This window comes from Giraffa tippelskirchi, chromosome 2, assembly GCF_054371585.1.
Source record: "Giraffa tippelskirchi isolate mGirTip1 chromosome 2, T2T-mGirTip1v1.2.pri, whole genome shotgun sequence".
Taxonomy (NCBI): Eukaryota; Metazoa; Chordata; class Mammalia; order Artiodactyla; family Giraffidae; genus Giraffa; species Giraffa tippelskirchi.
This window is the reverse complement of record NC_137276.1, coordinates 151,177,404-151,299,299: the sequence shown is the minus strand read 5'-3', so window position 1 is coordinate 151,299,299 and position 121,896 is coordinate 151,177,404. Positions and strand designations below refer to the sequence as shown.

At 39.2% G+C, this 121,896-nt stretch overlaps 1 protein-coding gene and 1 long non-coding RNA gene across 2 annotated transcripts; one reads left to right on the top strand and one right to left on the bottom strand.

Annotated features, from left to right (window-relative positions):
* Nucleotides 1-448: 448 nt before the first annotated feature.
* LOC145539602 (uncharacterized) lies at nucleotides 449-95,066 on the bottom strand. Its single transcript, XM_081573651.1, has 6 exons — nucleotides 94,958-95,066; nucleotides 82,923-83,071; nucleotides 81,639-81,763; nucleotides 19,000-19,086; nucleotides 2,974-3,066; nucleotides 449-1,676 (listed from the first exon to the last, which is right to left on the bottom strand). Exons 1-4 carry the CDS (start codon nucleotides 95,064-95,066, stop codon nucleotides 19,083-19,085), a joined length of 387 nt encoding a protein of 128 aa, XP_081429777.1. The 3' UTR covers nucleotides 449-1,676; nucleotides 2,974-3,066; nucleotides 19,000-19,082.
* Nucleotides 95,067-102,693: 7,627 nt separating this feature from the next.
* Nucleotides 102,694-121,673, top strand: LOC145538686 (uncharacterized). The gene is made up of 4 exons (XR_014077181.1): nucleotides 102,694-102,886; nucleotides 104,764-104,937; nucleotides 114,305-114,472; nucleotides 117,819-121,673. It is a non-coding gene; the product is annotated as an uncharacterized LOC145538686 (long non-coding RNA).
* The last annotated feature ends 223 nt before the right edge of the window (nucleotides 121,674-121,896 follow it).

The window sequence follows — 121,896 nt, the reverse complement described above, 5'->3', positions numbered from 1 at the left end:
TAGGTGTTTGTCAAATTAATTAATACCAATAACTGAGTAGTTAGGGAAGAAAACATCTGGTTCTGAAATATCAAAGTGAAAGAAAGTGAAGTATACTGAATGATTTCAGTAGATCATAAGCTATACAGTAAGGGTCCCGGTTACCATCCTTTAGACTCAGGGCACTCTGTTGCGTGCCTCTCAGAGCCCTTCAAAGTTCAGTCTGATTGGAGGAAAGTAAGCCTTGACAATCTGTTGCTTTAATTATTTTTCCACAGATGAAACCATCAGTTGGGCCCTAGAATCTGCTCTCATTTTTAAAAGGACAGCTTTCTATTTTCTCAAAATTATAAATCTTAATATATTATAAATTGTTACGCTTAAAAAGCAGTTTCCTTCTGGTTAACTATCATTCTAGAATTTCCAGACTAGACTTCAGGCAAAGGAAAAACAGACTTCAGGGAAGCTTTTTCCAGTAGTGACCAGGCTTGTATATTTTATCAACTGGTAAAGAAATTCATCAGGAACAATTTTACATTACATATTTGAAACTTTTCTTGAAAATTTCCCAAACAGATGTCAGGACTAAGTTGTATGAACACAGTTTAATTTCTGGTTGTTTATGCTTGCAAATAACTCAAAAGCCACTGAAACTCAGAGCCAATGTGAGATTTAGGGTCTATAAAAACGATCCCTTCTTGAAAAGTCAAAGTATGTAAAGCATAAATATATTCTGAACTGTACACTTAAAAATGGTTAAGATAATAAATTTAAATGTGTATTTTACCACAATAAAAAAACTGGGGGAAAAAAAGACTGCATAGGGAGATGTTTGTTAACAGTTACCTCATTGATTTTTCTAGGTTAAACCATCACAGTTGTGTTCAATGGCAAAATCTTGGCATTTGCCCTTTTATCTATATTAGAACAAATCCAAAATTCTTTTCTGAGGAAAATCTTGGTTTAGCCCACAAGTGTTTCCTCAGTTCCCATCTGTTTCCTTAACTTTTATAAAACCACGTGAAACCCATCCCCAGTTCTGCTGAGTACTAATGGAAGTGAATATACCCTAAATTGCCAACATTCCTTTCTGATTTGCAGATTTGTCAGAAATGCTCAGCTGGGAGAAGAAATGTTAATGGAGGATTTCGTGAGGACTATGTACTTTCTTCTGGTGATGTCTATTTTATCTTCAGATAAAAGAAAAATGATCAGAAATCTGTCTTTAGATAGTCTTATTTTGGCTCCTGCAGTTTAGGATCATGTGAACAGCCCAAGTCCAGAGAAGGTAGGAGAAGCAACCTCAGGAACCCTGTGACTGCTTTTGCTGTGGAGGTGCAGCTGGGAACACCGCTCACTCATCACACTGTGTTCTATTGACAAGAGCCTGCAGAAACTCCTCACCACAGATGACTCTGCTTCTCTTGAGCAACTAGTTTGTTTTGTAAGCTTCTGAGCATTTTGAATTATGTAATTGAACGAGCTTCCTTCTGTCATTTTGTTGCTATTTTAAAATTTCAGAGAATTATTTATGGCAAGTGCCTAGACTCTACAGCACACATTTCGTGAATTACTCTTACCATGGATTTCTTGTTTTGTCTAGTCTTAGTTTCCCTTTGGCTATTTCCTTTGGTTATTTCATCTCCTTTGTATCTTATTATACCTTCTATATTTTGTTAAGCCATCTTCAATTGTTTCTGAATAGAAGGAATAAAAGAAAATAAAAGATAGTCATTCATATTATAAATCATAAAGATTAGTTTTAAGATAACAATAAGCCCCAAATAATCTAATCTGAAGATTGTGATTTCCTTTACTGCCACCACAATTATGTATGTTTTCACTACTTTACAGTGAATAGAGATGTTAATTGTGTTAATTTGTGTGAGATTAACTGTAAGGAAACAAACCAATGAGTAAAGGTTGAAGTCAGGTTTGGTAGCATGTGAAAGGAGGGGAAAAAATGTGATCAGGAAGAAAACATGCTGAGTCAAACAAAGAACTGTGTTTGTTAAGGTTTCAAGAAGTAGAATGGGTTGAAAGTTGAGTATTAAGAAATACTACTCCAAGAGATTTCTGTATGGGAAACAGAAAGAAAGTAGCTGCTTGTTTGAAGGGTTTTTAGTAATATTAATAGCTTACTATTAAGGAAAGGTCTGGGCTTCCCAGGTGGCACTAGTGGTGAAGAACCTGCCTGCCAGTGCAGGAGACGCAAGAGAAGCAGGTTCAATCCCCGGGTTGTGAAGATCCCCTGGAGAAGGAAATGACAACCCACTCTAGTATTCTTGCCTGGAAAATTCCATGGACAGAGGAGCCTGGCGGGCTACAGTCCATAGGGCCAGAAAGAGTTGGACAACTGAGTACATACATAAACACACAAGGAAGGGTCTGGTTGCTTTCACAGAAGTAACAGCAAGGAAATAGAGAGCAGGTGAGCGTGGAGTGGGGCATAATCCTGGATAACATACAAAGTCTGTTACTGCCTTAGTGCTCAGGGAAGAAGGGCTCTGCGATGGACTGAAGACAGTGGCTGGGTTGGTTTGGGATCAGGGGAGATAGGACGCTGGGGCAGAAACAGAATACAGCCAACAGGAGAAGTCACACCTCTCTGGGAGTCAAGAGAGAAGATCTCAAATGAAGACAGCTGAGATCAGGCAGAGTAGGAAATTCTCTGGTAACTTCGGGCCTGGCACATATTATGTGTTCAGAATTTTTTTGTTGCAATAAATATGCGTGCGTACTCAGTTGCATACAACTTGTTGCGACCCTGCCGGGCTTCTCTGTCCATGGACTTTTCCAGGCAAGAATACTGGGGTGGGTTGCCATTTCCTCCTCCAGGGGATCTTCCTGACCCAGGTTTCAAACCCATGTCTCCTGTGTCTCCTGCGTTGGCAGGCATATTCTTTACCACTGTACCACCTGGGAAGTCCCAGTTACATAAATAAAGCTGTACCAAATTGAACTGTGTCTGTGTTACTGTGTTTGCCCACTTGCCTGTGGTTAATATTCTGACGTGGCTCTCACAGCAAGGCCATTTGTTGTGCATATATGACAGGATCTGGATGCATCAGCCTTTCACAGTGACTCCTACAGAGAAGAGGAAAGATGAATGGGGCTGTGGTCTCAGCCAATTTTGGGTGGTTTCACATGCTCCGTGTACTTCTGTTTGGAAGTTTCTTCTGATATCCTGAAGAGAAGGAAGCTTCTTACTTGACTAATTCTTCTTCATCATTTAAGTCTCAGCTTAAAAGTTACTTTTCAGAGAAGCTCAGGTTCCCTTACGGAGCTGGGTTAAGATATTTATAAGCACTCAAAAGATCCCAGTGGCTGCCACCCTCCATGCGACCTAAATACAAACTCAAACACATACATAAAAGTGTGAAACATTTACCTTTTTTTGGAAATAACATACAACAAAATGTATACATATCCTGAATAACTTCCTTCTAGATTTTCTTCTGATTGAAATTATCCCCCTCTGTCTCACTTTCATACATGCTGCCCTATTCTCTCTTGTCTCCTTTTTTGTCTCCGTTGAGTCTCTCCTTGTGCCCCAAACAAATGCTGAGTCAACTGTCAAGGTAATTCTGCACTCTTCCCACTAAGCATTTCCAGTGTCCTATACCTTCCCAAATATTTTGCATACTGGTAATCATGTAATTTTTTTGATGAAATTGCTTTAATGTGTGTTCTTCTATGACACTATTCTATGACACTATTCTTTTGCGGGGCAGTCTCAGTTTGTTCAAACATTTGTTTACTTGCCCAACTATCCTGCCAAATGTAAACAATTTTGGGGCTTCCTGGGTGGCTCAGCGGTAAAGAATCTGCCTACAATGCAGGAGATGCGGCAGGAGCCCCAGGTTTGATCCCTGGATCAGGAAGATCCCCTAGAGAAGGAAATGGCAACCCACTCCTATTTCCTTGCCTGGAGAATCCCATGGACAGAGGAGGAGGAGGAGCCTGGAAGACTACAGTCCATACCGTCCCAAAGAGTAAGACATGACTGAAGAGACTTAACACACACACACGCACGCAGTCATTGTGCTAGGTGTCTGGGTTAATGTTCCCAGACACCTTACACTTAAGGAGTTCATTGTTTAAGTCCTGGTTAAGTCCTGTTGAGTCTGTCTTAAAATTAAGTTATTAAAGTAACACAATTTTATATCTGTCATCTTAAATATAGTAAAAATATTATATGTGAAAGTATTAAAAGTTACTGTTACATAGAATAAAAAAAGGTCTATAAGAAGAAAAAATTGAGAAATTTCTTAGTTCTGTCACCTCCAACTTCAGACTTGCTTTTTCACTGATCAGATCCTCAAAGTTTCATCTGGGATGTGGTAACTTTTTTAGATGGAGCAATGTTTTATGCATATGCGTCATATGCGTACTTAGGGACTTTGCATGAAGAAGCATTCTGTCTGTAGAAAAGGAGACTGCACTTCTACACAATGCAGGGCTGATGGTTTGTCAGTGTGTATGTGTTTTTATGCATGTATATGTGTGCATCTGGGTGCCAGGAGGGGAGGAGATGAAGAGGTGATATGTGCATGTTTTATTACTTAGCTCATTTAATTTTTATCCAGAGTTACTGATGAGTGTAAAGTCATAGACTCAACCCTCAGAGGTGGTTGTTAGCTTTACCAAAAGAAAAGTTTATCTCAGGACTATAGCTTGTATTTCCAGCCCCCAAAATAGGACAGGAGAGAGCAGATAACTCAGTGAAATCACCAACATGACCATAAATTCAATTCATATAATGGCAGATCAATAATATCATTTTTTTTTTGAGGTCAGATCATCATTGTAAAGGGAGATTACTGTTAGATGTATCACACTGTGACTTTCCACTGTCTTATGAAAAAAAAGAGGAATCACAATAGGAAAGGTAAACAACTTTTAAACACATACATGTATATGTTTTCCTCTGTATTATTGTATGTCTTTTTATTAATATTCCTGTACAGAAAGATATAAATCTAATTTAACCTTGAATAATATAATAATGCATGTGAATTCTAATGAATAAGCCTTAGTCCAACTCTGTAATTAATGATAGCTTTAATGAATGTGAGTGCTCCAGCAAGGTTGCGTTAGAATTCTGAATGGCATCTTATTTTTACTTTATTGTTTTGAAATGCCAGACAAGAAAATGCAACTTTTCTCCTGTGTTAATTAATTAAATAGTAAATTGGGAGAGATGCCAGCTTTTAGATTGCATCCATCAGTTTTAGCTCCCTCTGTTGTGTTTTATTAAGTTGCTATTTAAATGCTGGTACAGTACTGCATTTGTAGTTTTGATATTGTCCCCATTATCTTTCCTAGAATGAATACTTCATTACTGACCCCTAAACATGCTCTCATGCACCTCAGCAGGGTAGGTGTGCTGGCCCGGTACCAGAAAGAACCTCTTCTTTTTTGAGGTCAGATCATGGACACATGCGCATCTGAGGGTCTTAATTGTTCTCCTAGGGGCTCTTTGTAGAACATATAGATGGAATTTGTCTCCAGTTGGAACCTGGGAGTCTCTTCTTCCTGGATTTTCCTTCTTCCTTTTGCCCTATCTGCTCTTTCCCAGAATCTCCATTCTCAGCCTCTCCCTGCCCCTTGGGTCAGAGTCTAAGAAGATGCATCACTGAATCCAACCTGGGAGAAGGACAGAAAGCACTTTCATTCTTCAAAGTTGAGCATTTGCTGCTATTGCTCATTGGTTTTAATATAACTTTGATGCTTTATTAATTTTACTATTAATATTTATTTAATAATAATAATAACCACAAGTGAGCAAATACAGCCTACTCTGTAATTCTTCTTTATTCATCTGTCTCAAATTTCTATTGATTAGATGTTAAACTGAGAGTAAAAGTATGCTTATTTAGAGTAAATTTGGCTCCTTGTAGGCAGATGCAGTTTAACTGCGATGCAATAATCATACTATTTAACACTTTACATTCTTATAACTAATAGAGAAGTTTTCTTCATAACGTATTTAATTATTACTAAGGGGGGAGATCTCAATGTGGTGCTCAGAGAAAATAATTGTGGAGTAAAAGACATCTTTTGTGAGTGTACTCTGCTGAGGGTCTCAATGTCTATGTTATAATACTTCTTTGTATTTCTTTCTCCAACAATATCATCTCTGTGGATAAAAGATATTCGATATCTTGCTCTTTCTCTTTCCCCCCAATTAGTTTCAGCTTCCTTCTCTGCAAGCAATTGCCTTTATTTCATCATTCAGATAGAGTGAGGCCTTTGAAAGCTAGTGAATCAACGGAAGTCAGAAAATTATATATCATATATTTAATAATATCATTTATTCAATAATTGTGTACAATCTGATTACTGTGAGTACAGTTTTTATTTATTTATTTATATATTTATTTGTGGCTGTGCTAGGTCTTTGTTGCATGCATGAGCTTTCTCTAGTTGTAGTGATCAGGGGCTACTTTCTATTTGCGGTGCTCAGGCTTCTCATTGTAGTGGCTTCTCTTGTTGCAGAGCACTGGCTCTAGAGTGTGCAGGCTTCAGTATTTGCAGCACATGGGCTCAGTGGTTGCAGCTTGCAGGCTCTAGAGCATGGGCTCAGTAGTTGTGGTGCATGGACTTAGTTGCTCAGAGGCATGTGAAATCTTCCTGGACAGGGATCAAACCTATATTCCCTGCACTGGCAGGCAGATTCTTAACCACTAGACCACCAGGGAAGTCCTGTGAGTACAATTCTGTTTAAAAAGAGTACATGACAGCAACCTTTATTCTCAGGGTTATTTGAGTGGAAAAATCCCTTGAAGGGTATAAAAGAACTCGAATAATTTTGATTTATCAGTAATGCAAATTAGCTTTGATCTTACCATCAAAATGTCAGGGAGAATTGACTCAAAATTGGAAGTAAGATCCTCAGTTCTGGTCCTAGGCTGCTTAGGTGGTTGATGCCCTCGGATAGTTCCCTCATAGCAATAGTGAAGATTGCCATTTTATGGGGTAAAAAAATTAATCTGGCCTTTACTTTCATACCTGAAATAAAGCTAAGAGGAAAATTATGTCAATTTTAGTTGTAGCTAAGTTCAATAGAATTTCACTTCACCTCACCTACATTTCCCAAACCACTAGACCACTAAATGTTCACTGGAGATTTAAGGTCATTGTAAAATGAGATGGAATTTTGGTAATTAGCTGATTTAATGTTGAGTGCCAAGACACAATTGAGGCTCAAAACCCACAAACCTCAAATCCACTAAATTATCCTGTTTTGAAAGTCTACTTTAGGAAAAATAAGCAGATGGTTTTAAAATAGCTATTTCATTTTGTATAACCACAGTCTGAGGAAATGTTAAATTGTATAGTCTGAAAAAGCTTTCAGAAGACTCTCAAGATATGAGCTGATATATTTCATTACGGAAAGAGCATTATCTGGTTGTTAATTTAGCCAAAATATGATTTATCTCTAATATAAGCTCCCAGATATGAAAAAATATACCATTATATTTTAAATTATCAATAACTGTTAATCAAGATTCAAGTTGCTTCAAGGATTATTAGATTTGATTTGACTATTTTCTCACTTTATATTGTTTCTTCTCTGGGTTTATAGGCAATAATTTTTCAGGTGCAATTATATTTAAAAATTTAATTTTCTTTTGCATTATTTGACAGACTAGGTGTATTCCCAGATTATGAAATGTTTTATAGGACTTCTTGGGCTTCCCAGGTGGTGCAGTGGTAAAGAATCTGCCTGCCAATGCAGGAGACTCTGGAGACCTGGATTTGATCCCTGGGTTGGGAAGACCCCCTGGAGGAAGAAATGGCAACCCACTCCAGTATTCTTGCCTGGAAAATTCCATGGACAGAGGAGCCTGACAGACTACAGTCCATGGGGTCGCAGAGTCAAACACGACTGAACATGCACCTCACAGCTGCTGCATATGGATGAGTTTTTGTTTTTCTTAAGTTGTTCACTATTTTTCCTATTATTTCCCACAATCTTACAACATGAGTACAGTAATCGTTTAGTAGCTAGAAAAGCTGTGATTATGCAATATTTGCTTGACCCTAATTGATCTTTTAATCTACTGTATCCAATTTAATTCACACAACTTGGTATTTAACCTAATCAAGAATTTTCAGTTATAAAAGTCACTTTTTATATACTTTTAAACTGTGTCTACTTTTATATATAATTTTAATGTCCAAAGTCCAAATACCAATTGTTGAAAACTCTTGGCATTATATTTTACTTCTCTACCTATGTGTCTCATCTATTATGTCTTTCTCTCCATTTCTGACAAAAAGCGAGCCTCCAATTTAGCATACATAAATGTCCAGGTCATTACCCAACCTCATCCTTAGTATCAAAGGAAATTCAAATGCTATTATTACAGTGCTATGTATCTTTCAGTGGGCTTCCCTCACAGCTTCAGTAGGTAAAGAATCTGCCTGGATTTGATCCCTAGGTTGGGAAGATCCCCTGGAGAAGGAAATGGCAAGCCACTCCAGTATTCTTGCGTGGAGAATCCCCATGGACAGAGGAGCCTGGCAGGCTACAGTTCATGGGTTGCAAAGAGTCGGACATGACTGAAGCGACTTAGCACATGTTATCTTTTAAAGACTGTTACTTAGCACCTGTATGTGGATCAACAAATCTGCCAACTACGGAGTTCACTTTTACTTAACAAAATGCAATAAGCCTTCCAGGATTGGATATTCCCTCATCCCTGTGCCAACGCAGGAAAACTGACTTGGGGGAAAGCAGAAATCCTCTGGACATGGTGAGAGAAGCAGTAAACTTTATCCATATGCAGCATTTGGAGAGAAAATAAGTGGGAAGACCTTTGGAAAGTATATATATGTGGCATCTGGGCAGGGCCAAGGTTTCTTGCTGAGGTCCCAGTCTGGCTCTTTTTCTGGGACAGCAGCGTGTGCCTATCTCTTCCTGGTCTGTTCACGTTTACAGTGGGGCTTCTGGCACTATCTGAACCCCATGGGACCAATGGAGGTGTCAGCCTGCAGCAGCACTAAGCAACCTCTCCCCAAAGCAGCAGCAGGGGTGAGATACCTGCCCGTGCTCTTCACTGGGCTCTGAGCAACACCTGGGGCCCACACAGCTCTCTGGTGACAGTTAACCCTGGGACTTACATTAGCATTTATGAAAGGATGCAACCTGCCCCGTGATCACTTATTCACAGGTTCAAGATGGCTGCAGGCAGGATCTGAGCTCAGAGAGTCATAGAAACACACCTGAAGCCAGAGCTAGTCCTCACTGTTCCACACAGGGAGGTCAGAATTGGTGAGGAGCAGTGATAGTAAGAACTACTGTGGTTGCTGAGGACTGGAGCAAGGAGTGGTGGGAATCCTCTGGGACCCTGCTGGAAGGCAGAAGGGACTTGGCAGGGGAAGGCTGAATCACTAGCAAGTACCCCGGAGAGGCCCTGCGCTGGTGATGATTGTATGATCCTCATTTCTTTGCTTTATTTTTTTCCCTGGGAACCTGAGAAGTATCTGTTAAAACAAAAAGTCTCCCAAGTTTTGGGAAGTTCTGCTGTTTTTAGGATTATACTCTGAGCCTAAATCATCCCAGCCATACACAGTCACAAAAATACTCCCACAATGGTGAGTTGCCTCCTTATCCTTTGTGAGACCATCAAATATGCACAAGAGCAGCCATCATTTCAACGTATATAAACTGAAGGCCTACTATGTGCTAGGAGTTGTATTTGCTATAGCGATCAAGGGAGGTGGGACAAGTGAGGCCTGTTTCAACTGAAGACAGAAAAGAAAGTTGACTTCTGGATGTCATTCCTGTGCATCCACCATTCTGTTTAGATCCTGTAGCTGACCTGGAGTGCACTGTGCTCACTAGTAAGGGTTTAGATAGGAACAGAAAAGGTTTGTTTGACACTTTACCAATGCAGAGGGGGCTACCTGGGGAAGCCTTGGAGAATTTAACTGTTCGATAGAGTCTGCTCTAAATGTCACAGATTAGAAAATGTTTCATCAGTAGTTTGAAGTGGATCAGACTGGGAATATTCAGTTTAGCAAACCTCCCAAAAAAATGATATATGAGATCAGAAAGGTACTTTCATTAATTTACAATGAGAAGTAAAACCTTTAGGGATTGGAGAGCCCATTGTTTAATTTTTCTTCCTCTCGTTATCCTCCCCTGTAAGAAGCCAAACAATCAGCAGAAATCTTGAGGAGCAAAGGCTTAGGAGAGGAGGCTTAGGAGAGGAGGTATTTGTGAGAGACTTATGGCATTGTGTTAAGATGGCCCAGTGTATGCGTTTCTGCTCTAAGAAAATACCTACCAGGCAGACCAGATACTATGAAGAAGCTGGCAGGATTTTCTTTCCTCGAAACACAAATTGACTGGGCTCGGTCAATGTTTATACTGTGAATCTCCTTTTCCTCTAGTTTTTGGGCAGAACTAGTCTCACTACCATTCTTACCTGTATTAATTAGGTAGCAGGCTATTTTGTTTCTTTAAGGTGCATCTCAGTGTAGATCTTTGTTTTAAAATCCAGAGGGCAATCTTATTTCTCATTCTTAAAGAGTACCTCCTCATGGAATGTACTACTACTTGTGAGTGATTACTAAACTTTTAGCTATTAACTATTTTGACATCATTTCCAGTTTTACATTAGTTTCAGAAATGGGAGAAATAGCATGGAAATAGAGTGTATCATTAACAAGCTAGGTTTAAAATTAGGGTTTCGTAATGCCTAATCTGTCTTCTCTGGTAGCTCAGTGGTAAAGAATCCACCTGCCAATACAGGAGACCCAGGTTCGATCCTTGGGTTGAGAAGATCCCCTGGAGAAGGAAATGACAACCCACTCCGGTATTCTTGCCTGGGAAATCCCATGAACAGAATGACCTAGGGGGCTACAGTCTATGGGGTGGTGAAGAAAGAGTTGGACATGATTTAGCGACTAAATAACAATAATGCCTAATCTCTTGATAAATTCACTAGTTTTTGAAAGCTAATTACATGTTATTAATTTTTAATTGACAGTCATTATTTAATTGGGCACTAAGGTGCCAATTAAAGAAAGAAAAGTCTATTGTATACTAAGGAAAACAGTTTATCAAATTTCCTAGAAGTCATTGTGCATTCTACTGCTTGGAGATTAAGTAGGTGGCTCAGTGGGTAGAGAATCCACCTGCATTGCAGGAGACACAGGAGACCTGGGTTTGATCCCTGGGTCAGGAAGATCCCCTGGAGGAGGAAATGGCGACCCATCCCAGTATTTTTGCTGGGATAATCCCATGGACAGAGGAATGGTCTACAGTTGATGGGGACACACAGAGTTGGACACCACTGAGCATGCACACACTCACAAAATCAGTTTGGGAGATATAAAATGTTCTGTAAAATCATTGTCAACTGGGCATTCTGTCACTGTGATTGTGTCTCTATGGGTTAAGAAGATTGCTAAGACCAGAATAATATTCAAAACAAATAAGAAAAATCCTTGTCAGTTTTAAATCAGCTCAAGCCAGTTTGGTTGCTTGACACTGAGAACCTGGTCTGGCCTCGAGCCACGTCCAGGCAGCTATTCTGTAAATGCTCTCTCCGGATCTCCTCTCTTCATGCTTGCTTCTGCAGATTAGGCCAGAGCCACTTGGAAAGTCACCTTCCCAGGGGAGCAGGCAGTACACTGACTTGTAACTGCATGGCCACAGGGCTGGCTGTTAAATCCACTGGGTTTTCCAATGGAAAAACAAAATAGGAAGAAATGTTATGATATATTGAAACATTCAGGGAATCTTCCTTCCTGAGACAGCACCCCCTGCTCCCATTATAAAAAAGGAAATTGAAACCAGAAATATTTATATCCACTCCTAGTAAGCCAATTTATGAAAACTGAGAAAATTCACCAGATTCTGAAATCCTGTGCTCCTATTATGTAGTTATGTTGTTCAGGCATGCCTTTTAATAGTTTAAGAAAAATCTCTCTTCAACCCTAGGAAAGATAGTATACAAACAGATAGGCAAAAAATAAAAAATGTTATTCCTTGATAGTAATCCAAAGAACGCAAGTGAAAGCAATGTTAAAATAACATTTTACATTTACTAAAATAGCAAAAAAAAATTATAACAATTGCCAATGTTGAAGTGAAAGTATGTACTCATTCTTGATGGCACTATAAATTAATACCATCCTTTTGGAAAGGAATATGGAAACAAAGAACAACAGACATGAGTATAATCAAGTCCTTTGTTCTATCAATTCTACTGTGAGGAATTTTGTCACAAACAAATTAATTCAAAAGAAATAAAAAAGATATATACATGAATACATTCATTACCTCTTTATCCATAATAAGACATTGGTACAGAATAAATAATCAACATTAGGGGTATAGATTAAAACTTTGGTTGACCACTTTCACAAACTAGGTATCACATTCCTTCATCTACCATAATTGAAAACGAGCATCTATTTCATGATACAAACGTGTACTACAGACACTACTGACACAGTCCAGCAGCTGACAATGGCAAGAAATGATGGATTCTGCAATATAATGTCAAACATAAAATTTAGCTACTAAAGTTTTAATAAAATTACAGTTTCAATAGTCGAGGATACTGTTATGATGTGTATCTCAAAATAACCTAATAGTCATGAGGGAAAGTTTCTTTTTTATAGTATCACAGCAAATAAACTAGGAAGAAATCAGAGTATCACTATGTAGGTATTGCTCAACAATGGCTATTTGCATCTCAAGAAGACAACCAGATATGTACCTTTTGATGGAAGTTTATAAACATCTGTGAGGTGGTTTTGTCCTTCACCAAAAAAAAAAAAAAAATCTAAATATGAAAAGTCTCAGATTTTAGTTTATAGAAGATAAAATGTGGCAGATGGCAGTGTGACTAGAAGCATATGTTTAAATGAGTCCATGGATATTCAGTCAGCAAAATCTAGACAGTGAGGACTTCTGTAGGACTATGACCTTTTCCTTCAATAATAAAATTGCAAGCTTTTTTTTTTTTTAAGAGAGAGATCCAGGGGAAACATAGATTAAAGAAAAAAGTCCTCAAAATATATATCAATCCATAACAATATATGGACCCTTGGTATCAAGATTTGAACAAACTGTTCTTTAAAAAGTTTTCATAGGGCAATAAGGGAAATGTCAACATTGGGTATTAGTAGTATTAAGGAATTTTTCCTGACTTTGGAGAGAGCGAAGTATTGTAGCTTTTTAAAAAGAGAAGGCCTAAAAATATGAAAATAAAAAGGAAAGTCCTTTAAAAATGATGCAATATTGAAATATATAGAGAATGAATGATATCTTGAATTTGCCTCAGAACAACCTGTAGTTTCTTCAAATAGAGCTCATATCAATTTTTAAAATGCAACTATACCCTACAGAATGTTGCACATGTGCTCCAGACCTTTCCACGTAAAAATTTATTTATTCCTTTGAGGAACTTATCTTTTTTCACTGGAGCCTATTAGAGCTTATTTCTGCTTCACAAATTTTTGCCTAGCTTCTGACACTACTTCAATACCATATGAACTATTTGCCACCATTTGCTTCTTAAAAAAAAATACAAATACAAATTCCACTATTAAAATGTATTCTTACCCATGGCACCTCATCATAAAACGAAAGTCACAGAATCTGAGGCAGATTAAACCCATAAGTACTTAACAGATGCACATGATGGATTATGCAAGGAGCGTGATGGAAACAGGTTAAAAATAAATTCTCTGTCTTGAGAAATTAGACCATCTAAATGGGGAGAAAGTTGTATGGAAATAATTATAAAAACCAGTAACATTTATTGCTATCTTACTATGGGCATGGTACTAGCTAAGTGCTTTACGTGCATTTGATTTTAATCCTCAAAATGACTCTATGAAGTAGGTATTATTATTATTGTTCCTAAAATACAAATTTAAAAACTAAAATGTACGAAGTTTATGTAACTTGCTCAGTGTCATACAGATAGTAGAAGGGCCTGGAACCCAGGTCTCTGTGAAGCAAAAGCCCACACTAGCACAGTCACACAAAACTATCTGTAGTCTACTCAGTTGAGTCTACTTCAGTAGACTCTGGTAGCTGTAGCCTACTCAGTTGACATTTACTCCAAACCTTCATCGTACACAGCGGTATACAGTGAACAGCCCTATACAGACACTGCTATCTGCCACATGAATATGATGATGGTTAATTTTATGTGTCAACTTGACTGGGTCATAGGATGACCACATATTTGGTCAAATTTTGTTCTGGGTGTTTTTGTAAGGGTGTTTTTAGATGAGATTAACATTTTGATTGGTAATCAGATTGCCCTCCACAATGTGGGTGGGCCTCATCCAACCAGCTGAAGGCCTGAATGGAACAAAAAACAGTGACCCTCCTCCAGAGAAGAGGGAGTTCTCCAGCAGATGGCCTTTGGATTTTATCTGCACAGTCAGTTCTCCTGGGTCTCTGCCTGCTGGCCCACCCTGTAGATTTGGACTTGCCAATCTCCATAATCACATGAGCCAATTACTTACAATAAATTTCTTTCTCTCCTTCTCTCTATGTATATATTTAGTTCTGTTTCTCTGGAGAAGACTGACTAATGCAAATGTATTTCAAAGAAGCAGTGTTTAAATTTCCACTAAATTTTGCAACACTGACATAGTAATTTTATATGAAAATGGCCTTTTCTTCCCATGAATCATATTCCTGAAAAAAATGTGCTTCTAAAAGTCATACAAAGATGATCCTACCTGCTATATTTGATTCCATCTTACAGAAAAGACCAAAGGAAACAAGTTTTAGTTGTCATCACCAATCTATTTCCAAATCATTCTATTGATAGAAATGTTGACCTTATATCTGTATTATACAACTACTTTACAGAAAAAAATTATTAACTAGTTCAATACATTTTGGCAGGCACTGAAATTAACTAGTTCAATACATTTTTAGGCACTGAAAAACTACAGAAAAAATTGTCCCTGACTTCAACTAACTAACAATCTTAGTTTGAGCCAGATAAGCTAAAGTCTAGGCTCCAAAATTACTGCAGATGGTGACTGCAGCCACGAAATAAAAAGATGATTGCTCCTTGGAAGAAAAGCTATGACTAAACTAGACAGCATATTAAAAAGCAGAGACATTACTTGGCCAATCAAGGTCTGTAGAGTCAAAGCTATGGTTTTTCCAGTAGTCATGTATGGATGTGAGAGTTGGACCATAAAGAATGTTGTGTGTTGAAGAATTGATGCTTTTGAACCGTGGTGTTGGAGAAGACTCGTGAGAGTCCCTTGGACTGCAAGGAGATCCAACCAGTCCATCCTAAAGGAGATCAGTCCTGGGTGTTCATTGGAAGGACTGATGCTGAAACTGAAGCTCAATGCTTTGGCAACCTGATGAGAAGAACTGACTCATTAGAAAAAACTCTGATGCTGGGAAAGACTGAAGGCAGGAGGAGAAGGGGACAGCAGAGGATGAGATGGTTGGATGGCATCACTGACTCAATGGATATGAGTTTGAACAAGCTCTGGGAGTTAGTGATGGACAGGAAAGCATGGCGTGCTGCAGTCCATGAAGTCACAAGGAGTCGGACATGACTGATCGACTGACCCGAACTGATCTGAAGCTAAAGTCATTGGGCTTCCCTGATGGCTCAGTGGTAAAGAATTCACCTGCAATGAAGGAGATACAGAAGACCTGGGTTCAATTTGTGGGTTGAGAAGATCCCCTGGAGGAGGGCATGGCAACCCACTCCACTATTCTTGCCAGGGGAATCCTATGGACAGAGGAGCCTGGTGGACTACAGTCCATGGGGTTGCAAAGAGCTGGACACAACTGAAGCAACTGAGCACAAGCTAAACCCACTACAATATCATGATACCTGCTGCATTGGAGGCATGTGCTAACTGCAATGGGTACAAAGAAGTACTGTCTAATCTCCAAGACAGTCAGGAAGACACCCCAGAATTATAGTTTTAATATTTAAAAAGTGTATTGTGATGATTTTCCTTTCAGATCTTCACTTAAGGCAAGCTCCACACTATATCAACACGAAAGGAATCCTGATTATATTTTTTTCTTGTTTATTGACCTCTGTACCTAGTTCTATAGTTAATAAGGAAGCTACCTTAAAACCCAGGAGGAGCTCATGTTTTTCTAGGCAATTCCATTTTTCTTTCTGTCTTTTACAGAGTCCTGGAGGATGGGTTTCAGAGCAACATTACACTGAATGAAATTACGCATATCCAAAATGGAGTCACTTCCCTTTCTCTCTTATAAACTCCAGATCAACAATATGAGCCTCTGACTCCAGACCTACAGATGGAGAAAGAATGATTAATTTCCCCATTGGTTTTCCATACTCAAATGCAATTAAGAAATTTTAAATGGTTTAAAATAATTAACAATAAGCTCTCCTACTTTTCTCCCATCCTTGGATTAATTTTCCTTATGAGCCATCCCTGGGAACTCATATTTAAGAACTTGATCTTCCTTGACATTAATGGGACTAATGTTACCTTATAAGCAGCCCCTTTATGTCTATTTGCTCAATCAAAACCAAATTTAATCACTGCATTGCAAGCTGTGTTTTAGATAATGCTCCCAAATTAGACTCTTTGCCAACTTATGTCTCCTAGTAACTTTCTTGATCTAAATGGAACCTTGACATTAGAATAGATTTTCACATTTACTGACTAATGAGTAATAATGGTCAGATTTTAGACATATTTTCTGTGATTTAAAATTGGCCTAGTTTTATATATGCTTTAAATCAAGAGAGGTTAGGTATCTTTTATTATTATGAAAGGGTTTCTGCCCCCTGGACTCCTCTCTTCCTTCACAAAATGGCATATTGAACCATAAAACTAAGAAAGGAGGAAACATTTTGAGTGGAGGCAGATTTGTGACTTACTGTCCAGGGATATATTGGCTGGGATATACAATTCCAGTGGCATTTTGTGCGTTGGAAGGCATAACAGCTCACTAATGTCTTGTTGAGGGTGGTGGAGTGGGATGTAACAAAATTCAGTTTGTTTCAAGCAAGTGTCAGTGACCAAAGGGATCAGATTGGGAGGGACAGAGCAGGCAGCACTAGTTCTGGATATTCTGGGGCCTAAAACTGTAGAGCAAGAAGTGTGTTTATGATACGGTGAGGCATACCATGGGCCAGCTTGCTGGGGTTCAGAGCTGAGCACCAATCTCACAGATGTTCAGGAGGGAGGTGCAACCAGGCGCCGAGGACCAGCTGTGAACCCTGGTCAGTTTTAGTGAAGTTAGAAAGGAATGGTGGCTCATTGGTGCTCATGTGGCACCTGGGATTCACTTTTCATCATGGGGAGCTCAGAGGAACAGATGAGTATCATCTCGAGGAGGAGGTAGAAATTGTGCTGGGACTTGGGAAGGGTGAAATTTTAGTTAATTGTGAAGGAGTTCACATTTGAAGTCCAGTCCTACTGGGAGTGGCCTGAGAACTCAGTATCAGGCACTCAGAAAGGGGTGGGGGTGGGGCAGTGAGTCAGGCCAATCATACACAGGAGTGTGTGTGTGCTCAGTCACTCAACTGTGTCCAACTCTTTATGACCCCCGTGGACTGTGGTCCACTTGGTTCCTCTGTCCATGGGACTTTCCAGGCAAGAATACTGAAGTAGGCTGCCATTTCCTCCTCCAGGGGATTTTTCCAACCCTGGGGATCATACCCAGGTCTCCTGCGTCTCCTGCATTGCAGGCGGATTCTTTACTGCTGAGCCACCAGGGAAGCCCAGAAGAGACAGCTATTGATACTTCCCAGATACCTACTGTGAAGAAATTACTAATTCAGATCCCAACTGGTATCTTCCTGAAGGATGCCTTAAAAACAGTTAAGTGTATCATCTTGAAAACAAAATGAAGTTTAGAGTTTATTATGAAAAACAGTTATATTTTTTTGTGTCTGCCCTAAGTGAAGTCCACAGTTTATGGAGCCCAAGCATTGAAATGTTTGCTGCCTTACAGTAAGACATTTATGTGGCAACATGTTTTTCTTGTCATATGATTGTCACCTGTTAGAACTTATTGTAATCATGGGTTCATACCTTTGGCTCCAGCTCTTGTTTGCTAGGGCAATATTAAACTTAGATTAGATATAAACTCTCTGCTAAACTAAGTGGTTGAAAAAGTACCTTCAGAAGTGCAATACTGATTGTCCTCTTTCTGACCTTCTCTGTGCCTTTTCTTTCTTATCTCGGTAACGAGAGAAATAACTAGGAGAGGTGAAGTTGGCTAAGATCCACTCCTTCACTGCCTGGAAGGTGACAGCTGCACTAGTTCTTTGCCAATGATGATTTGACCGAAGAGGTGAAGGGTTGAACCTTGAACAGTAGCTATTCCGGCTTCTGAAGGAGTATGGGCAAAAGAGGGAGAGTGAAGGGCTCACTGCCCCTGCACTCTTCTGTCTCATTGTTAAACGCACCCCTATTTCCCCAAGTCCCTTCATTTTTCCCTCTACAGATCACTGATGCCAACCCATACTTGGTCCTTCTCTCCCACTTAGACTCATTACCTCCTTCTGTTGCTCTGTCATACCCTGCATCCTCTGTCAAGGTACAAGGTGAATGTGAGCTTTGGAATGACAAGGATCTCCTCTGAGCTAGTGCACCTGGTCCTCAATTTCCTGTTCTGGGAAATGGTAATAAAACCGACTTCACACAATTATTTTGAGGATTAATAAAAGTATTTTTAAAATGAATTTATGTATACATTTCTAGGCATGCAGTACACATTCTGTAAATGTTGGTATATTTTCCTGCCTATTCATCTTTATCATTTGACCATTTCCTCTTTTTACCTCTAAAACTTAACTACTCAAAGTGTGGTCTGGGGACTAGCAACATGTGAGACCCAGCCCGGACAGAATATGCATTTTAACATCTCCATGTTGTTAATACTGCATGTTAGTGCTAACATACATGTTAAAGCTTGAGAAGCACTGCTGTTAAGACAGAGACTGCTTCTCTCACTCTCCTTTTTCTAAAGGGGAAAGGATAATGAGCATCATTGATTACCTGCCTTCTCTGTGTCAGGTGCTGGTTTCTTGACTGCCATTTCCCTCCTTCTCACTCTGTGAGATTGGCACTGTCATCTCCCTTTACCTGTGAAGAAATGGAAATGCAGGGGTTAACTCCCCAACCCAAGAGCAAGTAGAGATTCAAACTCAACTCTTTTTTGCCTGCAAACTTTATGCTACTTCAAAACTACATAAGTCTACTGGCCTTTACTTCTGGAGAAGAAGACAAAAGTGGGGAAAAAAAGAAAATGAAAACAGAATAAAACAAAAAGAGAGACATGGAAGCATTAAAGGTAACCTTGAGTTTCAATTAAATCAATAAAGGACCACTTTTTTTAGACCTATAAGAAACATTTTCATATCAATTTTAAGTTAGAAAGAGGCATACTTTTTGTGTTTTTAAAAATTTATCAGGAAAGAGGAAAAAAAGTTGAAAATCACTGTTATACAGCAAACACTAATTTCCAATAACATTTTACATATTTTCTTAGTAGTCCATGTAAAATTTTTTTAACATTCCATTTTAAATCATTCCACATATAAGATGAACCTTCTCATTGTCTAATGGGTGAGATACTACTGCATTATCTCTTTGGAATTGGTAACCTGTATATTGAACTGAGTTCTCTGTGCTATATAGTAGGTCCTTGTTGGTTATCTTTAAATATAGCAGTGTGTACATGTCATCCCAAACTCCCAGTCTATCCCTTCCTCTACCCTTCCCCTCTGGTAACCATAAGCTCATTCTCTAAGTCTGTGAGTCTGTTTCTGTTTTGTAATTAAGAAGACCACTTTCTTGATGCCTGATTCCAACTGTCCTCAATTCTTTTCTGGGTTCCTTGCCCTTTATTTGATATTGACATACATTTTGGCAGCTAATAAACAGTGATAAAATATTCCATAAACATGAAGTGATTGTTCAGTTTTCGTCCTGTTTCATGAAGCAAAGTTGCAACTGATCGTGGCACCTAATCCAGCATGTGATTGTGTTGCTTCCTTTGTGAGTTTTTTAAAATGAATTTTTTCCTCCTGACTAGATTGTAATATTGTAACTATCAAAGTTAATCAATTCAGTTCAGTTCAGTCGCTCAGTCATGTCCGACTCTTTGAGACCCCATGAACCGCAGCACGCCAGGCCTCCCTGTCCATCACCAACTCCCTGAGTCTACCCAAACTCATGTCCATCGAGTCAGTGATGCCATCCAGCCATCTCATCCTCTGCCATCCCCTTCTCCTCCTGCCCTCAATCTTTCCCAGCATCAGGGTCTTTTCAAATGAGTCAGCTCTTTACATCAGGTGGCCAAAGTATTGGAGTTTCAGCTTCAACATTAGTCCTTCCAATGAATATCCAGGACTGATCTCCTTTAGGATGGATTGGTTGGATCTCCTTGCAGCCCAAGGGACTCTCAAGAGTCTTCTCCAACACCACAATTCAAAAGCATCAATTCTTCGGCGCTCAGCTTTCTTTATAGTCCAACTTTCACATCCATATATGACCACTGGAAAAACCATAGCCTTGACTAGATGGACCTTTGTTGTCAAAGTAATGTCTCGGCTTTTTAATATGCTGTCTAGGTTGGTCATAACTTTCCTTCCAAGGAGTAAGCACCTTTTAATTTCATTGCTGCAATCATCAAAGTTAATAAACCATTCCAATTTACCAAACTTTTCCTCTATTATCATTTTTCCATACTTTTAAGCTTAACTTACTAGACAACATTCCCTAACTTGCCAGAAATGGGACAACTGTTCCCAATAAGCAATTTTTTGAAACCTCTCCACCCCACTTACTCATGTGAACATAAAACATCATTCTATAAGAGGGGATGATTATCTGAATTTATCCCCTCTGGACACCCAAACTGGCAGTCAGGTTGTAGTAGTCGTCCATCCCAGATAACTATCTGTTGTGGGAATGAATTTCAGTTCACAAACAGCCACGCAGGAAATATCATATTTCTTTATTTTCCCTAAATCACTGAAATCTGGCTCGGAGCCCCCATCCTGCAGAAGAGGAATAGCACTCACTCACTGTCTTGATGGGGTCTTGCCACAGAACCGTGCTGAGATTCTAGGGAGAGATGGACCACTCTGGCATTGACCGATGGGCCAGCCTGGCTTTTGTTGCCAGGCCTGTGTCTCATCAGGATGGGCTGAGGGCTCAGCTGCTTCTGGACCATGCCTGAGAAAGGAGAACCCTGGGACAGCCAGGTTCTGTCCTCCTTTGGAGGACTATAAACCTTCCTCTCCGAGGCTTTGCCTTGTCCTGTGGCTCTGCTGTTAAGCAGTGCAGCTAGTTCCTGGTGCTCTGCAGAGCCTGCTGACTTCAGGCCCCTGTCCAGTCTCCCAGAATCTTCTCTCTCTCTTCTGATTTAAAAAAATGCTTTGCTAGGACTTCCCTGGGTGGTGATTTAGAATCCTCCTTCCAATGCAGGAACTCAGGGTTTGATCCCTGGTTGAGGAACTAAGACCTCACATGCACAGGGCAACTAAGCCCATGAGTTGCAACTACAGAGACGTCTGCGCACTGCAAGGAAAATTCCCACATGTTGCAATGAAGATCTCGTGTGCTACAACTAAGACCTGCCGCAGCAAATTAATAAATAAATATTAAAAAAAATAAAAATGCTTTCCTTTCTCCTCTTCCCATGTAGGGCACCCACAATTATGTCTTTTATGACTTAGGTGTTTCAAAAGACCAGAAGAACTCTGATTTCATATGTACATGTTTTCAGCTCTGTAAAAATTCCTAAGAAGTTACAAATGAACTTCATTCTTGCTTGAGACTGAAACAAGAGAAAAAAACAGGAAGACTGGGTAAATTAGAATTAAAAAAAATTATCCAGTGTATACCAGTCCCTTGAAAAGCCTTTTATCTTGGGATTTTTGTGAAGATAATAAAGGCATTCATGTTTGATTAAATCTACTTTGGGATGAAAATGCTATACACTTTATTATAAACTATATTAATGATAAGTATATGATTCTGATATAAATTTCCAGTGCCTGCCTCCTGGAGCTGGGGAGAACTCGTAGTCCAGGGTTAGGCCTGATCTGTGTTCCTTTGTGGTATTTCCTCTCCTACTTTGGCTCATGGGGCATTTCAAACTTCATTTTTAAGGAAGAGACATTCTTTACTTGCTGTCTTAAGGGAGAACAGATTCCCAAACCAATTCCCCTGTAATATCATTAAACATTCCTCCTGCTCTACATATGCATCATGCATGATGATATAAATATATCATTCTGTTTTTGATTCATGGATTTAACATTTTATCTTTTTTCATTGATTAATCATAGTCTTTTTGAAATTTATTTGTGCCCTGTAGGATTCTCTAGCATAGGAAACTATGTTACATAAGTATATACATATACATTGGAGAAGGGAATGGCAATCCACTCTGGTATTCTTGCCTGGAGAATCCCATGGACAGAGGAGCCCTGCGGGCCACAGTCCATGGGGTCACAAAGAGTCAGACATGACTGAGCAACTAACACTACTACTATACATATAGATATATATGTATTTCCAAATAGATAATCATGTTTTTAGATTTGAGTATTTTAAATTTGTATTTCAGGTATATTAAATAAAGATCCAGGTATAGGTTGATTTTAAGACTTTTAACTAGATAACTTGAAGGTGAAAACCATTCTAAAGGGAGAATAATATGCTGTTTTTCCAGAGTGAACTAATAAAAACCAGCTTATACAAATTATGTGCTCCTGAGATGTGTGAGGCACAATTTTATAAATTATATCATATTTTTAAAGTATTAAGATATGTTGATAAAACTTTTAGGAAACCCTTTTCACTTTCGAAAGTGAAAAGTTGATTGATAATTTACCTCTTTTCAGCATGATGAGATGTTTAATAATAAGGGCTCAGAAATTGGACTCTATGGCTTTAAAATCTATCTTCACAGCTTTTGTGTGATGTTGAACAAATTACTTAACCTCTCAGAACCTCCATAAAATGAAGATAATAATGTCTACTCACAGGGTTGTTGGGATAGAATGGGAAAAATACATGTAAATCACTTAGAACTATACCTGACACTCATTTAGTACTTAGTAAATGCTAGTTATCATTAATATTTTAAAAATAGGATGAGGCACCACTGTAAATGATCATGGCATGTAATCCATCCCACCAATTATTTATGGATAATTATTACTTATTTTTTTGGTACAAGTATTACATATGATGGACTCCCCTGGTGGCTCAGATGGTAAAGAATCCACCTGCAATGTGGGAGGCCTGGGTTCGATCCCTGTACCAGGAAGATCCCCTGGAGGAGGGCATGGCAACCCACTCCAGTATTCTTGCTTGGAGGATCCCCACGGACAGATCCCCATGGGATCACAAAGAGTCGGACATGACTGAGCGACGAAGCACAACACAGCACAGCACATTATGTATGATGTGTTTGACATATTTGCTTCTTGTAATGATGAAACTTCAGAAAATTCACCACGTGTTATCAAGTGTGATTGACTTGAAGAATTATTGAGTATAATCTCAATCATAAGACTGGAAAACCTTACTATGGAATCACATGGGACTCTTTCATGAAACTCTCTGATACACACCCATCCCCTTACAACAACTACACACTCACATACACACAAAAGATACAAAAGATACTGCTTGTCTCAATGTTTGCATGCAAGAACAAACCAGAAACTGTGTGTCTCTGAAATAAAACATTAACTTTTCATGCCAATCTAGGTATTTGTTGTTTGCAGGAATATCATTTAATAGATAGGTATTAACATTTTACAAATGGTTATTTAGGCTGCTGTATTTTAACTCAGCATTGGTCAGTTTTTCTGAAATGTGATATATTTTCTTCCCTTTTAATAACTGTACTAATAACAATAGTGTGTGAATGCTCAGTCACTTTAGTTGTGTCTGACTCTTTGGGACCCCATGGAGTCTGTGAGGTTCCTCTGTCCATGGGACTTCTCAGGCAAGAATACTGAGTGGGTTGCCATTTCCTCCTCCAGGAGATCTTCCCTACCCAGGGATTGAACCTGTGTCTTCTGCATTGGCAGGTGGATTCTTTATCACTAGCCACCTGGGAAACCCCAATAATAGTGGTACCTAACACTCATTGACCAATTACTACACACCTGTGCTTTCTTTGTATTAACTTGGAACAGCCTGATGAGCTGGATACTCATTACTTCCATTTTATAGGTGAGGCACAAAAGTTTGAAAGCTTGACTAAGTTAAAACTAGTGAGTGGTGGAGACTGAATTTGAATCAGTCATCTCTAGTACCAACTCAGTTTAACCATTACACCATACTATATACTAAGTTGAATGTATTATGTTCTACAAAATGCCTGACTGGGGTTTGCATTTGCCATGGGGTTTATTTCAAATCAAGTGAAAATCAGAAGTGTGACTCTGAGACTATGTTACAGTGAACTTTATGACATTTTTGTAAAATATTTTATATAGACATGTTGTGTCCAGTTAATATAGATTTTGTTATTTTAACCTCTGCGTTGGTTTTTTAAAGTGAATTTTTAAAAAGCTCTTTTTTAAAGGGAAAAAAACCCCAGGCTTTATTATGAAGCCCACTTTGTCATGAAATGTGTTGAATGAGACCATGAAAATAATAAAAATGGGACCCTGCATTTGTCTAGTGGTTCATTTAAAAAATGTTTATAGGTGTTAGATTCACTATTACAGGAGAAGCACGTCTTTACTTGGCAAAAAAGATCCAGCATCTTCTAAGAATTACATTATCACATTCACTTGACTAATGAACTCCTTAAAGCTTTATAAATAATATCCACTGTCCTTAAAAAAAGGTCACTGAGTCTGATGAGGGAACACTTACTCTCTCTTTAATTTCAAGGAGCTTCTAAAAATAGTGATTGGACATTATCTATTCATTTATACAAGCATCAACTTTATCTTTTGCTTCATTAATAAGAACTCCATTTGGTGGAAAACTGTCTTGTGAAGCTCGAGTTCTGATGAAAAGTCTCCAAGGCACTCACTTGTATCTCAAGTCATCTGGGTAAATTTTGAAGTGGGGCTTGGTATTAGGTTAGTGGGAAAAATATCCTTTAGCTGTAAGCTTATAAGATGTTTGCATTCCCCTTATTACTGTCATTTTCAGAAGTCTGTTTCTGCCTTTTCTAGACTAGCCCCACAAACACGTGGGGACTCAAGACAGTCCCTGACTCCTTCCACTGTTCTTCCCTTCCTCCCTTGCACTCTCCTCCCCTCCCTTTCTTCCTTTTAACCAGTGTCTTGCACTTACTGTTTTTCATCTTTCCTACAGGGCCACTCAAAATAGATTCACTCCCTCCCCAGACTTACAGTCTTGCAATTAACTAGAGGTAATTATTATCTTTATTCATATCCCTCCATCTAAGATTAAATAATCACTCTCTATTAAAGGGGATAAGATGTTTCAAGCTTTCGTTACAAACAAGTTATAGACAGTATCTATTGAGCACCTACTATGTGGCAGGCAGTATACCTACACCATTTCTAATCCTTACAACCTTGCTAGATGAGTTAATGATACCTAACTCATCTATGACAGCCTTTATCATCATAGCATCTAAGACATGGGTAAACACAACTAAAGCCATAATAGTGGCTGACACAAAGTAACATTCAATAAGTGTTAACTGTTCAATCTTGTACTTCTGCAAGCATCTGGAAAATTTTTTGACTCAACTATAGTATTCTACATTTATTCATTTTTAAAAAATTTCAACATAATAGAATTAACCTGAGGAAAACTTTTGGCTCCTCTTATTAGTTCACTGTTTTTCCTAGCTTTGTATTAACCCATATTTTTGGTCTTTAAAGTCATTCAAAAGAATGATAAAAGATTAAGGATGGAGGCCTGCAATTTTCAAAAACCTTCAGGTTATTCTGGACCAGGCCTGTCTTGTACAGTTCTCTGAGGTTTATTTCTTTTGTGGAAAAGCACTATCCTGCACAACAGGGGGAATGACACCTAAAAGCAGACTTTCAGCTCTAACAGGAGAACACTAAAAACATAGCTCTAGTGTGTTTCCATGTATTAAAATTCAGTTTGAAAAGATGCAATTTTTTCACAGCTCAGTTAAAGAGAAGGAGAAAGAGTACAAGGCTGTGGTGATCAGGGGTAGGGTGGCTGATTCAGCTGGGTCAGCTGCCATTCCAGCCTGGGAACTGGTATACGAAGGCATTTTCTATTTGGGGAACATCATTTAATGAAGAGGCATTAGAAATTTTCCATTGGCTATGTACAATACTGTATTTTAACTCAGCATCGCGTTTTTGCCCACACATCAGCTTGGATTTTTGGCCAGTTGCCTTGGGGCTTCCCCAGTGGCTCAGTGGTAAAGAATCCACCTGCAATGTAGGAAATGCAGGAGACTGGGGTTCAATTCCTGGGTCGGGAAGATCCCCTGGAGGAGGGCATGGCAACCCACTCCAGTATTCTTGCCTGGAGAATCCCATGGACAGAGGAGCCTGGCGGGCCACAGTCCGTAGATCACAAAGAGACACGACTAAAGCAACGTAGCATGCGTGCACTTGAGTTCATACTTCTTTGAACTGGGAAGGACTTGCAGAACTAGTCTAGATGGTTAGAGAAACTTCAGCGGTAGGACAGCTGTGGCTGTTGATCTGGGATGCTCCCCTTTGGGGAAGGAAGTGCTCTGGAGTATAGAGTGCTTGGTCAGATTAGGGAACATGAGAAGAAGCTTGCTGGAAGGAGATCTGGGATTTGATTTCTGTGTGTTACACCCAATCTTAAGTGGTACTGGGAGCTGTTCTTGCCCTGAAGATGACTGTATCAGCTCCCCAACTCCGTCTTTTCTGTTTTCCCACAATATAACTTCAGCCTGACATAGTGAGGGTTAAGCTGCCTTCCAAAGCACAGAAGGTCACCCCTATTCACAAAATGTTGAGGAGAGAAGCAGACTGGGAAATATATTTAGTGGAGATTTTAGTAAAATATATTTATATGGTTCACTGTCACTTTCACAGAAAATGTTGTTGCCAGTCATTCCAGTGTAGGAAATGGAATGGCTTCTAAGAATATTCCTACCAATCTCTGTGTTGACTCACATGTCATTCTCTACCCAAGAGCACAAGGCCACTTTCTTATCATGAGAAGTACATGTTCCACAGAGACCTGTACCCGTGGCAGTGTGTTATGGAGGAACACCAAGGTTTAAAATATTAGGAGCCAGAAGCTAGTCTAAAACTTTTTTTTCCAAATCTGATAAATTATAAATAGAAAAAAAAAATCTGAGGATAGAGCTTCTCCCAAATTTGACAGCATTCTAAGTATTTACATGACATTACCAAATATGAGTTATGAAGCTAAAGTATGTCAATAATATATCAATAATAAAGAGCAAAAAGCTTCAAACACTGAATTATCTATTTTCTTTATAGAAAATATTACAAAATAATTGTCAACGGAAGATCTGATGAAAGAATATACAGGCAAAAATGTTCCCAACAAGGATTATAATTATAAAGGGGTGCCAGGCAGATAATCAATAAAAATATGGTTGCTTTCTTGGATCTTGTGATTTTGTGACATGTCAACTTTTCAAAATTTGTAATTGGTTGTGATTTATTTTATCATTCCAAATAAATATTCATTTCCATTCCAGCTTTTTCTGTTGTTACTGATCTTTTGGCTACATGCCCACTATCTGACAACAGATACTGTCTTCTGCTTTTGACTTTTAAGTGGTACTCTGTTTGACCCAGCTCACAGTCAATAAACGTTACTCTAGGGAATAAAAGGATAAATCATTGCAGTCTGGAGGGTAAGGTGGACCTTAAGAGAGTGGATTTGAGAGTGGACTCATCATACTCTTGGATTTGGAGGATGGGTAGAATTTGAAGATGTGAGAGGGGTAGTGACATCAGCAAAGATGTAGAGATAGGAAGACCACGGAGAGATCAGAGGATAACAAATAGTTAAGATTAAGCTAAAAAAATTGAAACTCTGTGAGGTGGTGGAGATATTAACTAACCTTATTGTGGTAATCACTTTTTCAATATGTACTTATATAAAATCACTACGTTATGCACTTTAAACTCACACAATGTTATTTGTCAATTCTATCTCAATAAAGCTGAGAGAAAAAAGATTGGTTCCAGTGAAAGGCTTGTGTTGTATAAGGGGTGAGCAAATAGGAAAGGAAGTTTTAAGCCACATTAAGGTAAAAGAATCTATTGTAGATTGTCAGATTAAGGGAATTTAATTGTATTGTACAGTCAAGGGAGAGTGTATTGGCCATCTGTTGCCTGTGCCTACAGATAAGCCCACCCTCTCATCTTGTAATAGCACCCTTATTTTCTATGGGAACCATGCTTTTTCTCCTTTTGCTCTATGTTGATTGGATGGGTTCACATCACCCCAGGCTCTAGGGATGGGCCCATGACTCAGGTCTTACATGTCAGACTCAGTGTTAGGACTTCTGCTGGACTATTGGGAAAGAGTCCTCTCTTTCTGCTAATGATGTTGCATTTCTCTAGTATGAATCTGCTGGTAGTGGTGGCTGAAAGTGGTGGCTAAGTATGTGGTGGCACATGCTTAGGAAGAGTGTGCCAGCGAGTGAAGCCGACCCATAGCCAATAGATGGAGGGAGAGAGACTCCCAGTGATGTTGTTTAAGTAGTAGACACTTGGGCAACCATGCTTGAAGAGAGATATCCTTGGCCTTTTCAGTTAGGTGTGAGCCAGTACATTTCTTTTTAAATTTGTCAGTAGGAACTGGGTTCTTATATTTGCAACTGAAAGACTTCTGATTACCATAGGCTATAAAAAGAGTAGGGTTTTATGAAGATTAATCTAGTAGCAAATCAAGGATAGAGAAATCAAGATGCTGGTAGTGGAAATAGGAAGGAAAGAAAAGTAAAGAGGAAGAATTAAGAGGGCTGGTTTCTAGAATAGGAAGAGGAAGCAAAAATGACTGGTATTTGGAGACTAAGTGAATTACAAAGAATATCATGTTCCCCGCCTCCCCCTCCCCCGCCATTCTCTCAGGGGTAAGTACATTTATTCTTAGGTTTTCAGTTTGAGGTGATGACAGGAAAATCAAGTGGAAATATTTAGCAGTTAGTTTAAGTGTAGAGTTAAACCTCAGGAGAAAACTCAGGATCCAGGATATAATAAGTACGTGTGTTGGCAAGATGGAACAATGTGATGATCTGAGCAGAAAGCTAAGTCTGTGACAGAAGACTGAGAAATGGGCTGATGGACAGGAGACACAGGGCTTGGAATGAATCAGGTTCTTTTCCTCTGCCAGACATCTAGTCTCTACCCGCTGCAATTCAGGAAGCAAAGTCCGTGAAATGAGGACATGCGGCTTGGGTGGGCACCACTGCTTAAAAGTGCCTTGCAAGGCGAGAACTGAGCGTGTGTGGGTGAGCTTTCTGAAGGAGAGAGTGACGAAGAGCAAAAGAAACAGAGATGGGAGGGTTGATTAGAAAGCTCTCTTGGAATTCAAAGAAAGAGAACCTCTCAAAAAGGGGATACTCAGCTGCAGAGAGATGAGAGGAACAGCCTGGGAGACTGTCGATTCACTGGGCTCTAAATGTGGAACTAGATTCAAGTGAGTAGTTAATATAAAAGTGGAAGCAGTGGGTGGAGACCAGAAGTTTGGCAGAGAAAGGAAGTAGAAGGGGCAGGGTAGTTTACTAGTGGAGCAGCTTAGTCAACGCTTTTTGTTTGCTTTGTTTTATATCTAGGACAGAGGAGGCTTGTTTCAGAGGGTAGACGGAAGAAAGGGCAAGTGAATTAGTAGGGAGTGAAGAAGATAGAGAGGATTCAACTGAACAGAGGAGACAAGGCAGACAGCGGTGGAGAGAGCAGATGGGAAGGGAAGCAATACATCCCCCATCAGAGACCAGTGGGGAGGATGAGAGAAAGGGTGTAAAGAGAGATGCTTGGAGGCAGAATGAGAGAAGATGAGGCATCTATCATGTGTTTCCAGGATCGATAAGACAGTAACATGAGGTGTCTGATGCATTCAACAGAGTCTGTGAATCAAGTTACAGTGAGGACATCCAAACTGCTTTTCTCCCCAGGAGACTTCACAGAAGATTATATTACTGTAAACTGATGTTTAAGTGAGGAAAAAGAAATAAAACTAAAAGGATACATAGTCTGTTGCACACCTTAGCTTTATTGCTGCCAGTGAAAATGGGGTGATTGTCTTGTCATGACAAGAAGTAGATAATGCAAACCACATTATGACATGATACAGACAACTGGTCATCACTTATATGAAGTAAAAGTACATATATAATTGGAGGTGACATACATTTCATGATTGTTCTGTGGGACTTTCTCTGGGAGGATCCCGGAGAAGCCAAATATCAAGTCTGGTGGCTGTGGCTTACTTTAATGAGTAATAAACTCATCACAAGAAGAAGAAAGACTTGCTATGAATCAAAGGCAGAGCCAAGAGGTAGTCTATCTTTGGTTCCTACTATCAGATCAAACCACTCATTGCCAGAAGAACTGGAGAAACCTGTAGGAAAGGAGCGAGTCATTGTGCCTTGTCTGATAAAAGTTGCTGCACTCTGTCTGTCTGTCTGACTGTCTCTCTCTGACAAAATTGTACTATTGTTCAAGGCAATGGTTTTTGCCCTGAAAAGGCAGCTTGTGCCAATGTTGTGATGATGATTATGGCCCTCACTCAGATCTCCCCTTTTTGAACCAGTCATGTGGCATGCAAGAGACTCTAACCGAGCCCCTTCTTGGCACCTTTTGTGCTCCTGGACACACCCCTCCTTGGGTCTATATAAGGAAATAAAAAGCACAACTAGTGGCAGGACTGGGTGGCAGGTGAATGAAGGAGGGCAGGACTCTCTTATTAAGACCTTTTACTTAATGACAACTACGTCAAAGAAGTGCGAGGCCAAGAGAATTGGCCAAAAAGTCCAAGCAGATGCTTGTAGGGGAATAGAGTGTGGGAAAACATAACTATTTCTTGCAAAGTAGCTAGAATCATGTCATTATCATGGACTCGTGATAATATAATTGAATTAGGCCATATGACTATAACAGTTTCCTGTCAAAAAAAAAAAAAATTCAGTCGCTCATTTGTGTCAGACTCTTTGTGACTCCATGGCCTGCAGCATGCCAGGCTTCCCCGTCCTTCACTATCCCAAGTCAAGGGGTCCTAATAAATGTGCAATTTGTGAATCTCTGCTGAGATGGGCCAACACTCCCCAAGGAGTGTTTGGAAATGTGAGGGGGTGTTCTAGATTGTCACAATGACTAGGATGAGGCTGGTATTTAGTGGGGATGGGGTGCAGTGATGCTTAATGTCCTGCACTGACTGCCTAAAGAGAGCAGCACAGGAAAGAATGGTCCCACCAAACATGCTAATATCATCCTGATGAAGAATACCAAGTCACAGACACCTCCCTCATGGAACAGACTTCTTAGCTTTTGATTCATGAATAAGATTCTATGAAAACAAAAATCCAAGTAAGTTGGACATTCTAACATTGATACTTTCAATACCATTTTCAAATATGAAGGATAAGTACCTAGGGATGGAGCCTAAGTTTGGGGAGAAAGAATAAACTTGTTTGGATCTATGTTCAGAATACAGCATAAATGGGAGAGGGAGGTAGGGAATTACTGTTTAATGGGTAGAGGGTCAGTTTTGCAAGATGAAAAACTTCTAGAAGTCTGTAGATACAACAATATGAATATACTTATCACTATTGAAGTGTACATGTAAAAATGGTTAAAATGGTACCCACAGATATAGAAAACAAACTTACAGTTATCAAAGGGGAAAGGGGAAGGAAATGATAAATTAGGAATTTGGGACAAATATATATACATTACTATATATAAAACAAACAGGGAAGTGTATTTGATATTTTGTAATAATCTATCATGGAAAATAACCTGAAAGAGGGGCTTCCCTGGTGGTACAGTGGATAAGAATCCACCTGCCAATGCAGGGTCATGGATTCAATCCCTGATCTGGAAAGATCTCACATGCAATGGAGCAACTAAAGCCTGTGTGCCATGACTACTGAGCCCAAGTTCTAGAGCTCACAAGCCCCAACTACTGAGTCCGCGTGCTGCAACTACTGAAGCCTGTGCACCAAGAGCCTGTGTTCCACAATAAGAGAAGCCACCACAATGCTGTGGTGCACAGCACACTGTGCACCCCAACAATGAGTAGCCCCTGCACACTACAACTAGAGAAATCCTGTGTGCAGCAACCAAGACTCAGGGCAACCGAAAATAAATAATTTTAACAAATAAAATAAAATGTATACACTGCCAGGGGCTTCCCAGGTGGCACTACTGGTAAAGAATCTGCTTGCCAATGCAATGTAAGAGACGTAGGTTCGATCCCTGGGTCGGGAAGATCCCTTGGAGGAGGGCATGGCAACCCATTCCAGTATTGTTGCCTGGAGAATCCCACAGACAGAGGAGCCTGGTGAGCAATGGTCCACAGGGTTGCAAAGAGCTGGACATGACTGAAGTGACTCAGCATGCACACATATATTACTAAGCTTATAAAAATGGAAATAATAAAAAACCAGTATATATAATAAATATATATATATCTAAGTCACTTTTCTGTATACCTGAAACTAACACATTTTAATTTTAAAAAATGGTTAATAGGGTAAATTTAATGTTATATGTTTTCTTTCATTAAAAAATCAACAAAATAATAAAATTTAAAAAGTATATAAATGGCTTGAGAATTGGATGCACCCCTCATTTCAAACCTTTGAAGCAGAATTTCCACATAGCAGGGACAGACCTAGGGAAATCAAGGAGAAGCTTGTATTTAGGGTTCCTGGTCATCAATCTTAGCGTTCCTGTATCTCTTTCCCAGCAGGAGTCCTCTCTGCCATCCCTCAGGATGCCACAGTCTACTGATAATTCCTTAGCTTGGTACAGTTGAGCAATCCATTTGCTGTCCTTGATCCCTTTCTTTGCCTTGTCTCTCCCATCTCTCTGCCCCAATCCAGCCTCACCCAGGCTCTTCTGTCTCTCCGCTGGGCTCCAGCAGTAGCCTACGACCTAGTCTCCTGCATCCCTGCTAGTCCTTGCCACTACGCCCGATCCATTTCCCTCACACACCAGCTATAAAGATGTCTTTTACACATTATTCCGATCGTGCCATTCCTTAGCTTCAAATCCTTTAATACCCTCCCTTTGCACTGAAAATGAAATCAACCCCTTTCATGCCTCTCTCCTTGCTCGTTTGAACCTCCTGCCCCTTGCTCACTGTGCTCTAGCCACACTGGCCTTCCTTCCCTTCCTCACATGTGCTCAACTCATGGCCACCTTGGGAACTTTGCGCTTGTTTCCTCTTCCTGGAACGCTCTCTAAATAGTTAGCTGTTTCTTAGGTTTTAGGAATGGCTGACAATGTCATCTTTTCTAGATTCCTTCTTGGTTCTCCCCCACCTCTACCCTCATCTCTGTCCTCTTATAAAATTGCCTGCCTCCTCATAATCACTGTTTACTGCAGTTACAATACTTATCTCAATCTGAATTCATCCTGTTTATTTGTTCACATTTTCATTGTTTGTTTGTTTTCCTCTATTAGAAAATGAGTTCCATGAGGACAAGACCGGCCTATTTTGTTCACCATTTTATTACCAGCATCCAGAACAACACCTTTCACATAATAGCCATACAACAAATACTTGTTCAATAAAAAGAACAAGTGAAATGCGAATCTGATTTTCATTAAGAGTCCTGTGAGACAGGGAAAATATTCTCAGTCCTAGTTTACCAACATATTTTACAGAGTATCTGTGCTTACCAAAACCACATAAGTGATTTTTTCCTTCTAAGTCCTCTATGCTACATTCTATTTGTTGGTTTGTAAACAGGAAATCTTAGCCCTCTTCGAAGATGGAAGAGGCAGGAAATGGGGCACTTGAAGAGACTACAAGTCATACTATATACACTTTCTTATTCATAAAACTGTAGCCAAGACAGAGAAGTGTGGGGGGAGGGTCCCATCTCCTCCATGTCTCTATTGAAACCACACATAGCATGGCTGGACGAGCAGGTGAGCACTGTGGGTCACTGCAGGGGCTTTGTAGGAAGATACAAAAAGTGGGTTCCACTTTTACTTCTACTGCTTACTGGCTGTGTCTTTAGACAAGTTAGTTATCTTTTCTGATACTTGATCTCCTTTTTGTAAAATGAGAATAACACCATGATTTTTAAAGTTATTTGGATGGGTGGGGGGAATTCCTTGGTGGCTTAATGGCTAAGGTGCTGCACTCCCAATGCAGGGGGCCTTGGTTTGATTCCTGGTCAGGGAATTTGATCCCACATGCCACAACTAAGAGCATGCTGCAACTAAAGATTCTGCGTGCCACAACTAAGACCTGGCACAGCCAAATAAATAATGAATAAAAATAAATATTTAAAGTTTTTTGGGGGATTATTAAACAAGAGAAGATCTGATGTTTGGTATACAGTTGGGCTTCCCAGGTTGTGCTAGTGGTAAAGAACCTGCCTGACAATGCAGGAGAAGTAAGAGATGTCAGTTCGGTCCCTGGGTTGGAAAGATCCCCTGGAGGAGGGCATGCAACCCACTCCAGTATTCTTGCCTGGAGAATCCCATGGACAGAGGAGCCTGGCAGGCTACAGTCCATAGGGCTGCAAAGAATCAGACACGACTAAAGTGACTTAGGACACAGCACAGGTGCTGTATAAAGAATATGGTGTCAGACTGTTATAAACATGGGATTGAACAGGCTTCGGAGAAGGCAATGGCACCCCTCTCCAGTACTCTTGCCTGGAAAATCCCATGGACGGAGGAGCCTGGTAGGCTGCAGTCCATGGGGTTGCTAAGAGTCGGACACGACTGAGCGACTCCACTTTCACTTTTCCCTTTCATGCACTGGGGAAGGAAATGGCAGCCCATTCCAGTATTCTTGCCTGGAGAATCCCAGGGACGGCGGAGCCTGGTGGGCTGCCTTCTATGGGGTCGCAGAGAGTTGGACACGACTGAATTGACTTAGCAGCAGCAGAACAGGCTTACCAGAAGTTCAGCTTTCCAACACCTCCCTCTTCCACCTATAGACATGGAAGGGAAGTTAATTTCTAGCTCTTAGAACTGACAAGCTCTTGATAATCATCCAGTCAAGCTACTTAATTTGTACTCTGAAGAAACTCATGACCAGAGAAGGTGATGATTTGACTGAGCACCCTAGGACCGTAGCAATGGAACTGGAGATAGAAGAGGAACCTGAGTGAACTACGCCTGTTTGTGACTCTCTCTACTCACTGTAGATACCACAAGGCATGGACATCTCAGATTTCCATCTGTTCCTTTCCTTGGCTGATGTACACAACTTAAATCAGGAGGGTTCCCTCAGGGCAGGTGGGACCATTCAGATATGAGCAGGCCCTGAGGAGTCCTGGGGCTTTCCCCAAAGCCCAGTTACTGGCTTATGAAATGGGCAGTCACATCTTCTCACTGATTCTTAGCTCCATCCTCTACAAAACAGGGATGGTACTGGGGGAGAATGGATACACATGTATGTGTTTGGCTGAGTCCCTTTGCCGCCCACCTGAAACTATCACAGCATTGTTAATTGGCTATACTTCAATGTAAAATAAAAAAGTTAAAAAAAATAAGGATAATAACAGTACTTACCTCTTAGGATTGCCATAAAGATTAAATAAAATAATTCAGGTAAAATTGCCTGCAACTCAGAAACAATAATAGATTTTTTTTCTGCTTGTATAAAAGTGATTTAAAAATGCCTGTTGTAAGAGGAAAATATCGTTTTGCTCATATAATACAATATGTAATATATAATAATTTATTACTAACCTTGGAAAAATATAAAATATATAGTTCTAAAGAAATATATTGATTACCACTGAATATTGGTGACTAGAAGAGAATAAAGCATCACAAACTGACTGGTAAATTAAGTCCCTTACTGTACATGTCATATTGTAAAAGCAAATAATGAGACTGAATTTTATTTGTTTGTACCAATAAGCGAGTTATAATATGAAATACATTAGGATAAATTTCTGCATAGTCTATAGAGTAAATATATCAATAAAAATGGGCATAAACCAAGCAGCAATATAAAATAAACTTGAATGAATTGCTATACAGGGAGTTGCAGCACATGTAGCTAAACAACTATTTCACTAAAAACTAGCACAAAATATAGGAGCATATTATTGAATTGGCAGGAATGTCAATATTATGTGGGCAGTTAAATCAAGTTGTTCACAGAAAGTTAGTATACAAAAAGCTACAAAGAAACAAATTGAATTTCAACAGAAATCTCATCTGATACCCCACAATAATGGGCAGAAACAAAAAAGTGACAAAAAGTACCCAAATCAGCTTCTTAGCAGTTTCCTTTTTATCCTCAGAACCCAGGAAGCCTTCTGCTTTAACTCCCACCAAACAAACCCTCTGCCTCTGCTGCATCCTGACGAGTCTCTTCATCATTAAGTGTCACTGCATTAAAAATAAAGCCAACACTCCTTCAAATCAGCAAATCCATGTTTTTAGACTGATTTCATCACTATCTTTTGCTTTGTAAGAGTGTGTTTACTATCAATCCTAGTCTTCTCTTCTAGTTTTCAAATCTTTGTAATTTTTTTTTTTTTTTGGTTGTTGCAAGATCTGAATAGTATCTGGCAACTCTATTATGGTCTTTTCTCACTAGGTATTAAAAAAGCCTAAGACTGACTCTCATGTTAGAAGATAGCTGATACTGTTTTTGAGCCAATAACTTATATAATGAATAATTTAATTTTTTAAAATAGAGAAGTATAATGTGGAATAGAAATTATTACAGGAATAATGTAAATTCTACACCCATCAATTTGAGGACTTATAATCTTTTAAGATAACTTGTAAAGTGTGCTGCACCTCACCAGTAGGAGGGAATAATAATTGCCATTGCTTGATCATCCATTACATCCCTTCCCTTTTAGTTTTGAACTTTCTATTGGTAGCACTTAAGTCAACATGGGATGATTTTTAGATATCTCTTTCAGTGGAAAAATACATAGTATACACTAACTAGTATGATCATTTAAATCATTTATGCACAAACAGCATCACTGAGGACGGTGACAGCAGCCATGAGATTAAAAGATACTAGTTCTTTGGAAGAAAAGCTATGAGAAACCTAGATGGCATATTAAAAGGCAGAAACACCACTTTGCCAACAATAATCAAAGCTATGGTTTTTCCAATAGTCATGTACGGATGTGAGAATTGGACCATCAGGAAAGCTGAGCACTGAAGAATTGATGCTTTTGAACTGTGATGCTGGAGAAGACTCTTGAGAGTCCCTTGGACTGCAAGGAGATCAAAATAGTCAGTCCTAAAGAAATCAACCTTGAATATTCATTGGAAGGACTGATGCTGAAGCTGGAGCTCCAACACTTTGGCCACCTGATGCGAAGAGCCGACTCATTGGAAAAGACCTTGATGTTGGGAAAGATTGAGTGCAGGAGGAGAAGGGGGCGACAGAGGATGAGATGGTTGGATGGGATCAACGTCTCAATGGACATGAGTTTGAGCAAACTCAGGGAGATAGCAAAGGACAGGGAAGCCTGGCATGCTGCAGTCCATGGGATCACAAAGACTCGGACACGACTTAGTGACTAAACAACAACAACAGCACTGCACATATACGTCATTTAAAGCTCAGAAAATTATGTTTCCAATAGTAGACGAGTAGCCTAAACATAGCTATAACTTATTTCAGTGCTTCTTAAAATGTGATCCATGGAACACCTGTATCAGAATCCACTGGAGGTGTTTGTTAAAAATGGAGGTTCATAGTCTCCATCCCCTTTTCTCCTCCAAAGTCTACTGAATTAGATTATCATTTTTAACAAGGTCCCCAAGTGATCCTGGGTCCAGTAGCGTTCGCCAGTCAGGACATACCACATTGGTGTTCCTCCCTCCATATCTCAGTGAGCAGGTAAAAGTCAGCTGAACGGAACAGCCCTCCTCTCAGGTATTCACCCAGGTGGCAGTTTTTGCTTTGCTAGAATTCACGGGTTCTTTAAGATTGTATTTGAACTTTGAATTGTGATATTTACTGCAGACCCTTCTCTTTGATTACTTCCTTGAACAGTTCTCTAGATAATCACCCTTTTCCTCCCCAATTCCCTCATCAAGGCCACACACACAGCATGGGCTGCTTTGCCCAGTATATTGGGTTCTTTCTGACCCATCTGTGGTCCAGGATAAAGAAATCCCTGTGAGAGGTGTCATGCTACCAGGACAGCCTCTCTCCTTGGCTCAGACAAGCCATGGAGAAGGGGAAATTTACAAAGACATTACAGAGAGCCACCTCACTCAGGGAGGAGGGCTTTAGACATCCCACAGGACAGACAAACCCAAAGGTACTTGTTTTTGAAAGAAAACATAAATTAAACTTAATGAGGCAGGGAGCTGGATGCTCTTTGTGACTGACTGATTTCCTATAAATTCAGGGCACCCATCCCAAATTCAGGGCAAGCTCTATATAACCAAAATCTAAGGAAAAGTCTGAGTTTCTACAGTATATTCTTTAGGGCCACTTTTGAATGCATTAACTATGGGAATCAGAACATTTGGGGAGCAGCTAGGCAAATGTTCCCTGGGTACCAGAGTGCCACTTAGGCACAAAGGGATATGGGAGGGTTCTGTTTGGCCATGTGGAAGATGCTGTAGAATCACCTGAGTTTGTTCTTTTTTTTTTTATTTTGCTACAGAAGGAGCAGTCTTTCATAATAGGCCATTTAAATCATTGCTGAGGTTTCCTTAAATGTCTATAAATGAGTCTGGGTATACAGCAGTGGGTCTGTAGCTCAACAGTAGCTGCACATGACAGTGGCCTTCCAGGTAGACTGTTCCTACAGCGATGATGCAAGCTGACTCATTCAAATATGGAGAGAAAATATTAGAACTTCTAACTGTAAAATACTGCATTATAGATGTTTACTTCTGTGTGGGTTTTTTTTTGTTTGTTTGTTTTTTACTGCACTGTGGAGCTTGCAGGATCTTAGTTCCCCAACCAGGGATTGAAGCCAGGCTCTTGGTAGTAGAAGTGCAGAGTCCTAACCAATGGGCCACCAGGGAATTCCCTGTGGGCTTTTTATATAGCTAGTGCCTGTACATAGATTATAAAAATAAATAGACATTTACTGAAGGTGTGTGCTCAATAATTTTTTACTGACTAGAGTGTATAATTTAAAAAATTGGAGATTACTGTCCCATAAGGTAATGGATTAGGTGAAAGCAGAATAATAATTCGATTTTAATTTGCTGAGCGATTTCTCAATTGTGTGCTGTTTACTTGTCATTTAGCCACTGGTTTGGTAGCTAAGATTGTAAAACTGTAACTAGGGGATAATCTGCTGCTGGTAATAAAGGAACTCCAAGACAAACCACTGAGTCATGGCTGTGATCAGATGCTTTCTATTTCTCCTTCCCTTAGGTGGAGGGGTAGTGGGAAAACTTTCAGGAGTCAGACACACCCACGTCTGACTAGGATAACTCTAAACTCTGCTTCTTATTTTTACTTTATGATTTTGAGAAAGTAAATTAACCTTTAAGCTAGCTGAGCCCCCTATTTTCTCACTTGCATGATGCGCTTGTTATAAAAAAAACAAAATGGAAAAGGACATGAGCTAGCAGAGTGCCTGGCGCATAGTAAGCTCTCAACAAATGTTGGCTCCTGTGCTTCTCAAATCTCTTGCTGGTAGACCAGTCACCTATACTGAGAGACCTGCCAAGACTATAAGCTAGGGCGGGGTGAAGTAGGTGAGAACCACATGCCCTGGGAATTATTACGTAAGACTTGCCAAACTGAAGAAAAAACAACCCTGCCAATAATAATGACGGGGACTCACGCCAGATGCTGCTATCTAAAAAGGAGCTCTTAAACAAAAAGTAAAAAATAAAAGGAGCTCTTTATTACACAGAGAGCCTGGTACCCCACCGCTGCACGGAGGCAGACGGGAGTGCGCAGTCCCAATCTCTGGTGCTGGTCTTGGCTGGCCTCCAGGTCTGGGAGGAAAGACCTCCCATGGGAAGGAACACCTCCCACGCCTCTGCTGGAGTTCTACTGCTGCTGCTGCTAAGTCGCTTCAGTCATGTCCGACTCTGTGCGACCCCATAGACGGAAGCCCACCAGGCTCCCGCGTCCGTGGGATTCTCCAGGCAAGAACACTGGAGTGGGTTGCCATTTCCTTCTCCAATGCAGGAAAGTGAAAAGTGAAAGTGAAGTCGCTCAGTCGTGCCCGACTCATAGCGACCCCATGGACCGCAGCCCACCAGGCTCCTCCGTCCATGGGATTTTCCAGGCAAGAGTACTGGAGTGGGCTGCCACTGCCGTCTCCGAGTTCTACTGCCTGCCTGCAAACTCGGCATCTGCAGAGTCCCGGCTGAGCAGGTAAGCCACAGGTGACAAAGCAGCACTTGCAGAGATTCTGCTGGGTCAGCCGACTTTCTCAGGCTTTTTCATGACAGGGTGGAGGATGAAGCTTCCTTTCTTGATTTCTTGAAGGCAGGATAGGTGCTTGCATGCTCAGTCATCTCTGACTCTTTGCAACCCGATGGACTGTATGTAGCCTGCCAGGCTCCCCTGTCCATGGGATTTCCCAGAAAGAATACTGGGGGGCGCGGGGGTGGGATGCGGTGGGGTGGGGTGGGGGGGCGGGGTTTTGCCATTTCCTCCTCCACAGGATCTTTCCTGACTCTGGGATGGAACCGTGTTTCCTGTGTCAGAAGGTGTATTCTTTACCACTGAGCCACCTGGGAAGCCCAGCCAGGGTGGGGTTATCTTCCTATTCAGTTGGTTGTAGCCCAGGGTGAAATAGGCTATGGGAGAGCCTAGGTGGCAGGGGCAATTCATTTTCAATAATAGACTTGATGAGTTTAAAAGTCACAGGATTCTCCTATTCCTCCAAAGCATAATTTGTAGATAAAATCTAAATAATGGCCCCAAAGATATCCTAATCTCTGGACTGTGCAAATATTATCTTATAATGGCAAGAAAGACTTTGCAGGTATGCATAAAAGATACTGAGACAGGAAATTATCCGGGTGAGCCCTGAATGGAATCACAGGTGTCTCTTCTCTCTCTCTATATATATATTTTTTTTTTTTTTAATTTTATTTATTTATTTTTGTATGTGCTGGGTCTTTGTTGCAGCTCTCCGGGGCTACTCTTCATCGTAGTGCAGGGGCTTCTCATTGTGGTGGCTTCTGTTGTTGCAGAGCATGTGCTCTAGAGCGAGGAGGGCTCAGTAGTTGTGGCACACAGGTGGCATGTGGAATCTTCCCAGACAGGGGCCAAACCCGTGTCCCTTGCAGTGACAGGAGGATTCCTAACCACTGTATCACCAGGGAAGTCTGCAAGTTACAATTTTTAAAGGTTCACAGGTGTGTTTTTAAGAAAGAGGCAGAGGGGGACTTCTCTGGTAGTCCAGTGGGTAAGATTCTGAACTCCCAAAGAAGGGGACCTGGGTTTGATCCCTGGTCAGGGAACGAGATTCCACATGTCGCAACTAAGACCCGGCACAGCCAAATAAATAAATATTTTAAAAAAAGAAATAGGCAGAGGAAACAAAGTTCTACTATACAGCACAGAGAATTATATTCAATATCTTGTAACAAACCATAATGGAAATGAATATGAAAAATAATTATATATATAATATACATATATTATATATGAGATACTTTGCTGTAAAGATGAAATTAACACAACATGGTAAATCAACTATACTTCAATAAAATCTTTTTTTTAAAAGAGCAAAGAAGCCATGGGAGATTGGACATAGAAGAAGAAGGCAAGTAGATATTGAAGGAAAACAGGTTTTGAAAATGGTGGAAGGGACCATGAAACAGGGAATGCAGCCCAAAAGTTTGTGGCATTTTGTAACAGCAGCCAAAGGAAGCAAATACAGCACCTTAAATGTAATGAAGGTTTGTTTTTCCTGGAAGCTTTCCTATACATATGATCTCATTGAATCCATACCATGATTCTATGCCTTAAAGCCATAGTTCTGTAGATGGGAAAATTGAGGTTCAGAGAGCTTAAGTAATGAATGGCCCAAGTTCACTGAGCTAATAATAAGTAGGGCAGTATAGGGATTTGAACCTATTTACTCTCAAGTTAGAATTATTCTCATGTTAGAAATTCTGTAAACGACTGTACACTTTTGAATTTGTTGTTGTTCAGTTGCTCAGTTGTGTCCAACTCTTTGTGATCTCACGGACTGCACCACACCAGACTTCCCTGTCCTTCACCATCTCCCGGAGCTTGCTCAAACTCAAGTCCATTGAGTCAGTGATGCCGTCCAACCAGCTTGTCCTCTGTCATTGGAACTTCAGCTTCAGCATCAGTCCTTCCAATGAACATTCAGGGTTGATTTCCTTTAGGAATGACTGGTTTGGTCTCCTTGCTGTCCAAGGGACTCTCAAGAGTCTTCTCCAGCACAGTTCAAAAGCATCAGTTCTTTGGCACTCAGCCTTCTTTATGGTCCAACTGTCACATCCATACCTGACTACCGGAAAGACCATAGCTTTGACTATTCAGACCTTTGTTGGCAAAGTAATCTCTCTGCTTTTTAATACGTAGTCTAGGTTGGTCATAGCTTTTCATCCAAGGAGCAAGCATCTTTTAATTTCATGGTTGCAGTCACTGTCCGCAGTGATTTTGGAGCCCAAGAAAATAAAGTCTGTCACTGTTTCCATTGTTTCCTCATCTATTTGCCATGAAGTGACGGAACTGGATGCCATGATCTTAGTGTTTTGAATGTTGAGTTTTAAACCAGCTTTTTTACTCTCCTCTTTCACCTTCATCAAGAAGCTCTTTAGTTCCTCTTCAATTTCTGCCATTAGGGTGGTGTCATCCACATGTCTGAGGTTATTGATATTTCCCCTGGCAATCTTGATTCCAGCTTGTGCTTCATCCAACCCAGCATTTCACATGATGTACTTTGCATATAAGTTAAGTAAGCAGGGTGACAATATACAGCCTTGAGGTACTCCTTTCCCAAGTTTGAACCAGTCCGTTGTTCCGTGTCTGGTTCTAACTGTTGCTTCTTTATCTGCATACAAGTTTCTCAGAAAGCAGGTGAGATAATCTGATATTCCCATCTCTTTAAGAAGAGATGAGCTCCTTAATGCAAAATTCAGACTTCAATTGGAGAAAGCAGGGAAAACCTCTAGGCCATTCAGGTATGATCTAAATCAAATGCCTTATGATTATACAGTGGAAGTGACAAATAGATTCAAGGGATTAGATTTGAGACAGAATGCCTGAAGAGCTATGGATGGAGGTTCACAACACTGTACAGGAGGTGGTGACCAAAACCATCCCCAGGAAAAAGAAATGCAAAAAGGCAAAATGGTTGTCTGAGGAGGCCTTACATATAGCGGAGAAAAGAAGAGAAGTGAAAGGCAAAGGAGAAAGGGGAAGATATACCCATCTGAATACAGAGTTTCAAAGAATATCAAGGATAAGAAAGTCTTCTTAAGTGAACAATGCAAAGAAATGGAAAACAATCAAATGGGAAAGACTAGAGATCTCTTCAAAGAAATTAGAGATACCAAGAGAACATTTCATGCAAAGATGGGCACAATAAAGGACAGAAATGGTAAGGACCTAACAGAAGCAGAAGAGATTAAGAAGAGGTGGCAAGAACACACAGAAGCATTATACAAAAAAAGATCTTAATGACCCAGATAATCACAATGATGTGATCACCCACCTAGAGCCAGACATCCTCGAGTGTGAAGTCAAGTGGGCCGCAGAAGCATTACTATGAACAAAGCTAGTGGAGGTGATGGAATTCCAGCTGAGCTAGGTCTAACCCTAAAAGATGGTGCTATTAAAGTGCTGTACTCAATATACCAGCAAATTTGGAAAACACAGCAGTGGCCACAGGACTGGAAAAGGTCAGTTTTCATTCCAATCCCAAAGAAGGGCAATGCCAAAGAATATTCAAACTACAGCACAGTGGTGCTCATTTCACATGATAGCAAAGTAATGCTCAAAATCCTTCAAGACAGGCTTCAGCAGTACGTGAACTGAGAAATTCCAGATGTATAAGCTAGATTTAGAAAAGTCGGAGGAATCAGAGATCAAATTGCCAACATCCATTGGATCATAGAAAAAGCAAGAGAATTCCAGAAAAACATCTACTTCTGCCTCACTGCCTATGCGAAAGCCTTTGATCCACTGTGTGGATCAAAACAGACAGTGGAAAATTCTTAAAGAGATGGGAATACCAGACCACCCTACCTGCCTCCCAGTCATTAAATGAAAGAAAAATGTTACTACCTTTCTGCTGATGTGAATAAGCACTATGACAGTCCTAGTTTGACCTCACAGGGTCGGACACTCTCCTGCCTGATATGAAGGCAGAGCTAGTGATATAAGCCTGATGTATACTTGAAGAACAAGGAAGAAGCCGATCTTCTCTCTCCCGCATTTTCCTTTGATTATAAAATTGTAGCTCACCTAATCCCCCTTGCCTGCATCCTTGCATCTCTCACAGCATCCTAAATTAATAAATCTACTTCTTGCCTATTACTTTGCCTCTCACTGAATTCCTTCTACACTGAGACACAAAGAACCTGAACATCAGTATGTCCAGACACAAGGTGAGTGATTATAATCAAAAGACCATGGGTTTAAATCCTAGTCTGGGTTTAGGCTGTGTTCCGGTTCTGGCACATGGGTTCAATTCCCAATCAGAGGAGCACAGTTGCAGTTCTGCAGTACACGTTGGTTTATTCTCTTTGGGGTCCCTTTTGTCTACTTAAAAAAATTGTACATGAGAGTTGTGAGTTAAGTTTTATTTGGGGCAAAAATGAGGGCTGCAGCCCAGGAGACAGTACCTCAGGTAACTGAGAAACTGCTCCAAAGAGGTGAGGGGGGAGGTCAATATATAAGGAATTTTGGTGAAGGGGGAGTTCATGCAATCAACTACTTATCTTTGTAAAAGTTTTCTGCTAGTGATGAGGAGCTGATGTCACCATGAAGGGATTAAGTGCTTTTCTAGATATGAGGAGATGCAAGGATTGGGCTCATAATATCAGCTCCTGGAAATATCTATCTGAAGACCTGTTCTGCCAGTTTTCCAGAGCACAGAGTGCCTCATTCTTGATCTCCACCCTGAACTCCCTTCAGGGGGTGTTGAAGGTCACAGCAGCTGCAGCAACACATGACTTAATCCTTGTAGAGGCAGATGGCAAGTGCTTACGACAAGTGACAATTTGTAGTTGACACCTTCTACAGACAGTTTTCATAGCTTTCTCCCCTTTGCTAATGAAACGGAGTTCCCCTAGAACCAAGTTCCCCTGCCGAGTTTATGATTAACCTCTCTATCCAAAGCTTTATTCCCTTTCTTGTTCTGCATCTATTTCCCTCAGGATTGAGGGGGTATCAAAGAAAAAGGGTGGGGGAGGTTTGAAACAGCAGGACCCAGTGGGGCCCTCCTGGGTACAAAAGCGTCTCTGTGTTCCTTATTTCTTGTGTGTAGAGAAAGACTTTAGTCTTTCCTAAATTCCAAAGCACAGGCCCATGCAGTTACTAATGAGGGGAGTGAAGGAATGCAGAAACAAAGGAAAAGCAGTTAAACAAGAAAAGTAATAACAGTTCAGTGATAAAGCAGAGTCTCGGTTCCTCCTCAAGGGATACACGAAACATCTGGACAGGTATTTCTGAAGTTGTTCTTTAGCAGATACGATCCCCCCGACCTGAGGCAGAGGATGCTGACTACTACTGCTGAACACAAACACTAGACCCATACTGGATGGAACCAGAAGGCTCATGATTGAGATCCCTGAAATGTCACCCTGTTGCCTCACTACTGCCCCATCAGAAGAAAGTTATGAATCCTCCAGCCCTTGCCCCCAAAGATTGTCTTTAAAGACACTCCCCTGAAAACCATCAGGGAGTTTGGATCTTTTGAGCATGAAGCACCCACATTCTTTGCTCGAACCTGCAATAAGGGCTGTACTTTCCTTCACCACAACTGGTTTCAGTAAACTAGCTTTGCTGTGGGTGGGTGAGCAGACCCAAGTTTGGTTTGGCAGCAATGAGACAATTTACTTTCTGAGTTGTAAAATTTTGTTACATCGACCCCTATTCTCTTTGTTATGACAGATTTATAACTTTCTCTCACTGATGTTTTGGTGAGGACTTGAATTGGAAAGGAGATAAATGTATGTGATCAATCTGTTTAATTAGAAATCAGCCTTTACTTTGAGTGATTCAGTTTGTCTTTAACCATGTTTTTTCAGGGCAACAAATAGTAGAATTAAAAAATTCTCCCCCACCTCCCTAAAATTTTTTTTCCATGATCTTTTTAATTTTAAAAAGGAAGTTTAGTTCTTTTAAAGTTTTGATTGGTATATTTATACATTGTATTCGATTGAATCCTTTTTATTACTGCCATTTTTATAGCACATTTTAAAATCTTCACTTAATTCCATGTAGATGTTACTGAACACAAGTTCGTGTGCCCGACACACAGGGAGGCCAAATGAACCAAAACATTCAAGTTTGGAGCAGAGAAAGGTCTATTGCAGGGGCAAACAAGAACAGGTGGCTTGTGCTCAAAACCCCCAAACTCCAGGAAGTTTTTATAGGCAAAATGTGGGATGAGGGCTTCAGGGTGTGTGGCTTTCTTCTGACTTGGTGGTGAAATAACAGGGCAGTGTTTCAGGAATCTTGTGCTCAGCCTGAAGTTACCATCCTTCACCTGAGCAGGAGCTTTAGTTCCTACAGAAGAACTAAAATATATTGCTATGTATATTCCTTGAGGAATATTAAAAAGTATATTAAAAGGCAAAGACATCACTTTGCTGATAAAGGTCTGTATAGTCAAAGCTAAGGTTTTTCCGGTAGTCAGGTATGGATGTGACAGTTGGATCATAAAAAAGGCTGAGTGCCAAAGAATTGATGCTTTTGAACTGTGCTGGAGAAGACTCTTGAGCACCCCTTGGACAGCAAGGAGATCAAAACAGTCAATCCTAAAGGAAATTAGTCCTGATTGTTCATCGGCAGGACTGATGCTGAAGCTGAAACTCCAATACTTTGGCCAACTAATGCAAAGAGCCAACTCATTGGAAAAGACCCTGATGCTGGGAAAGAGTGAAGGCAGGAGGAGAAGGGGATAACAGAGGATGGGATGGCATCACCAACTCAGTGGACATGACTTTGAGCAAACTCAAGGAAATAGTGAAGGATGGGGAAGCCTGGCAAGCTGTAGTCCATGGGGTCTCAAAGAGTTGGACTGAGCGATTGAACAACAACATATTCCATGGGGAAGAACCAGGACCCTGGACTGTGGCTCTGCCTTTGTTTCTCGACTATTCCTCCCTTGTTTATGCATTCCCTCCCTTCTCTGATTAGTAACTATTTGAATCTGCCCTTAGGAACTCATGGAAGGTCAAGGAGGCTGAATGCAGCCTGTTTCCTACAGACAAGAAATGGAGGACACAGAAAGGATTTATACCCAGGAGAAATCCACAGGCTCTTTGCTCCATTTAATAGATGACTATCAAATGTTTTAAATACAGTTCTTTAGTTTTAGTCTTCTAAATACTTTTATTCCATAACCTTGAATTAATTATCTTTAAGCCATCCCTGGAGGGTCTGTCAATATTTTCCAGCTGGCTAAATTCATTTTATCCTTCCTAACAAAAACAATAATAATATCCATCTGGAAGTTTATTGTTTTAAAAGTATCTTCATGCATACCATATCATTTTCTTCTCCCATCACTGTAAGGAAGGCAGTGAGGACATTTTCCAAATCAACAGCAGGGGAATAACCAGAGGTTGAGAAGGGTGACTCACCTAAGTCCACATAGCTAGTGGAGTCAAAGCCAGGCCCAAGTTACCCAGCTGTCTAAGGTGCTCTTTCCACTTATAAACCTGCTGACATTTGTTTCTCATGGTAATAAAGTAATCTCTCACACATTATTCCCTACTGTACCACCCCACAAGTCAAACCCTTGAAACCTCAAGTTCAATTTACTGAGTCTGATTCTTCTGCCTGTCTTCCCCCCAACCCTACCCCATTGGAAAACACTGACCTTCTATTGTGCTTTTCCCTTTGTCTTACCTTCCTGAGTGTATCTCCGTGTTACTTACTGTTCAAATTTCTCAGACTGATTTTCAAAGCCTTCCAAAATCTAATAGCTACCAGTTATCTGGTGTTTTCTGTATGTCAAGTGCCATATTAAAAGCTTCACACATACTAACTCATTTAATTTACTTACCTTTCAGTGAGATAAGCACTACTATTCTCACTTTAGAAAGGGGGATAGTGAAGCAACATAAAGATGAAGCAGTTTCCCTGGTAGCTCAGTGGTAAACAATCTGCCTGCCAATGCCAGAGACATGGGTTTGATCCCTGGGTGGGGAAGATCCCCTGGAGGAGGGCATGGCAACCCACTCCAGTATTCTTGCCTGGGAAATCCCATGGACAGAGGAGCCTGGTGGGCTATAGTCCACAGGGTCACAAAAATCTCAGACACAACTGAGTGACTGCTGCTGCTGCTACTGCTGCTAAGTCGCTTCAGTCATGTCTGACTCTGTGCGACCCCATAGACGGCAGCTCACCAGGCTCCGCCGTCCCTAGGATTCTCCAGGCAAGAATACTGGAGTGAGTTGCCATTTCCTTCTCCAGTGCATGAAAGGGAAAAGTGAAAGTGAAGTCGCTCAGTCGTGTCCGACTCTTAGCGACCCCATGGACTATAGCCTACCAGGCTCCTCCGTCCATGGGATTTTCCAGGCAAGAGTACTGGAGTGGGGTGCCATTGCCTTCTCCGACTTAGCGACTAAACAACAACAATTTGCAAAGCTAGCCACACACCTAATGAGTGCCAGAGCTCAGGGTTTGAAGCCAGGTAGTGGACCTCTGGAGCTTTGCAGATCCCATAGTCTCACTTCCAGCTGTTAAAATGCGTCATACAAGAACCCCATCTCCACTCCAGCCTGAAATCTGACTGGAAATTGCAAAAAGCAGCTAGTTCACTTTTCATTTTCCCATTGGATATCTTAGATATCCAATAACTCTTGTGGTAACAAAGACTAATCTAGGATTCTCCACTTTTTGCTCACCATCTGACTTCCTAAAGAAGTGCTCAGGGTCACTTGACCTGTGGTCAAATTGTTGCAGAAGTTGAGAAACTGAGGAAACTACTCTTTCCTTCTCGTCTATTTTGCCCTCTTGTTATCCATAGCGTTAGGCATGTTGTGTTTCTTGGAGCACACGCCTAGTGAGTCCCAAAATCACAGGTTTTTATTTCCTTAGCATGAGCTTTACTGGTCAATTTCGTGTGTGCGCATGCGTGCACGCACACTCAGTTGTGTCAGACTCTTTGCAACCCTATGGACTGTAGCCTGCTTTGGACTATGTCCATGGGATTTTCTAGGCAGGAATACTGGAGTGGGTTGCCATTTCCTCCTCCAGGGGATTTTCCCAACCCAGGGATTGAACTCACATTATCTGTGTCTCCTGCATTGCTGGCGGATTCTTTACTGCTTGAGTCACGGGGGAACTGCCTCTCTATACTAGTGGATTTCTTAAATTAATTTGAAGTAAATACATCAAAGGGCTTCATGGTGGATCAGATAGTAAAGAATCTGCCTGCAATGCAGGAGACCTGGGTTCAATCCCTGGGTTGGGAAGGTCCCCTGGAGAGGGCATGGGAACCTACTCCAGTATCCTTGCCTGGAGAATCCCCATGGACAGAGAAGCCTGGCAGGTTACAGTCCATGGGGTGGCAGAGTCAGACACGACTGAGTGACTAACCACAAACACGTCAAAATGTTGACAGTTAAATATTTTTTCTTTTTAAAAATTAAACACAATTTAATTGCAGTAAAAAGCATATAACATAATATTTACCATCTTAACCATTTTTAAGTGTACATTTCAGTACTGCTAAGCATATTCACATTTTTGTGCAACAGATCAATAGATCAAACATTTCTAAAATAGTAAAGTTCTAAGTGGATACTATTATTTTTGTTAGGGAAGAATAAAATATCTCAAATATTGTGAAAATATTGGTACGTGACAGAAATAGGGAATTTGGGAGGCTGAAATTTGTGGGAGGCGTTAATACTTATTTCTGGGTTGTGGTATTATGCATGATCATTTTCTTCTGAGTATCTTAAATTTGATGATTTTCCTACATTGTGCATGTGTTACTTTTTGTTGTTGCTGTTACTTTTTTTCATGAATGAAATAAAGGGAAAACAGCATAGCTTCCTGGCAGATGTCAAGCATGTATGCCCCAGTTTCATATCGGTACATTGGAAGGTTACTTTTAGGCATACTTTTGTAGGGGAACTTTCCTGGTCTTATCCGAGATGAAACAATTTCGGAAGTTTGGGCATAGAAGGGTGAAGGAAGCTGCTGACAGCTGGAGCTCCCTAGGATGCCCAAATTAACTTGGAAGTTCTTGCTGTATTCTTAAACTTTCTGATTAGACGGGAACATTTTGTCCAGGGCATAAAACCACAGATTAAAACATCATTTGGCGCCACCTAGTGTTAAAGTGAACAAATTGCACCTATTTAGATTAGTTTCTCTGGAACGTCTCAGTAGTTAGACTTTCCATGAACTGGAGAGATAAGAAATTTATTTTTGCAACTATACACTTTTTTCAAATTTACTCTTATGTGACATGATACTTGAATTTTTGATACTAGGATCCATGATTCAATTAAGCATTTTTTTGACAAATATTTGTGTGGAATTTATATACATTTCTATCAGGTTCTCCTGTTTGTATCACAGAGATGTCCTAAGACTCTCTTGGGATGATGTACCTGAGAACACTCTGTATATGATATGATTGCCAGGGGAGGACAGAGCTAGGAGGTCATGGATAAATCGAAGGAGAGAAGTGCTTTATAATTATGGCAAGATCAGTCATTAACAATGACAGTCAATACTTTCATGGTGCTTGTGGTGCCAGGTCATGATCTAAACACTTTTTATGTATTAACTCAATCTTCCCATTCACTTTTCCCTTTCATGCACTGGAGAAGGAAATGGCAACCCACTCCAGTATTCTTGCCTAGAGAATCCCAGGGACGGGGGAGCCTGGTGGGCTGCCGTCTATGGGGTCGCACAGAGTCGGACACGACTGAAGTGACTTAGCAGCAGCAGCAATCTTCCCAACAACCCTATGAAGTAGGTCCAATGACTATCTCCATTTTAAAGGCCAAGAAATGGGGGCACACAGAAATTTAGTAACTTACTCAAGGTCACACAACTAAGTAAGTAGCCAAGCCAATATTTGACCTTTGAAGTCATGCATTTGGCTACGGAATCCATAGTCATTAGGCAACATTGCCTTAAGCATTAACATGCTACCAGTTATAGCTCCCACTATAGAGCAACTACTGAAGCTGAGCAGGACCATGTGGGGCTCCTGGGCACAGAAGCCTTTTTGTCCCCCAGTTCTTGTTTGTAGAGAACAGACTCCAGCCTCCAAGACCTTCCTTGAGTCCCAAAGGGCATATTCAAATAGTTGCTAATCAGGGAAAGGGAGATGCAGAGACAAGGGTGCCTGTGTGCGTGCTCAGTCACTTCAGTTGCCTTAGACTCTTGCAACCCCATGGACTGTAGCCTGCCAGGCTCCTCTGTCCATGGGGATTCTCCAGGCTGGAATACTGGAGTGGGTTGCTGTGCCCTCCTCTAGGGGATCTTTCCGACCCAGGGACTGAACTGTTTCCTGCATTGGCAGGCGGGTTCTTTACCACTGAGCGACTTCACTTTCACTTTTCACTTTCATGCATTGGAGAAGAAACTGGCAACCCACTCCAGTATTCTTGCCTGGAGAATCCCAGGGATAGGGGAGCCTGGTGGACTGCCGTCTATGGGATTGCACAGAGTCGGACATGACTGAAGTGACTTAGCAGCAGCAGCAGCAGCAGCAGTGCCACCTGGGAAGCCCAGAGACAAAGGAGGAACAGTCAAGAAACAATAGCGCAGCTTTGGGGCCGAGTCCTGGTTCCACCTCAAGGGATACACAGAAAGATATCTTTGAGCTCTTTACAGAACTGAACTCCTCCCACACACACACACACACACACCCCACTTGCCCCCCACCAAATGGAAGAAGTTAGCATTCTTAATTCCAGAGATTACAGTTTGATAACCTCAAGAAGTTCATCAAGAGACCACCTGGTGGTCCAGTGGTTAAGATTATGCCTTCCAAAGCAGGGGACATGGGCTCGATCCCTGGTTGGAGAACAAAGATCCTACATGCTGCGGGGCAACTAAGCCTGCATGCCTCAACAGAAGATCCTGCGTGGCATAGCTAAGATCTGACACAGCCAAAACAAACAAACAAAAAAAGAGACCATATGAGGCCAGATTAAAGGAACCAGAGAAGCTCATTAGGAGACCACCTGAGACCAGAATAAAGGAGCACAGATCCTGTGCACGTTCTAATTCCTATCAGCAACCCCACTGTTGCTATAAAACTCTTCAGCAGACCCCCCTGGGTAGGGGCACACAGTTTTGAGGGCATGAGCCTGCAGTATCCCCCTTTGCCTGGCAAAGCAATAAAACTCTCTTTGAGATTTGATTCTGCACCAGTGCACATAAGCTGAGCTTTCGGCATCACTACTGAGTAGACTCATCGGCTTGAGCTCATTTCATCCTCACACTGACCCCAAGAGACAGGTACTAATCTCATTTTAGAGATTCGGAACCTAGGTTTAGGGTAGATAAGTAACTTGTCCTAAGTCATATAGCTGTTATGGAGCTGAATCAAGATCTACCTGACTTCAGAGCCCAGTTAGTAACCACACAATCATATGTCCTTAGAGTGTTATCCACAGGATGGCCCATCTCTCCCCTCTACTATCACTATGCTGTGTACAACTAAGAGAAAAAAGAACAAACATAAAAGCAAACTGAGAGAAATATGACTAAACTAGAAAAAAAACAAAAAAAACAACACCTAGAGTGCAAGGGGCTCTCCTGTGAGTAAAAGATTTGGGTTTTAGTGAACAATTTTATTAAATCTTATTTGCATTCTTTGGATAATTATTATTTTTTTTGCTTACTACTTTTCTTAACTGTATTCTGGGTAGCTGAAATAGCTAGGTAGCTTGATTCTGAAGAGATGAAATGTTACCATACATGGAAATAAAATGACTGTTTTGACTTTGTGGCCCACATTGAGATATGTCATATTTAACATATGTTCACACAATTTAGGAATGAGAAATCATTTTTCTTTACTCTTTTTTTTTTTTTTTACCATGAGCACTTGCCTTCTTACTTATGCTGCATCACTTTACTCCTACTTCATTTTTCAAGAGTGCTCAGCAAACTGCTTTAGGAAGCTTTGCACCAGTCTACAAGCGTGCTGTTTCACAGCAGTAAGATTGAGCAGGTGTCCAACTACTACTCAGGGGTTACCGATTTTGTGCAATCTGTAACTGTTTTTATCCTTGTTTATCCTTATGCCATGATCTCTTTCAATTCTGAGAGCATCTCAGGTGACAGCAGTGACCTCAACTGAAGTAGTGGGTGGCAGAGGAAGCCAAAATCCCTCTGGGGATGAAGGAAGGAGAAATCAGGACTGGTGATCCAGGTTGAAAACAGGACCAATCAGGGGAGTGGCTGGTTCCTAGAACAGCCTGGCCTCAGGTCTCTGCTGTAGGTGTGGCCATATCAAATAAGGAGCAGCCAGCTTGGGAGGTCAGACCCAAGAGAGCATGGCTGAGTCCTACATACCAAGGGTCAATAGTTTCCCAGTCTGGAATGTGAATGGAGCTATTCATTGTTTTTCATCATTTCTAATAAAATACCTCAAATTTCTCTGCAGTCCCCTCTCTGGTCACACTATTTAGGATCTTTATTTGTCTGTTCTACAACTATAGTTAACTTAGGATGGAAAGGAATTTACTGGAATGTGTTAAATTAGAATCAGAGAAAAGGTCTACAGTCTATTTTCTATAAGGCTGCCAGAGCAATTTAATACAAATACAAGTCATTCAAGTCTCTCTTGCATACCAAGAGTTTTTCATTACACGCTAGAATAAAACTCTACCAGGCCCTACACTATCTGGTCCTGGCTCTGTTACCTCATCTCTGCTTCCCCACCTACCCCCATCAGTTCCAGGTAGTCCACCCTCCCTACTCTCCCCTGCCTCAGGACCTTTGAATTTGTTTCACCTGCTGAAGAAACCCTCTACCAGAGTTTTATACAGTTCACTTCTTTATTCAGATATGTTCACTTGTTTACCACCTCTTTTCCCCAACTTGAATGTCAGCTCTATGATGGCAGGGCTTTATTGCTATATTTTCTGAGCTTAGAACAAGGGCAGGCACATAGCAGGCTCCAATAAGTACTGACTAAATGAGAAACCAGGTTATAAGCAGTTTCAGGGACCTCACTGACAGAAATTGAGGGGTAATCTCTAAAGAACTGGAATGAAAAAGCTGAATGGAATATACTAAAAGTTTTCTGAAAAACCACTTAAAAGTTATGGTGACTAATTCTGATTTGTGTGTATATGGTGGGGGGTGGGCAGGAAGCAGGGGTAGTTCCCACACCAACAAGCAATTCTTCACTAGTGGGTGTCCTACAATTCAACTTAATTCTGACACTATCTACCTGGAGATAGTGAAACCAAGAGGGACCCTGTGGGTCTCCTGGTCATGGAAGCCTTTCTATGTCCCCTGTTTCTTGTTTGTAGAGAAGAGGCTTCAGCCTCTATGACCTTCCCTGAGTTTCAAAGGGCAGATTTAAACAGGGATGGGAGGGGATGCAGAAGTAAGGAAGAAGTCAAGAAACTATAGTGCAGCCTTGGGTCAGGATCTGGGTTCCGCCTCAAGGGATACACATAATAATATCTTTGAGCTCTTCTGCAGGACTAAAGTGAAGTCGCTCAGTCGTGTCTGACTCTGCGAAAAGGCCCCAACAAATGAAAGATGTTAACTACCTGATGGAGCATTTTTTTTTCCCAGAGGGAAAGTCATAGTTTGATAACCTCGAGAACCAGAGAAGCTCATCAGGAGACCACCTGAGGTCAGCTTAAAGGAATGCAAGCCTTATATACTCAATATGCACTCAATATGCCAGCAAATTTGGAAAACTCAACGGTGGCCACAGGACTAGAAAAGGTCAGTTTTCATTCCAATCCCAAAGAAAGGCAATGCCAAAGAATGCTCAAACTACCACATAATTGCACTCACCTCACACACTAGTAAAGTAATGCTCAAAATTCTCCAGGCCAGGCTTCAGCAATACGTGAACCGTGAACTTCCAGATGTTCAAGCTGGTTTTAGAAAAGGCAGAGGAACCAGAGGTCAAATTGCCACCCTCCTCTGGATCGTCAAAAAAGCAACAGAGTTCCAGAAAAATGTCTATTTCTGCTTTATTGACTATGCCAAAGCCTTTGACTGTGTGGATCACGATAAACTGTAGAAAATTCTGAAAGAGATGGGTATATCAGACCACGTGACCTGCCTCTTGAGAAATCTGTATACAGGTCAAGAAGCAACAGTTAGAACTGGACATGGAATGACAGACTGGTTCCAAATTGGGAAAGGAGTATGTCAAGGCTACATATTGTCACCCTGCTTATTTAACTTATATGCAGAGTACATCATGAGAAATGCTGGGCTGGAGGAAGCACAAGCTGGAATCAATATTGCTGGGAGAAATATATGCAGATGACACCACCCTTATGGCAGAAAGTGAAGAAGAACTAAAGAGCCTCTTGATGAAAGCGAAAGAGGAGAGTGAAAAAGTTGGCTTAAAGCTCAACATTCAGAAAACTAAGATCATGGCATCTGGTCCCATCACTTCACGGCAAATAGATGGGGAAACAGTGGAAACAGTCACAGACTTTATCTTTTTGGGCTCCAAAATCACTGCAGATGGTGACTGCGGCCATGAAATTAAAAGATGCTTGCTCCTTGGAGGAAAAGTTATGACCAACCTAGACAGCATATTAAAAAGCAGAGACACTGGATGAAACTGGAGCCCATTATACAGAGTGAAGTAAGCCAGAAAGAAAAACACCAATACAGTATACTAATGCATATATATGGAATTTGGAAGATGGTAACGATAACCCTATATGCGAGACAGAATAAGAGACACACATGCATAGAACAGTCTTATCGACTCTGAGGGAGAAGGTGAGGGTGGGACGTTCTGGGAGAATAGCATTGAAACATGTATATTATCATATGTGAAACAGAACACCATTCCAGGTTCGATGCATGAGACAAATGTTCAGGGCTGGGGCAATGGGATGACCCAGAGGGATGGGATGGGGAGGAAGGTGGGAGGGGGGTCCAGGAAGAGGAACACATGTAAACCCATGGCTGATTCATGTCAATGTATGGCAAAAACTACTACAATATTGTAAAGTAATTAGCCTCCAACTAAAATAAATAAATTTATTTAAAAATAAAAAAAAATTAAAAAAAATAAAAAGCAGAGACATTACTTTGCCAACAAAGGTCCGTCTAGTCAAGGCTATGTTTTTTCTGGTAGTCATGTATGGATCTGAGAGTTGGACTATAGAGAAAGCTGGGCAGCGAAGAATTGATGCTTTTGAACTGTGGTGTTGGAGAAGACTCTTGAGAGTCCCTTGGACTGCAAGGCAAGGAGATACAACCAGTACATCCTGAAGGAAATCAGTCCTGAATATTCATTGGAAGGACTGATGCTGAAGCTGAAACTCCAATACTTTGGCCACCTGATGTGAAGAACTGCCTCATTTGAAAAGACCTTGATGCTGGGAAAGATTGAAGGCGGGAAGAAAAGGGGACGACAGAGGATGAGATGGTTGGATGGCATCGCCGGTGATAAGGACATGAGTTTGAATAAACTCCGGGAGTTGGTGATGGACTCGGAGGCCTGGCATGCTGCAGTCCACGGGGTCACAAAGAGTCGAACATGACTGAGTGACTGAACTGAACTGAACTGATCCTTACTAGCAACCTCACTCTTGAACCATTGCTATAAATCTCCTCAACAAATCCTCCCAGGTAGGGACAAACAGTTTTGAGGGCATGAGCCTTCTCTGTTCCCCTTTGCCTGGAAAAGCAATAAAGCTATTCTTTTCTATTTAACTCAAAACTCAGTCTCTGAGATTCAATTTGGTACTGGTGCACAGAGGCTGAGCTTTCAGCATCACTGGTTTATTGTGCTGCTGCTGCTGCTGCTAAGTCGCTTCAGTCGTGTCTGACTCTGTGTGACCCCAAAGACGGCAGCCCACCAGGCTCCCCCGTCCCCGGGATTCTCCAGGCAAGAACACTGGAGTGGGTTGCCATTGCCTTCTCCAATGCATGAAAGTGAAAAGTGAAAGTGAAGTCGCTTGGTCATGTCTTAGCGACCCCATGGACTGCAGCCTACCAGGCTCCTCTGTCCATGGGATTTTCCAGGCAAGAGTACTGGAGTGGGTTGCCATTAAGGATATAATTCAGGAAGAGCCAGATGGAAGAGATGCTTAGGGAAAGGTATGGCGAAGTGTACAGAGCTTCTAGGTCCTCTCTGAAGCCACTTGTTCACCAACCCAGATGCTCTCTAAACAATGTCTTTTGGGGGTTTTTGTGGAGGCTTCATTACATATGGAGGATTGATTAAATCATTGGTCACTGGCAATTGATTCAACCTCCAACCCTCTCTTGGGAGGTCAGGGGTGAGATTAAAAGTTTCATCCCCTTAATCATTTGGTTGGTTCCTCTGGCAATCAGCCTCCATCCTTAGGTGCTTTCCAAAAGTCACCTCATCAACCTAGAAGAAAACAGCTTTGTTGCTCTCATCACTTACAAAATTCCAAAAGTTTTAGGAGCTCTGTGCCAGAAATGGGGATGAGGACCAAATTATATTATATTATAAATGTATATTTTTATACTATAGTATATTACAAATTATATTAGTTATATATATTATAAATATATTTTATATTTTTATAAATTATTATATTATATATAATATAATATTATAATTATATTATAAATCACAATATCATAGCATCAAAGAACAAACAACATAATCAACTGTTACTGGACTGAGATCTGGCAGAGGATGGGAGCTCAAAATGTGAATGCACTGCTACTGAACTGAACTTGGGTTGGGTCGCTCATTAGCAGCAAAGCCAATCTAATGACACTGGTCTGTAGTGAAGGAAAGTACAGTGAAAGAAAGTACAGTGTTTATTGCTGGGTGCCAAGCAAGGGAAAGGAAGACAAGACTCAGATTCCTTCCAACTTGGTCTTTGAATTAGAACATTTTTTAAAAGGAGAAGAACAAAAAGGCTGGAATTAATCATAGTCTTGTGCCATTTATGTGCCATTTCTTAATTGTAATTTAGGGGGTCAGGATGTCTCTAATTTATGATTCTCTGGCCTAGTGGTCCATAGCTCAGGGGTCTGTTAGCCTATCTTGCCCTGGGGAAACAACCTGAGTTTGTACGTTGGTGATAATAAATACAACAGCAACTGTAGTCATCTAACTCTAGTGGATTAGTGTTCAGTTAGCACAGGATTGAGGTCATGGAGGACGAGAAAGGGAATAAAGTTTTGGATAGAGATATTAATCATAAATTTGGGAAGGGAACTAGGTTTTAGTTGGACTTGGTTTCAATATTACTTGATGACTTTTGCTGCTGACTCAGTGGAGGCAGCCATGAGGCTGAGCTAAGATCTCTCTGAGCTAGGAGTTGTCAGAATTAGAATTCAGGGCATGCAAAGGGTGTTGTGACCTTATTACTGTAGCCCTCAAGGTTCCTCTGTCCATTGGATTCTCCAGGCAAGAATACTGGAGTGGGTTGCCATGCCCTCCTCCAGGGGATTGTCCCGATCCAGGGATCAAACCCAAGTGTCTTACATCTCCTGCATTGGCAGGCAGGTTCTTTACCAATAGTGCCACCTGGTAAGCCCCCTGATAAATAACACTCTACCTCTACTCCCTGGACTGGGAATATAGCAATAAAAATTAACTGGAAGTAAATCAGATCTTGTATGGTCTATACCCTTCCAGTCATATGGAAAAACCCTCAAAATCCCAAATAAAGTGATCCTGATTACTACTGTGTCCATGTGTCTGAAGGGATGACCCAGAGGGATGGGATGGGGAGGGAGGTGGGAGGGGGGTTCAGGATGGGGAACACATGTAAACCAATGGCTGATTCATGTCAATGTATGGCAAAAACCACTACAATATTGTAAAGTAATTAGCCCCCAACTAAAATAAATAAATTTATTTAAAAATAAATAAATAAATAAATAAAATAAAATAAACACAGCTGAAAAAAAAATAACACTGAGGAGAGTAAAATCCTACAGCTGGCTTAAAATTATTTCTACACATATTTTTATAAGTATAATCCATTTTGTAATTTCTAGGGTAATTACTAAAAACAAAACAAAACTAAAAAGAGTGTATATCTTTCCAACTGATAGGTAAGTGGCATGTGCAAAAAAAAAAAAAAATCACTACCCTAGAAGGCAGGAGATAGGAGAGAAAAAGGAAAGAGTTTGTAGACAAATAGAAAGCACATAGTAAGATGGTAAATATATTCCCCAAAACAACATTATTATGTTAACTATAAATGGGCTAAATGCTCCAGTTAGAAAGCTGTATATATATGTTTAACTGGAGTTATATATCTATATATAGATATATATCTCATTGCACCTGGCAGCTTGAGGGATTTTAGTTCCATGACTAGGAATTTAACCTGGAGCTCTCAGCAGTGAAAGCACAGAGTCTTAAACACCAGTGAATTCCATATATATATATTTAATGTATTTTTAAGCAATATACCTAAATGAGGAAGATGATAAGGATACAGAAAGATGGAGAATAAAATATTAACTTCCTGCCAAAGTTATTTTAAAATTGGAGCAGTTACATCAACGTCAGACAAAATAGAATTTAGGGAAGAAGCACTACTAGAGTTAAAGGGCTTTACTTCATAATGATAAAAGATTAAACTCATCAAGAAGATATGGAAATTCTATATTTGCATGCTTTTAATATGATAACTGGAAGGACTGATGTTGAAGCTGAATGAAGCTGAAACTCCAATACATTGGCCACCTGATGTGAAGAGCTGACTCATTTGAAAAGACCCTGATGCTGGGAAAGATTGAGGGCAGGAGGAGATGGGGACGACAGAGGATGAGATGGTTGGGTGGCACCACCGACTCAATGGACATGAGTTTGGGTAAACTCCAGGAGTTGGTGATGGACAGGGAGGCCTGGTGCGCTGCGGTTCATGGGGTTACAAAGAGTCGGATATGACTGAGCGACTGAACTGAATATGATAACAGCAACATATATAGAGCAAACTTCAGGCAGAACTTCCTGGAGAAACAAATTCACCCTAATAGTAAAGAATGAGTATTGCACCAATAGCAGCATATTGTACATTTTTCAAAGTCATGAAGAATATTTACAAAAATTGATGCTATACTGAGCTATAAATAGAGTCTTAACAAGTTTAAAGAACTGAAATCATATAGAATATGTTATCTAACAAAGTATATTTATTCTAACAAAATCAATAATAGAGATAAATAAAAAAATCTCTATATGTTTAAATTTAATCTAAACAAATCATAAGTCTAAGAAAAAATCACAATGAAAATTAGAAAATATTTTTATTTGTATAATAGTGAAAATGCTACAAATTAAATCTCTTAAGATAGGATTAGACCAGTACTTAGGAGAAAATTTACTATCTTAAATGCATATACAAAGAAGGGAAAACAGGCTGACAACAATTAAGCCATACATAGAATCTCAAGAAATTAGAGGAAATTTCCTGGCAATCCAGTGGTTAGGACTCGGCATTTTCACGGTGTTAGCCTGGGTTCAATCCCTAGAGGGGAGCTAAGATCCTGCAAGCTATGGGGTGTGGCCAAAAAAAGAGAGAAAAAACAGAAAAGTTTTTTTCTCCATAGAGATTAGATCCATAGAGATTAGAAGGCAGGAAATAAAACAGATGAGAACGTGAACTAATGAAATAGAAAACAAAGAGTCAATAAAAAATATGAACAAAACCCAAAATGTAGTTATTTGAAAAGATCAATAAAATCAATTAATTTCTGGTGAATGTACCAAAAAAAGAAAGAGAAGGAACACATAATCAATATATAAAAAGATAAGAGGATACTATGAACAACTTTTTATCCCCAAATTGAAGATTTAAATTAAATATTTAGACTCCTGGAAAAATAGCAAACTCACCAAAACTGATATAAGAAAACACAGAAAACCTAAATACTTCTGTAACTATTACAGAAATAAAGTCTTTTATTAAAGAGCATACTGCAAAGAAAATTTATGCTCTGATTGGCTCAAGTGGAGAATTCTACCAAACAAGGAGGAAATGCCAACAATCTTATGGTCTTTTTCTTCAGCTAATTTCAGAAGACAAGCATAATCTTGTACTAATATGATAGATACTGGGTATACACAAAGAAAAATACAGATGAATTTCATTTACAAATATAGCTGCCAAAACTCTAACAAATGTTAACAAACCGAATTCAACAATGTATAAAATAGTACGTCATGATCAAATTGAGCTTATTCTTGGAAATAAAAATACAGATTAACATCACAAGTTCAGTGTGAAAGTGTTAGTCACTCAATCATGTCAGACTCTTTGCAATCCCATGAACTGTGGTCCACCAGGCTCCTCTGTCAATGGAATTCTCCAAGCAAGAATACTGGAGGGGCTAGCTATTTCCTTCTCTAGGGGATCTTCCAATCCAGGGATCGAACCTGGGTCTCCTGCATTGCAGGCAGATTCTTTACTGTCTGAGACACCAGGGAAGCGGAGTTCAATAAATGTAAATGTGAATATTGACAGATTACATGAGGAAAGTCATACAATCATCTTAATTGATTCAGGAAAAATATTCGATAAAATTCAGTATCTGTTTATAACTAGGAAAAAGTACTGTTGACAAACTAGAATTCAAGATATCTTTTTAAGGATAAAGGACATCTAAAAAAAACCAAAATGGAACTAATGAAATGTTGGAAACTTTCTCTTTGAGATCACTGTATTAATCATGTCTTATTTTTTCGTATCTTATGGTATTTTGACATCTTAAAAATCTTAATGGTGGAGGAGAGGCTGGCTTCCTAGGGCTAGTAATTCCTGAAATTGGTAAATACTTTACTTGGGAGCATGCCTCTCATGTGCAAGCCAATCACTTCCTTTATCTAATGCTTACACACTAAGCAAATATTTCCCCTGGCCTAAGTCATCCCAAGGCCAGGAACCAAATAGCTAGAAAGGACTCAATAGCCCAAAGCCCACAATTTATTACTAATAATAACTAATCCTAAACTGTTTTATTCTGCCCTGCCTTTCTCAAAGAAACTCCAATAAGGGTTCTGGGTTTAGGCTTTTCCCTCTCTCCTGCCTGTCTCCTGACCACTCATGTGGTCTGAATGATGTGATGTGGCCTCTTCTCTCAGGAAATGTAAGCAGTTCTTATTTCAATGGCATTAGCTTTCATGTCATCATTTAGTCACCTCAGTAAGTTAAAATCCCACAGTTACAAATCACACAATCAGGAAAAATATAAGGATGCCCATTATAACTATTTCCATTTAGAACGGTAGCAGAGTCCCAGCCTGAGCCATTACATAAGAAAAATAAATAAGAATTATAAGGATTGGAAAGGAAGAAACAAAACTGTCATTGTTTAAAGATGATATGATTATGATAAAACCCAGAATAATCTATGAATACAATATTAGTTTATAGCCAAATTGAGCAGTGGATACAAAGTCAATATAAAAATTAACTGTTCTATATACCAGCAGCCAATAGTTTAAAAAGGAAACAAAAAAGAGATAACCATTCAAAATAGCTTAAGAAATCAAGCCCCAAGGTATAAATAAAAAGATGTGTAAAACCTTTGTGAAGAAAACTATAAAATTTAATGAAAGAAAATAAAGGCAACTGAAATGTACCATGTTTATAGATCTGCTGACTCAACACCAACAAAAAGAAAAAGGAGGAGGAGGAGAGGAAGAGAAAGAAAAAAAGGAGAGATACTGAACCCATAATCAATCAACACCATGACAAGTCAGTTTTGGGTAGAAAGTAGATCTCAACATCAAATACAAAGAATAAAGATTTTTGAAGATAATCTAGGAGAATTATGATCACTGGCCAGGGAAAGATATTTTAAAGTAAGCCACAGGAAATAATGATTGCTGAATTTTGCTGCACGAATCAAAAGACATATTAAGACTCATTAAAAGAAGGAAAAAAGTCACAGAGAAGAGAAAAAACATTTGTGACACATCTAACAAAAAGCTCACATCCAAATATAAAAAGAACTTCTACAGTGCAATAAAAGACAAATAACAAATAACCACCACAACAACAAAAAACGAAGACAAAAGACAAAATACCAAATAGCCAGACAGCCCAATAGAAAAATGAAAAAGACGTGAATTGACAGTTCACAAAAGAGGATGTCTAACTGGTCAATAAACATGTACAAAGATACCCAAACTCACTGGTAATTAAGACAACGCAAATTAAAACTACAGTGAGGTACAACTACCTACCACACTGGGTAAAACTTAAATTCTAACCTTAAGAAGTGTTGGCAAAGATGTGGAACCACAGAAAAGTTCATATACTGCTGATTGGGTGGCAGGTAGTAAACTATTTCAACTATTTCAGGAAACTGACATTATCTAGTAAAGTTGTAGATTTGCATATCCTTTGACACAAATTCCTCTCCTAAGTATATACCCTAAAAAATGTGTGCTTATGTTCACCAGGATACATATATAAGAATATTTAGAGAAGGGTTAGTTGAAATAGCCCCAAACTGGAGAACTATAAAGTAAAGCAGTGGGGTGATGACTATAAAATTCAAGAGAGTTGTTACGGGAGGAGTAAGTGATTGGGTCACTCACCTATAGCAAGATATCCAGGAGTGTGAAGTTAAGGTGACCTTAGGAAGCATTACTACAAACAAAGCTGGTAGAGTTGATGGAATTCCAGCTGATCTATTTCAAATCCTAAAAGAAGAGTCTCTTGATGAAAGTGAAAGAGGAGAGTGAAAAGCTGACTTAAAACTCAACATTCAGAAAACTACCATCATGGCATCCAGTCCCATCACTGCATGGCAAATAGATGGGGAAACAATGAAAACAGTGACAGATTTTATTTTCTTCGGATCCAAAACCACTGCAGACAGTGACTGCAGCCACGAAATTAAAAGACGCTTGCTTTTTGGAAGGAAAACTATGACAAACCTAGACAGCATATTAAAAACCAGACATATCACTTTGCCAACAAAGGCCCATATAATCAAAGCTATGGTGTTTCCAGTAGTCATGTATGGATGGGAGAGTTGGTCCATAAGGAAGGCTGGGTGCTGAAGAATAGATGCTTTTGAATTGTGGTGCTGGAGAAGACTCTTGAGAGTCCCTTGGACAGCAAGGAGATCAAACCAGTCAATCCTAAAGGAAATCAACCATGAACATTCACTGGAAGAACTGATGCTAAAGCTGAAGCTCAAATGCTTTGGCCACATGATACAAAGAGCCAACTCATTGGAAAAAACCCTGATGCTGGGAAAGATTGAGGGCAGGAGGAGAAGGGGCGACAGAGGACGAGATAGTTGAATGGCATCACCAATTCAATGGACAGGAGTCTGAGGCAAACTCAGGGAGATAGTGAAGGACAAGGAAGCCTAGCATGCTGTAGTCCATGGGGTTCCAAAGAGTTGAACATGAATGAGCGACTGAACAAGTGATTGGGTCAGGGCATTCCTAGGATTTGACCAGGAATTCTAGGCAGTTAGCTCCAAATGTATTTGCATTCATACCTATGTTGATGATTACAACAGCTGACAACTCTTAAGGGTTAAGGAATGGAACTCTCCTTTACAACACAGACTTATGTAAAGCTCTGAGGCAATGAGATATAGGGCAGGCAGGCAAAGAAGGATAAGTGGAAATAAACTGGAACACACAAAGATCCCTCTTGGGAGTCAAAGGGCAGCTTAAGGACAGGCTCTGTCCAGTCAGAGGGTCTTGAAGGGATATAAAAAAGGGAGGCATGGTATTGGTTCTGAGTAAAACGTATGCATCTCATATTTTCTCCACAGACTCATCTTATACCATTAATGTAAGCGTACCATCTTACTCTATGGTACCCTTACTTCCTGTGTAAGATGAATTTGAGGAGAAAATATGAGATGCATACATTTTACTCAGAACAAATACCATGCCTCCCTTTTTTGTATCCCTTCTAGATATTTTAGGATACCGTAGATTCCAAGTGTTCATATGTTACTGAAACAGCTATATTACTCACTGAACTGTATAGCTATTTTGTATTTCTCTTCATATAATTTACAGTAAAAATGAGTCATTAAATGTACATATAAATGACATTTATTTATATATTTTGAATAATTTCCATGTAAATAAATTCACATTTGAGAGAAAAATCTTTGCTAGATCAGGGCATCATGATTGTTGGTTCAGGGACTTTGATCAACCATCACCACAGCCCTGAGTGTCGTGGCTCTGGTCTCTTCAGGCGGAACAATTTCCTCAGCTCCCATGGAGCTGGAGCATAGTATGAGGTCTTCTAGCCACAAGAGAGGGCAGAAATCATACACATGAAATTTTTGAACCTGCACCTGGGCTATCCATAATCTAAGACCTAGTGAAAGGGTTAAATCAAAGCCAAGGGCAACATGTCTGGTAAACGACTTTTATTTTTTTGGCCACATGGTTTGCAGGATTTTAGTTACGTGACCAGGGACTGACCCCGAGCCACGGCAGTGAAATCACCAAGTCCTAACCACTGGACTGACAGGGAGTTTCTGGTAAGTAATTATTTAAAAGAACTTTTTGGTTATAAGTTTTGAAGAATATACCTCATCAATGTTGCTAAAATAACAGGCATTTTCTTTTCTATTGGTTTATCTCCTTAGTTTGCTTATGATATCCTGGCTTCAGAAATATTAAGAAACAATTTGGTGCTGCTTGGGTGGGTTGGGATGTGATGGTGTGGATGTGATAAGAGAGAAGAAAAACACTTACCTGGATATGGCTGTCGCTGCAGCTCAACTCAGAAATGATGACAGAAATAATAAGGAAAATAATAGTGACTTTAAAAATGATTTGGCAGTAATTTTATTTGTTGTGCAATAAAATGACTGGCCTGTGGCTGTGTATGTAGATTCAGGAGTAAACTTTCAAAGCATGCTCAGGAGGCATGCATGGTAATCCTATTATCAGATAACAGGATTTGTGCACATACCTCCCACATGCAGCATCAGTAACCCACCCTTTTAGTATTGCTGTGAAATGCAATTTGTGTGCAGATGAAAAGTTTACAGAACATGGGCCTGTGCCATGAAGCTCAACAAAGCCAGCGCACTGTGTGGCAAGGTTTCTGAACCCAACCCCCGTTGCTTCTGCTGTCTCCCTCCTTATTGATTTCTGTCCCTTGGCCAAGCTGGCTTTGTAATGGTCTGTATCCACTCAGAAACTTGCAAAATGAGCTAATCAAATAGTGCAGCAGAAACCAACCCTGAATTTCTGGGAGGTTTCAGAGTCATGCCATATAGGGAGGTGAAGCGATGACTGGGTCAAACAAATGGTGGCTGAATGTATGGTGTGAGGTGGTCAAATGGCATGAATTTTGGATAATCATTTTATACAGAAATATCCAGAGAAGTAGGCAAAGCAAAAATTAGAGGCAAAAACTGGACTAAGTCTTAGTCTGCTAGAGCTGCCAAAACAAAATACCACAGACTGAATGGCTTAAACAAAAGGAATTTATTTTCTCACAGTTCTGGAGGCTGGAAGTTCAAGATCAAGGTGTCAGCAAATTTGGTTTCTCCTGAGACTTCTGTCCTTGGCTTGCAGACAGATGCCTTCTAGCTGTGTCCTCACATGGCCTTTTCTCACCAGACCTCTTGGTGTCTTTTCCTCTTCTTTTTATTTTTAAAAATTTATTTTTATTTATTTATTTATTTGGCTGCACTGGGACTTAGTTGTGGCATGCTAGATCTTCGATCTTTGTTGCAGCCTGTGGAGTCTTCTAGCTGTGGCATTCCAACTCTTAATTTCAGGATGCAGGATCTAGTTCCCTGACCAGGGATCGAATCCGGGCCACCTGCATTGGCAGCATGCAGTCTCAGCCACTGGACTACCAGGAAAGTCCCTCTTCCTCTTCTTACGAGGATCCAGTCATTGGATTCAGGCCCCACCTTCATGACCTCATTTAAACTTAATTACCTTTCAAAGACCCTATACCCAAATATAGTCACAGGGAGGGTTTCAACATATGAATTTTGAGAGAACACAGTTCAGAACAGAAAGTGACATGAGTAGTGCTTTGAAAATAAGGTCTTGCCATACATTCAGCCAATATGTGCATGCTCAGTCCCACTCTTTGCGACCCCATGGACTGTAGCCTGCCAGGCTACTCTGTCCATAGAATTTTCCAGGCAAGAATACTGGAGTGGGTTGCCATTTCCTACTTCAGGGTACATACAGCCAAGAGACACATTAAAAGATGTTCAAAATTGTTAATTATTACAAAAATGCAAATCAAGCTACAATGAGGTACTACCTCATACTGGTCAGAATGGCCATCATTAAGAAGTCTATAAATAACAAATGCTGGAGAAACTGTGGAGAAAAGGGAACTCTTCTATACTGTTTGTGGGAATGTAAATTGGTGTAGACACTATGGAAAACAGTATGGAGGTTCCTCAAAAAACTAAAAGCAGAGTTGCCATATGACCTAGCAATCCCACTCTTGGGCATATATACAGAGAAAACTCTAATTTGAAAAGATATGTATACTGCAGTGTTCAATAGCAGCATTACTTACAATAGCCAACACATGGAAGGAACCTAAATGCCCATCAACAGATGACAGGATATGAAAGGTGTGGTATACATGGAATACAATGGAATACTACTCAGCCATAAAAAAGAATGAAATGCCATTTACAGCAACATGGGTGGACTTAGAGATTATCACACTAAGTGAAGTAAGAAAGAGAAAGACAAATAACATATGCAATCATTTATACACAGAATCTAACATATGACATAAATGAACTTTTTACAAAACAGAAACAGACTGACAGGCATAGAAAACAAATATACAGTTACCAAAGGGGAATGGGGTAGGGGTATAAATTAGGAGTTTGAGATTAGTAGATACAAACTACTACATAGAAAATACTGTACATAAACAACAAGGTCCTACTATATAGCAAAGGGAATTCTACTACTGTAGGAATGTGTTGAATCTATAGATCTCAAAGGAAAAAAGGTCCTGCTATTCACATTTTAAGGTTTTTGTTCAACCTGTTCTATCTACCTTCTTTTGATAAAGCTTACAATAACTGGTATATATTTTCACATGAACATCATAAAGAGCAGCAGATGTTAGTAACAGAAGCTGCTGTGAAAAATATGGAAAAGAATACACTCATTACTTCTATTGCTTATGAGTGTGAAAATACAGATTTACACTTTTATTTTCTTAAAAAATGAATGTGTGGAAAATTCACATATTGATATGTCAATTCCTTGATTCTTTCCAACAAGCTAATCAAGATGGGAAAGTTATTTTAATAAAATGTATTTATGTTAAACATTGTTTTTGAGACAATGTGATTGCATATGGTTTAAAGAATGGATAATCATTCAATGCATAATAGATGAAGCAATGAGTACAAATAAGACAAATAGATTTAGTTGGGAGAAAGTTCTAAACCATGAGCTATATACGAAATTTGGATATTGGGACTCTGTTGGTGGCTGATGAGGAAATAGGTTGTTCTAGCTCTTTTCTTTTCCATGTAAAACTTGGAATCAGCTTATCTATTTCTACAAAAGAGCCTGCTGGGATATTGATTGGGAATGTGTTGAATCTATAGATCCATTTGACAAGAACTGATATCATAATAATACTGTATATTCTGACCTGTGAGCTCAGTACATTTATTCAGTTCTTTAATTTTTCTTAGAACTGTTTTATACTTTCCAGAGTCTATGGCTCTTGTACTATTTTGCTAGATTTACTCCTAAGCATTTCATGTTTTTTTTTTTGATGTTTTTTGATGTTATTGTCAATAATTCTGCTTTAAAATTTCAATTTCCGATTGTCTTCTACTGGTACATAGAATTACATTTGATATTTTTTTTGTAAGTACTTAAAATTCATTTTATCCTTAATAGATTCAGTGAAATACTCTTATGATTAAATGATGCTCTTAACATTATTATCAAATGCTTGATATTGAATCAACATTTCTAACACGTATCTGCTTATCTTCGGGGTTTACTATCTTATGTTTCAGGTAGTTTTTATTTTATTTATTTATTTTTTAACCAGAATACTTTATTTCATCTGAAATATTGCATAACCACATTCCATTTGAAATCTTAAAGAGTTATGCTTTTATGTAGTTTTTTAAAAAATTAATTAATTTAATTGGAGGCTGATTACTTTACAATATTGTGGTGATTTTCACCATATATCAACATGAATCAGCCATGGGTGTACAGGCATCCCCCCATCCTGAACTCCCTGCTGACCTCCCTCCCCACTCCATCCCTCTGGGTTGTCCCAGAGCACCAACTTTGAGTGCGGTGCTTCATGTATCGAACTTGCACTGGTCATCTATTTTACATATGGTAATATATATATGTTTCAATGCTGTTCTTTCATATCGTCCCACCCTCGCCTTCTCCCACAGAGTCCAGATGTCTGTTTTTTACATCTATGTCTCTTTTGCTGTCTTGCATATAGGGTCGTTGTTACCATCTTTCTAAATTCCGTATATATGAGTTAATATACTGTATTGGTGCTTCTCTTTCTGACCTTACTTCATTCTGTATAATAGGCTCCCGTTTCGTCTACCTCATTAGAATGACTCAAATGCATTCTTTTTTTTTATACCTTTGGAGTAATATTCCATTGTGTATATGTACCACAACTTCCTTATCCATTTGTCTTCTGATGGACATCTGGGTGGCTTCCATGTCCTGGCTATTGTAAACAGTGCTGCAATGAACATTGGGGTACATGTGTCTCTTTCAATTCTGGTTTCCTCAGTGTTTGTGCCCAGCAGTGGGATTGCTGGGTTATATTATATGCGGAGTACATCATGAGAAACACTGGGCAGGAGGAAGCACAAGCTGGAATCAAGATTGCGGGGAGAAATATCAATAACCTCAGATATGCAGATGACACCACCCTTATGGCAGAAAGTGAAGAAGAACTAAAGAGCCTCTTGATGAAAGTGAAAGTGGAGAGTGAAAAAGTTGGCTTAAAGCTCAACATTCAGAAAACTAGGATCATGGCATCTGGTCCCACCACTTCATGGAAAATAGATGGGGAAACAGTAGAAACAGTGGCTGACTTCATTTTTCTGGGCTCCAAGATCACTGCAGATGATGATTGCAGCCATGAAATTAAAAGATGCTTACTCCTTGGAAGGAAAGCTATGACCAACCTAGACAGCATATTAAAAAGCAGAGACATTACTTTGTCAACAAAGGTCCGTCTAGTCAAGGCTATGGTTTTTCCAGTGGTCATGTATGGATGTGAGAGTTGGAACTATAAAGAAAGCTGAGCACCGAAGAATTGATGCTTTTGAATTGTGGTGTTGGAGAAGACTCTTGAGAGTCCCTTGGACTGTAAGGAGATCCAACCAGTTCATCCTAAAAGAGATCAGTCCTGGGTGTTCATTGGAAGGACTGATGTTGAAGCTGAAACTCCAATACTTTGGCCACCTGATGTGAAGAACTGACTCATTGGAAAAGACCCTGATGCTGGGAAAGATTGAGGGCAGGAGGAGAAGGGGACGACAGAGGATGAGATGGTTGTATGGCATCACCGACACAATGGATATGGGTTTGGGTGGACTCCGGGAGTTGGTGATGGACAGGGAGGCCTAGCGTGCTGCGGTTCATGGGGTTGCAGAGTTGGACATGACTGAGCGACTGAACTGAATTGAACTGAACTGATGGCAGTTCTATTCCCAGTTTTTTAAGCAATCTCTACACTGTTCTCCATAGTAGCTGTACTAGTTTGCATCCCCACCAACAGTGTAAGAGGGTTCCCTTTTCTCCACACCCTCTCCAGCATTTATTGTTTGTAGACTTTTTTATGGCAGCTATTCTGACCGGCATGAGATGGTACCTCATTGTGGTTTTGATTTGCATTTCTTTGATAATGAGTGATGTTGAGCATCTTTTCATGTATTTGTTAGCCATTTGTATGTCTTATTTGGAAAAATATTACAATGGGGTTTTTTTTTAATATTGAACCTATATCTTGCGATCTTACAAAACTCATACTTCATAGTCTTTTTTTTTTCTTTTTGGGGGTATATTCTTTAGAATTTACTCCATAGAAAATCATGTCTTCTGCAAATAAGGGGAGGCTTATTTCCAATATGCCTGTCTTTTATTTCTTTTTCTTGCTTTAGTTCTTTGGGTATCCATTATGATGCAGAATAGCAGAAATGAGAGTGGACATCCTTCTCTCATTTCTTATCTGAGGGGGAAATCATTCAGTCTTTTATCAGTAACGATGATATTAAAAGTAAGCTTTTTGTGCATGCCCTTTATCAGCTTCTACCTTAAGAAATCAGAAAAAGAAAAGAAAATCAAGCCCAAAGTAAGCAGAATAAGGGGTAGGGGAGGGAATAAATACAGCAGAAATCAGTGAAACAGAAAACAACAGAGAAAATGGATCAGTGAAATAAAAATCTGGTTATTTCAGGAGATCAATAAAATTGATAAACCTCCAATCAGACTGAGAAAAGAACATTATCTTCTGACTTTTATGGTTTCTGTTGAGGAGATGATTGTTCATCTTACTGTTCCTCCTTTGAAGATAATGTCTTTTGTTTTGCCTCATTTTAAAATTTCCTTCTTTTCTTTTGTTTTTAGCTCTTTTGCTCTGATATCCTGGTTATGCTTTTCTTTGTAGTTATTCTGATTAAGATTCATAGGACTTCTTGAATGTGTGATTTGAAGTCTTCCATCAAGTTTGTATTATTGTCCCTTATCTTTTCAACTGTATTGCTACCAGAGAATATGGTCTTCATGATGCTGATTCTTTGAGATGTGTTGAGACTTGTCTTATGGCTGAGTCGAGTGTGGATTTTAAGAAATACTGCTTATGAGGTTGAGAAAAATGTGTGTTCTCTACTTGTTAGATTTCTAATTTAAAATACATTAATTATAGCAATTTTGTTATATTTGTTCTTCAAGCATTCTTTATTCAAATTAATATGTTGTCTTCTAGACCATCGATAATTACCAGAGGTATGCTAACATATGCTATGATGATTTTGAGGCAATTTTATTCTGTGCATTCAAATTTAAGTTGCTGTAATTACATGGTGAACTGAAAACTTTTACCATTATATAGTAACCTTCTCTGTTCCCAATAATGTTCTTTGTTTTATATTTTACCTAATATCAGTGTAGTGATCTCTGCACTGTTTTGGCATTGTCTGGAATTTCTTTTTTAATCTTCTGACATTTTTATATTTTAGGTGTGACTATTATAAACGGTTTAGCTGAACAAAAACCAGATTAAATAAATTTTTCCTTTTAACTTGTAATTAATTCATTTATATTTATTGTCATTATTGATATAATTGGACTTGTTTCTATCAATGTAAATTTTTCCCTAGGGGCCTTCCTGGTGGTCCAGTGGCTAATACTCTGCAGTCCCAAGGCAGGGGACTCAGGTTTGATCCCTGGTCAGGGAACTAGATCCCACATGCCTCAAGTAAAAGATGCTGCATGCTACAATGAAGACTTGGCACAGCCAGGTAAATAAATAAATATTAAAATATTTTTTTCTCCTATCTGTTTCACTTGCGTCTTTCCTTCCTTTTCATTTTTAAGATTAATTCAATTTTTTAGTTAAAATTTTTTCTTAACAAAATTTCCCCTCATCCAGTTAAGATAAAATATTCTTTTAGTAATTACTATCAAAATTGTATCTTACATATTAAATTTAAGTAAGACTAAAGTAAGTTAATGTTACATGTGCTCATGAACGATGCAAGGACCTTAGAACACTTTTCCATCAGCTACTTCTCATTGGTGAGTCAAAACCAAAATCTGGAGACTGAAGAATCTCCAAATGCTACTTAAGTCTAGAACTTTAGTTCTGTATTTTATTGCTTAAACACTATAAATTAGAACCCCCCCTCTCCTTCCTTCTTTCTTTCTAATCTTCTTCCTCCTTGAATGAGGTCATTTAAAATTAAAGATGTAAAAATTACATCTTAACCAATTTATTCACTAATAATTTGCATTTTCGACTTTTCTTTAACAATAGCTTTCTTTCTTACTAATGCACATTCTTTACAAGTTCCTAAAACTGTTGACGGCAAACTCTTTAGATTTTTGTTCAACTGAAAATGTCTTCATTTTTTCATTATTTCTGAAAAGATAATTTTGCAGAATACATAATTATAAGCTGACAGTTAATTTCTCTCCTTGTTCAGTTGCTAAGTTGTATCTGACTCTTTACAACCCCATGGACTACAGCACATCAGGCTCCTCTGTCCTCCACTACCTCTGGGAGTTTGCTCAAATTCATGTCCATTGAGTTGGTGATGCTTTCAAACCATTTAATCCTCTACTGCTCCCTTCTCCTTTTGCCTTCAGCCTTTCCCATCATCAGAGTCTTTTAAGAGTTGGCTCTTCGCATCAGGTTGCCAAAGCATTGGAGCTTCAGCTTTACTATCAGTCCTTCCAATGAATATTCAGGGTTGATTTCCCTTAGGATTGACTGGTTTGATCTCCGTGAAGTCCCAGGTACTCTCAAGAGTTTTCTCCAGCACCACAATTTGAAAGCATCAATTTTTCAGTGCTCAACCTTCTTTATGGACCAACTCTCATATCCATACATGACTACTGGGAAAACTACAGCTTTGACTATGTGGACTTTCACTGGCAAGGTGATGTCTCTGCCTTTTAATATGCTCTCTAGGTTTGTCATAGCTTTCCTTTCAAAAAGCAAGCGTCTTTTAATTTCATGACTGCAGTCACCATCTGCAGCGATTTTGGAGGCCAAGAAAATAAAGTCTGTCACTGCTTCCATTTTTTCCCCATCCATTTGCCATGATCTTAGTTTTTTGAATGTTGAGTTTTAAGCCAGGTTTTTCACTCTCCTCTTTCACCTTCATCATGAGGTTCTTTAGTTCCTCTTCACTTTCTGCCATTAGGGTGATGTCATATGCATATCTGAGATTATTGATATTTCTCCTGGCAACCTGGATTTCAGCTTGTGATTCATCCAGCCCAGCATTCACATGATGTATCCACATAAAAGTTAAATAAGCCAGGTGACAGTATATAACCTTGATGTACTCCTTTCTCAATTTTGAATTGGTCAGTTATTAGATGTCTTGTTCTGTTTTTTTCTTGACCCACATACAGGTTTCTTAGGAGACAGGTAAGGTGGTCTGGTATTCCCATCTCTTTAAGAATTGTTGTGATCCACACAGTCAAAGGCTTTAGCGTAGTCAATGAAGCAGAAGTAGATGTTTTTCTGGAACTCCCTTGCTTTCTCCATGATTCAGCGATCCTGTCTTTTTGCTTTCTATCAGTATGGTTGAGAGAAAAACATCATTCTTTCTCTATCAGGTTGCTTTTAAAGTCTTTTTGTCTTTTGTGATCTGCAATTTCACTACAATGTACCTTTGTGGGTTTCTTTTTATTTATCTTGCTTATTATATATCAGCTTCCTTTACTGATACTTCTGAGTTTATGTATCTCATCAATTTTGGAAATTTCTTGATCATTTTCTCTCCAAATATTGCAGTTCCTCCATTATATTTTCTTCTTTAGGATTCTGAATGGATGTATTTTAAAGTCTTTCATTTTATTCTCTATAACTTCCAATCTCTATATTAATTTTTATCTTCTTTTTTCTGTATATGGGATCCTGGATATTCTTTCAGATATATCTTCCAGTTCACCAATTCTCTTTTCACTTACATTTAATCTGCAGTCTAAACCATCCATTTTCTTTTTCAACAATTACATTTTTCATTCCCAAAAGTTCTTTTTGTTTTCATTTTTTTCAAGTTGGCAGAATATTTTTGATAATCCTTTAACAATTACTTGTTCTGTGAAAGCATGTTTAATTATTTGAACAATTTATATATAGAAATGTTATATTCTGTATCTGACAATTTCCAAAATATGAATTCCTTAGGGACTGGAATCTATTTGTAGTTATTGATGACTTGCAATAATGATGTCTTCTTTACATGTGTATTTTCTGATTTTGGTTTTGAAGCCCATATTTGCTTTCTCTTAATCTGGATCTTTTGGTAATACAATGGGGATAGTTTTCTTAAGAGAACATTTATTTGTGATTGTGCTAGGAAACAGGGAGACCATTGAGCTGGAACATTTCAGTTTCCTTTGAGAAGATCAGCTTAATGCGGGATTCTCAAGTTCAACTCTTATAATAGCTTCTAGGCCAAGACTTCGTCCAGCTATCACAGCTCTAATATTGGCTTGTGCCTTTAGGCCACTCTACCTTTCCTTTCTTAATACTGCTAATCATTCTGCATTCTTGAAATTTACTTTTGGAGAGAGTATCCTGAAAAATTACCTTTTTTTCTTACAACTATGAAACTGAAGTTGCTGAGTCATGTCCGCCTCTTTTCGACCCCATGGGATGTAGCCTACCAGGGTCCTCTGTCCATGGGATTCTCCAGGCAAGAATACTGGAGTGGGTTGCCATTTTCTTCTCCAGGGGAACTTCCCAACCCAGGGATCAAACCCCGGTCTCCCGCGTTGCGGGCAGACGCTTTACCATCTGAGCCACCAGGGGAGCCCAATAGACATGTGATAAAGGATGGCTTATCAGGATCTACTTGTTTTTTGGTGGTAGGCCCTCTCAGAATATTAGCTCCTCTTACTTCCAGAAAAGGAAATCTGAAGCCTTTTTTCTCAAGTGTCTGTTTAATAAGATTAAAAAAATTATAACTAGATCTTCAGCTGAGTTTAAAAAAGGTAATTCAGACAACAAAACCTATCTTATTCAACATGATTAAGCCCCAGTTTTATGATCTTCCCATTCACTTTATCTTGCGTATGGAACGTAAACTTGCCATGGAGGGTTAGATTTAGAATGTTCAAACGAGCAAGTATCTTTTAACACAAATACAAGTTATGTATACAATTTGGCAGATTGAAGATTACATACAGAAAAGACTTGGAGTTTCTTACAAAGCAAATAGAAGTGTGAGAACACTACTGAGTGAAGGCCAGTGAGCTTCATCTCTCTAAAAAGTTAAATAAAAAAGCAAAGAGATCAACAACTTGGCATTAATGAGATTGACAGTATTTAAAATTTTACAACATTTTTCTCTTAAATCTTCATACACATCCAGAGCATGCGTTTGTGCTCAGTTGCTTCAGTTGTGTCCAACTCTTTGTGACCCCATGGACTGTAGCCTGCTAGGCTGCTCTGTCTATGGGATTCTCTAGGCAAAAATACTGTAGTGGGTTGCCATGTCCTCCTCCAGGGGACTTTGACAACCCAGGGATCAAACTACTGTCTCCTGTGTCTCCTGCATTGCAGATGAATTCTTTACTGCTGAGCCACCAGGGAAGCCCATATCCAAAGCAGTCAAAGTTTTTTTCTGTGAGTACAGCAGTGTGTAAATTTGACTATTTTAAGTTTTGCAGGTATCTCTGAATTGTACACTTAGAGTTAAAAATGTGCTATGTAAGGTAGAACACCACTGATACATCAACTATAGTCTTCTTATGAACAATAATCATCGTGAAATCAACAGCTTGAAATACCAGCTATATTTTTCTACAACATACAATGTATTCTTTGACATATGTGTATCTCAATTCAGAAAATACTATTTTAAGGTAAGAAGAAGCTGTGAGTAGCAGATTGAAGGGAGATTACTTTCTGAAGTTGCACCAGAGAGTCTTCATGGAGGGCACAGCAAGTTGGTCTGGACTGGTTGAATCTCTGGGTAAGACTGATTTTCAGGTGCTATTTGTTGACAGATAAACACGTGTGGTCATGCAGAGGCTCGATCCTCATTCACATTTTATTTAAAAAAAATTTTATTTGTTTATTTTTGGCTGTGCTGGGTCTTCATTGCTGTTCGGGTTTTTCTCTAGTTGTGGCGAGCAGGGGCTACTCTCTAGTTGCTGTGCTTGGGTTTCTCATTACAGTGGCTTCTCTTGTTGCGGAACACAGGCTCCAGGCCACATGGGCTTCAACAGTTGTGGCTCACAGGCTTAGTTGCATTGTGGCACGTGGGATCTTCCCAGACCAGGGATTGAACCCAAGTCTCCTGCATTGGCAGGTGGATTCCTTATCACTGAGCCACCAGGGAAGCCCCCTTGTTTACATTTTAAAGTGTCTCTTCAGTTCTCATAAAATGAACTTTATGTTTACTCCCCATCTCTAGGTCTTAGTTTCCTAGTACACCAAAGATGCAAGACCAAGTGCTCTCTAAGTTTTCTCCTAGCACTATCAGTCTGGTGTAATACATGAAAGTAGGGTATATTTTAGTATTCATCACAGCCTTCTCTCACCACCACATTAAACAGTGTACAGTAGAAAAAGGGAGGATATTAGCCACAGACAAGAAATCCAGATAAGAAAAAAAAAAAGGTATTTAAACTGGAATGGAAGAGATAAAACTCATTATTTGCAGATGAAATGATGCTCTATATAGAAAACTTGAATGATACTATACAAAAACTACTAGAACTAATAAATGAATTCAACAAGGTAGGAAAATACAAGATTAATATACAGAAATATGTTGCATTTCTTAACAATGAAATATCAGAACAAAATCCCATTAAATATCATGCTAAAGGACTTCCCTGGTGGTACTGTGGATGGGAATCTGCCTGCCAATGCAGGGGACACAGGTTCGATCTCTGGTCAGGGAAGATTCCACATGCCTCAGAGCAGCTAAGCTTGTGTGCCACAACAATTGAGACTGCTCTCTAGAGCACGTGAGCTGCAACTACTGAACCCCATGAGTCTAGAGCCTGTGCTCCACAACAAGAGAAGCCACTGCAATGAGAAGCCTGTGTACTGCAACTAAAGAAAGCCTGTGCACAGCAACAAAGACCCAAAGCAACCAAAAAAAAAAAAAAAGTAAAATTAAAAAAACCCCAAAATCCCCCACCAACATAGGAATCAATTAATCAAGGAGGTGAAAGACCTATACATTGAAAACCACAAAACGCTGGTAAAGGAAATTGATAACTCAAAGAAATGGAAAGACACTCCATGCTATTGTTTTGGAAGAAATACCATTGTTAAAATGGCCACACTGCCCAAAACAATCTACAGATTTAATGTGAGTCCTATCAAAATACCCTTGACATTTTTCACAGAACTAGTACAAATAATCCTAAAATCTATATGTAACCATAAAAGACTCAGAATTGTCAAAGTAATTCTGAGGAAAAAGAACAAAGCTGGAAGCATAACTCTTTCAGACCTCAGACAATACTGCAAAGTGACAGTAATCAAAACAGCATGGTATTGGCACAAAAACAGGCACATAGATCAATGAAAACAGAATAAAAAGCCCAGAAGTAAACTCACACACCTATTGTCAATTAATCTTCAACAAAGGAGGCAAAGGTGTACAATGGAGAAAAGACAGTCTCTTCAACATATGGCATTGGGAAAGCTGGACAGCTACATATAAATCAATGAAATTAGGACAGTCCCTCATACTGTATACAAAAATAAACTCAAAATGGTTTAAAGAACAAAATATAAGACATGATACCATAAAATTCCTAGAAGAGAACATAGACAATACTTTCTTGGACATAAATCATATCAATATATTCTTAGGTCAGCCTCCCAAGGCAAAAGAATTAAAAACAAAAATAAACAAATTGGACCAAGTCAAACTTAAAATCTTTTGCACATAAAAGGAAACCATCAACAAAACTAAAAGCTGATCTACAGAGTGGGAGAAAATATTTATAAATGAAGTGACTGACAAGGGGTTACTATCCAAAATATACAAACAGCTCATATGATTCAATTAAAAAATAAACAAACAAACCACAAATAACCCAATCAAAAAATGGGCAGAAGATGGAAATAGACATTTGCCCCAAGAAGATATAGTGAAAGTGAAAGTGAAAGTCACTCAGTAGTGTCCAACTCTTTGCAACCTCATGGACTATACAGTCTATGGAATTCTCCAGGCCAGAATACTGGAGTGGGTAGCTTTTCCTTTCTTCAGGGGATCTTCCCAACCCAGGGATTGAACCCAGGTCTGCCACATTGCAGGCGGATTCTTTACCAACTGACTTATGAGGGAAGCCCAAAGAAGACACACAGATGGACAATATGAAAAGATGCTTAACATCACTAATTATTAGAGAAATGCAAATCGTAATCATAATGAGCTATTACCTCACACCAGTTAGAATGGCTATCATTAAAAAGTCTACAAATAATAAATGCTGGAGAGGGTGTGGAGAAAAGGGAACTCTCTTACACTGTTGTTAGAAATATAAATTGGTGCAGCCACTAAGGAAAAAAGTATGGAAATTCCTTATAAAACTAGAACTAGAGCTAATATATGATCCTGCAATCCCACTCCTGGGCATATATCCAGAAAAGACAAAAGCTCTAATTCGAAAAGATAATGCACCCAACGTTCATAGCAGCACTACTTACAATAGCCAAGATATGGAAACAACTTAAATGCCCAACAACTGTTGATTGGTTTAAGAAGATGTTGTATATACATACGTATATACACAACATGGGATATTACTCGGCCATAAAAAGGAATGAAATAATGTCATTTGCAACAACATGGATGGACCTAGAGATTATCATACTAAGTGAAGTAAGTCAGACAGAGAAAGACAAATAATATGTGATATCACTTATATGTGGAATAGAAAATAATACAAATGAATCTATATACAAAATAGAAGCAAACTCATAGGCATAGAAAACAAACTTATAGTTACCAAAGAGGAAGCGGGAGGGAAAAATTAGGAACATGAGATTAACAGATACAAACTGTTAAATTAAAAGTAGATAAGCAACAAAGATTTACTGTATAATACAGGGAATTATATTCAGTATATTGTAATAACCTATAACAGAAAATAATCTGAAAAAAAGCAACTGAATTACTTTTACTGTATACCTGGAACTAAACTAATACAATATTGCAAATCAACTATATTTCAGTTAAAGAAAAAGGGAGGACAGTTTCCTCCATCATGGGCCTCAACAGGCTCTCAACAAAATTTTTTTCCTTAAATGACTTAATCCATAGATTACTTCATGAAAAAATATCTTGATTCAAACAACTTTGTTACTTTATCTGTTATTCCTTCTTAGAGAACATTGAGTGACCTCCTTCATACAGTAATGATAATGTTGGTGATTTCATTAATTCACCTTTAGGGTGAAGACTGTACCTGGGAAGATAAAGCAGAAAAATGGAAAGAAACTAACATTTTGGTGACAGTATTGGAGGGATCAACCCTTGATTAAAGCTTGAACTGGAATTTTCAGTTACATGAGCCAATGAGTCACCTTTATTGTATAAGACAGATATGAATTTTGTTTACTTGCAGTTAAAAGCATCTTAATGATAATATTTCTATTTAGAGTATAACTTGAACATAAGACTTCTAGCCAATAAGTGTTCCAAGAAGTTGTGTCTGACACTTTGTGATCCTCTTGACTGTAGCCCTCCAGACTCCTCTGTCCATGGGATTCTCCAGGCAAGAATATGGGAGTGGGTTATCATGCCCTTCTCCAGGGGATCTTCCCTACCCAGGAATTGAACGCACGTCTTTTATGTCTCCTGCATTGGCACGTGGGTTTTTTTCTTTCTTTCTTTCTTTCTTTTTTTTTTTTTTTTTTACCACTAGTGCCACCTGGAAAGCCCCTTTTAATTTATTATCACATAAGTAAAACTGGAGTTTATTATTTGGCAGGGTAAACAGTAAATACACTATTTTGTTTTTGAGATGAAAAAAAGACTGAAATGCGTTAAATAAATTCTGTGACAACTAACCAATGGCTAGAAGTGTTATATATCAATAAGACAGGTTTCAGCTCCTAGGGCACAGAGTGATTAACTTCTTTTTTGCATCCTGCTCACTCATCACATCACCCTTTCTTCTGAGCCAACTTGGCCACAGTTTCCCTCTGTGGTAGCCACTGCCAGTTTCTGAGACCTGGGACATGAGATAACACCTATTTGTGCTCCTTGTCATTTCATTCTATCTGCTCCTAAATGTCAGAATGGGGACTAACACAGCTATGGGTTTTGCAAGAAAATAAATGCAAAGCTTTTGAAAGAGAGACAAAAGGATTCATTCATTCATTCATTCATTCATTCATTCTTTTCAACAAATATTTATGTTTCATGGAAGAAAAGGAGTGAGACTAAACTCACTGATATTAACAGTAAAGTAACATCTGCCCTCACGTGTGCAGAAGTGAAGAACTACAAGGTTTCCAAGTAAGCAGCAACCACAAACTCACCAGTGAGAGAAACTGTAGTGCTCATCTCCTTCCACAGAGGGGCACTCCAAGCTCACCACTGAAAATGCCCGCAGGGTCGCTTCGGTGAGCCGTTGGAGAACGCGTGCTTCTCGTCTTCTCCGTACCTAGGGATTATTGAGTAAAATTAACAGTACATTTAGCAGGGCTCGTTGTGAATGATGCGAAGCTATTTTAACATCAACCCCTATGGTTCCAGCAACTTCTTCTAAATTAATTCATGTTAAAAAAAATTAACGGAAATGTGTTAAGTTTGAGAACAAATTGGACTTCAAATCTGTTTGGGTCTCCATTATACACAGATGAAATAATCATACAAAACAAAGAAAACATTGCGGGCAAAATATTTCTCATTCAAAGCTTTATTATGGTTTATCAGAAAACTAGAGTCAGCTCTACCTCAAGCACTCATGCCTTCATCAGAATGGGCAGTATAGAATTAAAAAATACATCTTGGATAAACAGAATTTTAGGTAAATGTGAGTCAGGTCTCAACACTTATTCATTATCTTTATCCCTGTGTCTGGGAGAAAAATCTTTCAGTATTTCCAAAGGCTTGATAGCATTTCCAAATCAGCAGTGGATGAAGGTGGGACCGTGCAGCTTTGATGAATCAAATACGAGTGTATAGGATGGGCCTTAAAGTTTGTTTCTCACATTACAAAATGAAGCCATCAAAGGGGAGACTCTTGTCTTTCCTAGTAAATTAAAAAAGACTTTGAGGACCAAATCCTGGAAGGCTGACGTCAACTTCCCTTCTGAGCCCGGGAGCGCCGCCGCGGGAGCCCTTGCGTTTCCGCTGCTGAGGAGGCGCTTCGAGCGCTCCCACCGCTCGCCCGGGCAAGCGGAAAGGGCTAATTGGCTTGCAGCTGAACAGCACATTTAAAAGGCAGCATAAAAAGCCCAGACGAGCAGCAGCCCAGATTGTGGAGTCGGCAGGGCTGCGGGCTTTGAGGGTTCCTGGGGCGAAAGGGGAAGGGGCGGCGCGCCCGGCCTCGGACAGATGGATCCCGGGCTCCCGCGGCCCGCGCGCGGGGGGCGACCGCACCAACATCTTCCCACTTGGTTTAAGTTTATTTTGGGCCGCCGGGAGCTGGAACAGGAAATGTTCAGTCTTTCATGTCCGCTGGCCGGCTGCAGTTTTGCACCTCCCAGCGAGCGCTGATGAGTTGGTTGATTCTGCTGCGTTTGAAGTTCACCATTTATTATTAAAGAGAAGTGGCAGTGATTAGTTCGGAATTCTCAGAGAGCTAAATAAATATTTACCAAATAACAAGGTTCAGCTCTACGAGAAACGGCTCGAACAGGTTTCCGAATTCCCTGCGAGGGCCCGAAGTGCCGCCCCCAGGCAGGAAGTGGAGTCGCGGTCTTCCCTTTGCGGGTATGCCGTCTGCAGACGGCGGGCCGCTGAGGACCTTAGTGAGTTAGGGCTAAACGGAGAAAATCCCGGTCCTGAGTCCAAGTCGGTGGTCTGCGGTTTTAAATGGTGGCTATAGGCTGTGTTTCTTGTATAAAGGCAGAGGTGACTGTCAAGCTACACTTTGAATTTTCCTTTTAAAATAATTTAAATAACGCAGCATTTTATTGCTCAGACAACTAAGAGGGTTGGTTTGTATTGCTTCTAACATTAGGATTTTCTTAGCCTCTGTATGCTCCAAAATAGATTCAAATTGTGAACACTGGAAAGAGTATATTTAGACAGTTTACTGGAGAAGGCAATGGCAACCTACTCCAGTGTTCTTGCCTGGAGAATCCCATGGACGGAGGAGCCTGGTAGGCTGCAGTCTATCGGGTCTTAAAGAGCCGGACACGACCGAGCGACTTAGCAGCAGTAGCAGCAGACGGTTTATTTGGCAAACAACTTATAAGATGGCATCGTTGTCAAAAGAATTTATGTTGGTTATTTTAAAAACCTTTTTTCCTTAATATTATACTAAGACTTTAACTTTAGAAAATGTAGAATATGGATATATTCGTGCATCGATATTTTGCTATCAGTATTCCAGTTCTGTATGATTTTTTTTCAGACACACTTTTTTTGTGAGAATTTTCTAATGACATTAAAAATTTCTAGAAAATATTACCAATCGTTGAACATTAAGGTGGATCCCAGAATAGCACAATTAACGTAGTTACACGTAAGTCTGTTTGCATCTTTCTGATTATTCCCTTAGGAAAAATACCCAGGTATGGAATTAGCAAGACAAGCATATGAAAACATTTAAACTACTTAGTGTATCTTGCTATATTTATAGAATGAAAATTGAAGGAATTAATAGGTAAGACACCATTTTAATTTGAATTTCTTTGATTATGAGTTGGGTTTAATATACTATGAGTTCTTTCAAAACAGGGCCATTTTTTGCTCATCAATATGTATTTGGTGTCTTGTGTAATCAGTTCACTTCAGTTGCTCAGTCGTGTCCGACTCTTTGCGACCCCATGAATCGCAGCACGCCAGGCCTCCCTGTCCATCACCAACTCCCGGAGTCTACCCAAACCCATGTCCATTGAGTCGGTGATGCCATCCAACCATCTCATCCTCTATCGTCCCCTTCTCCTCCTGCCCCCAATCCTTCCCAGCATTAGGGTCTTTTCCAATGAGTCAACTCTTCGCATGAGGTGGCCAAAGTATTGGAGTTTCAGCTTCAACATCAGTCCTTCCAATGAACACCCAGGACTGATCTCCTTTAGGATGGACTGGTTGGATCTCCCTGCAGTCCAAGGGACTCTCAAGAGTCTTCTCCAACACCACAGTTCAAAAGCATCAATTCTGCGGTGCTCGGCTTTCTTCACCGTCCAACTCTCACATCCATACATGACCACTGGAAAAACCATAGCCTTGACTAGACGGACCTTTGTTGGCAAAGTAATGTCTCTGCTTTTAAATATGCTATCTGGGTTGGTCATAACCTTCCTTCCAAGGAGTAAGCGTCTTTTAATTTCATGGCTGCAATCACCATCAGCAGTGATTTTGGAGCCCCCAAAAATAAAGTCTGTCACTGTTTCCACTGTTTCCCCATCTATTGGCCATGAAGTGATGGGAGCAGATGCCATGATCTTAGTTGTCTGAATGTTGAGCTTTAAGCCAACTTTTTCACTCTCCTCTTTCACTTTCATCAAGAAGCTCTTTAGTTCTTCACTTTCTGCCATAAGGGTGGTGTCATCGGCATATCTGAGGTTATTGATATTTCTCCCAGCAATCTTGATTCCAGCTTGTGTTTCTTCCACCCAGCGTTTCTCATGATGTACTCTGCATATAAGTTAAATAAGCTGGGTGACAATATACAGCCTTGATGTACTCCTTTTCCCATTTGGAACCAGTCTGTTGTTCCATGTCCAGTTCTAACTGTTGCTTCCTGATCTACATACAGGTTTCTCAAGAGACAGGTCAGGTGGTCTGGTATTCCCATCTCTTTCAGAATTTTCCACAGTTTATTGTGATCCACACAGTCAAAGGCTTTGGCATAGTCAATAAAGCAGTAATAGATGTTTTTCTGGAACTCTCTTGCTTTTTCAATGATCCAGTGGATATTGGCAATTTGATCTCTGGTTCCTCTGCCTTTTCTAAAAACCAGCTTGAACATCTGGAAGTTCACGGTTCACGTATTGCTGAAGCCTGGCTTGGAGAATTTTGAGCATTCCTTTACTAGCTCTGTCTTGTGTCTTGTGTAATACCAGGTACATATTTGGTACTCAATAAATATTTGTTGATTGAATAAGGAAAAGATAAATAAACGTTAGCAGAACATTTGAATTTCTTGTTGGTCAGTTGCTTTTTTCATATTGTTCAGTTATCGATTATTGTGACAGTTGTCTTTTTCTAATTAATTTAAACTGTGTTTTACATAAGAATTTAATCTTTTGTCACTTATGTGGCAAATCATATGTGCCCTCTCCAAATCAAAAGTGTATTTGTGTGTGAGTACTTTTTGATTTCCAGAAGTTAAAAAAAATAATTTTGTAGTATTTTTAAACACTTTATCACATACACAAATTAATTAGCTGTAGCTGTGCAATCTAAGATTTGATGCAGTTTTATGTATTTTAGACATAAAATATATGTTTACCAAGTTGTTCCTTGGAGTTTTTTTCTAGGACATAATACGTCAAGTAAAAAGGCATTGCAATTTTAGTCTTAGTCTGACAAACACTAGGCTCAAGACCTGTTGTCACACCAGAGAAGATCTGTCAAGTCCTTAGTTCCCAAACAACTAATAAACGCTTCTTGCTGCTCTTCCATTTGGCCTTTTCTTTTCTTGCACATTATTATTAATGAATAGAAAAAGGATCTGAGTTTCTTAAGGGGTTTTCTGCACATATCTCATTCCAAATGAACATGTAATCCCCTTTGGTATCCCACCTGGTTGTGGTTGAAATGACAGAGTGTTAGGGACCATGGGATGGAAACGGGGTGCAATTATTCTCGGTAGTGATAATTTACAAATTTGGGAGTATGGATATGTAATGGAGAGACATTAAGCCTTATATTTCTTTTCTTTGCTAAGTAAGCCTTCCCAGAAATAAAAGCATGACACAGGAGCCAAAAACTTATCTAAGGCAAACAGTACAGCATTTAAGTCACAAAATTTGACGATACTGCACCTTGTATGTATTTTTGTAGAGTTAGGCTTGAGAGTTGGAGATGGCAAAGGGGCTCACTTGGAGTATATTTCTTTTTCTTGTTATAGCAACACCAGTTTGGGTTACCTGTAGCTCTGCTTCATTTTGTCCTTACTCTAGACATAGAGCAGACTCTATCTGGGACACTGCTGCCCTGAACTAGAAAAACCTCTGTGAACCCAATACCAGTCTTCTATTCAAGTGATACATACCACGTGGGATTGTTCAAAAATAGCTTTTCAATTCAATAAGCATTTGGCACGTGCTTTCTGAGTTACTTTGACTTTTTCAGATGCTGAGTGATATAGGCTTTAGTGGGAAAGATTGAAGGAGAGTTAACCTGATCAGATTCTGAGCAGTTTACCACTATCTGTCTTTCAAGGCCCACTGAATTCTTGGAGTCTTTTTGGATAACTTTATAGTCAACACTAACATGCTCCTTTCTGTCTGCCTTACATTCAAAAATATTTATTGAAGCCAAGTATGTGTGGTGAGTAACAACACAGGCATGGTTTGTATTTTCATACAGTTGACTTTGTAGTAGGAGAAAACAAGCAATAAATAAGGACACAAGTAAATATGACAGCTTCAGATGGTGAAAAGCGCTGTGAAGAAAACGCATGTCAGAGAGTGTGGCAAGTGGGATGAGCGGCTGGCTTATGCTGCATGGTTAGGGAAGGCTTTTTCAGTGGGCAACACAGGATCTAAGAGCCTACTGAAAACCAGCAGCCAGCTGTGTCAGGGGAGGGACTGGTCAGTACAAAGGCCCAAAGGCAGGTAAGAGCTTGGATGACAGGAATAGAAAGAAGACCAGTTGGTCTGAGCCTAGTGAAAATGAAGACGTGTGGTAGGAGTTGGGGTCTCAGAAGTTGGCAGGTCTCAGACATCTAAGCCTTTGTGAGGACTGTACTTTTTCTTTTTTTCCTGGTAAGTGAAATAGGAAGCTATGACAAGATTTTCAGCTTCACAGCACAAGCTCTGATTTAGGTTTTTAAGCATTCAGATTGCTATATGCTGTATGGTGAATGGATAGAGAGCAGTGAGAAGTGAAGGCAGAAGGACCAACTGAGAATTTGGCACTTGCTCATTTTCAAACTAACATTCTGAGGGGTTCCCCAGTGCATTACAAGCTCCTTTAGGACAAGAACATGCTACTTCTCTTCTTTCTATTCCCCTTCCTCCTTTCTCTTTTTGTCTGTTACTCCTAGAGGCTCTAACAGTGTTAGCAACATAATGGGCTCAATTAAAACTTACAGTGATTTGGATAACTTTTCTGCGAATTACTGCCCTAACTTTTTGGAGGTAGAATTGGCCCAGTGTATTTGCCATTTGCTTTGAATGTGTGGAATCAAGTGACTTCAGCTCCTTGGAAGAAGGTAACTGCATAATGAAGACGTGATGTTTTCTTTTTCTCTTTAGTTCTATTGAGGTGTTTTGTTGTTTAGTTGCTAAGTCGTGTCCAACTCTTTTGTGACCCCAAGGACTGTAGCCCATCAGGGTCCTCTGTCCATGGAATTCTCCAGCCGAGAATACTGGAGTGGGTTGCCATTTCCTTCTCCAGGGGATCTTCCTGACCCAGGGATCAAACCTGTGTCTCCTGCATTGGCAGGTGGATTCTTTACCACTGAGCCACCTGGGAAGCTCCCTATTGAGATATAATTAACAAAAAAGATTGTAATGTATTTAAAGTATACATGATGAATTGACGGAGATAAACATTGTGAAAGGATTCCCACCTCACATATTTATTTATCTTTTCTTTTTTTGGTGAGAACACTTAAATTCTACTCTCTTCACAAATTTTAATTATACAATACAGTATTATCAACTATACTTACCATGTTATACATTAGTTCCTCAGACCTTAATCATCTTTAAACTGAAATTTTGTACACTTTTGTCAGCCTCTATTTCCCCAACCCCCTAGACCCTGGAAATCATCATTCAACTCTGTGTTCCTATGAATTTAACTTGAAAAATTCACATATAAATGATATTGTGCAGTATGTATCTTTCTCTGACTTATTTCACTTAGCATAAAGTCCTCCAAGTTCATCCTTGTTGTCATGTATGGAGAATTTTCTTCTTTTTATAAGACAGAATAATATTTTTTCAATCCATTCTCTATATCCATTCATTCATCGATGGGTACATAGGCTATTCTCAATAATACTGCAATGAACATGGAAGTACAGACATCTTTTCCAGATGGTGATTTTATTTCCTTTGGATATATATGCAGAAGTGGAATTGATGGATCATATGGTAGTTCTAGTTTTAGTTTCCTGAGGAGCCTTCATGGAAGCTGTACCAACTTTATATTTCCACCAAGTATGTACAGAAGTTTCCCTTTCTTCATATCCTTGCCAGCATTTGTTGTCTCTTGTCTTTTTATTTATTTATTTAAAATTTTAATTAATTTTGGCTCCCCTGGGTCTTTGTTGTTGCACCTGGGCTTCAGTAGTTGAGGCGCACGGGCTTAGTTGCTCTGCAGCATGTGGAATTTTCCTGGAATAGGGCTCAAATCCTTGTCCCCTGGATTGGACCACCAGGGAAGTCTGTCTTGTCTTTTTAATAATAGATATCACCTCACATCCTAATATGTATGAGGTGATATCTCCTTGTGATTTTGACTTATATTTTGATGATGATTAGTGATGTTGAACTTCTTTTCACTTCCTACTTGATCATGGTGTATGACCCTTTCAAAGCACTACTGAATTTGGCTTGCTAATATTTTGTTGAGGATTTTTGCATATATGTTCATAAGGGCCATTGGCCTATAATTTTCTTCTCTTAACAGTGTCTTTCCCTGGTTTTTGATAGCAGACTAATACTGTTCTTGTAAAATGAGATTGGGAAATGTTCCCTTCTCTTCTGCTTTCTTGGAAGAGTTTGGGAAGGGTTGGTATTAATCCTTTTTTAAATGTTTTGTAGAATTCACTAGTTTAGTCATCTGCTTTTTCATGTGTTGGAGAAGGTTTTGAACACTGATTTAATCTATTTATTAGTATTGGTCATTTCAGATTTTCTGTTTCTTCATGAGTCAGTTGTGGTAGGTTATATGTATTTAGGAATTTACTCACTTTCTAGGTTAGCTAATTGCTGACATATAATTGTTTATAATAGCTTCTTATGATCCTCACTGTTTCTGTGTTATTAGTTTTAATGTCTTCTGTCTCATTTCAATTTTATCTATTTGAGTCTTTTTTTCTGTTTTTCTTAGTCTAGCTACACTATGTCTATTTCATTTATCTTGTCAAAGAACTTGATCTTAGTTTCAAGGATTTTTTTCTTTTAGTCTTTTTAGCCTCGTTTTCATTTATTTCTATTCTGATCTTTGCTATTTCCTTCCGTCTACTAACTTTGGGTGAGTTTGTTCTTTTTCAGTTTTTGAGGTGTAAAGTTAAGTTGTTTATTTGAGATCTTTATTTTTTCTTAGTATGGGAATTTATTGCTATAAACTTCCCTCTTAAAACTTCTTTTGCTACACCCTTTAAGTTTTGGTATGTTATCTGCTTCCATATTCATTTGTCTTAAGATGTTTTCTAATTTTCCTTTTGATCTCTTCTTTGTCCTGTTGGTTGCTCAGGAGCATGTTGTTTAATCTTCACATATTTGTGAATTTTTCAGTTTTTTTCTTTTAATTGATTTCCAGTTTTGTATCGTTGTGGTTGGAAAATATGCTTGATATGATTTCAGTCTTCTTAAATATATTAACATATATTTTGTGTCCTAACACATGATCTATCCTGGAAAATGTTCCATGTGCACTTGAGAAGAATCTGTATTCTGCTGCTGTTAGATGGAATGTTCTATATATGTCTGTAGCTTAGTGTGTAGTTTAAGTCCAGTGTTTCCTTACTGATATTCCATCTGGGTAATCTATCCATTGGCGAAAATGGGGTATTGAAGTTTCCTATATTATTGTATCGCTTTCTATTTATCCTTTCAGATCTGTTAAATATTTGCTTTATACATTTAGGTGCTTTGATGTACCTAAATGTACATTATACATTATTTATAATTGTTATATCTTCTGATGTGTTGGTCCTTTTATAATTATATAGTGATCTTCTTTGCTTCTTGTTACAGTTTTTCGTTTAAAGTGTATTTTGTCAGATGTAAAGGTAACTACCCCTCCTTTCTTTCTATTTTTATTTACATGGAATATATTTTTCCATCCCTTCACTTTCAATCTATGTATGTCTATAAAGCAGAAGTGAATCTTTTGTAGGCAGGATATAGTTGTATTTAAAGTTTGCTTTTAATGCACTGGAGAAGGAAATGGCAACCCACTCCAGTATTCTTGCCTGGAGAATCCCAGGGACGGTGGAGCCTGGTGGGCTGCCGTCTATGGGGTCGCACAGAGTCGGACACGACTGAAGCGACTTGGCAGTGGCGGTTAAAAAAATTTCATTCAGCTACTCTTTGTCTTTTGATTGGAGAATCTAGTCTATTTAGATTTAAAAAATTTTTATTTATATATTTATTTAATTTTTTTGAGGCATAATTGACTTATAATATTAAATTAGTTTCAGATATACAATATTTGATTCAAAAATTTTATAGATTATACTCTACTTGTAGTCATTAAAATATTGGCTATATTCTAGTCCATTTATATTTAACTTAATTATGGAGTAACTATTGCCATTTTATAACTTGTTTTCTGGCTGTTTGTAGTTTCTTTTTTCTCCTCTCGCTCTCTTCCTTTGTACTTTGGTGTATTTCTGTAGTGGTATGTTTTGATTCCTTACTTTTTATCTTGTATCTCTGCCATAGTTTTTTGCTTACATAAAACATCTTACAGTTAAAATGGTTAATTTAAAATTGATAATGACTTTAATTCTAGTGCATACAAAAGCTCTATATTTTCAGATCCCTCCCACCTTTCATGTTTTTGATGCTACAATTTACATATTTTTATATTGTGTATCTATTAAGAAATTATTGTAGTTATGATTATTTTTAATGCTTTTGTCTTTTAACGTTTATACTAGAGTTATAAGTGACTTACTCATAACTGTTACAATCTTAGTGTATTCTGAATTTATACGTTTACCTTTACCAGTACATTTTTACATTTTATACATTTGTGTGTTTTCATGTTTTTAATTAGTATGCTTTTATTTAAACTTGATAAACTTCCTTTAACATTTCTTGTAAGACTCGTCTAGTGTTGATGAACTCCTTCAGCTTTTGTTTGTCTGAAAACTCTTTATCTCTCCTTCAATTCTAAGGTAAAGGACAACTTTGCCAGGTAGAATATTCTTGGTTTTTAATTTCAGCACTTTAAATAATCATTCTACTCCCTCTAGCCAGCAAGGTCTCTGCTGAAAATATCCTCATAGTCTTAAGAGAATTTCTTTGTATATAACAAATTGTTTTTCCCTTGCTGCTTTTAAGATTCCTTTTTTGTCCTCAACTTTTTTTTTAATTTATATTTTTAATGAAGTATAATTGCTTTACAGAATTTTGTTGTCTTCTGTCAAACCTCAACATGAATCAGCCATAGGTATACATATATCTCCTCCCTTTTGAACCTCCCTCCCATCTCCCTCCCCATCCAACACCTCTAGGCTGAAATAGAGCCCCTGTTTGAGTTTCCTGAGCCATATAGCAAATTCCCGTTGGCTATGTATTTTACATATGGTGATGTAAGTTTCCATGTTACTCTTTTCATACATCTCACCCTCTCCTCCCCTCTCCCCATGTCCATAAGTCTATTCTCTATGTCTGTTTCTCCATTGCTGCCCTGTAAATAAATTCTTCAGTACCATTTTTCTAGATTCCATATATGTATGTGTTAGAATACAGCATTTATCTTTCTCTTTTTGACTTACTTCACTCTGTGTAATAGGTTCTAGATTCATCCACCTCATTAGAACTGATTCAAATGCATTCCTTTTTATAGCTAAGTAATATTCCATTGTATATGTGTACAACAACTTCTTTATCCATTTATCTGTCAATGGACATTTAGATTGCTTCCATGTTCTAGCTATTGTAACTAGTGCTGCAATGAACAGTGGGATACTTGTGTCTTTTTCAATTTTGGTTTCCTCAGGGTATATGCCTACGAGTGGGATTGCTGGGTCATATGATGGTTTTATTCCTAGCTTTTTTTAAGGAATCTCCATACTGTCTTCCATAGTGGCTGTATCAATTTACATTCCCACCAACAGTGCAATTGTGTTCCCTTTTCTCCACACCCTCTCCAGCATTTACTGTTTGAGACTTTTTGATGATGGCCATTCTGACTGGTGTGAGGTGATATCTCATTGTAGTTTTGATTTGCATTTCTCTAATAAAGAGTGATGTTGGGCATCTTTTCATGTGTTTGTTAGCCATCTGTATGTCTTCTTTGGAGCAATGTCTGTTTAGGTCTTTTTCCTACTTTTTGATTGGGTTGTTTGTTTTTCTGGTATTGAGCTGTATGAGCTGTTTATATATTTTGGAAATTAATCTTTTGTCAATTGTTTCATTTGCTATTATTTTCTCCATTCTGAGGGTTGTCTTTTCACCTTGTTTATAGTTTCTTTTGCTGTGCAAAAGCTTTTACGTTTAATCAGGTCCCACTTGTTTACTTTGGTTTTTATTTCCATTACTCTAGGAAGTGGGTCATAGAGGATCTTGCTTTGATTTATGTCATTGAGTGTTCTGCCTATGTTTTCCTGTAAGAGTTTTATAGTTTCTGATCCTACGTTTAAGTCTTTAATCCATTTAGAGTTTATCTTTGTGTATGGTGTTAGGAAGTGCTCTAACTTCATTTCTACATGTAGTTGTCCAGTTTTCCTGGCACCATTTAATGAAGAGGCTGTCTTTGCCCCATTTGTCCTCAACTTTTGATGGTTTAATTATAATGTATTGTCATGTGGGTCTGTTTAGGTTCATTCATCCTATTTAGTATTCTTTAAGTCATTATTTCTCTGAATAAGCATTCTGCTCCTTTTCTCTCTCACATATCTATAATTCATATATAGGTCTTCTTGGTGTTATACCAAAAAGTCCCTTGAATTATCTTCACTCTTTTTCATTCTCTTTCCTTTTGCTGTTCTGATTGAATGCATTCCACTTCCCTGTCTTCAAGTTCACTGACCCTTTCTTCTGATTGATCTAGTCTGACACTGAATGAGAAATATCAATAACCTCAGATACGCAGATGACACCACTCTTATGGCAGAAAGTGAAGAAGAACTAAAGAACCTCTTGATGAAAGTGAAAGAGGAGACTGAAAAAGTTGGCTTAAAACTCAACATTCAGAAAACTAAGATCATGGCATCAAGTCCCATCAGTTCAGTTCAGTTCAGTCGCTCAGTCGTGTCCGACTCTTTGTGACCCCATGAATTGCAGCACGCCAGGCCTCGCTGTCCATCACTAACTCCCTGCATCTACCCAAACCCATGTCCATCAGGTCGGTGATGCCATCCAGCCATCTCATCCTCTGTCGTCCCCTTCTCCTCCTGCCCCCAATCCTTCCTAGCATCAGGGTCTTTTCCAATGAGTCAACTCTTCGCATGAGATGGCCAAAGTATTGGAGTTTCAGCTTCAACATCAGTCCTTCCAATGAACACCCAGGACTGATCTCCTTTAGGATGGACTGGTTGGATCTCCTTGCAGTCCAAGGGACTGTCAAGAGTCTTCTCCAACACCACAGTTCAAAAGCATCAATTCTTCGGTGCTCAGCTTTCTTCACCGTCCAAGTCTCACATCCATACATGACTACTGGAAAAACCATAGCCTTATCACTTCATGGCAAATAGATGGTGAAACAATGGAAACAGTGACAGACTTTATATTTTTGGGCTCCAAAATAACTGCAGATGGTGACTGCAGCCATAAAATTAAAAGATGCTTGCTTCATGAAAGAAAAGCTATGACCAGCCTAGATAGCATATTAAAAAGCAGAGACATTACTAGTCAAAGCTATGATTTTTCCAGTAGTCATGTATGGATGTGAGAGCTGGACTACAAAGAAAGCTGAGTGCTGAAGAACTGATGCTTTTGAACTGTGGTGTTGGAGAAGACTCTTGAGAGTCCCTTGGACTGCAAGGATATCCAACCAGTCAGTCCTAAAGGAAATCAGTCCTGAATGTTCATTGGAAGGACTGATGCTTAAGCTGAAACTCCAATACTTTGGCCACCTGATGCAAAGAACTGACTCATTTGAAAAGACCCTAATGCTGGGAAAGATTGAAGATGGGAGAAGAAGGGGCCAACAGAGAATGAGATGGTTGGATGGCATCACCAACTCGATGGATATGAGTTTGAGCAAGCTTCAGGAGTCGGTGGACAGGGAAGCCTGGCGTGCTGTAGTCCATGGGGTTGCAAAGAGTCGGACACGATTGAGCAACTGAACTGAACTGAACTGATTGATTTTTTCAGTTTAGTTACTGTATTCTTCAGCTATATGATTTCTGTTTGGTACTTTGAAATATTTCTATCTCTTTGTTGTCCATGAATTGATCTTATGATCCTGGTGAGCATTTTTCTGGCAATTATTTTGAACTATCAGGATTTATCTCCATTTCATTAGTATCAATTTCTGGAGATTTATCTTGTTCTTTCATTTGGAACACAGTTCCTTGTTCCTTCATTTTCCTTGGCTCTCTGTGTTGGTTTTCCTACATTAGATAAAAGAGCCACCTCCCCCAGTCTTAATAGACTGGTCTCACGTAGGATATGAACCTGTGAATCAGCCTGATCCAAGTTCCTGGTTGTTTCTCGAGCTTCTGTGATTGTCCAGCAACCATCCTTATTCTTTGAGGGTGTGACAAGACCCATCAATGTCCCAAAGAATACTGAGGAGTACTGCAGTCATCACCTTGATGCAAGCTGGTCAGCATACAGACTCTAAGCAGTAACTAGTAAATTATGTATTTAAGCCAGGAAAAAATATCCAGAGAAAAACTGGGTAATGGACAGTTTTGCCTGCTTCTCTGCACTGAGCCCTGGTGAGAGTACATGTGGTGAGTGCTAATACTCCTGCTAAGAACTGCTTTTTTGTTTGTTATAGCTTTGTGGGTCCTGTGGACCCAAGCCCTATTGGCTTTCAGAGATATGTGTTTTTGGACCCATCCCTCTGATATGATCTTTAATATGTAGAGCAATAGATGCACAGTTCAAGTTCTTTGCTTCTCAGGGAGAAGCTGGGAGTTTAGGGTTCCCTCCTGATTGTATGGTTCTGTGCCTAGGGTGGAATTTATGGCAAGAATATGTCTCAACCAATCCCACTTATTTTGTTGTAGTTATTTTCTCATTTTCCCTGTGTTGTAGGAGTCACTCAGTTAGTTTCTGGAATTCTCTCAGAGGGAATTGCATTGCCTGAGGTTGTACATTTGGTGTGTCCATGGAAGCAGGGAAGTTCGGGAGCCTCCTGTGTTATCATCTTGGTCCCTCCCTCGAGGTGGTGTTTTTTTAATATGCATTAACTACAATGAATACTTTCTCCTTCTTAAAACTAGCCATTGTCTCATATTTAATATAGTATGAAAAAGGTTGGAGGTCTTTTGTAGTTATATAGAAATAGATTATTTCACCTAACCATGCACTCTTCAGTAGGAATGATTAATCCTTGGCCTTAAACCTGTTACTCACATTTGCTATCTTACTTGGTAGTGAGAGAGATCTCACAAAAAGTGAATTTTTAGTTGATATGCTATAAATACTCCTCACATTTGCATATTCTATTTATATGATTGTAATTCTGGAGTCTCCTAATTCATTAGCCCTAGCCACAAAGGTGATTATGTAGGTCCTGAGATGTTTACAGTAATCATTTGTGATATTCTGTCCCAGCTTATACCAAGTGAAGACTAGGGGGTGATGTTGAAGTCACATCACTCCAAATTCATCTGTTGAAATAATCCCTCATATAATAGTATTTGGAGGTGGGGCATTTTGGAGGTGATGAACCCATGAATGTTGGGATTCATGTCATTAAAAAAGGGACCCCAGAGAGATCTCCCTTCCCTTCAGCCATGTGAGAACACAGTGAGAAGTTGGTGTCTATGAACTAGGAAGAAGCCTCTCATCAGACACCAGATATATGCCTTGATCTCTGACTTCCAAGACTCCAGAACTGTGAAAAACAAGTTTCTATTGTTTATAAGCCATCCAATCTATGCCATTTTTGATACAGCAGCCCAAACTTACTAAGACAATACTTCATAATGTCTCTTTGAGAATTAAATGAGATGGCATATATAAGTATATGGTATATTGTTAATGCTAAGTAAATATTAACTATTGTCATTAAGTCATTTTCTTACTATAGTGGATAAAGTGCAAGCTGGAATTAAGATTGCCAGGAGAAATATCAATAACCTCAGATACACAGATGACACCACTCTTATGGCAGAAATCGAAGAAGAACTAAAGAGCCTCTTGATGAAAGTGAAAGAGGAAAGTGAAAAAGTTGGCTTAAAGCTCAACATTCAGAAAACTAAGATCATGGCATCCAGTCCCATCACTTCATGGCAAATAGATGGGGCAACAATGGAAACAGTGAGGGACTTATTTTGGGGGGCTCCAAAATCACTGCAGATGGTGATAGCAGCCATGAAATTAAAAGATGCTTGGTCCTTGGAAGGAAAGCTATGACCAGCCTAGGCAGCATATTAAAAAGCGGAGACATTACTTTACCAACAAAGGTCCGTCTAGTCAAAGCTATGGTTTTTCCAGTAGTCATGTGTGGATGTGAGAGTTGGACTATAAAGAAAGCTGAGTGCTGCAGAATTGATGCTTTTGAACTGTGGTGTTGGAGAAGACTCTTGAGAGTCCCTTGGACAGCAAGGAGATCCAACCAGTCCATCCTAAGGGAAATCAGTCCTGAATATTCATTGGAAGGACTAATGCTGAAGCTGAAACTCCAATACTTTGGCCACCTGATGCAGAGAACTGACTCATTTGAAAACACCCTGATGTCGGGAAAGATTGAAGGCAGGAGAAGGGGACGACAGAGGATGAGATGGTTGGATGGCATCGCCAATGAGATGGACATGAGTTTGAGTAGGCTCTGGGAGTTGGTGATGGACAAAGAAGCGAGTGCTGTAGTCCATGGGGTCACAAAGAGTTGGACACAACTGAGCAAGTGAACTGAACTGAACCTATTCATTATAGTCAGTTAAGAAAATATAGACAAAGAAACCCTCCTACACTGTTGGTAGGAATGTAAATTGGTGCAATCACTATGGAAAACAGTAGGAAGTTTCTTCAATAAACTTTAAATAGAACTGTCATATGTCTAGGAATCCCACTCCTGGGTCTATATTTGGGGAAAACTCTAATTTTAAAAGATACATGCTCCCCAATATTCATAGCAGCACTATTTAAAATAGCCAAGACATGGAAACAACCTAAGTGTCCATCAACAGATGAACAAGTAAAGATGTATATATACATAATGGAATACTATTATGCCATACAAAAGAATGAAATAATGCAATTTGCAGCAACATGGATGGACCTAGAGATTATCATGCTAAGTGAAGTAAGTAAAAAGAGAAAGGCACATACCATATGATATCACTTATATGTCCAATTTAAGTTGTGACACAAACTTATTCGCGAAACAGATTCACAGATATAGGAAACAAACTTATGGTTACCAAAGGGGAAAGGCAATGTGAGAGGGATAAATGAGGAGTTTGAGATGAGCAGATACAAACTACTATATATAAAATAAATAAACAGAGACTTCTCAGGTGATCCAGTGACTAAGATTCTGTGCTACCAATGCAGGAGGCCCAGGTTCAATCCCTGGTTAGGGAACTAGATCCCACATGCTGCAACTAAGAGTTCATATCCCACAACTAAAAGTTTCCGCATGCCACAACTAAAGATCCTGCATGCACAGACAAATAAATAAATACTAAAAAATAAACTAAGTACTTAAAAAATAGATAAACTGCAAGGTCCTACTGTATTGCATAGAGTACTATATTCAATATTCTATAATGAATTATAATGGAAAAGAATATGAAAAATATATATATTGGCTTGGCCAAAAAGTTCGTTTGGATTTTTCTGTAACATCTTACAGGAAAACTAGAACACCGGGGCTTCCCTGGTGGTCCAGTTGTTAAAGAGTCTGCCTTGCAATTCAACGGACACTGGTTCGATCCCTGGTCTGGGAAGATTCCACATGCCTTGGAGCAACTAAGCCCCTGAGCCACAGCTATTGAGCCTGTGCTTTAGCACCCCTGAGCAGCAACTGTTGAACCCACATGCAGCAATTACTGAAGCCCACAGCTAGAGTCCCCACTCAGAAATAAGATAAGCCACCACAATGAGAAGCCCACATACTGCAATGAGGAGTAGCCTCCTTTCATTGCAACTAGAGAAAGCCACATGCAGCAATGAAGACTCACTACAGCCAAAAAATAAAAATAAATACATAAATCTTTAAAAAAAACCTCCAATGACATTTTTGGTCAACCAAAAGCTCAACGTTTAGAAAACTAAGATCATGGCATCTGGTCCCATCACTTCATGGCCAATAGATGGGGAAACAGTGGAAACAGTGTCAGACTTTATTTTTTTGGGCTCCAAGATCACTGCTGATGGTGACTGCAGCCATGAAATTAAAAGATGCCTACTCCTTGGAAGGAAGGTTATGACCAACCTAGATAGCATTTTTAAAAGCAGAGACATTACTTTGCCAACAAAGGTCCGTCTAGTCAAGGCTATGGTTTTTCCAGTGGTCACGTATGGATGTGAGAGTTGGACGGTGAAGAAAGCTGAGCGCCGAAGAATTGATGCTTTTGAACTGTGGTGTTGGAGAAGACTCTTGAGAGTCCCTTGGACTGTAAGAAGATCCAACCAGTCCATCCTAAAGGAGATCAGTCCTGGGTGTTCATTGGAAGGACTGATGTTGAAGCTGAAACTCCAGTACTTTGGCCACCTCATGCGAAGAGTTGACTCACTGGAAAAGACCCTAATGCTGGGAATGATTGGGGGCAGGAGGACAAGGGGACGACAGAGGATGAGATGTTGGATGGCATCACCAACTCGATGGACATTGGTTTGGGTAAACTCTGGGAGCTGGTGATGGACAGGGAGGCCTGGTGTGCTGCGATTCATGGGGTCGCAAAGAGTCAGACATGACTGAGCGACTAAACTGAACTGAATGTATATCTGAATCACTTTGCTATGTACCAGAAGCTCACACAACATCATAAGTCAACTATACTTCAATAAGAGAAAGAAAATATAGACAAACAAAAGGAAATAAAACTATGTATAATTCCATAATCCAGAGACAAATAGAGATATCTACTCCCAATCATTTTCCCTGTATATAATTTTATTTCACAAAATTTGATTTTATTATATTGTACCTATTGTTAACAGCTTTGCACATCATTACATGATTTTCTAAAATTTAATCAAGACTAGGTGAATAAAATTTCACCATAGAAGTGTACTGTACTGTAGTTTATCATACCAAATCTCTTTTGTTTGATCTTTATGATTATTTCCATTTTTTTTTTTGCTGTTGCAGAGTCCTGCAATAAGCATTATTATGCAAACTTTCCCCCCAAATATCCATGGAAATTTTCTTGGTTCAATCATAAAAGTGTAGTTGCTGAGCTGAATAGTATCTGTTTTTAGGATTTTGGATCCTTAGTGACTAATTGGCCACCAGAAAGTTGTTGAAATTTATATTTTAATCAGCAGAATATGACAGTAGCTTTTGCCCTGTATCAGCATCAACATCAGGCATTACCTTTTAAAAAAACTTTCACTCATTTCCCTAATACTATTTAAGGGACTGTTCTACGCATGAAGGTGCAGTGTACAAAACAGACAAAAATCTCCCTGACCTCATGAAGCTAACACAGACTATGTTAAATGATGTAGTTACCATAGTGGGAAATGAAGCAGAGCAGAAAAACAGTGTCTGGTTTGCGGAAATGGAGGAAGTGTAAATTCATACAGGGAACGAAGGAAGTTCTCACTGAGAGGTGAATTTGGGCTAAGATCTGAAGGTGAGAAAGTATCTAGGATATCTAGGATATTTACAGGGTGAACTTTCCATGCAGAGGGAAGAGCAAGTGCGAAGATCCTGAGGCAGAAGCATTCTTGGCATGTTTAAAAAATACTAGCAGACCAGTATAGCTGGAGTGAAATGCATAAGGAGACTAGAAGGTGATGAGGTCAGAAACGTAACTGAAGCTTAGGTCATGTAGGGAATATTACACCATTATAAGGACTCTGAATGTCACTCTGCATGAGATGGGGAGTCACTGCAGAATTTTAAGCAGAGGAGAGCCATCATCTAACTTACGTTTAAAGGATTACTCTGCCTGCTGTGTTGGCAATAGATTGAAGGATAAAAGTAGTAGGGAGGTTGATTTAGAAAATGAAGGTTGGTAGCTTGCACTAGGGTAGTAGCAGTACAGTGGATGAAGTCCAGAAGTAACTGCAGTGAAAGGACAAGAGATTTGCTGATGAGACAGAGAGGAGGCAAGGTTTTGATTTGAGCAGCTGGAAGGATGGAGTTACCATTCACTGAGATGATGAAGACTGCAAAAGGAACAGGTATGGGTGTAGATTAGGAGCTCAGTTCGGATATGTTACCTTTGAGATGCCTTTTAGATGTCTATGTGGAAGTGTTACATGAAGAGTTGAATACATGAATCTAAAGTCCAGGGGAGAAGTTTGATGTTGAGGGAGCAGTGGTTTAGGGAGGTGAGTAGGTAAGGTTTAAGGAGAATCTGTTTTTAAAATGGAGTGATAGATTATAGTGTTTATTTGTTGATGAAGATGATCCAACAGAGAAGGAAAAACTGATGATTCTGGAGAGGAGAGAATCATTGGAGCAATGTCATCAAGAAGGTAAGAATGAATGAGATCTTCCAGACAAGACGCTTGTCTTTAGATAGCAACCAAAACAATTCATCTGGAGTAACAGGTAGGAAGGCAGAATGGTGAATATGTACATAGGTATGTGGTTAGATGTGGTGGCAGAAATTTGTAGAATTTCTGTTTAATTTGCTTCTGTTTTCTCAGTGAAATAAGTAGTAAAATGGTCAACTGATAATGAAGGGGTTTGGACAGACCCACTGAGATCTATTGAAAATACATCACCCTTGTAGCAGTGTGGGGGATGGGCTGCATGGGGCAATGCCCACCTGGAGAGACCATTGCAGTTATTCTCAGCTGGAGACATGAGGACCTAGTTAGGGAGGTAGTGCTAGACACGGAGAGAATACATACATCCTAGCTATGTTTTGGAGATAGGACATGCAGAACTCACTGATGGATTGGAAGTGGCTGTGAGGGAAATGTGGATACCAAGCATAATTCCATTTTGAAAAGCATTCTAAAAAGCCAATAAATTACAATGGCTTAAGCTACATGGAAATGAAGGCCTAGGAGCTCTTAGTATTTTGAGTCAACTGGAGCACAATATAGATCTTTTCTTTTCTAAAAATCCCTCCTAACATTGTAAAAATCTTCGATTTTAAACATAGTGTGGTTAAAAAAATAGCACGCATAATTTACAGAAGTTGTTGGTAATCACTGGGCTCTGTGAGTGGGTAGTACAGTCTCACTTTGCAGGTGAAGAAATTGGGAGCCAGAAAGGTCAATGAAGCTAGTTACAAATGTTGAGGGGGAGAAGTAAACAAAAACATTAATTTAGAATTATGAAAAGCAATTGTATCTTAAGTTTCAGATACTAACTGCATGCTTATTTTGTTTTGTATAATGCCTAGGATAGAATCCCATGAAAATAGATGGTTAAGAAATGTACTTGACGATGATTCTGCATGATGCATTAATTGCCATTAATTGTTTAAAAACCCTTCTAAATATGTATAAAGGAATTCACAATATTGACAGCCTCTTACATTAAGGTTATATGATTCTGTAGCTCTTCCTGCAAGCAAGAGAGATGGGAACTTAGATGTCCCACAGGTAAAATACTGTTTATTACATAAAAATGTGAAGCTGAAACTGAGCAACCTATGTAGGGGCCTTCCTGGTGAGAGAACTCCCAGTGTGTCCCCTGCTTCTTAGTGATTAAGAAAAAGACTGTGGAAATATACTGTGGCCTTCTAGGCCCTCCATGATTAGAGAGACAAAGAAACAAGCCCAAACAGGATGATTGGAAAAGCCAAGGAATGTAGAAATAAAGATAAAGGGCAGTCAGGCAGAGAAATAACCATAACTTAAAATAATAAATCAGCCTCAAGGATTCTTAGTTTTGTCTCAAAAGTAAAGTCTAACGCACATTTCTCAGTTGTTTTACAGAAACCAGACCCCAGCCAGATTCAGAATGATGACCACGAGCACGTAGCCCCAGGACTGGCTGGAGCCTGAGGATAGATAATGTGATCATTCTCTGTGACCTCATCTGGTTACCGCACCACCCACCAATCAGAAAATTGCATGAACTGATTACATTCCCTATGACCCTTATTCTCATTTTGTCTTTAAAAACTCACCCTTAAAAGCCATCAGGAAATTCAGGTCTTTTGAGCATTAGCTGCCCATTCTCCTTGCTTGAGAACTTGCAATAAATGCTACACTTTTCTTCATCACCTGGTATCAACAGATTGGCTGTGTGTCTGGGAAGTGGACTCAAGTTTGACTTGGTAACAAAATTGAATATATTTTATGTCCTGAATCTCTGTTTTCATCAGAAAAGTAAAAAATAGACAATACTTTAAAATATTGATTTATTAAAGTTTCACATAGGATCCTATTTTTTTTTGGTTTATATCAAACTCAAAATTTGAGTGGCTGATACTGGAGTTTCAATTCTATGCTTTAAAAGAACTTTTGGTATGCCAGTCACCCTTGTTGCTGGTATTTGATAATTTTCCCTAAAAAAGCAAACATTGGCAAAGTAATATGGTATAATATAGTTCATATTTTTTATTCATTGCCTTAGAACTTGTTCCTTCATTAACTTAAAAATTTTTTTACAAAGCACTTTTTGAATGTCCAGATTTTTTTATAAGCAAGGCATTGTGTTTCTAACTTGAATATCAAGCCCTGTGAGGGTAGGAAAGCTCCTCTATCTCTGAGCATGCTAGCATGCTTCACAACAACACAATACATAGTAGCTATTCATGAATGTTTCTTCAAAAAAAATTGAAATTCTTACACTTCAGTTTTTCATTTAGTAGATATGCTTTAAAATGTCACGTTTCCCTCTGTGTACAAACATGGATGTACAGAACCACATTATCTTTGGATTCATCTACCTCTGACAATTAACTGTCTAATTAATTAATCATCTGATAATTAAAATGACCTCCTTTGGCTGATATTGGATCCTAAGAAAGGTTCAAAAGAAACTCGACACATCTTGTTGTGTCATGTTCCATTCATTGTGAGACGTCCCTGCTGTTTCTCACATTATGTCATATATCACATGGTGGTAACGTCAAGTTGAAAACGTGGTGACATACCAGAAAACAACCCAGTACATTTGATTTATATGAAATCACTCATTCTTCACTCCTTCAAAATGGTACAGTTGCTAGGCAAAGTTTACAAATTTAGCATGTTTTAACCATCAACAAATCTAAGACTGCTATTCATCAAGAAATCCACACACCTGACTTAGCCCTTTCCTCAATTTTGAGTTCAAGATTTTGATTGTGGCACTTTGGACAACATATGAGCTTATGCATCTTACATTTCTTGCATGATCCTGTATTTCTGTCAACAGAATTCTTAAGTTAGTTCTCACAGTGGAAGATATTTAGAACATAGAGTGTTTTGTGGATTTGGGACATACCATTTTTCTCCCTCTGTCTCCAAAAAAAGTGATTAATGAGAATTAAACTTGAAATAGTAACTCTGCAAGAAAATTCTAATTTTATAGTCTTGATTTGGTATTCTATACTCATGGCAGTCTCAGTTATGGCAGTATTATTGCCTTTATAGTCATGGGAACATTTTTGGTTCCAGAGTGGTGTACTGATTTCCAAAATGAAACTAGGATTCCATGGTGTGTGGGATACAATGAGTCCACAGAAATAGAATACATTTTTAAACATTTTAACAAATAGCATACATGAGCCTTAACTTAAAACTCCAATTTTCACTTACTGTGATTAATTTATTATGTTATTATGGAGTAATATGGAATTTAGAGAGGACCTAAACAGTAAAAGTGACCTATGGCTGACACTAGTCTGCACATTACATGTATTGAAGTGTTTCTTCATCTGATACTGTATCTTTAATAAGCTACAGATGACATGGGTCTCTTCTCAAAGGGGATATTGGCTTTCTGTATATAATTAATAACAAGAAAACTGTATCCTGACTTTAAGACCTGCAGCAGCATCCTGGAACAAAAAGGGCCATAAATTAACATCAATTATGCATTAAGGTTCCAATTAACCTGGCTGACACTGATATACTTTAACAAGGTACACTTAGATAAAAGAAAAAACTCTCTAATTACTTGGAATAGGACCTTATGACCCATTCTGCTCTTTTATCCCAATTCCAGCCTAATGAAGAATGAAGAGAGAGGGGGAAAGTTCTGCAGAAGGTGACAGTGTAGCAACCAGAGGATATCCTCTGGGATACCCCTTTGCCATCAAAAACTCTTCATCATGAATATTCTACTGTACTTGTATTCTTAAAAACAAACACCTCCATTGAAGAAGAAGAGCATTTTAAGGTTGAAAAATGGTGTCATCCTTTGAGATTTTTTCCACTAGAACCTGTTGTTCAGTTCCGTACAGTTCAGTTGCTTAGTCGTGTCCAACTCTCTGCGACCCCATGGAACCTGCTGAGCATATTATAAACAGGAAATGGAAGCCCCCTCATTCTGTCTACACTTGCTTTAGATTCATTTTCTTTGAGAAAAGCTCATTGGTAACTATTCCCTCTGCATTGCTCACTCTCCCTGTCCCTCAAATCTTTGGACAGCCTTTCTGTTTCCGTTTCATTTGGGAAGAGCATTCTGGTCCCTGGTCCCCATCTGTTCTCCAGGTGGCTCTTTGGATTTTGTTCAGTTTTGTCTTCTGTCCACTGCCTGGGCATCTTGCCCACTTAGTTCTCTACGTTTTGGTGTCCCTCCTGGTATCCCTCGGTCAGCTAGCTTCATCCAAAATTGTATATGTACCTTCTAAGCTGCACATTACATGCACTGAAATGTTCTTTCATCTGAAAACACAGAAATAGCAGTCAAAGATGTGTACAGAATGAGTGAAAGAGAAAATGTGGTGACTGTGGGCTACAGGGAAAGAGTGGAAGCAGGATACATCCCAATAACCTGAGGAGTCAAGAGGAAAGACACACAGAATAAATTCAGGAGAAACGTCTTTATTGCACTTTTGTCTTTCTGGGTATCATTATCAAATGTTATCCCTTGCTTTCCTGCCGTGATCTCCTATAAAATATTTCTTGATTTTCCTGGAGCCTCTGCTCTGACTCACCCTCCACAGTAGATGGAGGAGCCTTGTCTCACTTACCCTGTATTCAATCAGGCTTCCCTACTCATCCCCTTTTCTCCTCCTACCAAATAGCCTGAGGCATAAATACTTTTCTTCAGGCTCTTCCTTGCGTATATCCAAAACGAGACTAACTTTTTATAGATATGAACTCAGCTTTTAGCCAAATATGAAATTTTAAAAAATCAAGAAATGCATCTAAATAAAGCAGAATTTCTACTTATACATTTGAATAAATATATCCAAGTTCTTTCAGGGCCACAGATATATGTGAATAGATTCTTATATCTAAGTATGAAGTAAGTATCTAGAACAAATGCTTATGAATAGAGATGAAAGTAGGCATATAGAAATTGTGTGTCAACAACACATGTGGCCAGCGAAATTGTCTTGGAATATAATTCTGACCCTGTTTTTGTGTCTTTTGTTTTGTTGACAAAGGAAAGTGATAGTAAAAGCATAGGACGAAGGATGTTCACCCAGCTTGGAGGTTGAGATCCGAGGTTAACTGATTTGAGCTGAGGAAGGTGGGGGAAGGACAGTCACCCTGCAGCAGATAAAGAATTCCCCAGGAACGACTTTATTTGAAAGTTGATTTTCTGCCCTTAACCCATTTGCCTGTGTGCTCAGGCCCAGGGCTTCCAAGAGTTTTCTCATCCCCAAGTTTGTGTTTTTCTGACCTTGATTTGACAATCCAACTCTGTCCTTTTGCACTCCACTTAATATGTCTTTAGCCTGCTTCAAGGATAATGAAAAAAGTCTTCAGTTCAGTTCAGTTTCTCAGTCGTGTCCGACTCTTTGCAACCCCATGAACCGCAGCACACCAGGTCTCCCTGTCCATCACCGACTCCCTGAGTCCACCCAAACCCATGTCCATCGAGTCGGTGATGCCATCTAACCATCTCATCCTCTGTCGTCCCCTTCTCCTCCTGCCCTCAATCTTTCCCAGCATAAGGGTCTTTTCAAATGAGTCAGCTCTTCACATCAGGTGGCCAAAGTATTGGAGTTTCAGCTTCAACATCAGTCCTTCCAATGAACACCCAGGACTGATCTCCTTTAGGATGGACTGGTTGGATCTCCTTGCAGTCCAAGGGACTCTCAAGAGTCTTCTTTAACACCACAGTTCAAAAGCATCAATTCTTCAGTGCTCAGCTTTCTTTATAGTCCAGCTCTCATATCCATATATGACCACTGGAAAAACCATAGCCTTGAAGAGACGGACCTTTGATAGCAAAGTAATGGCTCTGCTTTTTAATATGCTGTCTAGGTTGCTCATAGCTTTCCTTCCAAAGAGTAAGCATCTTTTAATTTCATGGCTGCAGTCACCATCTGCAATGATTTTGGAGCCCAGAAAAGTAAAGTCAGCCACTGTTTCCACTGTTTCCCCATCTATTTGCCATGAAGTGATGGGACCAGATGCCATGATCTTAGTTTTCTGAATGTTGAGCTTTAAGCCAACTTTTTCACTCTCCACTTTCACTTTCATCAAGAGGCTCTTTAGTTCTTCTTCACTTTCTGCCATAAGGGTGGTGTCATCTGCATATCTTAGGTTATTGATATTTCTCCTGGTAATCTTGATTCCAGCTTGTGCTTCCTCCAGCCCAGCATTTCTCATGAAAAAAGTCTTACAAGCTTCCAAATAGAAAGAACAAGTTATGCAAAAAGGTAAAAAGACTCAGACTGCCTTATTCTTTTCCTTTGAAACATGAAATTCAGAAGATTGTGAAATATATAGCATCTACAGAAGAAGACTGCAATAAAATTATTGTAATCCAAGTCATGTGAGAGGAAAAAAGAAACAAACCTGTAAACCTTTGATCAAACAACTGGTCCAGGCCACCTAGACCTGTCACCTGGATTACTGCAGTAGCCTACTCACGAGTCTGTTCTCCACATAACATCCTGAATGATTCTTTTAAAAGATTGCTCAGATCACACCACTTCTGCTCACAAACTCCTTAAGTGGTTCTGAAAGCAGCCTTTCCCTTTTTTCTCTCACTTCATCTTTGACTCACCCTCCTGTTCACACCTCTCCAGTCACAACAGCCTTCTTGCTGTCAGCCTGGGATTCACTTTACCTGATTCTCACATGGTTCCCTCCCTTCCTTCAGCTCTTCTTTCTATTACTGTTTGATCAAGGAAAACTCCATGTATTTTAATAAAATGGCAATCCCCTACCCCAACTCTCAGTCATTCTCTGTCTTCCTAATTCTGCTTTATTTCCTACCTATCACTTGTCATCTGCTTTCCTGTGTATTTGTTTATTGTATATTTTCTCCTTTTGGAATATGTGTGTCATGAAGACAGGGGATTTTCGTGTTCATTGTTACAACCTAGAACAAGGCCTAATAAGCTCCCACCATTCGTATAATGAGGGGAAAAAGTGCAAGAAATTCTTCATGGAGGAAAAAAAAAAAAAGACATTTGTTAATATGCAGGGACTCAGAGGCCAGATTATCCAAAAATATCACTTTTTGAGAAAGATCTTGGAATCACCCAGAAGGCCTGTTAAAAAAGAATATATTTTAAGGTCTTGGATCATAGAATCATTCTTTCCTTAAGAAAAATCTAGAATCTGAGTATTTCAAGCTATTAACTGAATATTTCTAAGGGGACTTATGTAATTGATAATAAAGAATATAGCAGAAGTTTGGAAATCTCTGTGAGTCTATCTTAAAACAAACGAATCTAAATAGACCTCAGTAGCAGTAAACTTTGCAGAGTTTAAATAGAACACATTTCTTATCTGACCCATTTTTACATTGCTCATTTTTCAATATCATTGATATTAGTTAGCCCAGCTGTAGTGTTTCAGTTCCTAAGTTCATTTTGTCAAAAGATAGATATAGCTGGAAAGATACTCATACTAGTTAACATGAGCCCATCTGTCCATCTTAATGAGGGGAGAAAAGAAAAAGAATTAGAACAAGTCTCACTGTTAATACTTAATTTAAGATACACTAGGATTCTGTGTCTGATGTTTGAAATAAGGGCAAATTCTTCTATTCCCCAATATTCTCTGAGAGCATCACTATGTTATAGCACTAAATCATAACTGATATTTATATTGATATTCAAATCCCTTATGATTATACAGTGGAAGTGACAAATAAATTTAATGGATTAGATCTGATAGACAAAGTGCCAGAAGAACTATGAACAAAGGTTTGTAACATTGTACAGGAGGTAGTGATCAAAACCATCCCAAGAAAAAGAAATGCGAAAAGGCAAAATGGTTGTCTGAGGAGGCCTTACAAATAGCTGAGAAAAGAAGAAAGTGAAAAGCGAAGGAGAAAAGGTAATATACCCATCTGAATGCAGAGTTCCAAAGAATAGCCATGAGTAATAAGAAAGCCTTCTTAAGTGAACAATGCAAAGAAATAGAGGAAAACAATTGAATGGGAAAGATTAGAATCTCTTCAAGAAAATTAGAGATACCAAAGGAACATTTCATGCAAAGATGGGCACAATAAAGGACAGAAAGGATAGAAGTAGATCTAACAGAAGAAGAAAATATTAAGAAGAGGTGGCAAGAATACATAGAAGAGCTATACAAAAAAGATCTTCATGACCCAGATAACCACGATGGTGTGATCACTCACCTAGAGCCAGAAACCCTAGAGTGCGAAGTCAAGTGGGCCTTAGGAAGCATCACTAAGAACAAAGTTAGTGGAGGTGATGGAATCCCAGTTGAGCTATTTCAAATCCTAAAAGGTGATACTGTGAAAATGCTCCACCCAATATGCCAGCAAATTTGGAAAACTCAGCAGTGGCCACAGGACTGGAAAAGGTCAGTTTTCATTCCAATCCCAAAGAAAGGCAATGCCAAAGAACATTCAAACTACTGCACAATTGTACTTATTTCACATGCCAGCAAGGTAATGCTCAAAATCTTTCAAACTAGGCTTGAACAGTACGTGAACTGAGAACTTCCAGATGTTCAAACTGGATTTAGAAAAGGTAAAGGAACCACAGGTCAAATTGCCAACATCCCTTGGATCATCGAAAAAGCAAGAGAATTAGAGAAAAAGATCTGCTTTTGCTTCATTGACTAGGCTAAAGCCTCTGACAGTGTGGATCACAACAAATTGTGGAAAATTATTAGAGATGGGAATGCCAGACCACCTTACCTGCCTCCTGAGAAACCTGTATGCAGGTGAAGAACCAACAGTTAGAACTGGACATGGAACAACAGACTGGTTCCAAATAGGAAAAGGAGTACATCAAGGCTGTATATTGTCACCCCGCTTATTTAACTTTTATGCAGAGTACATCATGTGAAATGCTGGGCTGGATGAAGCACAAGCTGGAATCAAGATTGCCAGGAGAAATATCAATAACCTCGGATATGCAGATGACACTACCCTTATGGCAGAAAGTGAAGAACTAAAGAGTCTCTTGATGAAAGTGAAAGAGGAGAGTGAAATAGTTGGCTTAGAGCTCAACATTCAGAAAACTAAGATCATAACATCCGATCCCATCACTTCATGACAAATAGATGAGGAAACAGTGGCAGACTTTATTTTTTTGGGCTCCAAAAATCACTCCAGGTGGTGACTGCAGTCATGAAATTAAAAGATGCTTGCTCCTTGGAAGGAAAGCTATGACCAACCTAGAAAGCATGTTAAAAAGCAGAGACATTACTTTACCAACAAAGGTCTGTCTAGTTAAAGCTACGGTTTTTCCAGTAGTCATGTATGGATGTGAGAGTTGGACTGTAAAGAAAGCTGAGCACTGAAGAACTGATGCTTTTGAACTGTGGTGTTGGAGAAGGCTCTTAAAAGTCCCTTGGGCTGCAAGGAGATCCAACCAGTCAATCCTTAAAGAAATCAGTCCTGAATATTCATTGAAACGGCTGATGCTGGGAAAGATTGAAGGCGGGAGGAGAAGGGGATGACAGAGGATGAGATTTGGATGGCATCACCAATGGGATGGACATGAGTTTGAGTAGGCTACGGGAGTTGGTGATGGACAGGGAAGCCTGGCATGCTACAGTCCATGGGGTCAAAAAGATATGGACACAACTGAGCATTTGAACTAAACTGAAGAGGAACTAAAGAGCCTCTTGATGAAGGTGAAAGAAGAGAGTGAAAAAGCTGGCTTAAAACTCAACATTCAAAAAACTAAGATCAAGGCTTCCGGTCCCATCTCTTCATGGCAAATAGATGGGGAAACAATGGAAATGGTGATAGACTTTATTTTCTTGGGGTCCAAAATCACTCTGGATGGAGACTGCAGCCAGGAAATTAAAAGACACTTGCTCGTTGGAAGAATAGCTATGATAAACCTGGACAGCATATTAAAAAGCAGAGACATCACTTTGCCGACAAAGGTCCATCTAGTCAAAGCTATGGCTTTTCCAGTAGTCATGTATGAATATGAGAGTTGGACCATAAAGAAGGCTGAATGCCAAAGAATTGATACTTTCGAACTGTGGTGTTGGAGAAGACTCTTGAGAGTCCCTTGGACTGCAAGGAGATCATATCAGTCAATCCTAAAGGGAATCAGCCGCGAATATTCATTGGAAGGACTGATGCTGAAGCTGACCTGATGCAAAGTGCTGACTCATTGGAAAAGACCCTGAAAGATTGAAGGAAAGATTGAAGGCAGGAGGAGAAGGGGACAATAGAAGATGAGATTGTTGGATGGCATCACCAATTCAATGGACATGAGTTTGAGCAGACTCCGGGAGGTGGTGGGGGACAGGGAAGCCTGGCATGTTGTATTCCATGGGGTCACAGAGTCAGACACGACTGAGCAACTGAACAATAACAAATATTTATATACATTTTAGAAAAAAAGTTAATTATGTCCATAATACTCAATTTAAGTAGGCGGGGAATTGTTAAAATGACCAAACATGGTTAACACAAAATGCTGTTTGATATTTAAAGCAAACAATTTTTTGGAAAATACAATTATGGAAAAAATAGTATATTGGATAAGTAGAGTACTATTGCATAAAATAAGATCTTTGAACACAAAATGCCTATAATCTTGGTGGAGAGACAAAGCATTAAAACATGAAATAATTAACAGTAAAAAAACAGTGCTATTGTACACACTACCTGTTCACTCTGTATCACAGAGTAGCCTCATCAATGAAATGGCTATAATAATGAAGTCCTAGGGAGGTTTGAAGATTAAAGGAGATAATTGATGTTCTCAATAAGTGGCATATAATGCCACTAAGTGAGGAATGACAAAGGTTTGAAGGTAAAAGTCATGGCTGAAGATCAGCATAGACAGGGAAATCTTTATGGAGATGGAGAGATTGAAACTTACTCTTGAAGAAAAAGGGGAATTCTAGGTAGGCAGATCAGTGAAGGAGGAAAAAAATCAAGGCAGTTTGGAGAGATGACGAGGAGACCATCTGACTGAAGTGTGGGTCATAAAAGTCAAGGTTAACTAAGTAGATGTACTTCTGTAAAGTGGAAAATGGACATAAACAATGAGAAACTGAGCAATATCCTGTGATTATACCACTTAGAGATAACTACATTGCTGTACATACTTGTTTCTAGCTTTTTTCCCTATGTAAATATTTACTTTTATATTTAAAACATACAATACTATATATACAATCTTACAACTTACATTTAACACTGCATCATCAGCTACTTGCATGCCATTACATATCTCTTGGAAACACGTTTTCTGTGGCCACATAATACCAAATTTTGTGATCTTGCTACAAATAAATCAGCCTATTTTTTTTTTTTGACTTTTCAGTTCAGTTCAGTCGCTCAGTCGTGTCCGACTCTTTGTGACCCCATGAACCGCAGCAACCAGGCCTCCCTGTCCATCATCAACTCCCTGAATCCCATCACCATGTCCCTTGAGTTGATGATGCCATCCAATCATCTCATCCTCTGTCGTCCCCTTCTCCTCCTGCCCTCAATCTTTCCCAGCATAAGGGTCTTTTCAAATGAGTCAGCTCTTCACATCATGTGGCCAAAGTATTGGAGTTTCAGCTTCAACATCAGTCTTTCCAATGAACACCCAGGACTGATCTCCTTTAGGATGGACTGGTTGGATCTCCTTGCAGTCCAAGGGACTCTCAAGAGTCTTCTCCAACACCACAGTTCAAAAGCATCAATTCTTCGGCGCTCAGCTTTCTTCACTGTCCAACTCTCACATCCATATATGACCACTGGAAAAACCATAGCCTTGACTAGACGGACCATTGTTGGCAAAGTAATGTCTCTGCTTTTTAATGTGCTATCTAAGTTGGTCATAACTTTCCTTCCAAGAAGTAAGCATCTTTTAATTTCATGGCTGCAGTCACCATCTGCAGTGATTTTGGAGCCCAGAAAAGCAAAGTCAGCCACTGTTTCCACTGTTTCCCCATCTATTTGCCATGAAGTGATGGGACTGGATGCCATGATCTTAGTTTTCTGAATGTTGAGCTTTAAGCCAACTTTTTCACTCTTCTCTTTCACTTTCATCAAGAGGCTCTTTAGTTCTTCTTCACTTTCTGCCATAAGGGTAGTGTCATCTGCATATCTGAGGTTATTGATATTTCTCCCAGTAATCTTGATTCCAGCTTGTGCTTCATCCAGCCTGGCATTTTGCATGACATACTCTGCATATAAGTTAAATAAGCAGGGTGACAATATACAGCCTTGACGTACTCTTTTTCCTATTTGGAACCAGTCTGTTGTTCCATGTCCAGTTCTAACTGTTGCTTCCTGACCTGCATACAGGTTTCTCAAGAGACAGGTCAGGTGGTCTGGTATTCCCATCTCTTTCAGGATTTTCCACAGTTTATTGTGATCCACACAGTCAAAGGCTTTGGCATAGTCAATAAAGCAGAAATAGATGTTTTTCTGGTACTCTCTTGCTTTTTCGATGATCCAGCGCATGTTGGCAATTTGATCTCTGGTTCCTCTGCCTTTTCTAAAACCAGCTTGAACATCTGGAATTTCACTGTTCACGTATTGCTGAAGCCTGGCTTGGAGAATATTAAGCATTACTTTACTAGTGTGTGGGATGAGTGCAATTGTGTAGTAGTTTGAACGTTCTTTGGCATTGCCTTTCTTTGGGATTGGAATGAAAACTGACCTTTTCCAGTCCTGTGGCTACTGCTGAGTTTTCCATATTTGCTGGCATATTGAGTGCAGCACTTTCACAGCGTCATCTTTCAGGATTTGAAATAGCTCACCTGGAATTCCATCACCTTCACTAGCTTTGTTCATAGTGATGCTTTCTAAGGCCCACTTGACTTCACATTCCAGGATGTCTGGCTCTAGGTGAGTGATCACACCATCGTGATTGTCTGTGTCATGAAGAACTTTTTTGTACAATTCTTCTGTGTATTCTTGCCACCTCTTCTTAATATTTTCTGCTTCTGTTAGGTCCCTACCATTTTGACTTTTAGTTTGCTGTATTTTTTTTCTTTTTTAATATAAAATGCTACCATGAGAATAACTTTTTAAAAAGCTGATTTTTTTCCTTCATAAAATGAATTACTAGAAAGGACACATATTGGTCCAAAATATATGAATATTTTAAAAGTTATTGATATATTTTTGTTAATATTCTGAAAGCTTGTGTCAGTGTACATTTCTTTCTTTCTTTTTTTCAGTATAGATTTCTACTACTAGGATATGAGAGTGTGAATTTCATTCCACTCTTGGCAGAGAAATTCGGAATCTGTGGAATTCTTGATCAGAGGAAGAGCAGTCTCTCAGCAGTAAGTGGATGGATCAGGGGAAGAGATGCTGGAGCCACACAGCAATGCTGGGGTGTTATGAACAGGTATGGAGCTTCAGTGGTCCAAGTAAGAATAGAAAAGAAGGAGTAAATTTAGGAAATTTTCCCTGCTTTCTCTTGTTCCTTTCTCCCACCTTCTCTTTCTCATTCCCTGCCTTCCTAATAACTTGCTTTCCCCCTTTATTAATATATATATACCATAATAGAATATTATAAAATATATAAATGTAAAAGTTAATGTTTTATTATGTCTTTCCAATCTTTTTCAATATGCCAATCAATATATTTAAGAAATAGTTTCCCAATTAAACATTCTTTGCAAAAGTGAAAGCGTTTCCTTTCATAGATGTAACAACCTATATATTCATTTGCCATTGATGGATATATATGCCAGAGATTTTCTATCTTTGTTCAAATTATCTTTATTTTTGATTTTACTGTAGTAGAAAGGAATTGCTGAGTAAATGGTATAGATAGATTTTAGATTTAAAAAGCATTTTAAGGCATCATTAACAGGTTTCATTACATGCACACACTCACACATACACACAACTAGAACAAATAAAATACAATCCCTCTGTTTCTAAACTTCAAGAATGAGTCACAACAGAAATTCCAAGTAAGAACTAGCTTTGGAGGGAAATTGACAAGTTCCGTTTTGAACCTAAACTGAACAAATAAACATATACAAATGAAAGTGAAAATGAGGATAAAAGTGGTTTAAAAAAGTGAAGAACTCAATAAATCCTATTTTCAATTTTGACATTTTATATTATAGTATATTAATCAAAATCATAAGAAAAATATAGATATCTAAGACTCTCTTTTGTATCTTAAACACTGAAACATTATTTCTGTAAATAATCCCAGTGGAAAAGTTGAAGAAATATATGTGAGATTTTGTCGTCTTTAAAGTTTTATGCTTAATCTATCTTTAGCCCTTCTTGTATGCAAATGCTACTTAATCATTACTGAAGGAACATTAGTATATATCACTGTGATTCCTTTTTATTTGTGAATGGAAGAATAACTATCTTTTTCTATATGAAGTGGGCTTCCCAGGTGGCTCAGTGGTAAAGAATACTCCTACTATTGTAGGAGACACAGGAGACACAGGTTCGATCCCCGGGTTGGGAAGATCCTCAGAGCAGGAAATGACAACCCACTCCAGTATTCTTGCGTGGAAAATTCCACGGAGAGAGGAGCCTGGAGAGCTGCAGTCTATGGGGTCACAGAGTTGAACACGACTTGAGCATACATGCACATATGCATCTATGTGAGGTAGCCAGTTATGAAGACTTTTCCCAACCAAGAATAGCACATGAAACTGATCCATCTGGTCCAAAGCTACCCGACTGAGTTGGTGTAAAATTCAGTTAACTCCATTTTCCAGTACCTCAGCTGACCCTATCTTATTTACAGCTGTCTTGACTCCGCCCCCCCTTTTTTCCCTCCCTATATTTTTACTAGAAAAATAAATACTTCCTCAAGAAGTAAGAAAGAATAAAAATTTCAAAATTTCTCAGTAGTATCTTAGATCACAGAGAGTCAGCTTACCAAATTAGAGTTATGTTGTCACTGATTGTTTGGTTGCCACAACAAATCTTATAAATAGATTGGCCTTCTCATTAAGACCTGTACCTTTTTGAAGGACTAAGTTTGAGTCAAAGAATGGATTAGAGCTTTGCTAAAATATGACATCTCTGTTGTCTCCAGTGCTTTCTCTTGCTGTGGCAATTGAAAGTGTCTCAGTATTTTTATTCTAATGTATGGTAAAGGAATATATTTTTTTCCCTTCATTACTGAATCAATGGTGCAGTCATTTTGTCTGATGGTTTTGAAACAAAGCTTGAATTGACGATCATTTTCTGGTGTAGTGTAAATTTTTAGTTAGCTAGTAGGGGCTGAGCTTCTTTGTCTCTCATTTGCTCTGAATGCTATGAATATATTCATTAGAGAAACATTTAATGGATGCCTTTCACATGCCAGACACTCTGTTAAGTACATGAGGCATCTGCTAGGTATGTGATACTGAAAAAAAATTGACTTGGTCCTGGTCCTTATGGATCTTAAAGTTTATGGGAGAGAATAAAGTAGTGAGCACAGAAATCAACATAAAATTATAAAAAATGTTATAAAAGATATCAGGATGCTTTCTGAAGTCCTGAATGATAGATCAAGAGTGAGAGACATGAGGAGTACAATTAGGATGCTACATCAGCATTGCAGGTTAGTCATCAAAACTGCTATTGAACATTATCTTTCACCCAAGATATTTACTTACAAGATGGAGTAGATCATTCATATTTTAAAATTTTATGTCAATTTTGGATCTGTTTTGGCACTCGGTGTCCCACTTCTCTGACATCCTGTATAGCTATATGATAGTGAGCCAGTGTAAGTTATCTTCTCCAGAGCAACTAATTATTGGGTTGGCCAAAAAGTTCATATGAGTTTTGCCATATATCTTATGGAAAACCTCAATGAATTCTTTGGCCAACCCAATATGTTAACCATTTGCATAGGGTAGATTTTTAAAAAAAGAATCCTTGAATTGGCAATAATTTCTGAATATACACGTGCTACGTCACTTCAGTCATGTTCGACTCTTTGCAACCCCATAGACTGTAACCCGCCAGGCTCCTCTGTCCATGGGACTTTCCAGGCAAGAACACTGGAATGGGTTGCTATTTCCTTCTTCAGGGATCTTCCTGACCTAGGGATCGAACCTGCTTCTCTTACATCTCCTGCATTGGCAGGGGGTTCTTTATCACTAGCGCCACCTGGGAATATACAAGGATTTGTTAATTTCTCCATGCAGTTTTTAAAAAAATTAATTTATTTTTGGTTGTGCTGGGTCTTCATTGCTGATTGAGGGCTTCTCACTGCAGTGTCTTCTCTTGTTGTGAGAACAGGCTCTATGCTTTCGGACTTCAGTAGTTGCAGCACATGTACTCCCTGTAGTTTTATCAGTATTTGCTTATATATTTAGTTGGTTGAGTGTATGTATATTTAAAATTGTTATATAATTCTGAACAATTGAGCATTTTAGTGTGTGTGTGTGTTAACTTGTTTCAGTCGTGTCTGACTCTTTGAGACTCTCTGGACTGTAGCCCGCCAGGCCCCTCTGTCCATGGAATTCTCCAGGCGAGAATACTGGAGTGGGTTGCCATATACTCCTCCAAGGGATCTTCCCAATTCAGAGATTGAACCCATGTTTCTTATGTCTCTTGCATGGGCAGGCAGGCCTTTACCACTAGCACCAGAGCATTTTATCTTTATGTAGTAAACTCTAATTTCTAATTATGCTTGTCAAATTCTATTTTGGCTGATAATATAGAAACTCCAGATTTTTGTTTTCCAGGAATAATTGATTTCTACTTTATTTTAGTGAACCTCTCGTAAACCACATGTATCTGGATCTTTGGATTTTTTCTGGTATGTTACATTCTGATTTTTTGTCTTTAAATTGGTAAGTTTAGTCTACTGAAGTTTTTCTTTTAAAGTTATTGATATTTTGGGGCCTTCTACCATCTTTCTTTTGTTTTCTTCCCTCTCCTGCTTTTGTCCCATTTACCACCCTAAACATGTAATCTTACTATTTTATCCCAGTAATCTTCAATCCTCTATTAACCAGAATCACCTGGGAGATTTTTTAAAAATATTAATATTCAGGGTCCACCACTAGGGTTTTTATGTGAGGTCTGGAGTAGGGCCTGGACATTGGTATTTCTTGAAATAATCTGTCTTGGGATTGGTATTCACGCTATTTCCACTCTGTTCTCTTGGAACTGTCTCTGTGACTTGATTCCCATTCCTACTGCTTCACAGCTGCTGGACTCCCACATTCATATCTTGACAGAGTCAGGTATTTCAGGTATTTAGAGTTAGGTATTGTTTAGATCTGATCTTTTAGATCCTCTAATGGAGTTCAGAGTTGGGGGCAGCTTAAACTTAAGTTCACTTGATCCTCTTAGTTTCTGTTAGACTCCTTCTTCTATTCCTTAGGAAATATCAATTTCTACTCCTTAACCCCTCAGCAGATTTGCGTTTTGCTAGGCTCTGGTCTACCAACTTGTTGTTGAAGATGCTAATAATAACATCATTGAAATACTTACTGGAAATCCACAGATTCTGGTAGCTCTGGAATGTGGAGTTTATGCTGTTAAAGCTAATAGTGAACAATAATGTTCTCTAATCCTATAGTTCTCAAAGTGATACTGATGCTGGAGCAGCAGCATCCATATCAACTGAGAACTTATCAGAAATAAACATTCTCTGGTCCTCTTCCAGAACTACTGAATCAGAAGTACTGGAAGGTGGGATCCAGCAATCTTTGTTTTAACAATCTGCCAGCTGATTTAACACTCAGTTATGTTTGAGAGCCCTACTGTAATCCAAGAGGTTTTCAATGTTCGATTTAATTAAGGACACAGGAAAATTTAGAGTGGAAAATGGCTAATTAACTAGTAAATCAAGAATAGTACAATCAAGACTCAAAAAGGGAATACACTATTCAATGGGTAGTACTGTATTTTCTAGTTTGGTATTTTAATTCACTTTGAACACTACCCCAGTATTTAGGCTAACCTTCACATGAATCTGCTTTTCTTGAAAGCTAGTATATGTATTTAGTCAAGTGGGAGAGTCAAAGCAAGAACTGTGAACAAATTATCTAAGTGGAATGTGGACTTGTACTAAATTATTCACAGCCAAACCCTCCTATACAGAAACAATTACTATGGTCTTTTAAAATTAATAGCACAGGGAATGTAGCCAACATTTTATAATAATTTTATATGGAACATAATCTATAAAAATATTGACTCAGTATGTTGTACACCTGGGACTAATATAATATTGTAAGTCAATTGTGCTTCAATAAAAAATGAAGTTTAATATGGAGTCAGATTCTTCTTCTGCTTCTACTATCCATGGTTTCCAAAACAGGAATTAAAAAAACTCTGTTAGCACTTGCTAAGTATACAACAGTATCCAAAACTCTATGTTATAATAAATATGTACAGCAAAACCTTCTCTTTGTAAAATTTGGTTCTTCTCTTGAAAAAATTAATTTTGGGCTGGGAAAAAATATGACATCTAGAATCTGAGATATCACACACTTGCTTTAGCTCTAAATTTATTTTAAAAGTTCACTTTTATTCTGTTTACTAGTTGTTACACTCATTTTCCTTTGCTTAGAGTACCTTTTAGCTATCCAAATAACTTAATGGAAACATTTTTTTTCACCAGTAGTAAACCGAAGGAAAAGAAGATAATTCAGTCACTGATTTTTTTTTTATTCACCAAAATCTATCTTCATACATGCAATATCTTCTCTTAAGGAAAAATAACTCAGGTTTTGTATTTATATTAATGAACCTTAACAGGGTCATTAGGGTTGTTGGTGGGACTGCGGGCCACATGCAGGAAGTGTCACGAACTCTATAGCTACGGGAGGTGGGAGATGGGGAGGGAGACACACACATGTGATTTCATAGCATGGTGGATCATACATTTAGGAGATCATAGAGTGAGAACAAGCATTGTAGAGCCATGTAAACAAGCACTTGGACATTTCTGGGACGTTTAAGTGTTAGTGGGGGCTTCTTTGGTGGCTCAGTGGTGAAGAATCTGCCTGCTAATGCAGGAGACGTGGGTTCGATCCCTGGTGGGGAAGATCCCCTAGAGAAGGAAATGGCAACCCACTCGAGTATTCTTGCCTAGGAAATCCCATGGACAGAGGAGCCTGGTGGGCTACAGTCCATAGGGTTGCAAAATACTCAGATACAACGTAGTGACTAAACAACAATAACACCTGCTTGTGAATAGTATTATGCACATATTATTGGGGAAAGTAAACATTTCTTTAGAGATGCATTTAACTACAACTCTGTAACTAAACACTAGATTAAAGGAACAAGGGACTCCCATGGGTGACAGTCACCTCACTGCTAGAGCTTCCTTAGATATGGAATGACCTTCCAATTCAGACCTTGTAACTCCTTGCTCCTGGCAGTTTGATTTTCCTAGGGTCCCACGAGTTCAAGCTACATGATCCAGTTTCTTATTTTCCTCCCTACCCCCAATATGTATAAATGAAAACAAAACAGGAGTTATTTTTCTTTAAGGGGGGACCAAGCTTATAAAATTGCAAAATACTCCGAAATTTTCAAATGCATCTGCAGGTTAACTAGGAGTCCAGTAGATGTTCTCTACAGGGTCAGACCAACCTCTTCACATCACAGGATTCAATCCCTTCCATGTATGGGCTGCTCTGCTTTCTCCCGTCTCCTTCTGCTTCCCTGTAGCCTCAGATCCTCAGGCCTCTCAAGCAAATGCATTTAGTAACCTGTCAAATCATCTCAATCTCACCCTTGGGAAGTCTCTTAGGCTATTATTTCCTGTTTACACTGCCTTCACCTCACATGTTCATCAAACCACCCTGCAGTCAGGGTCTGCTGGAATTCCCAATACTGTCATGATATCAGCCTGAATAGACATGCAACAGGTCACGAGCTCTTTCAGGCTCCAAGCTGTCTGCATAAAGAAACTCCATGACTTTTCTTCCCTCTTCTACCACTTGCACTGTGTTGTAAGTGGAATTAATGGAGATGTGTTAATTTCTTTGGTTTATATGTAGCTAATTGTTCCTATGACACTGAATTTTGTTGTGTTAGAGTTGTCACTGATTTTAAGAGCTTGGAGTTTAGATGTGTGTTCTACCTTGTCTGAATGGTGCTCATCTGCACATGCAGCTGAGTGCTTCATAATGATGAGAGGATGAACATTCTACCTTTGAGTCTGACTTGCATTGTCCTGAAAGGCTGAAGTCCAGCTCCTCAGGATAGCTGGTTGTTAAATCCCTTTCTACAATCTATAGAATTTATATATTGGTTTATGTCTCTAACATTCAATTTTGGGTTTTAAAATGGTATCCTTCCATTACAAAATCTTGTACCAAGAGTAATATTCTTCTGTTTTGTCTGATGACAAAATCTTCTACCATAGCCACTCAAGGATATTCAAAATGAGAGAGGAAAATGCCTTCCTTTATATAATAAGAATTTTAGCTTACAGTTTAAGACTATGGAAAGTAGGCATTGGGATAGCATCTTTTCTCTCTAAATATATCCTTGGCTTTCAATTATTCTTTCTATTTCACCAAAATGGTTTTAAAAATTCTTCCATCTTCACAATGTTTTCCTTTGTGTTGGATTGGCAGGACCACCTTGAGCCCATCCCTCAGCTTTCATCAGCAAACATTATCATTTCAAGAGAAACATAAACTGGGGCAGTCTGAATGCAAAGGAGTCTCTCTGAGAAACTATTATGATGCCACAGGAATGTGGCTTAAAATTAAAGCATGTCTCAGATAAGAGGTGACCACTGTTAACTCTATAACTTCCACTGGAAATATAAGCCTAAAATAAAAAGAAAGGACCTTCCTTTGATGGTGAAGGATCAGG

Coding starts and splice junctions, on each gene's coding strand:
- LOC145539602 (XM_081573651.1), bottom strand. CDS start 95,066: ATGGGTCTTGTCACACCCTCAAAGAATAAGGATGGTTGCTGGACAATC. Junction 83,072..94,957: donor TTCACAGGTTCATATCCTAC/GTGAGACCAGTC, acceptor TAACTCACTAAG/GTCCTCAGCGGCCCGCCGTC. Junction 81,764..82,922: donor GAGCTGAACCTTGTTATTTG/GTAAATATTTAT, acceptor AATAATCCCTAG/GTACGGAGAAGACGAGAAGC.